This window comes from Thermobia domestica, chromosome 10 (genome assembly GCF_964235325.1).
Source record: "Thermobia domestica chromosome 10, izTheDome1.hap1.1, whole genome shotgun sequence".
NCBI lineage: Eukaryota > Metazoa > Arthropoda > Insecta > Zygentoma > Lepismatidae > Thermobia > Thermobia domestica.
Window position 1 is genome coordinate 44312403 of NC_137463.1, and position 144179 is coordinate 44456581.

The 144179-nt window shown below is 36.0% G+C and overlaps 1 protein-coding gene across 1 annotated transcript; it reads left to right on the forward strand.

Annotated features, from left to right (window-relative positions):
- Nucleotides 1–10666: 10666 nt before the first annotated feature.
- Nucleotides 10667–87891, forward strand: FAM21 (Family with sequence similarity 21). The gene is made up of 15 exons (XM_081728082.1): nucleotides 10667–10847; nucleotides 19509–19634; nucleotides 25241–25435; nucleotides 28290–28432; nucleotides 33251–33461; nucleotides 36963–37163; nucleotides 41817–41961; nucleotides 43121–43330; nucleotides 50982–51248; nucleotides 53860–54014; nucleotides 56722–56966; nucleotides 63414–64696; nucleotides 70954–71132; nucleotides 79517–80489; nucleotides 84432–87891. Exons 1-15 carry the CDS (start codon nucleotides 10845–10847, stop codon nucleotides 84575–84577), a joined length of 4482 nt encoding a protein of 1493 aa, XP_081584208.1. The 5' UTR covers nucleotides 10667–10844; the 3' UTR covers nucleotides 84578–87891.
- Nucleotides 87892–144179: the final 56288 nt, after the last annotated feature.

Below are 144179 nucleotides of genomic sequence, written 5' to 3' on the forward strand. Positions count from 1 at the left end.
ATAAGGAGCGACGTAGAGCCATCTAATTTGGTGCATAGAGAGGTCTTCATCAGATCTAATCCTGAAATCCTTTTTCGATTTTCAGATCGGGAGAAGTCGGATTTCTGGGGTGAAAATGTATGCCAGAACATATGCACGTTTCTCGTGGTTTCTAATAACGCCTTGGGTGTATGCAACTCTTATTACATTATAGTTGTACGAGCTTATATAACAGCAGATGATAAATACCGGGGAATGGAGTAAGGACTTTTATCCTCTTTTTTAATCGATGTTCTGAATTAAAACCCTACAACGACGGGCGCTAACTGATACTTAAAAAAAAAAAAAAAAGACATATCAATGTGTTTCTGAAAAGTTCCGTTTTAAGAGGAATAGGCTGTATTTTCTATCTGTTACGTAAAAGTGAAGAGGATCTTGTTTGTGATCGCATCATGGAAAAACATATGAACCGTTTGAAATTAATTTTTGAATACCTAGGTCGAACAGGGTTTTTATTACTTTCCCTAAGCGGAGAGCGACGATTCAGAATTTATGCTAAAAATTAAGTTTCTCACGATTCTATCAGGAAGATGAAGTTTGGTATATAAACTCCTCATTTAAAATAATAATAATAATAAGCGAACCTGTTTCCCCAGTGTTTTTGAACTTTACCAGGTTGAAACAAATTTTGGAACATAGTTAATACTTCCCAGGAGCGGATCCAGAGGGGGCGATTGCCCCCCCCAGAAGAGAAAACTTTCTTATTTTATATATATAAATGAAACCCATCCAAAGTTCGGAGCCCTTAAAAGTAGCAGTATCACAACCCACCGCCCCCCCCCAGAAGTCGGTCCTGGATCCGCCCCCTGATACCTCCTCAAGCTGGGATTTTGTCATGTCACTTCAATTGAAAGGTCCTAAAGAGAGAGAGGTACTAAATTTCTGCGAAAAATAGAGTGTCAATTTTTTTAAATATAAAATCTGTATCCTAAGGGGGGATTATTTTTTTCCATAAACCTATTCTCCCGTACGAAGAATTGCAACTAGTCATATATGTGTTATAATAGGCTGTCTCTTGGCCACCAAGAGAAACTATGTACGTATGAGAACATATTGCGTTGTAATTGATGCATGATACTTTCGTAACATTGCATATTGAATAATATTGCGTTAATACCCTTGATATCCATTTCTGTTTACTTTACAACCCTCCGTTTTCTTTGATACGTCCATAAAGTAGCTTTTCAAACGACACAAAGGTTCGGAGCTTGGTATTTCATTCATTCATTTTCAAGCTGTACCTCCTACGATACTAGTCGTATTGCAACACAATTTATCTGGCTATTACGTGATATGGATTATAGCATACGTTGAGTGGTGAAATTGGTCATTTTTCCTCATTACATTCTAAGATATTAGGGTTCGATAACCAGATTTGAGAATCAAAATGTGGAAATTTTTGGATCCCGGATTTTTTTCCGGGATGCTAAGATCAGTGAGTGTAACGAATGTGATACGTATTTAATGCATATTATGTGTGCTTTTCACCTGTCTATGAATGACTCCGATATCTTCATTAGTTCCGGAGATATGCACCTTCGAAACAAGTGTGCTTTCCATCGATATTTCGAAAACAAAGCGGACTGGGCCCATGGTTTATATAGACTTCTTTTTTTTTTTTTTTTTTTTTTTTTGCTTCGTCTAACACTACAACATACTACCTCTATGTACTATTGAACCGGTATTTTCATTGCATCCGAAAACACGATAAGTAATTGTTAATTGAGTTGAATTGAGGTTATCTCAATTTCGTGTCTCTTTCAGCAGCAAGGCTATATGAGATGTGGACCTACTGATTAACGAGGAATCCGAACCACATGGTATCCCGCCGGGAATCGAACCCGAGTACCTCCCACGCCAAAGGTGCGTACGCTAAAAGTAATTCTTAGTATTGTACCTCGTATATTCACAGAAATGATAGAAGTAGGTTGTTTCTATAGGAAAAGGAAATGTAGTGATGAAGCATAAGATGAAATCTTTGGGCTACATTATCTAGTAAACAAGTATAATTATATTAAGGAAGTATACAAATGTATGTCAAGTTACAAAGTTTCCTTGGGGGCGCGAGCAGGGGCGTCATTTAGGGGGGCAGGAGGGGGAATTGCCCCCCCCCAAGACTTCGAGGAATACATATACTTTAAACGGTTGTCTACTAATATACTAGTACAAAAGGTGAAAGTGTTATGTCGGTAGTGCTCTTGCCACCCTCAAGCAAAGTCTGAAATGATGCCCCTGGGCGCGAGTCAGGACACGGTGGATCCACGCGTGAATGCGCCCCTGGCGATGGTCTGTACCTTTTATTTTATTTTTATAAGATTTCGTCTTCTGCCTATATATAGAAATTGGAAATGTTTTATGTTGAAAGTAAAATCATACCAACAGAGATCGTTTGTTTCTGCAGTAATAAAAACTTCAGGATTTTTAGACCACAAAGCTCGCGTGTATGGCTACAAATGAGAAAGTGACTTTTTCCTTTCTTTATCTGTTTCTTTTTCTTTTGCTTGATTGATACAATTTACTTGTTATTTATGACATATAAGAATTCCAAAGTATCACAGCAATAGAAACATGTGCTGATCAAACCCATGGCTTTTAAAAACAGGAAACTAGATATCATGATGAAGATGTTCGTAACTGTATAAAAATAACTCTAGTGTGAAACTGTAATGTTAATAATGTTCTTCCCTAATTGAATTAATTGGCAAATTATACCTGTGTAATTGTGCTTTGATGTGTCTACGCTTTTTGATACTTCATTGTACGTACAATCCAATGGAATTCACGTTGGGCTATTTCGATCTTATCTCCCTCTAACTCTCTCTTCTCGAAAGCAAATAGCCTTCCCCGCTGGTCTAGTTGCTAGTGCGCGCGCTTTCGGCGCACGGGATTCCGGGATGGAGAACAAGCATTAGTACATTGAACGCATTTCAATAATTTCGATTCCACTTAAATTGTAGATCCACATCTCTAATAGCCTCGGTGCTGAAAAGAGACACTAAACCTCAACAACAACCAATTGTTGATGTTTGTTCAAGTTAAGTGTTTAACACCTAGGCTATATGAAACGTGGATCCAGGCCTGCGTTAACGCCTAAGCTGAGTAAACTAAGGTGTGGAGCATCCTAGTCATGGTATATTTGGCTGTTTATGTCCTTGTATTGTTATTCTTCAATAATAATAATAATAATAATAATAATAATAATAATAATAATAATAATAATAATAATAATAATAATAATAATAATAATAATAATAATATAATTTGAATTTGAATTTATTGAGGTCCGCTGTGGCTCAGTCGTAGAGCGTTCACCTCCGGTGCTTGGGGTCCCTGGTTCGATCCCAGCTCGCGCCGTGTGGACTTTGTGGTGGACAAACACCGTGTTCGTAGGTTATCTCGGGGTTCTTCCGTTTCCTTCCACTTTCTTCATTCCACCATTTCTCTCCTCTCTCATCATCACAGTCTCCTTTAGTCTAACCGGCATAACAGTGGAACGTAAAACTTAAAGATTCCATTTCATTTTGAATTTTTTTATCGTAGTGACCACAGCCTAAGCCATAATTAGTCACGAATATACAAACAAAATACAATGGAGGATTCCATCATAATTCAAAATAAAACAAAATAAATACATTAAAGTAATAGTACATCAAAATAATTTAAACAGGTACAATACTGTAATATATTATATCATTCACAAACTTTACATATAAATAATGAACGCTTTGATTTCGAAGTAAACTTCCAGCATTACCTCCATTCACATATCTATTACATAAACTGAAAACTGTGATGGAATATAAGTAAAATATAGTAAACACTAATAAAATTAAACAAGATTTCATTAAAAAATATAACAAAAGAACACGATTAAATAAAAATAAACACACTTCGAACAGAAAACAATTAAAATTTAATAGACAATATACTAGACAAGACAATGGCAAATTTTTAAAATTATTATTTAATTTTAATAACTTTTTTGAAATATTGACAATAATACAATAACAATAGTACAGTAATTGTTGACAATAATACAATATTTCAACAATTTTTGCTGGAAGAAATAATTGTAGATAGCTCTAATATTTCAACACTACATTTGGGTAATTACACATAGGCTATACTAACGAAAAACAGTTACATTAAAAAGAAAAGAAAATCTTATGATCATTGTAAATGCACAAATCAGTCCCATTATTTGATTTAAAAACACTTCGCTTAAAAACTGAAATGGCAAATTTATATATTTACTTGACAATACATTCTAAATTTGCTTTTTAAGTAAAGCAAAATTTATATTAAATAGGTCAATTCTTAGATTTTTTTTGTTTATATTCTCTTCAATATTAAATAGTAGAGTACCAATTAATTTGTCATTACACAAAATAGATCGATAGTCCCTAGGAATGTGAGAAGGAACTCTAATAAACAGACGTTCAATTAGGTTCACCCTAGCATGTATTACGTCATGAATGAGCCTGATTTACCTCAAATTTCTTCTATAAGTGCGTCCAGTAAGAGAACGTCTCTGACCGCTCGCAGTGACATTGCCACTACTCGCGTGTCAAGGTTGTTTCCGGTGCAACTGTAGTGGCAATTTAATTAATTGTATATGACAGAGTGATCGTGGTTGGTAACACTAGTATCAAAGTAGGGGCTGCAATGTCCCACCGCATGTGGTAAAAAAACGTCAGAGACCATCTTTTGTTGGCCGTGCTATAACACCAAGAGAGAGGAAATCAAGTCTAGCAAGAACTTCCACCAATAGTCATCTCGTTCAGTTTAAATTGAAATCTAACTGTAAGCTGGCCAAGAAAGAGATTTGAATTGACTCGAGAACTTGAGCAATAGCAAGATTTCGGTTCCATATTAAAGTTACATATTCCAAATGAGATCGAACATAGGCACAGTATAAAATTTTACAGGTTACAATATCTTTAAAGTCTTTATAGCACGGCCAACAAGAGATGGTCTCTGACGTTTTTTTACCACATGCGGTGGGACATTGCAGCCCCTACTTTGATACTAGTGTTACCAACCACGATCACTCTGTCATATACAATTAATTAAATTGCCACTACAGTTCCACCGGAAACAACCTTGACACGCGAGTAGTGGCAATGTCACTGCGAGCGGTCAGAGACGTTCTCTTACTGGACGCACTATAGCAACCCATTTAATAAGCCCAAGATTTCTTCTGGTTTTAGATTTCATAGTAGAAATATGTTGATAAAATAATAGCTTATTGTCCATCATAACACCTAAATTCTTACTAGTTAAACTTATATTGTTTGATGATTGATTAAAATATGAAGAGTTCAGGGGGGGAAAGGGGGTGTCCATTTTTACTAATTTTTCAGGAAACGATTTTTAAAGTTCAAAACGTTTTATTTCCTAAACTAATCGTGGAAAATGCTTCTAATTTGGTTTACAAGTTCGTTATTATATTTAAAACCAGCTTGCGAAATCTTATGCTCAACGTATATTATTATAAGGAAAAGAATACCAAAAAAAAAAAAAAAAAAAAAGACATGAGGTTGGTTTGTACTGGGGAAAGAAGGGGGACTATTGCAGGTAAAACAATGGAAAAAAAGAGGCGATTGTTTTTCTAAATCATAAATAATATTAAAAATTGTCCTCTTCCTTTGTCGTTTTAATTATCCTTTACTTCGCTAATTACTTCTTTAGGAGTTCCATATAAAAGGTTTGAGCATCTGGGCTGCATTAGACCTTCAAAGCTTGGATATCCTGCTATTTTTCTTCCGATATAGGCAACTTTCCTTTACGAGACAGGACAAAATCTTGTAAATCACACCAATCATTATCGTGTTGATCATAGCATCTTATTCAAATTGTTCTCAACCGATTAAACCTAGCACTTTATTGTACAACGAAAATTTTGGAAATGTACTTTTATTCTCGAACCAACATCAAGTACGGGAGAGTGGAGTAATGAGAACAAGTTGGGTACAAAGGTTCATTGACTTTGTTGACCTGATAGTCAACGTCATATAAACAACTATCTGATATTGCTTACGGAAAGGTTCAGTTGCTTAAGTAAGTTTGACGACGTTAGAATGTTAAAAATCAGGTTCTGGGGCAAGAGAGTTAACTCATTTAGTATATAATAATTCATTGAATATACCTGTATTGCACGCATGTCCGTGACAGAACAAGATGGTATTAAAATCTTAATTTTGTCCAAAAGTGGAAATCCCCCTTTTTCCATTGTAAGTGATGACGATACCCCCTTCTTTCAACTTTACAAGCATTTTATAAACGGCTATAGCAGGCTAACCGTAAACCTTTCCCCCTTTTTGTTATATTGAATGAAATTATTCAGCGTGCTTTACAAGATGGCATGTAAATCTAAATTTTGCCCAAAAGAGGACATCCCCCTTTTCCCCTGGACTCTTCATATAAGAAAAAGGATACATTCGTTTTCCTAGAAAACGATATAATTTCGGTTTTATTCATGTTCAAAGGTAGTGCATTCTGAGTGGACCATTGATAAACTGAATAAATATCAGCTTGTAATTTCAAGTGATCCTGACAATTTACTATTTCAGAAAAATCTTCAAATCATCAGAATAGAAAAGGACACTTCAAAGAGTTACCAATATAATTTATATATATTATATACAAAAGAGGACTCAGATTGGATCCTTGAGAAACACCCAAAAAAAATATTGTATACAGATGATTTTCAACCCATATATCTGACCATACATCTACGACCAAACAAGTATAAAGCAAACCAAAGTATCAAAGATTTAGGAATTTCAAAGGAGTCAAGTTTCTTAAGAAGAATATAATGAGATGTCGAAAGCTTTAGCAAAATCAAAATAGACTGTATCGACTTGACCATGATTATTAACAACAGGAGAAACCAATGTCAAAAACTTATTCAGGTTTAATTCAGTAGATTTGCCTTTCATAAATCCATACTGTTCAGGAACAATACAATGTTGAACAGAACTATAAAGATAGTTATAAATAAGTTGATCTAAAATTTTAGGTATTACATCAAGAATGGAGATAGGTCTATAGTCAGTTACAGTCCTTCCATCAGTTTTAGGAATTGGAGTTACACCAACAGTTTTGCCTGCATTTGGATAGAAATAAGATGCTAAACTCCAATTAAACAATGATGTATGGATTGGAGCAATTATTACAGATATACCTTTAATTATAAAAATTATAATTCGATCAAGACCTACAGAAGCTTTAACATTCAGTTTTTTTAATAACATCAAGTACCTGATTAGTAGAGCAACCCACATTATGCTTTATTTTTAGTTTAATTATGCTTCTTTTTTCAAATTATGCTTTATTTTGCTTTATTGTTAATTTCAATCATTGTTTTACATTAATCATGTATAATGTATAATATTTACTATACATTAAATATTCTAAGTATCTTAATCTATTTATTAATATTTTATACAACCAGTTTCTTTCATATTTAAAGAACTTCCTACTTAATGCACTGTAAAGAAATAAGCTTTACTCGAGTTAATTTTTTTTTATCTCTTGTGTGCGTCTTAGAGGTGCACATATACAGAAAGGGAAAGTAAAAGATGCCACCAAAAAGTACAGAAAGTCTTAAGTTCAAGAGGCAAACATAACAATATAGTCTGGAGTTCTTGTGTACTATTGATTGTTGGCGGAAAGTTTTCTTCTTCTTTTCCTTATTTTATTTTCTCCACACCAAAGGCTTACACCGAAAAGTTTACAGAAATAAAAATATGCTTTCCATTGTTGCATTGTTATGTTCTCAATGATTTTGCATTGTTAATATTGGTTTTAAAAATATTAATACAGTATATAATACTTGCAGTTAAATAGAATTTTCCAAGAATTGTGCTATATATTTTAAATTATGCTTTATTTTCTAAGATTATGCTTTATTATGCTTTTAAAATTAGTTTCTTCTGGACCCTTAAACAACCGCAACCATGTTCAAGGTACCAACCATATATGTGAATTGCTATTATGCTTTTTATGCTTTTGGGTTGCCCTACTGATTAGTATTAAAAGATATTTGATCACTACAAAATTGATTGGCCATAGAAGTATCATTACTATCACTTACATTAACTTCATGCTTTGTGTTAACAATGCTTTGTGATAAACTGCTTCAAATTGTTTGGCCATAGCCTTAGATAACAGCCGAGGATCAGAGACCAATTGAAGACTTTGGGGCAAAAACCTGTCAAGTCCAAAAAGTGAATCCAAAATCCGGCCTTGCATATATCATTGAGATTGGGTAACAGAGTCATATTATCCAGTGTATATTTAAAACTCAATCAGATCAAATCAGTTTCAAATCTTAACCCTTTATTTGGCACTGTTGCTCTCAAGCAACATGGCATTCTATTGCTTTATTCGCACGAATTATAACTCCACTGATACTTTAATTGGCTGCTTTCATACATATTCATATTCATGATTTGCGGGTCGCTTGTTTAGATATTTCTAATCTTCTTAACAGGGGGCAATCAAATTTAGTACTGTAGACGCTTTATCTCCTACGTTCCACAAAAGTTCTTTTATTTATTTATTTATATGTGGTTTCTTGCTCTGTAGGAAAATATTTCAACGAAACTGCTGCTAATTACTGAAAATATTCTTATGATATTTGACCATAATTGGAAAATGCTGCTCACTAGCAACACATAAGACATTTTTATGGCAATGTTGCTTTGAAATAAACATCCTGAGCCTTATGCAGGGTCGTTCTGACGCGTAATTAGTGCCACTCTGAAGAGTTCGACTAATATGTTTCCAAAACGATTCTGCATAAGGCGAGCTGAATTTTGTAACCGACGTTGAAAAATAGCTACCGTAAACGCGGGCTACTTGGACCCAATTTTGCAATAAATTCGTTCTTTCGGCCTGTTTTCATCCACGAAAACTCCAAAGTTATTGTCATAATCCATATTAAGTGGAACTACAGGCTTTATTGCACATATCGAGGACAGTTTTAGTTACATATATTGAAAACAAAGCACAGGCGATTATTGTAAAAAATGGGTCCAAGTAAGACTCGCGTTCGGGCTACTTGAACCCACCCCCATATTTTCCTACAGAAAACCACTGAAATCTGCTCTGAGACTAAGTAGGACGTAGGTGTTCCAAGAACAACACTTTTTATTTACTGCAAACCACAAAGAGAACATATTAATAGGTACTATCAAATATAATGACTGTAATAGCTGATTACGTTTTCTTCTACAGCTGCACGAGCCCTATCTATATTAGCAGCGAATCTAGTCGTTGACTGGAGGTGCAGTTTCTAAAATAACTTCACCCAATCTTGACTGGGAAGATTGTCTTAGAAAGCAATGACAGTTCTCCCATGCATGGCTAAATAGGACTTCACAATAAATCTGAAATCAAGTTAATTAACGAGGAATCCGAAATCACAAACTTTATCAAGATGACTAGCGAAGGCTAATTCTTCTTCTTCAGTGAACACTTTCAGATGGTCCGTATTCTGCCTTGACCTATTCTTTAATCTTCTTTCTATGGTGGAATGACTTATCTTGAAGTGAGCTTCTGTTTCTTTTCGCGACATTTTCCCCGACTGAATTGCTGGTAAACATTCTTCAAGCTGTTGTGAAAAATCAGCATATTTTCGACCTGCAGGCAATCTTTTATATTGATGTACCATTTTGTACCGGTATCCTTAAGGAAACAATGAAAAGTCCTTACTTGTGTGACACGTGACAACAGACCTTTATTTTTCATTGATAAAGATAACAAAAGATGGGGTGGGATAAAGATAACAAAAGATGTGGGACAAAATATCCGTGTTTTCCAGGTCATATGTACACACTTCATATACTGTATAATGCAATTACGCACACATCTTATTGTATATGAGAAAGTTTACCATGTCAGTTTCATTAACCTATATGTAACTACTTATGTGTTTACTTAGCATTGGTTCCACTTCCTTGCAAATAGTGTCCACACATAAAAGTTTGGCGCTCAATAAATACACTCTTTTCGTCAACGACCTTTCTCGCCAATGCTGCTCAATCGTAGCCTACCACAGAACTAGTTTCAATGTGTGTACGCCTGCATTATGATCCCATCTAACGGATCTAACTCTGAACTCACTCATTATTGCAGTGCATATGGGACTTTAAACGTTTTTTTGGTATGGGTCCAAGTAGCCCCTTAAGGGTCCAAGTAGCCCGCAATTACGGTACTTTAAAAATTACGAAATTATGATCAGGAAGTCACAGTTCAATTGTAAAAATAAACTAAATATTTTAATGGTAATGCTATCAATGCTTGCCAATTAAAGAGTTAATATATGTATGGATTACTTTAACATTTATTCTTTCTTTGTCAAAATAAGAAAACTTAGGGTAGGTCAAGATCCCAAGACTTCCTGGTTGCTATATAAGGATCATTTATAAATATCCCTTATAAGTTAGAAAATCTTGAATACAAAAGAACATACTTATTATTATTATTATTATTATTATTATTATTATTATTATTATTATTATTATTTAATTATTATTATTATTATTATAAATTCATTTTCAAAGACCAGTAGTCTTTCTTTCTTTTTTATCTTGTATTTGTTTCATGCTTATGAGCATAGTGTTCTGATTTCCTGCTCTCAATTCGGCTTTGTAATTGCAACACTGACCGCGCATGGACGAGACCATGAGGAAATAGTAGACAATTGAAAAGTGCTAATTCCATTGCCAGTGGTATGAAACACCCCCCAAATATTTGACTTATCTAAGTGATAATTTGTAGAATATTCGGAAAGCGAAATGGTGAGTAAACTGAAAGATCAAATCGATAGAAATAGTGAATTGTAAATATAAGGAGCCCAAAATCAATAAAACAACCAAAAGGGTTTCGTATTGACAAGTTCTTGACCGTAATTACGTGTTTTTGTTGATGTTTACTTAGGATTTGATATAACGAATACTCAAGAAATTTTTGGTAATTACGGTCGCATATATAACTTTGTTAAGATTCATAGATCGTATATGTGAATATTGTAAGTGGTGTTCTAGTATATGTGCTTGTGTAGTTATATTGACAGTATCCTGCAGGTCAAGTTTAGGTTCACCACTCGAAATAATTGTTGAAGAATTATTATACTTTCACTGATTTCCTTCTTATCGTTCTCCAAACTATTTGCTCTGGGTGACATGACAATTCCCCAGTTAGCATCGATGAAATTTAAGGGGTCCACTAGGAGTAATTGTATAAAACTTAGTTATTTCACGATCTGCATTCAGCATCTAGACATATACCATAAAAACTACAATAGAGGAAACACAAGACAGCTTGTGTTAGGGACCTCTTACAAAGGTAACAGATCAGTACAGGGCAAAGCTGGTGGGTATACACATGACCGAGGGTAGCGAAAACTGATGTATTTTCGTAGTGAAACGAGTTTCCATAGCGCTTGTGTAGCAGTTTCACAATAGTAACGCTACATTTGTAGTATAAAAATAAATCTTATGTATATTGAACAAAAATACCACGCCACCAGTTAATATCATCTAAAGTCCTTTTTCGTGGGGCAATGGGGGCAGAGTGGTAAAGCGCTTGGACAGTGTCTAGCATAAGGTGTCCAGCTATTTTTTTTTTCTAAAAAATGTTAAAATTTCCGTAGTTTCTGTTCACATTAGGTTTTTAGGTTAGATTAATTTATGTTAGATTGTGCCAGTGTGGGAAGGTGCTAGAACACAGGTCCTCTCCATAACGGTTAGTAGCAAGATTGGTTCCTTTTTGTACCAAAGTTTAATATTTAATTCACGTAATATAGCCGAACAAGTGTAAGGGAGTGAAGGCGAGTTAGAGCCCTGTAGGGCACGTTGTTTTGTCTTTATTACAGCTCAATGGGAAGGGGGACCTGTGTTCTAGAACCTTGCCTTTGGTGCATGGTTCCTGATCCCTGGCTAAGTAAATTTGTGGTGAACAACATTGTGTTTGTGGGTTTTCTAAGGTGCTTCCTTTTTCTCCCACGTTCTCATCCACTCATTCTTCCATCATTCATTTGCTTTAATCACCGTCTCCGTTAGCGTAACACATAATGGTGGGGCGTTAAATTGAAAGATTTAATTTACCGTCGTATTGCACTTGTAATTATTTTGGACTAATAACTCTACACTTATAAACATAAAATGCAGCTGTATTACTCATTGTTTCATTTTGCTGGCTACAGAAATTTCTTACAAACATGTATTTCAACTCAAAAGAGTATTGAATTTTACCTGTATATTTTACAAAATGTGGTGTAACCAAACTTGACTTACACCGATTTTATGGTGCGTATTAAAAATCCGAGACAACTTGGAAAATTTGTAGGTAATGTTTATGAAGGAAGAGTAATGTTTATAAGTAACTTTATTTATTTATATAGGCGCTAAACGGGTAAGTCGTATAACAACATTAATGTGTATGCTTCATCAGCATTTGTATGTAAGGTATTCAACCTCCGAATACCTGATTTGTAAATTCTGTAGGAGCAAATGTAGTGAAAGGGATGGGTAGCAGTGGGGAAGAAATAAAAGATAAGTTTTGCAGTAATGAGTAGTGTAATATCTGAAATAAATTCTAAAATACGTTGGTGCGTATCTATAGTATATGGATTCGTACCTGTAAAGTGGTTGCTAATAGCCCCGCCTCTACTCGCCTGTTGAAACACCTTGTGCTATTATACTTAGTATGAGCGAACAGGAACACTAGAAAAGAATGTTTATATATTTAACTTTCCACGATTATGCTCTTTGGGTAAAGGAGACTAATGATGAATGAAAATAAATGATTGTGAAGAAATAGGTATTATGAAGATGTTGGAGGAAACGGGAGAACCCACGGACACGATATTGTTCGCCACAAATTCACATGGTTTAGGATAATCGTTCTTATGCCACATGAGTTTGAATCCATATTGTAAATCTGGGTGTAAATACAGCTTGCGGATCTATATTATATTATATTATTTACTTCTTTCTTCAGAAAATGTATTAGCAGCTTTTAAATTTTGTTTCTCATGTTAGAAGTTGGTACTGATTCGCTTTAGGAGGGCTTAACCGTTATGGGTATGAATAGAGTGTTTTTTCGGTATATCATAAAAGCGACAGTTTGAAAAGCACACAAACAAATCTGTGCTACGTGGCTACTAAAAACGAGAAGTGTGTCTAATTCGGCTAAAGCCAGAGCAAAGCTAGTAAGCCCACTCGAGTGTGCGTCCGTAAGTTGCAGGCGCGTTAGCAACGGTGGGTATGCCGTATAACCTATAAGTAGATTACTTGTTTTGTACTTTTATGTTTACACAGAGACAGTTCTCGGAAACTTTTGTAATTGCTTATCATGAGTTAACACGTACAGCATTTATATTTCTCGGACATTTTCATGGTAGCATATCACGAGCTAAAGGACTACCTTCATGAGACTTCACTTTGTAATGGGTTTCTTAAACATCAATGCGTGCACATTGCACTTTTATTGTTGTTTATTACTTACGTCAGAGGTAAGATTCTCACATATTTTGATTACTTACACGGTGTTCTTTTAAAATAATATTACACAATTTTTCTTTAAATTTTAAAAATCTATAGGTCCATAAATTGTATTGACACGTAAATTCTGTATTGAGTTGGCTGGCCACCCAAGAAAATTAACTAACTCTAGAAGGTATTGGCTTTCTATTTAGAGCAAGAAACGTGTGATGCTAAACCATATTATATGTTTATAGCTAGATATTTGGTATTGTCAAACAGGATTGAGATGTTTTTCCATTCTAAGTAGTATTCTAGATATTACATTGAAACTTCTTTACACTCACACATTACGTATAGGCTGTGGTATTTTTGAAGATATATTATGTCAGGGTACCTGCATCGAGGCCAATTCAGGAAGACACCAAATTTCAAAAAAGGTATTTTTGGAGGGATATTTCCCTATATTATCCCAAATTTCCTTTCTTTCGTACATCATGCACACAAAGCTTGTTTTATTCGGGAGAGAATGATATTTAGCCGTGGTACTCGGGCGAATAGCACTGAAGTAGTATCAAGTTAACTGAAAGTCATTTTTATTTAAAAAAAAAAAAACAAGAATCTAAAACGTCTAATTATATATATATATATATATATATATATATATATATATATATATATATATATATAAAAGAACGGAAATTAAGGTGTTTCAAATCTTAAGGACTTTTGTAACATGCGATAATCATACTATAAGTCTTCGTCACATATACCATCAGATACGCAAGAAGAATTCAAGTGTTTCTTGATCTCTTTTAGAGCAACTATTTTTCGTTTTTGTATTATTATCCAGGTTTAGTTGTGAGAAAACAGTTGTCAATCTTGAGTAATTTCCTTTTCTAAGTGAAACGCTTGTCGTACTTTTAATTCAAATTATGATACTACAAAAATAAATAAAACTAAAGTGTGATTTCTACATTTGTAATTACCATAAAAGAAGATTTTGTTTCCTTTTTAATTCAGATTTATTAAATGTGTATAATTATCCAGTTGTATTGTTAACGAATCCTTGTTAAGTAGAACAATTTTGCTTTGTAATTGGGGACAGGTGGGGAAAGTCATTTTATTATTTGTTAGTACTAATAAACGAGTATGTTCTACGAAAAGAAAGGGAACGTAATCACATTGCTATTTGTCGAGCACCGTTGCAGAGAATTTGATCGAGTACGAACTAAATTCGTTATGCATTATTCCCAAAACTAATCTTTTCAGTGGAATTTCACTAAATATGTTTATCTGTGCAGTATACATGCCTCCTGATTCAAGTGCAAATATATATGAAATATTTTACGAATTTATGGAGAGTAATGTTCCAATAGGGAGCACAGTCCTTTGCATAGATTTTAATATGAATGAAATAACTTGTTCTAATTTTAAACTGTTATATTCAACAAGTAATTGTAAAGATCTAAGTAATTTTGTCTTTGTATAATGTAATGTTCGACAATAATCTTCAAAATGTGAATGGTCTTAAAGATTTAGTAATCTTAAATTTTAATGACGTTTCTGTAATTAAAGAATGTTCCTTTGTTACTAATGAAGATAGACACTCACCCGGCAATACTTACCTCATTTCCGGTAAATTACCATCAGAAACATAAGAAAGAAGTTATAGGGTAAGATTTTGATTTTAGGAAAGCAAATTTAAAAAAGAGATATGTCGAACTTTCTAAAATTAATTGCGATTGCCTTTCGCAATTAGATGATATAAATGTTGTTGTAACAAAGTATGAAAAGTTAACAGAGTTTTTGGTATATGTGTTGTGACAATGAAAATCATGAGAGCCCATTAAAAAAAAATAAAAAAAATAATGGAACGAAAGTTGTATATTTGCAGAGCCAATTCAGGGTGTCTATCGGTCACGAAATCAGAAAACGGTCATAAAAGTCAATATTTTTTTTTATCTGTACAAATATAAGTAAAGACTAAAAAAATTTGTTCTATAAAGCGTAAAAATTCACCGCTAGAATTGTCTATGGTCGGCTTTAGACGCTACCAAATCGCAAGCAAAGCACGCTTCTATCTCATGCATGAAAATTCGGGCTAATTCGCACCCAAATTCGCTCTTGAGAAGAAAGACAAAACAAAATCAAAATGGCAGCAGAATATCTTAAATAGTTGAAGAAGAAGAAGAAGAAAAGAAGTGTTACAGCAGACCGAAGGGAAGTTCGAAAAACTCAAAAGTTCAGAAGGAGTTCGAAAAACTCAAAAAAGGGTAAAATAATATTAGCCAACTTAAAAGAGAGATAGAATCCATCAGTACAACTGTTTACAGTGTGACATTTTTAAAGGATTGCTAAAGATTTGTCAATAGATATAGTTGATGTGCATTTAGATATATAATTTTAAGTTGAGTAGATTTCTGAATGTTTACTGTTGGTTAGTTACTAACAAAACCTATTATATACAGTAAATATACTGAAAGTGGTGTGAGAAGACACCAAGTTTTTATCGCTCCAGGGAACATCCTTTGAAAGTAAAGATAAGATATAAAGGTACTGTTATTAGTTTTTGAGTGTTAGGAAATGTATGGTTTGGTAAAGAAAAGGTCACGAAATTTCAAGTCACGGGTGCTTCTCTTTGTGCGAATTGCGGCCAGGATAGTCATGGTGTGGAACCATGTTCAGCGACCAAGCTCTTTGTGTTAACTGCAAGGGCGAGCATTCTGCCTGGTGTGGGGGCTGTTTAGTCTTTCAACGTGAAAAACGTATCCATGAGCTAGTAGTTGCTGAGATCTCTGGTGCTCATGCTAAGCGTCACTTGTAAGAAAGCATTCTTTCCTTGCTTTCTGTGCCCTTCGTTACTGATGTAGCCACTTCCTATAAATCTCTAGCAACCCAGACGTTTGACGTTACCACTCAAACTGATCTTGTTCCCGACAAACGTCCAGAAATCCTGACCCCAGTCACATCGACTAGTAAACCCCACATGTTTTTATTAGTGGTGGCCTTCGGCAAACAACAGCTCGTCTCTGTACACATTTTGTTGCCGGCTTAAAACTTAACCATCATATACGCCTGCTCAATGATACGGTTCTTTCCCCGAAAAGACCGAAATCGACACCTGTTCGTAAGCCACCTGCAGTTTCTTGGAAGTCTGACATGGCTGAAGATAAAGTAATGGATACTGAGTGGACGGTACTTGGCCTCCGTGGAAAGGTTCGCCTCAATCGTTAATTCCTGACCTTTTATTGTTTTCTTTAATATTTATTGTAATTATATTTTTTTTCTGTCTCTGTTATTACTATTTATTGTCATTACTATCTATTTTCTCTTTTTACTATTATTACTATCTATTTTTATTGTTATATATTTGTACGTTTTCCATGTCTAGTTAGCAGCATTTTTTTGTTTCTTACATTAGTTTTTTTTTTTTTTTTTTTTTTGTTTTGTTTTGAGCAGTCGTGTTGATCGTGACGCTGCTGACGTCCCCATTAAAGTCTAATCAATGAATGCAGGACGAAAATGATCAGATGAATACAAAGAATATGTTATTAAACAGTTCAATGCACTGTCTGGAGTCTCTCAAGTACCACATTCAGATTCTTTCTTGTTTCTTGTTGTTAATAACTAACATCAATTAGCCGCCTCGCTGGGTTAGATTAAGAAAAAATAGTGATATGTTTCGTTAGTCGGTCACTTTTTACTATTACTAAAGTGCTTCATGATATTGGTCATTTTCGATTATTCTTGTATATCCCCTCTCCTCCCCATGTTGCGGGCTACGGTATCAGAAGTGTCATTGTTCACCGCAGCAATCCCGAAAAGTATGAATTCGATACTGATATTGGTCATTTTGATTTTATATATATATATATATATATATATATATATATATATATATATCCCACAATTTTTGCGGGACTGAATTTAGATTTAAATGGCATCAGAAGTGTCACTGTTCATTTCAGTGACCTCATAAACTATAGATTCAACACTAATATCGGTCATTTTCATTCTTTTGTAAATGTCTTTCCCTTCCTTTAAGTTATATCGTCAAAGCAATATGACAAAAATCGTCGCATGTTCGAACTTCATCTAGGTCGAAAATTTAATCGAGATCGGTCCGGTGGTTCAAGAGTTAAGTTATATATATATATATATCCCCCTCCTACCTCCTCCCATAAGTTCTATCGTCAAAGTGAATAGATAAAAACCATCTCAGGCCCGAACCTCCTATGTTGAAAATTTGATCGAGATCAATCAGCTGGTTCAAGAGTGAAGTAACATAGACACTCACTTTCATTTTTTTTTTTTTTTTTTTTTACATCTCCGCCTCCCCTCCCCTGCGTTGCACCTTCAAAGTTAAGTGATAAAAATTATCCCAAGCCCGAATGTCATCTATGTTGAAAATTTGATCGAGATCGGTTGGGTGGTTCAAGAGTTATTAAGTTTTATTTTTTTTTTTTTCTATGTCCCCTAAGTTCTACCGTCAAAGTAGATAGCTGAAAACTCCTAATGCTATGTTTTACTAATGATTGTGGCAAGCTATAACAGGATTTACAGAAGGTTCAAATGTGATGTTGACAAAAACAAACTAGCCCTTTGTCCAAATATAAATCAGTATTCTTCATGAGGAAAGAAAACCCTGGTAACTTTGTCTACAAAGTAAATGAAACTGCTTTATCTAAACCAAATACCGTTAAAGATCTAGGCGTTATTTTTATGAGCAGATTAACCTTCACTCAGCACATTGATTTAGTAACAAGTAGTGATTCAGTAACAGTAGAAACCTATGCTTTATTTATAGACTAGATCATAATTTTTACAAAGAATCAACATTCATAAAGTTACGTTTCCCATATTTGAGGTCATAATTAGAATATTGTTGTACTATTTGGACACCAAATATCACTAAATATTCTGAAGCAGTAGAAAACATACAGTTCAAATTGTTTAAAATGCTTGAATATATATATATATATATATATATATATATATATATATATATAAACTGGTTTCTGCTCAAAGTACGTATGTCTCTTATCAAAATTTAGTAATCAATCTGAATTTTCAGCTATTAGAAAAACAGAGGACAGATGTTTGATTTTTTTGATCTTACATAAATTATTAAGTAAAGTTGATTGTTCAAAATTAATTTAAGAATTGTTTTTGCGTGTACCAACAGATAAAAGTAGAATAGCAAATACAGAGACATTCTATTGTAAGAAAGGAAAATTAAAATAGTACATAAGTTTCCTGTATGGAGGATGTGTGTTTCATATAACAAAATACTTAATTTCATTTACACTGTGTTGCCAATAGTTACCAGACACCCAGCACTGTTGGTCCGAAAGGCACCAGACGTATAACTAACAGGATGTCAAGCCTCCTTTTGCTTGAATTACAACGTTTACTCTTCGGAGTAGGTTAGCCATTAAGTTCTGGTACACTGTTTGCGGAATTGTGCTCCATTCCTCCTGTAGCACGTTGAACAGTGCACGTTTGGTTATTGGTCGGGTGCGTCAGGAACGCAATCGATGCTCTAATTCATACCTAAGATGTTCTATAGAGTTTAGTACGGAGCTTTGGGCCGGCCAGATTAGCATTTCCACCTGACTATTGTCGAATTACGACTTAATAGTGCGTGCTGTATGAACAGGAGCATTGTCGTGTTGATACAGAAAGAGGCCTGTCCCAAATTGTTCCCATAGTGTCAGCAGCATGCTACTGTCTAAAATGTCTTCGTACACACCAGAAGTCATCGACTTGTCAATTAAAACTGCTAAGCTTGATAAATTTCTTAATTGTGTCATAATGCTAGTTCAATATTGTTAGTGGGAATACAGAATTCTCCATAATTTTCTTCCTTTTTTTAGTTTTGATGTTAATTCATAAAAAAAGCTTTTATTTGTGTTTTTCGTGATTGTTTTATAGTATTTTCCATTTCAGTGATTGTTTTAATTTGTTTCGTAGGGGAGCAGTGACAGAGCTAAACCCTGGGAGAGAGCGTGGACAACAGATGAAATGCGACAGCAGAGTACAAATTGGAATTTAGCCGGAGATGCAGGATTATTGAAACACATGCAAGAATTTTCGCAGGTAAATGCCCCTTAAAAAATAATAAGTAATAGAAATTGCTTGCCTATTTACACAGTAAAGATTATTTCAGTTGCCTGTATTTAAGTACCTGAGTATCTTGATATAGTTTCAGTCCAATAAATGTACTCTATTTCTTGCGAATCTGCAATCAATGGTATTTGAGTTACAGAGTAAATTTACACTATTTTTGTCTTTGCAGATATTTATTTCACTAAAGCTAAAATGAGTTCAAGATAATTATATGTAAAGAAATGTAAGTGGAAACTCATACAGTGTCCCTCATGGCATGTGTGTATTCTGATCAAAAACATCATTGTTGCCAAATCATAATTTAGAAAAAAATCGGTGCTCTTGTTATTAGTTAGTCCCTGATAATTTTCTGTTGCAAATATCTGTTCTAGAACATCAGTGTTCCCAAACCTTAATTTAGAATTGTCGTTTCCTCTAGGAAGTTACTAATAAGAGGAGCAAGAATTTTCTTAAACTGAGGCAACATTGATGTTCAAGGAGAGTGTGAGAGGAGGGTGTTTGCACTTATCTTTGTTCTTTGACCTTTTGTTTATGCTTTTTTAAGATACAAATATAATAATAGTTTTTCTTACCTGATTTGCATATAATATTAATTTATTTGTGTAAGTCTGAAGCTAAGAACATCATTCTGAAGACTTATATCTGAATTACTAGCGGTGGGTTTTCTGTAAATTTTTGGCACAAATTTGACACTTTTCTATAGAAATGATACCTAAGTAATTCAGGCGGTTGTCTTTTGCAAGTATACTAAGTAGTTATTCTAGATATTCCAAATTAATCCTAAAATTAAATTCCAGTGAACTTATATTTAGAACAATATATTTCACTGAATTATTTAGATATTACTAGCATCAATACCCGCTCCGCTAAGTTAAATTGAAAAAAAAAGTAATATGTTCCGTTAGTTAGTCACTTTTTACTGTTACTAAAGCGCTCTTTGATATCGGTCATTTTCGATGATCTTTATATACACCCTCCCCTACCTATGTTGCGGGGCACGGCATCATAAGTGTCATTGTTCATCTCTACGACCCCGAGAACTATGGATTCGACACTGATATTGATCATTTCGATCATTTTTTATATCTTCCCCATCGCCTAAGTTACGGGGCTGAATTTGGATTTAAACGGCATCAAAATTATCACTGTTTATTTCAGTGACCGGAAAAAGAAATCTATCGATTCGGCACTAATATAGGTCATTTTCGATCATTTTTAAATGTTTCTTCCCCTTTCCCTCCCTTAAATTACACCGTCAGAGTGATATGACAAAAAACATCTCAGGTTCGAACTTCATCTAGATTGAAAATTTGATCGAGATTGGTCCGGAGATGCAAGACTTATTAAGTTTATATATAGATATATATATATACACCTCCCATTCCCCTCCCTTAAGTTCTATCGACAAATTGAATACATAAATACCATCCCAAGCTCAAAAATCATCTATATCGAAAATTTGATCGAGAGCGGTCGGGTAGTTCGAGAGTAATGAAGTCACAATGACAATCACTTTCATTTTTATTTTTTACATATACACGTATCTTCCCCCTCCCCTACGTTGCACCGTCAAAGTTAAATGATAAAAATTTTCCTAGGCTCGTAAGTCATCTATGTTGAAAATTTGGTCGAGATCTGTCGAGTGGTTCAAGAGTTATTAAGTTTTATATATATATATCCTCCCCTCCCCTAAGCTCTACCGTCAAAATGATATGATAAAAACCTCATCTATGTTAAAAATTTGATTAAGATCAGTCGAGTGGTTTAAGCATGATGAAGTCACAAAGACAGTCACTTCTATTTTATTTTATAACATACATCTCCACCTTGCCCCTTCCCTACGTTGCACCGTAAAAGTGAAATAACGAAAACATTCCAAGCCCGAACCTTATCTATGTTGAAAGTGAGACAGAGATCGGTCGGTCGCCCCTTCCCCTAAGATCTATCGTCAAAGTGAAATGATAGAAACCTTCCTAGGTTCGAACCTCATTTATGTTAAAAATTTGATTGAGATCGGTCTTGTAGTTCAAGAGTTATTAGTTTACGAACTGTCACTTTTGTTTTTATATATATTGATTTTTGTGTATCTTCCCCTTTTCCTCCTCTCCTACGTTGCTCCGTCAAAGTGAAATGATTAAAAAACATCCCAGGCACGAACGTCATCTATATTGAAAATTTGATCGAGATTCGTCTTTCGGTTCAAGACTTATTAAGTTTTATTTATTTTTTATATATCTCTCTCGTCCTTCTCCCCTAAGTTTCACCAGTGAATAGATGAAAACACTCTCAGGCCCGAATCTCATTTATGTTGAAAATTTGATTGAGATCGGTCGGGTGGTTCAAGAGATTAAGAGTCACAAACATAGTCACTTTCAATTTTGTGACAATTTAGAGAAAACCCATGAACTTCTAACGAACAACTGTATAATTTCAAACTTGATTCTTCTTTATCTTTGGTCTAAAACTAATTAGCCATATATTTTGATTCAAGGAATGATGAAATAGGTCCTGTATAATATAACTCGTAAAATTAATTGTAGGATTTTGAGTTGTTTCATCTGCGTATTGTTTCTAAATTATTATTATTATTAGGGAGCTGCAGTGGCTCAGTGGTAGAGCGTTCACCTCTGGTGCGTAAGCGCCTTGGTTCGATTCCAGCTCGCGCCAAGTGAGCTTTGTGGTGGACAAGCACCGTGTGCATGAGTTTTCTCCAGGTTCTCCCGTTTCCTCTCACTTTCTTCATTCCACCATTTCCTTCATTTCTAATCATCGCCGTCTTCTTTAGCCTAGCCGGCATAAACGTGGGATGTATACTTAAAGATTTCATTTCATTTTCAATTATTATTTAACATAAAGCATGGAACATTTTGTTAAGATTGTGTACTATTAATCTTACTAACATTGTCTACTACTAACATTTTCTCAACTACTAATCTTTTATGTGTACCCTGGAAATCCTAATCGGATGATTAGTTTCTCTTATGATTTCGGCAACCAATTGTGCTACCAGTACCAGCTAGCGACTTCATAAAGATGTTTACGTTATTATTCTTACTTCTTTGAAAGAAAAGTATATACTATTGATGACCACCTGTACACACTAGTTCATGTACAATTCGAAATATTTCATTTCTTTTCAGGTGCCTTTTCTTAAAACTCATTAAGAAGTTACCTCTGTGTCTTATTGGAAAAATTCTGTGACCTATACAGTTTGAAAGTCATTGAAATGTGCGTTTATAGTGGAGCTCTGGATAACTATGTCCCAATTCGCGCCGTGATTGCTCTCATTCGAATTTAACGTTGGATGTTTTTGCCTGTAATAAGAATCGAATACCCTTCTTTCTACTAGTAATATTTTTCTAATAGTTCTTACCTTTAAGTTGTGTTTGGCTATATCTATTTGTTTTGAGGAGCCGAAAACATGAAAATGCTGATCGTTTACGTCTCTTGTATCTTCTTTTATTCTGGTTCTTATGTTTCTTGAAGTCACCTTAATGTAAGATACGGTGCAATGACAATTGGCCTGATAGATCCCAGAGCATATAAGAAAGATTAGTTATTATTATCCTATTTATAATACGAAGGTTGGATAAAAATTGTCCACACTTTTAGTAAGATAAGAATAATTTTTACGGATGTTTCTTTAGTATGATGTCATAACTCAGGTTTTGTGTCAAAAATAATATAAATTTTATTTTCTGTTATTCAATACTTTTAGATTCAAGAAAATACTAATAATAAAATCGCGGTGAACATAAAGTACCCTCATTTCGTGTAATGTGTTACCATAATATGCATGAGGTTATTTCCAGTTAAAGTTGAAGATTCTGACACTAGGCGTCACTAATGGTACAGCTGATGCAAAATGTCGTACACCTAAACGGAAAAGACATGTTGATTTCAGAGTGATGATATTAAAAGTGGAACCGTACGTACACCAAGCAGGGTTGGCTGGTTTAAACCTTGGTAAACCAAGTAGCGATTCGAGGTGTCCCTCTAAGCAAAAGTCTTCTCCGTGATAACCTTGGTATTTCATAAGGATGTTAAGCTTAAACATACAAAATGAAACCAAATTATATATTTCTACTTGAATAAATGCCTTTTTTTGTGTGTGGTAAAGAAGCCAAGGTTGCTTAAATATATTGATAGAAATTGGCAAAATTTATCAACTGCCTACGTAGCTTCCAACAACAGCTTGGATTTGACTTTGTTTTAATTTTATTGAATGATATCTACATACCAAATTTGTAATTTAATACCTCAGTTTTAGCGTAGTGATTATGATACGTTGACCTTAAAATTTTACATACAAATACATTTAAAGTAATAACAGGATTTTCCCGATTTATATATAATTGTATAATGTTTTTACTTGTGTAACTGTTTATCATTTTGTCCTTCTGAAATGACTCTTGACAATTATATTAACAACTAGGCCTATGTAAAGATCAGTACGGCATATTTTTTATCAGGAGTCCTTCGTGAGTGAGTCGGCAATCGCATTTGTCACCAATTAGTCCCGGTTTCGTGTCGAAAAGGACAATTTTTCTTGGATGAAGCCGAGGAGCGGTTTGGATTCCGCGTTAAGCTTATATGACCTCTTCCAGCATAAGCTTGTTGTTGCATAATAACACTAAGGCGAAACAAACTCATTTCTGTCCATATCTAATATAAATACATAGAGTAAATTATTTAAACAAAACAAAACAAAAAAAAAAAAAAAAAAAAAAAATGGTTTCAACCAAAAAAACCTAGTTTTTTGGTTTTTTCAATAAAAACCATGGTTTTTGCCAACCCTGACACCAAGGGATTACACGTAACACGGCACACCAAGGAAGGGTTAAAAAATAACTACAGTGTGTGGTGTTACGCGTATCCAGTTGGTGTGCGTACACATCCACCAAGGAATTACACGTAACACCAACAGGATACGCATAACACCACACACCAAGGAAGGGTTAAAAAAAATGTCTACCACATAAATCATTATTTTCTGACCTAGAAAATGTAATATACTTCTCTATTTTGTACTAACTACAAATAAAGACAACTGAAGGACAAAACAGAAGTATATTACATTTTCTGGGTCAGAAAATAATGATTTATGTGGTGGACATTTTTTTTAACCCTTCCTTGGTGTGTGGTGTTATGCGTATCCTGTTGGTGTTACGTGTAATCCCTTGGTGGATGTGTACGCACACCAACTGGATACGCGTAACACCACACACTGTCAGTTATTTTTTAACTCTTCCTTGGTGTGTGGTGTTACGCGAATCCTCTTGGTGTGCGTAGGGTTAAAAAAGATACGGATTGCGTACACATCCAGTGAAAATTTATAAATATTCTTATTCTTTATTATAAACAGTCACGCTAACTTCGGCAACAGTTCACATCAGACTAGCTAATAGTTGTCATTAGCTGCACTTCCTCTTACCTGACGCCAAGAGATGTCACTAGGGTGCAAGCAATTTACAGATTAGTTGAAGGCTTGGGGGAATAACTAATTATTACTTGAAATTGATTAGCGTTGAATTAATTATGGAATGAACTGCATTCTGTTTATGTTTTATTTTCAGAATTTGCTGCAGCAAACCCACACTACAGAAGTTGCTCTGGATTCCGTGATGGCGGAAGTAAAAGCCGCAACAACTGAAGTGCATAACGTGACCAATATGTTTCTCATGCTCTCTAATACCCAGTTTGTAGAAAACAGAGTTTACGATGATGAGGAAAAGGAAACACCTCAAGAAGAGAACAAAACAGACACTAAGGTACTGAAACAGGTTATTTACTTTTCAAGATTAATTGTTGGCGTGAGCTCATATGGATCGGACATCGGATCCCACGTTAAGCTGTATATTTACGTCTCATTTAGCCTTGCTGCTGAACTACTGAACCAATTTTTCGTATTTATTAAAGATACTCGAATGCAGTTTTCATGTTATACTGTGTTTTTGAATAAGCTCAACTGTTTGTTTATGTAAGGGAAAACCCCACTTATGCATTGGCCTGGTTAAACTTCTTTCAACGTAACATTCAAAATAACTGACAGTAACATTATGGGACCTCCCTTCCTTCCCTTCATATTACTTTTCTGTTTCTCTTTACTCTCTACCCTCTGTTAATGAGCTGCTTGAGGTATAACATCTAGATGTTTTTTTTGTAATAGGCTTGCCTCCTAAGTAATTTCGTAAATAAATAAGTAAAACATATCTTCCAAAAGTTCAAATATAGCTTTGACAGTGTTGCCATCAAATTCCCTTAAATAATCTTGAGAATGGACATTTTTGAGGGACGCGATCCAATTTCCCTCAGTAACTTCCTTGCCAGAGACACCTGTCATATGCTGTATACCTTTGGAAAGACCATTCCATCACTGCTCAAATGCACTATATTTCACCTCTATAGAATAACTATAGAATGAGCAATAAATAAAATACTTTCATACTACATAAGGTCAAAAATGGTTAATAATCTTTAGCTCTAAAAGCGTTGAGAATACGACCATGATCACAGGTATTTTTATTTCTAAACTTAGAGTGACCTCCATAGATTTGTCTTTCTTGTTGTGTGGATTTATTTTCTGTTCCTAATATATATTGTTCATTTTCCGTGCTATGGGCATCTTCGAAGGAACGAAATTTCTTGGGTTAAAACTTGAGGATTTACTCCTTTTGTGTGCAAGTTTTTTTCTTTTCTTTATATTAGACATAACATTGTGTAGCATATAAATTTGTTGTTAAAAGTGAAATATATATATATATATAAAACCGCCACTACGAACAATATGAATAGCGTTCTTCCAATTTAATACCATTTGATTCCAAGTAACAGATTTGTTTTCTACACAATGTTGAATCCAATTTTAAGAAAATGTACTTACCTTGTAGAATTAGAAACCATTCAAGATGTGTAAAAAATCAATTTGTATCCCAAGGAATTTCATTCCTTCGAAGATGCTCACACCAAGAAAGGTAGGGTAAATATAATATGAAAAGGAAGTAAATCTGAGCAACAAGAAAAGTAAACAAATTTTTATTTCATCATGTATATGTAGTTGCGTAAAATTAAATTCTGTAACATTTTATACTATTTGTCGTGTTTAACTCGTAATGTTAACCATTGTTCAGCGCCAAAAGAAATCAGAAAGTAAGAAGTATTGAAAATTTGTGTGGCTTAAGAAATGTCATCAGAGAGATCAAACGGACGCTGGTTTATAATTTGCAAACTATAAATTCTGAAAACTTCAATATTATCACGGTGGGCAACCGGTAGCTAACTGCAGCATAGTAGTAGCAAACCAACGCACGTGAAATTTATTTTCGTATACTTGTCTCCTTTTAAACAATCCTAAGAGAAGGCTCGAAAACGATAATGAGATGAAACAATACATACAGAAGTAACTTGAAACATAGCCGGACCTTGTTCGTGAACTTGGGATCCAAAAGTTGTATGCAGAGATAGTCACACATGTAGGTTTTAGTGATCGCTGTCCCTACTTACTTGATCTAAATACTTTTTTTGCTTCATCAGGTTTCATTCAATTGACAAATACAATGTTTTGCAACATACAGGCTTGCAAGAAAGGGTTGAAACGTAGAAAGAAATGTACTTTTACTTACTGCAATACACCTTTTCTTTATAGTCATAGACTTTGAAAAGGTAAATGCCTGTTGACCTCAATGGTGATACAAAGCTTAAAATCTTTCTTGGTACTCGTAAATACCACCAAGCCATGAGGGAGAATATTGACTTTCCTTTTGGACAGACATACTAATCTTTTTAAAAATATGACTTAATTGCAAGTACTGATCTATGTGAAGAGTACCAGTACCTCGTTCGATTCCAGGCCATTTCAGTTTGCAGCAGACAACGTCATCCGTGGTGGCTCAGTGGTAGAATGTTCACCTGTGGTGCGTGGGGTCCCTGGTTCGATCATAGCTTGCGTAAAGTTGGTTTTGTGTAAACAAACACTGTGTGTGAGAGAGTTTTCTCGGGGTTTTCTCGTTTCCTCCCACTTTATTCATTTCACCGTTGCATTCATTTCTCATCATCACAATCTCCTTTAGCCTAGCCGGTATAATCATGAGACGTAAAACTGAAAGATTTATTTTTTTTACATTCGATAACCTACCCGACATAACTGTGGAACATAAAACTGAAAAATTTCATTTCATTGCACATATATGGGAAATAAACGCCCACTAACACAATGGTCTTATCAATGCCATTTGAACTAAGCACACAGCACACACCGGGCTTAGTACTTGATACGCATGCCTCTCAATTAGCTTAATTAATTATAAACTTTTTTCTAGTAATCATTTGTACAATATCTTGTACTTACATCAAATTCTACGGAAACACAAATTCGATTTGTTTTGTTCTATTTACCCTTAAAATTTTATTTCTTTTTTACAACAGTACTTCTACTAAGCTTTTTCGTATACCACACTCACCATATTGACGAATGTTGCCAATTACGAATTAATCATAGTACTGCGCATTTTCCCGTATGCGCATATTGGCCCAAATTACAATATTACAGATATATTTTCAATTAATATCCTGACATAAGCTATCATATTAGAACCATTTCAGATTCCGTTATCTCTCCTGTTTCAGACGAAAACTAAGGAAGAGCATGAGGCTGAAGTAGTAGCCAAAGTAAAAGAAGCTTTAACAGTGGGGATGTCAGTGTTAGACACAATGTTTGACCAAGTAGAAGTGATAGCAAGTGATAGCGAGGATGAAGAAAGCCCTGTAAGGTGAGATACTTTGTAAAACAATAGATTGAATTTTTCTTGTGTTATCTGGTGGAGTGCATGAGTTCAAAAATACGAGGATATTTCCAAAAGTTTTCAGCCCGGCACTGAAATATCGCGCCACTGGTGCCATCTATGGAAAAAATAGTGTATCAGTTTCAATTGTGTAGCTGCGTCAATTAGTTGGAGGCATTTATTTGAATCAGTCGCTGTGCGTTGTTCCCGCATTCTGCATGACAGTGCTCCAGTCCACACGACTGTTATTGTCAAAGCTACGGTGAAAGACTGAGGCCTTCGAAAATGTTCAGCACCCACTCTACAGTCCAGATTTACATTGCAGCCTTGGCAATAACAGTCATATAGACTGGAGCATTGCGATGCAATATGTGAGCTCAACGCACAGCGACTAATCCGAATGACTGCCCGCAACAAAGCGACGCAGTGTTTGTAAAAACAGAAAATCTTAGGAGTTAAAGGATGAAATACAGAAATGTGTATCAGTACACATGTAAAGTGTCAATATTCTGTATTAACTGAACTAGGTCAGGAGGAATCTTTAATGAAGCTGCCCCGTACTTTATATGCCTCAAGTTCCAATTAACCTGCTATCCGTTATCAGTTATACCTGGAGACAATTAATCAATATTGATATTTTGATTGAGAATGCTTTAGTATGCAGTATACATATTACTATCTGCTCAGTCGAAATTTGAGGAATTAAGTGTAAAAATCCAGAAAACTGTTCGTTTTGCTTGTTGCTCAATAGATTTGACAACCAATCGGCAAGTGAGGAAGCGAACAGACTATTCCTCCATGAATTCAACAATGAATTAGGGTACCAATTATGGCGCGTATCATGTAAGGTGCATTATCAACTTAAAAGAGAAGAAAGCAAATTAAGAAGTTAATTTTTCCTGTCTTTGTTTAGAATTGTGCGTTTGTAAAACAGCTAATATTAAGGTGGTTAATGGTTGTGTATATAATGATTGTTAAGTAGGGTTTATTTAACAGAAACTCCCAGATTGAGGACTTTATTAATTAAGACTTTTACTTAGTATGATTTTGCAAAACATTGCAAATCCCCCTCCCTCCCCAAAAAAGAAAAGAATATGCAATTTAACAGCTATTACATCGACCTAAATTAAAATCATTATTTACCAGATAAAGTGCAATTGCTTAGAGTGTTATATAGGCGTGAGAGAAACGAAACTGAAAAATACGAGTCAAAGAACATCTCAGAGATGCTAAAGCAGAACACCCAGTTTCAGGTGTTTCGAAACATCTAAAACAAACATTACAATATTCCAGGTACAGGGATTTTATTTGGAGCCAGAAATGAAATAGAAAGGCTTGCTTTTAAAAAAATGTTTATTTTCCTTAAAAATCCAAAGCTTAACATAGATAAATGTTCGTTAAACAAGGAATGGAAGTCCATAATTAACCAGTTAAGAATGGTCCAAGAGCATTGCCAGAACGAACTTAAAAAGAACGGAGAGATGGAGCAGCAAGGATATCTGTGATTGTTTCTATATAAATCTTTTTACCCGCACCTTGTTCTGTTTCTCGCAAAATATCATCTCTCTATAACGTACAGTTCCCGAGATATGACTCCTTAAATCTACCGAAATTCAAACTTTTTGGGCCAATATCTGGAGAACGGTGGCCAGTTGGACGGTAACCAGTTGACTAGTGGCCACCGGTTGCTATTTGATACCAAAATGTTCACTATCTTCTTAGGTATTGATCAACATCAGGTTCCCGCGATATGTCTCCTTAAATCTCCTGAAATCGAAACTATTTTTTGGCCAATATCATGGGAACGTTAAGTCATAGAAAGATGATATTGATGTTAATCAGTACCTAAGAGAATAGTGAACATTTTGGTACCGATATTAAGTGGACAGTGGCCATCGGTTACTATTTGATACCAAAATGTTTACCATCCTCTTAGGTATTGATTATCACCAATATCATCTCTCTATAACTTATGGCTCCCGAGATATGGTTCCTAAAGTCTCCCGAAATCTGTCATTTTTGGCCAATATTTCGGGAACCGTAAGTCATAGAGAGATCATATTGGTTGGTATGGGCCAGTACCTAAAAGGATGGTAAACATTTTGGTACCGATATTAATTGGTAGCCACTGGCCAACTGGCCATTGGCCAAACCAGTGGCTAATTGGACAGTGGCCACCGGTTACTATTTCGTACCAAAATATTTACCATCCTTTTAGGTACTGGCCCATACCAACCAATATGATCTCTCTATGACTTACGGTTCCCGGGATATGGCTATTTGAGTCTCTGGAAATCGTTTTTTTTTTCTTTCTTTTTTTTTCTAATAACTTGGGAACGGTAAGAGTGACGCGAAAAATTCCATCACTTTCTCAGATAGTTTTTGATACTCTATCGAATGGAGGGCTCAAAATTGAAAAGATCGCAAATAACAGACAGATAGACAAACACACACAGACATAGAGATTTCAGTAACGAACTTTTAAAGTTCGTTGAAAAGTACATAGAACATTGGCACATAAACAAAAACATCAACATAAGCTGTCATCGTTTCCTTCCTGAACAAAAGAAAACACAAGTTAAACCCGCCATTTCACAGTGTGATGCTCCACCATTCGACGTATGACTTGATAGCTAAGACAAGGTGTTCTTCGCACTGATGTATTCCGGTGAGTCTGTTACTGATATTTTTGTTCTTCATCCACCTGTGTTTTTGTATCCTCCTCGAACAAGGCTTTAGGGAAGAGCCGAAAGCTAGGATGTACAAAGGATTTTCTGCAATCACAGTTTCATGCAAGTAAAATGATTGTTAAAATTATTTAGCGTGTTAGCATATTGTCTGAACTTAATAAATTAGTTGTTTTAAAATACTAGTTGTTCATCATTTTCACATTTCGTTTTGGAAAGTTTTACTCTCAGCATTAGTCCAGTTTTCTTTAATCAGGCAAACGCTAACTTGGTATGATGTTTATGTATTCGGAGTCTATATGTTATATGTTCTTCTCATAACGATGGCGGTAGAGTTAGTGAAGCTAATTTTTAAGATAATTATAGTTTTAAAATCAAAGAAAATACCGGGTGTATCAAAAGTCCAAGGCCATGTGTCAACTCAGTTATAAGTACAGAAGTGAAGCGAGAGAAAAGTTAAAACACAAAGAGAGAGAAAGTAAATGACTGGGCGAGGACTGGAACCCGGGATCTCTGGCATACGTGCCGATGCGTTAACCTCGACGCAACCTAGTCCGCATCCCAGAACAGGCACACACTCTCCCACTCTTGAAGTCGATGCTTTCCACTCAGGTGTACCACACCCTAGCTGCTGTGCTTGGACAATCCAGTGTTCATATATTAAGGAATAAATTTTGACGGTTGCAATTTCATATATATTAATGAAAGAAGGAAATAACCGATTTAAACTTATTTTTACACATGAGATCCTCTGCAGGGGTATGGAGAGCACCGACTTCAGGAGTGAGAGAATGTGTGTGTGTCTGTTCTGGAAGCAGATTGGGTGGCGTAGTAGTTGACGCATCGGCATGGTATGCTGGAGATCCTGGGTTCGAGTCGCAGTCCAGCCATTCACTTTTTAATTCTGTGTGTGAGATTGAATTTGCACCTACAGGGGATCTGGTGTGTAAAAGTAAGTTTAAATCGTTTGTTGAAAATAAGTGGTTTTTAATCTAAAAGGGTGGATGGTTTTTTTTTTTTTTTTTTTTTTAATCTATTTGAGTTCCACTCTGGTAAAGCTCTCTTGGACCCTCACAATACAGTGATCTTTATTATGAACCAATTTTTAGAACATTTATTTTATTTTGTGCAGTGTACTTGGAGAAGTGTATTTAGTTTTCGTTTCTGCATTGTTTTTCATTTTACGTTATAATGGACTCGTTATTCACGTTCAAACCTCATCCGTGGGAATATATTCGCATAGACTTTGCTTATACATCATGATAATGCTCTAGCCATTGAGAGAGTATGTGCAGACGAAATGAATAAAAATTTGTATGAAATGAGGGGTTCGAGATTACCTTTTACGCTTGGGTTCTAAACCAGTGGCGGGACTTCGTAAGAGGAGCGGAAGAGCGACACGCCATTACGAATATGGCTGACAGACTGACGGACCTTTTATGAGTGTTGTGCTGAATTCTCTCTTTCTTTTTTTTTTATTTTTTTCTTTCCTTTACATATAATACGTAACTATGTAAACTAAATTGTTAAGAAATTAAATACAAATCATGTTCGATCATATGTGTTATTTGATTCGGTATTTTCCTTGTTGTTCGTTATGATGGAAATAATGTATTTTCATTCCATTGACTTTCTGGGGATTTGTTATTCTCCAGAACATATGAAGACGGCTTGACTGAAAATGTGTGTGACCTGCTTAATAAATGTCGCTATACAGCGTTGGTGGAAAAACAGGTTTGAGGTGTTCTCGTTCCCCTCACACAACAATGTACCCTTACGTTTGTTCGAACTGCCTACTAAGCTTCAAACGTTACTTTTTCAGTTAACATAAGGCACATTGCTAGTGTGGAGCCCAAACGGCTGGTGGGATTGAAAAAAGTTTCCATTTTTTTATATTGAAAACCATCTATTTCCAACAACTTTTCACTCCACCTGTTCGTATCTTTACTCATAACGAAGTTGACTTTTGGCCCTAGATTTTTGATACACCCGGTTTGACTGCTTTAAAATGGTTAATAAGAAATTGTCGCTTTTATTTGTATAAAAAAATATTAAAACAACTATACTATAGAATTTCTCCAGTAATAATTACTTTTTTGTATATTTATTTTATTGCCAGCCCCGAACCAATTTTGGAACCGAAGAATCCATATCTTCTGCGACCGTTGCCATATTTGATTGGTTCGAAGGAATTTATGGAAGATGACAAAGTAGGATTAGCGGAAACACCAAGCGAAGAAGAAAGTAAAGTCGTAGAATCAAGTGCAAGTGAAAGTGAGAATGAAGAAGACAGATTAGACGGAAAGCCTCCTGCTTTGAAGACAGGAATGGTATGAAAAAACATGTGCAATTCAGTGTTATTGGTAGATAGTTACAAGGTTTCCACCGATCTGGAAAATTCAGGGAATTTAGCTTACTCGTAAAAAGTCAGGGAATTTCACGAAAAGTTGAAAAAACGTAAAAAAGTAGGGAATTTTAAGTACGGATTTTTACTTCTCGGAACCCATTCTCTTTTTGCCTTACTCAGGTATTTTGTAGGGGATATTTTATGAAATAAATTAGTTTGTTTAGCAAAAGGCATCTACATATATGTACACTATAAACATATAGTGGCTGTCTCAAAAGTCCCCTGACATAGGGTAACTATATTATTATCAGAGTTACAATAAAATGTAAGAAGGGAAACCGTCTCCAAATATAATGTTTTCAATCTAAAGTGAAGGAATTTTTTAAATCGGGTGAGACGTTTGGGCTGTACACTCTTTATGCACCCAATGTTAAATGAAAATTGAACGTTGCCATTTACCTGGGGCTGGGGGAGGGAAGGACGTGGCAGAAGCTGGACAAATTTTGTAAGAGTATGTTGAATGGGGGCTTGCCAACGACACTTTAGCATAACAGAAAGTAACTTCATTCACTTATGTTGTGGATCCAGGTAAATGATAACGTTTTAAAAAAAATCCTGCACTCTAGATTGAAAACGTCATACTTGGGGACGGTTTCCCCTCTTACAATTTGTTGTAACTCTGATAATAACAGAGGGGCCACGGTGGCTCAGTAATAGAGCGTTCACCTCTGGTGCTTGGGGTCCCGGGTTCGATCCCAGCCCCCGCCAAGTAAACTTTATGGTGGACAAACACCGTGTGCGTGGGTTTTCTCGGGGTTTTCCCGTTCCCTCCCACTTCCGTCATTCCACCATTTCATTCATTACTCATCATCACGTCTCCTTTAGCCTAACCGGCATAACCGTGGGACGTAAAACTGAAAGATTTCATTTCCTTTTCTGATAACAACAGAGTTATCCTGTATCAGGGGACTTCTGAGACTTCCTGTACACACATAGTAGACGAGGAACCTACTGGCCGGAAAAAAAAAAGTAGCTTTTTTACGTTACATATATAAACCTAGAAATTTGAAGTCGTGACTTGAAAACCTGGAAAAGTCAGAAAATCCATGTTCGCCAAATAAGTATGAACGCTGTAGTACTACGTGAAAATGAAATGAAATCTTCGACGTCCCACGGTTATGCCGGGTAGGCTAAAGGAGACGGTGATGATCAGAAATGAGTGAAATAGTGGAATGAAGAAAGTGGGAGGAAAAGGTGGAACTCCGAGGAAACCCATGCACACGGTGTTTGTCCACCACAAAGTTCACTTGGCGCGAGCTGTGATCGAACCAGGAATCCCAGGCGCCAGAGGTGAACGCTTTGCCACTGCGCCCCCGCGGCTCCCGCTGTAACGTTTGATAAGTAACTTCATTGGTTTTGTAGAATTACTGTTGCTGTTTACATGATGTTATTGGTGGAAGGAGTTATTATGACGGGAGGCATGAATGGTTTTGTAAGATCAGTCAGTATATATAAATATTTTGTCGTTTTATTTTAAGGGACCACAGTGGCTCAGCAGCAAAACGCTCGCCTCTGGCGCATGAGGTCTCTGGCTCAATACTAGCTCGTGCGAAGTGAACTTCGTGGTGAACAAATACCATGTGTATGAGTTTTCTCCTTGTTTTCCCGTGTCCTTCCACTTTCTTCATTCCACAATTTCGTTCATTATCATCACCGTCTTCCTAGGCCCCTAGCATAATCGTGGGACGATTTTAACTAGAATTTTCATTCATTTATTTCGTTTTGGTATTGCATAAAATTGTTAGTGGTGGTTATAATTTGAAAGGGAAAATAAAACGCCAGAAAAATTGACACACAGAGTAATTCTGTCCAATATTAAAAAAAATACATATATAAAGAAAGTACTAAAATGGTGTAAAGGAAGGAAACCTTACACTGTAAACTATTAATGTTGATGCTTATTTAAACATTTTTTAATGTTGAGATTTTTTTTTTTTTTTTTTAAATAGGACCAATAAGTTAGCAACGATGTGAATGATTTAATATTTGATCCTGTTTTAAAATATATTTACATACTCAGCGCAAAACTACTTTAAAGTGTGTACACTTGGGCTGGATTAACTCATGTGGAGGCTCGGGGCTAGAAAAAAATATGTGTCCCTGTTGACTTCACCTAACACATTTCTGTGAAAGTACAGTAGAAAAGTTAAGGGAATGTGTTTCGTATTTTTGGTCATATTTTATTTTGTGATCATGATTGTATCTTCACGATTCTTTTTAGATAGCCAGTTGAGATTTTGATCAGAATGGAGTCCCCTTTCCACCTGGAGGCCTGGGGCTATAACTCCCCCTAAGCTTCCCCCTTAATCCGTCCCTGATGTACACGATTGCTCTCACACAGATTAGGTTAGTTCTCACACAGATTAGGTTAGTTCTCTCACAGATTAGGTTAGTTCAACTTATCATAAGCACGCGTTCAACAAAGGCATTTCGTGTAGCAGCAGTCTGGAGTCTGTGTTTTTCCCAGCCAGTCCCAAGCCCCTCTTTCATAGCTCCGCCTCTACATAGTCACTATATAACGGTACCTTCATAACAATCAGTGAAGATAAATGCAGTGCCTTCATTCGAAACGTTGAAAGTCAGTATGTTCACTTGGCTGATAGCCCGAGAAAACTTATTAGAGTACAGCGATTATTAGGCGCAGTAAATAAAAGAATCATGTATTCTTAACTACCTATTTATTTGTGCAATCTTTTCTTTATATATATATATATATATATATATATATATATATATACAGGGTGTAACTAAAGGCTGTTTACAACGCTTGGAAGGTGATTCCTCACACGAAAATAAGCAAAAAGTTTATGTGACATTTTCTTAAATTCGGCGTCATTTCCGAGTTACAAGCTGTCGCAAATGGCGGCAAAACTATTTGTGACACCTCATTGCGGACAAAGGAAAGGTGCAACAGCAAGCGGGTCTACACAGTTTAGAGAAAGTAATGCCTGAATAACATAATTGTGCCAGAAGCAAGGCAGTAGGGACGCGGCACAAGGAGTTCCTTTTCTGCATCCATTTCCCGCATGTCAGTCTGTCCACATAAGAAAGTCGCCTTTGAGAAATTCCTTGTGCCGCGTCCTTACTGCTTTTCTTCTCACACCATTATGTTATTCAGGCATTACTTTCTCTAAACTATGTAGGCCCGCTTGCTGTTGCACCTTTCCTTGTCCGCAATGAGGTGTCACACGTCGTTTTGCCACCATTTGCGACAGCTTGTAACTCGGAAACGACACCGAATTTAAGAAAATGTCACATAAACGTTTTGCTTGTTTTCGTGTGAGGAATCACCTCCCAAGCGTTGTAAACGACCTTTAGTTACACCCTATATATATAAACTAACGCTTTTTACTGTTTAAATTTATAGTGTTTATACAATACATTGGAATAAACAAATCTCTTATCTATTTTTTTGTTTTTATAGCTTTCTTCTGAAAGTGAAACTGAGAATTCAGAGACAGAAAGTGAAATTACATCCAGATACGGAAAACCGAAAGTGAGAAGTGAATCTAAATTGTCGAAGCATTCCAGACTAATTTCGGATACCGAAAGCGATGGAGGTGACATGTTCGGCAAGGAATCACCTCACGATGAGTTTAGTGATAATGAAATATCTATTCCAAAGGTAAGTGATTATTTTAGTGTTAATTCGTATATTCGGCGGTAAGATAATGTAACATTATAATATTAGGTCATAAAATTTCATACAGAGAAAAATTGTTCCTTAGCTCTTAAATGATTGTATTTCAAGCTTGTTACAGCTTTTTATTACTGATAATTAGCTTTATGAGTAAACTTAATTTCATTTTGTTGTGAAAGATGTTTTAAATTGCGCAGAAAGTTATTTCAAGCTGAGTTACACGAGACGTGTTTTCTTAAGTAAGTATCGTTTTGATATTCGGCCGCTGCAGCTGGCATCTCGCGCATGTGCGTTCTGTACCTTCATCTGTTGGCAAGCGACAGACGCCATTACAAAAAATATTGGACCGTGTTTACGTTTGTGTGGATAGTTAAAATGCCTCCACTGATTGAAGAATCCCGCCGACTGTAAAATACGCTCTGAGATTTATTTTATTTTATTTTATTTTATTTTATTTATTTATTTATTTATTTATTTTCTATTTTTTTTTTTTTTTGTGTACTAAGGGCATGAAAGCGGCTGAAATTCATAATCAGATTAGTGAAGTGTATGGAGAAAACTTACGAGTGATGGTATGGTACGGAAATGGGTTAGAACTTTTAAAGATAACCACATGAGGAACGAAGTGGGCGACCTTTTGTCATTACTGAAAACTTGGTGCAGATTTACGAAAAAGTGCAAGAGTAAATAAAACTGACATCTAAAACATCTAAAATACACAAAATGTGGCAACGGTTTTGAGGCACTTTTCAGGTTTTTCTCAACGCTTTTAAGGAAAAGCTTCTTACATAAAAGAAATTATGAAATTCTCTGCTTGTCCGTCCGTATTTGGAAATAATAATGATGAGATGAGTTTGTAGCTTCCCGTCTTAATGTATGAGTAATGAGAGATCTTTTATATGCATTTCTGCATAAGATCACAAATAACAACACATTCAATTGACTTATCTTGAAATAACATTCTATTAACGTTGTTCATTAAAATACTACATTTTTTAATGGGCGAGAGCGCAGAAAATTTATGAGTCAGGTTTTGCGGACCGTACGTTGTGTGTTAGCTATAATAAAATAATAATTTCATTTATAATTTAATGTGGCCTAAAGTTGTATTGTTTTGCTTTGTTTAACAAAAACTTCTACTAATTATTTCTCTTGGTGCTATATAAATGTCATACTCAAATGTATCTTCATTATTATCTCGGATGATTTTATTCAGGCTTTTATGTTATTTTTACTTCAAAGCATTCTGAATTTTTGTTGGCTTTTGTGAGTAATCTTTACATATATATTGAAAAAATTATGAATAATATGTATTTGGTTAAAAGTAAAGCAGTGTGTAAAACTTTGAAAATGTGTTTTTAAAATAAATTGTTGCTTTTAACAATCTGTGTGGGGCCTAAAGCAAAAGACATGCAATCGCACTTATAGTCAAATGTGTATTATTAAAGAAAGCTGACGGAACAATTCTCACTGATACAGATAGCATCTTAACTAGATTGATTTTTTTTTTTTTTTTTTTTGACGATTTGCTTAACACGCAGCCAAAAACTAATGTGCGTGGAGAAAGCGAAATACACACCGCAGAACCGTATATTCCAGAACCTAACAGAACAGAAGTAGAAATCGCTATAAAGAAATTAAAGAAACATAAATCTTCGGGTATAGACGAAATTCCGGCTGAGCTAATTTTAGCTGGAAGCGAAAAATTGTGGAACAAGACACACAAACTCATATCTGGAACAAGGAAGAATTTCCATAAGAGTGGAAAGAATCAATCATTGTTCCAATTCACAAGAAAGGCGACAAAACTGACTGTAATAATTATCGAGGCATTTCTCTTCTGCAACATCCTATAAATTCCTTTTAAACATTCTATTAGCAAGATTGACCCCATACACAGATAAAATTATTGCATATCATCAGTGCGGATTTAGACGAAATTGATCAACTATTGACCAAATTTTTACCATTCGACAAATACTCGAAAACAAGTGGGAATACAATACCCTGGCACATCAACTATTTATTGTTTTTAGGAAGACTTACGACACAGTTAGGAGAGAAACATTGTACAACATTCTTACAGAATTTGGAATACCGAAAAAAGATAATTAGATTAATTAAAACAAATTTAAATGAATCCCAAAGTAAAAGTCAGGATAGGAAAATTTCTGCCCACGAGCTTCCACGTCGAGAATGGTCTGAAACAAGGAGATGCATTGTCGCTGTTATTATTCAACTTTGTCCTGGAATACGTAATAAGGAAAATCAAAGATAGGAACCAGGGCCTAGAGTTGAATGGTATACACCTGATAATGGCGTATGGAAATTTAATAGGGGATGATAGGAGAACAATAGAAAGAAATCCAGAGGCCTTATTAAACGCTTGCAGGGACATGGTTTTAGAAGTAGATGCAGAGAAAACTAAATACATGGAAGATCGTCGGGATCGTAATGTGGGAAATTATGGATGTGTTAAAATACCAAATATACTTTTGATAAAGTAGATGCTTTCAAATGTCTAGAATCAATATTAACAGACGGAAATTATATTCACGAAGAAATTAAATGTCGACTAAAAGCAAGGAATTCGTGTTGTTATTTAGTTCAAAACCTCTTGTCGTCGCGAATTCTGTCGAGGAATTTGAAGTTTAAATTTATAAAACGATAATCATGCCTATTGTTCTGTATGGTTGCGAAACATGGTCGCTTACTCTGAGAGAAGAACGTAGACTGAAAGTATTTGAGAACAAAATTCTGAGACGAATATTAGGACCCAAAAGGAACGGGAATGGGAATTGGCGGAAACTTCATAACGAGGAACTACATAATTTATACGGTTACCAAACATTGGGGTCATCAAGTCTAGGATGCTCAGGTGGGCTGGTCTTGTAGCCAGGATGGAAGAAAGCAGGAACATTTTCAAAGTCTTAACTGGAAAACCAATCGAAAAACGACCATTAGGAAGACCAAGGCGCAGATGAGAAGACAATTTTAAGATGGATCTCGCAGAAATAGGAATAGAAAATAGAAATTGAATCCAGTTGGCTAAGGATAGAAGTCAATGGAGAGCATTTTTGAACGCGGCATTGAACCTCCGGGTTCCATAGGCCGTAGAGCTAGTTAGTTGTCAAATGTGTATTAATCACGAAAAATCGAAAGTCAAAGTATTTCTGCGTTTGATTAATACGAATAAATCTCTGTGCCTCTAATACGAGGTCGGTTCGTAAGTACAATTCGGGGGGAAGGGGGGGGGAATGTTCACAACACATGATTTGTCTCTCATGCTCCAAGACCTTTGTGTGTGTTTTGCACAGTAACTCTTAATACATAGTTTTCACCAGCTTATCTATGAGAATAGGCATACAGTTACTTAATTCCGGCAATGGAACTCTCTAAAACATATTTAGAAAGAACACATATGAACCATAAAAAATCGATATTCACAATTCTTACTAGTTCATAGAATTAAAATACAATATAGGTGTAATTTGAAGTGTTTTCAAAGATGTCGTTGTAAATTCATTTGCATATTATTTGTCTCTTGTTAATTTTTATACTCTGGAAAACAACTATGCAAATCAAGAAAAGTACTTACTACTACAGCCTTTTGCTACGAGGGATGAACAGAAAGTAAGGTTACGAAGTCTGCAGTGAAACGTATACATACAACCAATATAGCCAACAGATAGTACATACATTAGGTTATTTTTCGACATAGCCTCCGTATCAGTTGAGGCACTTGTCGCATCGTGGGACGAGTTTGAAGATTCCCTCCTGGTAAAAATCCTGTCCTTGCGTGTTCAGCTACGTTGTCACGAAGTGTTTCATTTTCTCGTCTGAAGCGAAGTGATGCCCAATGTGACTAACGCTTTCGAATGACATTCCCAATTCTGCCATCTGATGCCGTAACGTGATCCTCCTGTTATCCTCAATCATCATCTCCATGCGAACTGTGTTCAAATCTGTTGATGCCGTACTGGGTTGGCCACTGCGCTCCTCGTTGGCGAAGTTCTCTTTACCAGCCGCAAACTTTCGACACCTTTCTCCGACATAATGACGAGACATTACAGTCTCTCCGTAAACCTCTACCAGCTGCTGGTGAATTTTCAGCCGCGGTTACATTTTTCACCCACAGAAATTGATTAACTAATCGGACTTCTTTACGAGACCAGTTTTCCAAACGAGTCGCCATTTGTGTTTACCTACAACTAGCGCTGTACTGGCGGGTGGCGGGTGGATGAAACTGCAGTTACCAACTCTGTGTATTACAATTCCCGCACACTCTTCGTTCGTCTATATCAGATGCAACTCCAGGAATATCGGCCTTGTAACCGTAGGTTTTGATCCTCTCTCATACTTAGAAATAGTACGGATTACATGATGTAGTTTCTAAATGTTGTCGGAATTGTTCACAATACTATGGAGTTAAAATAGAAGGTAGAAAAGGCGCAAACACTAGACAAAAAGAGATTTGTGGTGAGGACATATGTCAAGGATTTGTCATTATAATACTGCATGTCTATAGCATTCAAAAATTTGATAATTTAGTTGTATTTCCATGTAGAGAAAGTCTGTAATGGCGAGTATTTTTCGTTATTCAGACCTTTCTAATATTTACTTGTTTCTTTCATTTAGCCTGCATCAAATGCATTTGCTTCTGAATTGGCTGCTAAGTTGGGTGTTCACAAAGGAAGTGTAGAACAAGATACTGAAAGCACTGGTCAAATAAACAATGTAGACAGAAGTAAAGGCAAAGGAAAAGTCTCCAGGAAGATGTCTGGTATGTAAATTATCCTATTGTTGAGCGAAATCCCACAATATTGTTACTTATTTCCACTTTGGACAAGTTGCTGTTTAATACATGTTACATTAATTTTGAAACCAAATGAAGACAAGTTTAACGCCTCATTTATTTTACCTGTAGTTTGAGAAATATGGTTTATTAACACAATTACTGACTACGGAAGAATTAAGAGAAAGAGTAAGATGCCATCCACCACGAACTCCATTGGTTGGGTTCGAGCCAGAGACTCTTGGTACGAGAGTCAAGCGCACTTCAATTTTGAACAGTTGTATTAACTACAGAACAGAAAGGGTTGCTCCGACTTTGCTTGTTCGATTACTATTTCCTTTCTTTTCCTTAATGCTTTCAATGCTTCTTTCTTTTCCTTCCTAAGGTTTCTTCTTCTTCTGCCTATGTTCTGTTTCACCATTGTCACTACTTTTCTCCTACTCCTGGAAACACTTCCTCCTCTTTTACCTTTTCCTCTTTCACTTTAAACTTGTAATGTACTTCTTGACACTTCTTCTCTTGGTCTGTTAATTGTACTTCCTTTATTTGTAGTACTCTGTTTGCATTTACTTCTTGCTCCTCTTCTATTCTAACCTTTTTCCTTTCTCTTGTAGTCTGTCTGTCTTTCTCCTCAAATTTCTGTTCCCAGTCGTCTAAGTTTCTCAGTACTTCTTTTTCTCTTTATCTTCAATGTCCACTCCCACTTCTTCGCTTTTTTTTTTTTTTTTTTTAACTGCATTCCGCTTCTTTGGTTCTTATTGTGTCTCAAATGAGATTTTTCTCTGCTTTCATAATCAAGTTCTTGTATCTCACTGATTGACACACTACTCCCATTTTAACTATCTGTAGTCCTTTTGGTGTAGTATTCTCCTTCAATTGATTTCTTGCAAATATTATCTGCTTTCTCTTAGATATCTCTTTCCTTCTCCTCTTCTTTCTTTGTTGTATTGTTTACGTTGTTATTCTTGGGTTTATTTTTTATAACGTGTCTTTTAAAAGTGATGTTACATTGCCGAAATTGTTATGCGAGTATCATTAATATAGATTTGGTGCTTTGGCCTTTATTAATCTCTTCAGTGTATTTTTGTAATTTTATATGCTTGAGAATTAAGTGTGTTTGTTTTAGAAATGTATCTTTTTATTTCAGACGGTGATTTCTTTGGAGTACCAAACGAAGAAGAAGAAGAAGAAAACATATTTGGCCAGTCAGATGGAATGTTTTCTGGTGGTCGTGGTCTATTTGATGATCTAGAAGACACTTCTGAGCCCGATGGTTTGTTTGGTAGAACCGAAAATAAGCCAAAACTTGTGAGCAAACAAGGAGAAACCAAGAAAGCAGCTAGAAATGAGGAGGAAGGTATAACTATATATATTAACTTATATAATACAATGAAATGGATTCTTGTACCCAAATAGTAGCGAATGGATTTATTACGCTTGATCCCGAATTCGATTCCCAATGGAAGAGCGGGCTACAAAAAATTGGGTGTTGATTCAGCACCATGAAGCAATTCGGATGCTACTAAAATAAAGAAGTAGCGAACTCGTGACCTGGAAAGCGAGAAATAAGGGCGATGGGAGCCGATGTGCGACCACACATCACACTGATAAAAGACCGTTCATTTGTGGTCTGCAAGCCAGAGTACCGGTTTACAGTGATTCCATTGATAATATTCCAGCTTAGGGATAATAGGACAACTTACAATATTGCTAAATTATAAAAGCAAAGCGCTCTCATAATTTCAATCCGTGTTCTAAAAATTTAAGGCTTAATTTCAGGAGTATGTACTTCAGATACAAACAAAAAGAACGAAAAAGTACAAAAATAAATAAATAAATAAAAGTAAGGCACGGAAATACTTGACTTTCTCGTTATTACATGGTAACTCTTAAATTTTCAAACCTTCCGTTTATGTCTCCTCGTAATCACTGCACGGATGCCTAGCTTGTTTCTAATATCTCGCAGCCTTCCATAATGTGACTGCAGAAAGTTTTCACATCAGCAGCCAAAGACAAACGGACAAATTCTTGTGTGAGCCCACAAGTTGAATGCGTGGATTGAGATCAAGTTAGCGTGGAGGCCATGCAATTGGTTCGGCTCTTCCTATTTAACAACTAGGAAACAGTCTGCCCAGGAAGTTGTGTTCACCAATTATTATGAAATATGTACAGGGTTTGTCCGGAAAGTAATAGGACTGAGTCGATTTAAAAATATTTATTGAGCCAATCGTTACAATTCTTTAAAAACTTTCAAAATAGGATCCTTCTGCGTCGATGCAGCGCTGCCAGCGCGATTTCCAAGCATTGAAGGCGTCACGGAAGTCATTCTCCGGAAGAGCCTTGAGAGCCGCGGTGCACGCAGCTTGGATCCCCTCTGTCGTCTCAAAATCCTTGCCTTTTATCGGGCGTTTCAGGCGAGGAAACAAAAAGAAGTCGGGGGGGGGGGGGACATCTGGGCTGTAGGGCGGCTGCGGAAGCGTTGGGATGCCGGCCTTGGTCAGGTAGCTGTTCACAAGAAAGGCGGTGTGAGCCGGGGCGTTGTCGTGGTGCAGCTTCCAGTCGGCTCCGATGTCTGGTCGGACCCGATTGACCCTTCGTTTGAGTCTCTTGAGCACTTCCACGTAAAACTTGGCGTTGACGGTTTGTCCAGGAGGAACAAATTCATGGTGGACGATGCCTTTGATGTTTAAAAAGGCAATGAGCATCGTTTTCACTTTGGATTTGCTCATTCTTCCCTTTTTTGGGCGAGGAGACGCCGGCGTGTGCCACTCGGAAGATTGCCTCTTTGTCTCGGGATCATACTCAAAGATCCATGATTCGTCACCTGTGATTACGTTATTCAAAACTTGGGGGTCACTTTCACACATGTTCAAATTTTCTTGGCACAATTCCACTCGCCGCAATTTCTGGTCGTCAGTGAGCACTTTTGGGACAATCTTCGCGCACACCTTGCGCATGTTCAAATGTTCCGTCACAATTTCATGAACCACAGTTTTTGGTAAATTTAACATCTGGGCAATTAAACGAATACTTAGTCGACGGTCTGAGTTCAAAACTTCGCGCACACGAGTCACATTGTCGGTGTTTGTCGAAGTCGAAGGTCTCCCAGCACGGTCTTCATCGGCGACCTCTTCCCAGCCCTCCGAAAAGGCCTTGTGCCACCGAAACACACCACTTCTTGCTAAAGCATCATCTGGGTAAGCCTACTTGATCATATCAAACGTCTCTGTCGCAGATTTACCGAGTTTAACACAGAATTTAATCGCGTACCTCTGCTCTAACGAACGCTGCATTTTCGGCTTGCACCACTCACAGAAACACGTCGTGCGAAAAAGCCTGTCCTGACTCTCCGTGTGCTCGGAGACAACTGACCAGCCGCTCGTTCGTTAGCTAGGAACGCCCTCTACCGGATCCAGTCGGTGCGCGCACGCTCCGAAGTACAGTCATGGCGGAATAAAATCAGTCCTATTACTTCCCGGACAAACCCTGTATGTGCGCTATTACTTTTGATTTGTAAATTAGAGTATTAATATTATTTTTATTACGTAAAAAAAACCTATTTCATCACACACTTCTACACCTAGCACTCCATTTTCGACAATGACAAACACATTCAATGTTACCAGAACACAGAACAGGAACTGGAGACCACAGTTATCACTATAAATTTTTAAAAAAGAAAGAAGTCCGTCTAAGTTCAATATCTTAGGCAAATCTTTTAAGAATTAGTGATAAAAAATTGAAATAAAAATATAATGTCAGCGAAGAAATATAAAGGGAAATAGAACGGATTTACTAAATAAACTTAGAAAAACAAATCGCTGTCCATCACCATGTTTATACTACTTATTTTAAGTAAAAAATTTCATCCAGCTCTTGTACTGATGGGAAGGATTTTAAAATGCTGACTGCATTTCCTCTCTGTATTGCTAGGCTTATTCGTTGTATTAAATAGTGTTTGCTTCTTGGGTCGCCTGACTTCTTAATTAAAGTTGTTCCTAACTCATTCAAAAATTCACTGGCTTCTTTGCTAAAAACTCCCATCGTTTCTGTAGCAAAGGCAACAAAAAGATGGTCTTCTTTCAGTCTGGAGTACTTTGTATGTTTACGTTTAACCGCTGCTTCTGCTGCATTTCCTGCTTCCTCACATGTTAGTGTTATATATGAAGGAGCGAAAGTATCAACACATGTTACATCCCATACAAGATTATTTTGGGACTTATTTTGTAGAGTACTTAACCAGTAGAATATCGTGGAAGAACTGAGGCATGTTTTGTTACAGAAAAAGTACGTTCGCTTTTAATATATTTATTTATTGCGCTTTTTTTTAAAAAAAAAAAAAAATATTGGGAGTCCTAATTTACTCTCAATAACACTGATCCCGTACGGATGTTGAAGCAGATTTCGCTATTAGTACTGTAGGGCTATAAACTTCTATATGAGATCTGATCTGAGAAACACGTTCATAATATTACATTAGGCCTACACCGAACATAGCCTTTCAAATTAGAATATTTCTACTGACCTTAATACATATATGAAAGTATACAGTAAAACCCTTTAAGTTGGCATATGTCTGTGGCATCAAGTTTGATCATATATCTGTGGCACCATGTAAAAGCAGCTAAATTATGTTATTGCTCTCTAAATAGCTACTTTAGTATAAGTTCAGAATTTTCTGTGGAAACAAAGGTGGCCAAAAGTATGTTTCTCTGCGCAAGAAATGCATATTGTGTATAAATAGCATATACAATACAGTATGTATCCTAATTTTCCACGTCACAATTAATTGGTAAATTGAATACTGAAAAAAAAAGTCGCATATTAAAAATATTTATTCGAAAAGTAACCAAAATGATGTACAAACAACGTTAGTTTTTTAAAAGATTTTTGCTGAAAAAGAGAATAACGTTTCTCCGTAACGTTCAAGTTTAGATAATTTCGGTTAGTTTTGGGTAAATATTTTAAAATTAATACTAAATATGCATCTTATTAAATCAAGTAATGTGACACATACTGTCTCAACGTTTCTTTCGCCTCTTCTTTAGTGTAATATTTTCATCTGCACTTAATTCGAAATAAAATACCTACACAAGTTCATTTCGTGTTGTAATAAAGAGAATTGTTGAAATATTCCTCTTGAAAATCCGTTATAAGGTAGGCATGCGTTTCAGCAATGTTTGATGTACTGGAAATCTGTTCAGATTTGCTAGTAATGGTAGAATTTTTAATAGTAGAAAGTTTGGTCGCAATCAAAGTGGCAGATATTAAATGTGGTGATTATTTTAAAAAGTAGATGTGAAAAGAAGTTTAGCAGTAATATTCACTCACTTCCTCCAGAAAACATTTGCCACTATCTGCTGGTCCCACTGAATGACCTGATACCTTTACTACGTTATTTCTTACCTGAAGCTCTTTCAGAGATAGATTTGCTATTTAAATATTTGTGTTGACATCTCCCACCCCCTTGTGACGCCATTGGTTAAATCATTTTTAGCTCAAAATATCAACTTCTTAAAATGAAATATAAGTCTCGGTGTTGTGTACAAATCTTAACTGTGTTGGAATTATAGGGGTGGCAAGGAATTTTATAGACATTTGTATATATGTGGAAAATGAAATTATTTTAGTGAAGCAGGATACGAGGCGCATGTCAAAATTACATTCCATTTTCCCGGAACCCCCGCAGTTCATTATTTTCGAGTTATATATTTCTGTCACTTTTCAACACAGTTTTCGTACCACATATACACACAATTGCAATCTTTGTATCTTATTGTTAAAATCACCTGAGGAGTCTTTTTGGAGGATATGTTTTAGACACTGGGAAGTGCCTTCCGAAAGCACTTCTGAACTCAAAACGTCTGCTCCGCAAATGAATAGTTCAGTTCTGGAAACAGACAGATTACTGGGGGATAGAACAGCATTTGGGAGCAGAAAGGATAAGGTAACCTTCGATGTTCTTATTCTGTAAAAAGCCTTCTTATCCGGGCGAGGAGGTGGGGCATGGTGGCGCAGTGATAGAGTACTTACCTCTAGTGCGTGGGGTCCCTGGTTCGATTTCGGGCCAAGTAAATTCATGGTGGACAACATAGTGTCTGTGGATTTTCTTGGGGGTACTCTTGTTTCCTTCTCTTAGTTTCTTTCAACCAATTATCCCATCATTCACACTTGTCTTAATCATCTGTCTTCCTTAGCCTAAACGACATTAACATGACGTTAAACTGAGAGGCCCTTTCCTCTTCGTTCAACTGTGTAGGAACGTAACGTGAACTGACCTTGGACAGCTTCAAGTGATTGTGAAAATTCTTTCGAAAATGCAATGAGAAAATCTTGAAAGGTTTCAGATATCCTCATCAGCCAACTTCTGTCCTCCTTGATCAGGGCCTGAACAGGAGCAATGTTTCCTGTATTGGTTACAAAAAGTAGCCCTCTTCTTGGGAGATCTCCACCATCCCTAAATAAATTCACGCACATACTTCCGCACAGTACAGTAAGCAAGGGTAGTGTCCTCACAAATTTCCCTCAACTGCCGATGAATGTCGACAGCAACATGTAGACAAAAACTTACGGTGAAATCCGTCATTTCAAGTCAGTATCAAAAAAGGCTTTCTTTCACAGGTAAATTCGTTAAAAATGAACGTAGATACTTGAAATCTTGCACAGTTCATCTTCAAAGTTTAGTTATTTGGTCTAGGAATTAATTCGTGCGGGTGGACAAGAGATGGCGCAACGAACGGAGCGTCCCACAGTTCCGTGTATCCACACATGTGTTGCAAACCCTTGTCATTGCGCATCGTTCGTAGTATAGGGCAGTGGATTAAAGCGTCAACAACACCAGTTTGTAGTTAAGTGAACATGGCACAATTTGTGCCTGATAAAGTGTTTTTGCGGGGTGTCCTGCTGCATTACTTTAACATGCAGAAAAGTGCGACTGAAAGTCATCGTATTTTGGTGGAAGTGTATGGTGACCATGCTCTAGCTGAGCGAACGTGTCAGAAGTGGTTTGCACGGTTTAGAAGTGGTGATTTCTGCTTGGCAGATCAAGAGCGAGCTGGACAGCCAAAAAAATTTCAAGACGAAGAATTGACAGCATTGCTCGAGCAGGATTCGTGTCAAACGCAGGAACAACTTGCAGCAGCATTAGGCGTTGATCAAACAACAGTCTCCAAACGCTTGAAAGCCATGGGAATGATTCAAAAGATGTCACATTGGGTTCCACATGAATTGAAAGACAGAGACGTTGAAAGACGAAAAACCATTTGCGAATTGTTGCTTCAACGACAGAGCAGAAAGGGGTTTCTGCATCGAATTATTACGGGTGATGAGAAGTGGATCCATTACGAGAACCCTAAACGAAAAAAGGCCTGGGTGAAAGCAGGTGAACCAGGTCCATCACAACCAAAACGAGATATTCACTGTGCAAATGTTATGCTGTGCATATGGTGGGATATGTAAGGTGTGGTGTACTATGAGCTGCTGCAACCGGGTGAAACTATGAATGGAGAACGTTATCGACGACAATTAATGCGTTTGAAGCAAGCTCTGGCCAGAACACGACCAGAATGGGAGAACAGACATGATAAACTTATTGTTCAACATGATAACGCTCGCCCACATGTCGCAAAACCGGTCAAAACCTATTTAGAAAATGTCGGATGGGAAGTTTTACCCCACCCGCCGTATTCACCAGACGTTGCTCCTTCGGACTACTACTTGTTCGATTGCATGAACAACGATTTGATTGGACAGCGGTTTACTTCTTCAGAAGATATCGAAACATGGGTCTCTGACTGGATCGCTTCCAAGGATGAGGACTTCTTTCGCCACGGAATCCGTACATTGCCTGACAGATGGGCGAAAGTGGTGGCTAGCGATGGACAATATTTTTCTTAAGGTATTTATGTATTTTGTGTTTGTGCTACAGCTTCAATGTGTGCGTACCAACCGCACGAATTAATTCCTAGACCAAATAATTTATGCGTAAGTATATTAATGTACCCTTATTAGTTTTTGAACTATTGCACAATGGAACGTAATTTTGGTATGCAACTCATATTTACATTTGTTTTCTTCATTATCCCTTCTCTCTTGTCGACCTATCCGTTCCGTCCTATATTTTTGCACTAAACTGCATCTACTTATAGCCGGTTAATACTATCACTGAACTGCATTTCAGCATGGTATTTCCTAGATGCTTCACAGCTTTTCCCTATTCTTTAAGTTCTGTTTGCTCTATGTTCTTCTTCCTATGTGATGAATAGTTTCAACAAAAAATATTAGTATTATAATTGTTTCCACTGTTTTATGGTAATTCATTTTTATCCCCCTTCGGAATTCCTTTGTAAACAGAAATACATAATATAAACTTGCGAACTACTATTATTTTTAGTAACGCTGAAGCATCATTGTACAGGGTGTCTATCGGTCACGAAAGTCATGAAAAAGTCACGAAATCAGAAAACGGTCATGAAAGTCCAGAAATTTAGCTTTTAGGTCACGATTTTTTTCATCTGTGCAAATATAAGTATAGGCTGGAAAATTATGTTTTATAAAACGTAAAAATTCATCACCAAAAATGTCTATGGTCGGCTGTAGACGCTACCAAATCGTAAGCAAAGCACGCTTCTGTCACATGCATGAAAATTCAACCCAATTCGCACCCAAATTTGCTCTTGAAAATGTTACTAAATTTTATGGTTTGGTAAAGAAAAGGTCACGAAAAAGTCACGAAATTTCATTTTGGAATTTTAATAGACACCCTGTCGTAATTTGTATTGGAGGAAACCTGACTCCCTCGCCCCACTCTTCTTAAGCTGCTTGTGATGCGTATGATTAGAAACCTCTGATGGTGTAACCATACGTGTCAAAAATAAATAATAAAGAAAGAAAAAGTTAGTTGTTAAAAATAGAAGTACAGGCAATATTATAGTATGGTTATTTTAATAGTGGTAATTAAAAGAAAAAAAAATACTTGATAATAACATGTTCGCTTTTATTAATTTAAGGAAGCCAAAGAAGGAGAATATCTCGTGGCAGCGGCTTGTTTCCAGAGACTAGTGATAATTTGTTTAGTGATGATGATATGTTTTCTGATGTGGTTGCTAAGAAACCAAAGGCAGCAGCGTCCATTTCAAAAGAAGAATCCAAAGACTCTGGTATCTCCAGAACACCTTCACATAAAGCTGATGTCAAAAGTAAGAGTATTTTTGACGATAACGATGAAGAGGAAGAAGGTGATCTATTTGCTGGACTTGGAAGTCATAAAACTAAAGGTAAGGTAATAAAAGTGTGTTTTGATAAACGTGCATCGTTAATCCCTTGCGTTTCAGGTGTAATATGAGGTTTTCATTTACTGTTAAAAGAGAGTCTAGACCATTCTGTAGGGCAGCGTTTCCCAACCTTTTTCAACTTGCGGCACACTAAAGGTGTAACTTGAATTCTCGCGGCACACCCATATATATATATATATATATATATATATATATATATATATATATATATATATATATAATTACTACTATTATTTGTAAATATAAAATACCGTGGTATTTTAATGTGATTACTGATCTTACAGAAAAGAAAGCTCGATAACTGATTTTCCCCCGTGGTAAATCATTATGCTTATTTTTCATTCTAATTTTAAAATAGAAAACAATTGCAATGAAATATAGGACTCGGGTTTAAAAAAATCCACTTTCTCTTTCGAAAACTGTATCTAACCTTTAACTAAAAGGGAAGATCACTAAATAACGAACAAATAAACAAATCTCCTATGCTTTTAAAACACAAATGTAGGTAATTTGTATGCATGTTTGCTTTGTTGAATTTATGTTAAAATTTCAAGTTACGAAATAGTCTGCAACAATAAAGAAGCAATAATGGTCATGACAATGATAAATACGTTTTTCAACATTAAAAATGTACAGAAAATTAACACAGTATGAAACTTAAAATTGTAGATTTATAGTAGAGGTTCATAGTAATGTTAAATACAAATATACACTTTCCCCTATGTTTTGCAATTTGGTTCCTATAGAATTAATAATTTGTTTCAATTTCCTCACGGCACACCGGTTGGGAAACGCTGATATAGGGCATAGTTGTTGTCCAATCGCAAGGGTAGCATTGACTAAACGAAAAAAGCGTTTTGGAACGTTTGGACTAAAAAAGGGAAATTTTGATGTTCTGAAGGGATTTTATACTGCTTCATGTTGGCAACACTGACCGAGGATCAAAGGTTTTTTTTTTTTTTTCGATCTCGAAATACGATATCGAAGTTGACAATTGTTTATTGTCAAAACAAACATATGGCTCCCTCTTAGACCTGCCATTTACTGAGACAAAACACTTTTTCTTTTCTGTCAGTAAGGTGCTGTCACCTAAGGAGAAATAGTACTTTGTAGAACTAACTCGTGCCTTGCATCCGCTAAAAAAATCATCTCAGGATTAATACGACCTTTAATAAAGGATACGTTTTCATGACATCCCCATGGATGTCACTGGTATTTTGCAACGGAGTATTTTATGACTTCCCATGGATGTCACTGATATTTTGCAACGGAGTATTTTATGACATTCCCATGGATGTCACCGGTGTTTTGCAACGGAGTATTTTATGACATTCCCATGGATGTCACTGGTATTTTGCAACGGAGTATTTTATGACATTCCCATGGATGTCACTGGTATTTTGCAACGGAGTATTTTATGACATCCCCATGGATGTCACTGGTATTTTGCAACGGAGTATTTGATGACATTCCCATGGATGTCACTGGTATTTTGCAACGGAGTATTTTATGACATTCCCATGGATGTCACTGGTATTTTGCAACGGAGTATTTTATGACATTCTCATGGATGTCACTGGTATTTTGCAACGGAGTATTTTATGACATTCCCATGGTTGTCACTGATATTTTGCAACGGAGTATTTTATGACATTCCCATAGATGTCACTGGTATTTTGCAACGGAGTATTTTATGACATTCCCATGGGTGTCACCGGTGTTTTGCAACGGATTGTTTTATGACATCCATTTGGATATCAGTGAGACTCAAGGGGTTAATGCTAATTCGTGTGTGCTTGAGGAAGACGTGCAATCTGAAAGCTCAGTTATTCTGTTTGTAATTTTGTGCCAAGCAAGGATGTATTCAATTCATTGTGAAAGAGGTTGTTTGGTTGATTTGGATTTTAATATCCGTTTTCAATATCAAGTCTATGTGAGACATGGACCTACAGCTTAAAGTGGAATCCGAACTACATGAACTATCACTAGGACTCGTACTAGTCTGTTGCTCCAAGAGCACGTACGCTAACCATATAGCCATGAGGGAATGTTCATTAAGAAGGAAGTTATAGAAAGAAGGGAAGGAAAAGAGAGAGAGAAAAATAATGCATTCACTAAAGAGGCTAATTCATAGACAAAAATAAAACTATCCAGCAGAAAATCTTATGCGTGCGAATGTTTTAACTTCTAATTGCGATAGAATATGCAAAAATATAAAATTTCGTCTAGTAGTTGCGAGTCATCTGTAAAACACTCTCCGTCAATATATTTGTAATTGTGTGTTTTATCATCGGAACTTAAGAAAATAAAAATCAGCGAGGGACATAAATGAAATGAATTAAACTAATATGATTGAATCTAATTTTTTACTAACTTTATTTTACGGTACCAAATTTTGGAATTTACTCTTTTGATAATTTCACAAGAAGTGAAAGCAGAAAATTTCCAATAAGGGAGGTGGGTGCTTACGTTCAAATCTTAAGTTTCTTCAATACGAATGACTCATGATTCATACTCACTTTGTACTGAAGAAGCCTATACTTCCTGTTTATGTAAATAATTATATTAATACATTTAAAATGTGTACTTGTAGGCATGAGCTCCAACATTCGGGAACCAGTGTCTCTTTTCAATGATACAGTGGAAGAAGATTCACTATTCAGTGAAGCGACATCTGCGCCAAAAGTTGAAGAGACAAAGACTGCTGGTGAGACAGTAATCAATAATCCTGATACTCCAAGAAAGAAGGTAAGACATTTATTTTAATACTTTGGTTACTTTCTGAAATAATATTTGGTAATTTTCCGAAGTATTAACGTAACGCAAACATTAAAAAATTCAATGACATTTACCGGTCCGAACTTCGCAATTGAGGCGATAATTCGACAACTTTTTGACCTGTTTTCGCGAGCTGAGTTGGTTAGGAAAAGGGATTAGATAAGTTAATGGATAGTTAGTTAAATAAAGTGGCTTCTTTCTGTATTCAAAATTATACTAGTAAAACGAAGTCTGATGAAGACATTCTTGTATTATCATGGACACTTGCTGAATTAAGGGTCATTGTGTGACTACCAATGACATCTGATGCATCACAACTTTTCCACTATGGGACAGGAAATAAAAGACAAAGAAGTGTGACCTTGTAGCTAGATGAGTTATCGTCCTTGATTAGGTAACAGATTTTGATACCTTCCGCCATTCAAAGTTTGGTGAATGATAACTAATGATCGTTAGGAATGTCAGGAAATCGCTCCCAAGATAGTGACACCGTCGCCGCCGGACTGTTGAACTCCCATGGTACAACCCAGAGACATGGACTCTTACTGTTTATACTAGATTCGAACTCGCCTCTCGGCATGGTTCAGTAAAATATGGGACTTATCATTCCAGACAATCTTCACCTATTGATACATAGTCCAATGATACATTTCATTTACCCATGTCATCCGTAATTGTCGATGCCTTTGTATTGTCGTAGGTACTCGTGTTGATCTACGGCTATGATATCTCAGCCAATGCAAGATACATCGCGTGGTCATTGTTGAAATTCGTCGTATTAATCCACTGTTGTGCTGGTAGATCAATTGTTCCAGTGTTACACGCCTGTGCTGAGATACCATACGTGCTAGTCGTCCCTCACCTCTTGCATCCACCGCACGTGTCTGTCATAAGTGTGATCGTCTAGCGGATGCCTGATCGTCACTCATCCATTGTTCATATACCCTTGAATTGTAGTCCTTGAACATTTCACAAGTTCCACTGTTGCAGATATACGGTATCAGTCCGTTCCGCATAGTTTGTTCTCGGTCAAAGTACTCATATCGCTTTGTTTGCTCATGGCGGACGTCTGCTGCATTTTATTGTGTTCAGTACGGGTGGACGTCTTTTCTGCTGCCTGCTCATGACATGGGAGCCAAGTGTTATGTCTCCCTAGGACTAGTTCATTCCATGCCAAGTGTTTCTAATGTAAGGATACTTCAGCATATTGTTATATCCGACACGTATTCCTTGTTTGTAAGGAAGACCACGTACTTCCGTATACAACAACTACTACAAGGAAGCAGACGACAGGCATAATCATAATCAAGACACATGACCGAAGAGAAACACTAGCGCCGCTGCTGTGCATAAGAGGGTATAAAAGACGCCGCAGGACCTCCAACAGCATCAGTTTCGGATGGTCAAATCCTCTCTCCTAACTTGCCTAGAGCTCTGAGGTTCCTTGCCCATCTCTTGCTTGGAGTTCTGTGGGACCTTAACCACTTTCCTTGCTTGCCTAGAGCACTAAAAAATCCTAACCTCAGCCACCTTACTTACCTAGAATTCTGTGGTTTCCCTATCTATAAGCTTGCCGGGAGCTCTGCTAGATTAGAACTCTCTTTGCTTACTTGGAGCTCCTTGGATTCCTAACCACACTCCTTAGCTTGCCTGGAGCTGTGGAGTATTCTTCGTTGGCTGCCTGGTCCAAGGGACATCCATTTTCCCAACAAAAATCTGCATAGAAAACATTGTATTGGTCTTCGGACCTCTATTATTGTGAATTGTGTTATATTTGTGTATAACAAAAGGTTGTGGAAGAAAGTCCAAATTCGTGTGTGCTAATTGCTCTGCCTACTGCCTTAACAAGGTAAATCTTACAATACATAGATTGACTAACTTCAGTTCTATCACTTATTCTTCATTATGTTCTACGTCGCCACATTTTATTTTAATTCCTGATGTACACAATCTTGTAAAGAAGTATTGACGGAGGGCAAACCCTGTCGATGAAAATGACGGACAAATGTAATACTTACCATTTGTATTAGTAATATGTAACCGACACGACTTATAAATAATTACAGTATGTTCATACAGGTTTTCACTTTTTTTATGGAGGTGAAATTATACTCTAATTACGGAACAACAAAGTGTTCACGTTAATGATGCTAATATACTCAGGCCGTACTTATGTGAATGACAGAATCAAACAGCACACACTTCAGTTTACTTATTTATTTAGGTTGTATTTTGTAATGTAAACTTTTTCAATATATCAATACTTGTAAACTTCTCAGACCCGAGAATTAACGAATTGTTATATTTGGGTTTCATTTAGAGATTTCGTTGCTATACACGCAAATGAAGTCACTTTGTTCAATTTTGTTCAACCATGGTCATCCCTGACCAGCAGTGATGGATAGGTCGCTCTAGCGACCACTAGGTCTCAGAAGTGGCTATTACCAAGAAACAGATGGTCGCTTGAACGACCACAAATCAAGGCCAGGTCTGCGGAGGTTAAACCGTTCCTCTTAATACGATTTGAAAGACGTGTTGGTGGTTTCGGGAGGGAAAAAAATGTTCATTTTTCCTCGAGAAGATATTGGCTGTTGATTTTTACTTATGTAAATTTTGCTTATACTAAAAATTTAAGTTATGTATGTTTATACTCAGATTAACGTCTTTATTTTTTTAGATGCCAGCAGGCGCTGTCTCAATATTTGGACAAGTTGACTTGTTTAAAGGAATTTCAGCTAAAGTTCCTCGTATCGCAGATAGTGATGATGAGTCTAGGGAAAATGATAGTACAGAGTGGGATGACGATGCTTCATCTTCTCGAAAGGTAGAAACTACTCCAACAAGAGAACGTACTCCAGTGATAGTTAAGCCTCAAACTCCAGAGAAGAAGGAGGAAATAATTAGCAAAGAGAAACCTGTAAAGTAAGTATTAACAACATTTTGAATGTTTGAAACAGATATACATAATACAAAATGTATTGTGTGTGATACCATTGTAATTAGGTGTTAAAATCCTACGAGGATTGTTACAAAAGTTCTAAGCCTACCTATGAACGCAGTAGCAGAGAGTTTATGAATGGTGTTACTTTTCAACATAATCTCCTGACAAGTCAACTCATTTTGTCCATCGATGTTCAAGTGCGTCTGCTGGTAAAAAAACGATTTGTCGAAGGTGTGTAAAATTGCATCTACGGCATGCACGACGCCATCATCAGTGTCAAAATTAGTACCTTTTAAACTTCTTTCCGAGCTTATAACGTAACTCGTTATACACAGGTCCTCAGTCATAATTATAGCCAGATTAAATTACTAAAATCACTTAAAACAGTTTATGCTGCGTTTAGCGTTCCTGGTTTTTATTGTGGCACACTCTTATTGAAATAAATACACATCTTTATGATTATGCGTACTCCCTTTATGATGGTTCCTGAATTATATCGTTTATTTACAAAATGTTGCTATGGCAACGTAAAGACAAAAACTCATCACAAATCATCATAATATTAGAATCAATTTTGATTCTCTTTCCTTTTTCATATTTTCTTCTTCAAACTGGTTAGTGAATATTTTAAAATCATACATTGGCCGGAAATATAAGAAAAGATATTTAAAATTACACTGAAAATACGAGATGTCGTTGCAAGCTTTTGAAAGAGATCAAAATCAGAAGTGCCAAATCAGACGAATAAAGGTGATGGCGTACCAATCCGTAGCCGCAATTGTGAATAGCAGCCATTGCGATGAGTGACTTGTGACTAGGGACTTTTGTCGTGATGGAGAAGCACACTTGTTGTTAGTTTCCCATGACCCTTTGCCGAATATTATCACGCAGCTGCCGTAGAAGACCTGCATAGTACTCCCCAGTTACTGTTCGCCCCCTTTGGAAGATTATCCGCCATCACTATCCCTTCTGAATCCAGAAAACTGTGCCATCACTTTTCCAGCTGAAGGCACTGACTTGTCCTCCGTCAGAGGGGAAATGAAGGGTGTTTCCACTGCTTGGAACTTTGTTTAGACTCTGATTGGTAATGATGGACCCAGATCTCAACTACTGTTATGAATAGAATGCGAAAGGCATCTGGATTTGTCCGGAAGAGATGAAAATTGTCCCTTGAAATGATGAAAAATAAAGTCTTTCAGTTTAGCATACCACGATTGTGCCTGTTAGGCTAAGGGAGACGATGAGTAAGGCAAGTGAATGATGATGATGATGATTGAAGAATTGGTGGAACGAAAATGTGGGAGGAAACGAGAGTACCCAAGAAAACCCACAGACACGATGTTGTCCACCACAAACTTACTTGAACGGGGATCGAATCAGGAACCCCACGCACCAGATAAGCGCCCTATCACAACCACGATGTCTCCTCCTTGAAATGCTGAGTCTGGTGAGCTTTTGATCAGGTGTCAGAAGTTTTGGCACCCATTTCGCGGAAACTTGGCTTATTCTCAGATGCGGGATGATAATGCGGTCAGCACTTACAGTAGAACAGTCCACTGTCTCAGAAATCTGCCTGATGGTCATTCGCCAATCATTCATGATGATTCCATGCACTTTGTCAATGTTCCCCTGAGTTAGTGCATCCAGTGGGTTAGGGCCTTCCGATCGAGTGTTCTCAATGGAGGGTCTCCTCCTCTTAAATTCGGCTGTCCATTTCTTCACTGTGGCATATGAAGGTGCACTATCATCTAAAGTAGCAACCATGTCGGCGTGGATCTCCTGCGGCTTTAACCTTTCTTGTGGAGATACTCAATAACAGCTCTCGCCTTCAATTTCTCCGTTTGTTGACACTTTGCTTACTCTTTCGTCTTTCTGTACCTGTAACAGAATAAAAGGTCGATATTAATACCAAATTTGGTACAACATCATAGGAAGGTTCAATAAATAGGGCATAAAAGTATTACATGTCTAGTTGAAATATTTCTTGTTTAGGCTTAGAATTTACGTAACGACTCTTGTAAAAGTTCTCCATATTTTGATTTTAGTTTGAGTACCTATTGCGTGGATTTTACCTTATATTGCCCCTTATGGCTTTTTACTAGTAATGCCTTTATGAGTATTTTAAACTTAGTCTTGAATTTTCATTACATTTCCTTGATGGCAAAAATATCATGCGTAATGTTCTTCCTTTCTGCATTATTATTACTATTTTAGGATCGCTGTGGCTCAGTGGTATTGTTCCTTTCTGGTGCGTTGGGTCCCTGGTTCAATCCGATTCCATCAAGTGAACTTTGTGGACAAACACTATGTGCATGGGTTTTCTTGTAGTTATCCCGTCTCCTCCCACTTTCTTTATTCCATCATTATCATAAATTTCATCATCACCGTCTCCCTTTGGCTCACTGCATACACGTGGGACGTTAAACAATATATGTTCTAAAGATAGTAGAGTGACATCTTCACATGTGATGGACTGAGCAGGTGTCCTTCTTGTAGAGCGGTCCCTTATCTTTTTATACTGGCCTATAATTGTAACTAGGCAACAACACGCTTCGTTAAAGTCTAGTACTTTACTTAACGACAAACCCTTCCGAAGAAAAAGGTGATAGAATACGCCTATCGTGATGGACCGGACTCCATCTCCCAGTTATACCTAGCAAACAGGAACTTACCGATTTATCCAGTGTCAGTACCGGAGCATTAAATCAAACTTGTTCCGTTGGTACCAGGAGATGTCACAACACTGCAGGATTTCTGTATCGCATGGTTGACCACAGTTCATTAGAGTCCAACCTAAATCCGAGACTCCCCGAAAATCTAGAAGGGGCTCAGGCCCCGGTCCTATCTACCTCAGATTATTGCAGAGGTACCAGTTCGCATACTAAAACTAATGACTTGTCTAAGACGCTCATTCAGGAATGGGACGAATCTCTCCTCTCCCGTACAACGTTCTTCCCGACAAGAGAGAGACATACTTTCTCAAGAGAAGTCCCCTCGAGGTAAATAAATGATCACGGGGCCGAAATTTAGCAATAAGTGAAATCATTTGCATTTTATGTAAGGGAAGGGGGTCTGAGGACATGGTAATTCAGCCTCATAGTGTTCAACATTCTTTACAGCGCATCCTGGGTTAGTCCCACTTTCTACTAGTTTTTACAGGATTTCCATGTTTCCTATAGCTTTCTCATTCCACGAATTTTTGTCACCATTCATTTTTTTTTTTTTTTTTTTTTTTTTTGTCTTGTAAGGCATAACCGTAGGGATTCAACATTTTTTTTCTTATTATCCTAATTCATCCATCAGTACTCTGTTTTTACTTTTCTCTACTCTCTCGATTCCCAGTTATTACTACAATATTTATAAACTAATTATTATAAAATAGATCTCCTTAAAACGCTGTGTAGTTCGTATTAAAGAGTATGTTATACAAAATTACAGAAGATGCTAATTTTACAACTTCACTCGCCACTTCTAATATTATAATCCCCACACACAATTATTCTCCAACAAAAAACATTAATACACAGAATACAAAGGTGAGGGTTACATTAAAGCTTGGAGAAGTTCATCAATATTTATTTGTGTTATGCCCTTATTTCACCAACCTTAAACGTTTTCAAATCTCGGTTCTTTGTTGAGTTAATAATTTGCACTCGACTTACACTGCTAGCTGTAATTAGTATACCAGAATCGAGTCACGATTAAACCGGCGAATGTCAACCATAAAAGGGCAGTCCTATGATTAGTGCATTACTTGTGTACACCACATCTCTTAGTAACAAGGAACTGAGAGAAGAATAGGTTTTCGCCTTTGTTGGTGGAAAACTTATGGCATACCGAGATTACAGAGTATTCTTCCACTAAATCGATGTACGTACTAGACAGAATAAAATCATAGTGATAAGAATATGAAATCAGTGGCTAGAAGTAGGAGGAATACATGGACTTCAGGATTACATTGGTATGCTTACACAACCGAGTGAGAGAACAAATTCGCGTTCGTATTGCTTTGCAGATCGTTCTGTTATAACAAGAATGCACTCGCAAGACATGACCAGTGTTCATACGGATCTTTGGAGATAATATTGAGTGTCAGTGTGTTTTTTCCCGGCACTTTTTCTTTCACTTCACTACTTAGGTGTCTGCGACTGGATTGGTTTCAGAAATGTCGCGCATTGCGGGTCTAATAACATTCTCTTCACCAAGGAATCCTGCTTCTGTCCGCATCACTATTGTGGTCACAGCGGTATCTGATTGATGGTACCACGGCGAAACATAGATCAGTGTAACCATTCTTCGTCGCCATTCCGGCACCAGGCATTATGGTATAGAAGTTTCATTGGATGTCGCTCCCGTTCACGTTTAGTACTGCATTAGTGGGACGGTGACTAGCTACCATTGTATATTCACGTGTTACATCATTTTCTGAACAGGCAACACTTTTCTAACAGAAAACACGGGACCACATGTTGCGTGCTTCCTTGGCTTGTACATTCATCTAATATCCCACCTGTGAAACATATCGCACAGCGCTTATCACCCCGTGGCTTCAGCAGTATGTCGAAACACATGGATTCTGATAGTATGGGATAACATTTAACGCCTCTTAGACTACATCTCTTCTCTTTCTAGAGTTGCAATTTTAGTGACCAGTAGATATTTAAGTAAGAGGAAATTACAAATTTAGTTTGGTTATGAGGTGTCGCTTATTTGGGCATTAACTTAAAAACAAGTCTTATGTAACTAATTTAATTGAAAAGGTGACGCGACATAGTTCATTTGATCACTGCATAGAAGCTAGTATAATAATGCAGTGTATGACATCTTCCTCTTATCAGAAATGTTGTTTTCAATAGTTAACTGTCAGTAGGTATCGTATATCTAATAGAAGTAAGTCACTAAACCCCTTTTTGTGTTGATTTTGTGGAATGAGAGTTATATGTTTGATTTTACATTTATAACATCCTGCCTAGCTGATTTGTTTATTGTGTAATTTTCATTATCATATAAACAGTTCCATGTAAGGACAAGTCAAAATGATGGAAATTTATCCTGTAAAATCCAAGAAACATATTGCACCACGGCTGGAACACGGTCACAACTCAAAAATTGTCAATTTTAAGTTATGTGTATATTCGGATTTATGAGTCTGCCCTATATCCGGCAATATAAGTCATGGCTCTAGCTTTACTAGAAGCTGCGTGAGACGCTAGTTTCATTAGTGAATAACATTAAAGTGAATATATTACTAACAATTTTAAATGCGATTTACTCAAAACTAACTTTTTTGAGCTGTGGCGGTATTGCAGCCGTGGTGCGATATACGAGGGTCATTCGGAAAGTAAAGAACGTTTTTGTATAAACACTTTAATAACTGATATACAAAGGCGAAATTTGTGTTACATACTATGTGATACTTAAGTTACTTTTCGACATAGTCGCCGTGTAAATTTAAACACTTGTCATACCGTGGTACAAGTTTTTCTATGCCTTCGGCATACACAGTTGCCGCCAAACTGTTGAACAAGTTCACCACTGACAATTTCGTACAACAAAGTTCTTGAAATTTCAGGAAAGAATTCGTGCAGCCCATCAATAATAAATCGCCTATCCTCTTGAATTTTCCGCTCAATTCTTCCTTTGAGTTCGTCAGTCACAACAGAAGGCCGGCCCGAGCATTCCTCATCGTGCACATTCGTCCGTCCGTCATTAAACATAATGCACCACTTACGAACTGATGCTTCATTCATTACATTTCCATACACCTCAGTGATTTGTCTATAAATTTCTATCGGACGCACTTTTCTTGCATTCAAAAATCTTATCACACTACGAACCTCACACTTGGCGGGATCAGTAATTGTATCGCACATTTTACAGTCGCACAGCGAAGCAATAACGGACCGTAGCGGATCGCAGCTGGTGCCAGACTGAGGCTAAAGCATGCCCAGGTCAATAACCCAGCGGCAGCGGGGGTGGGGGAACACGCGCTAGCGCAAAACGTGCTTTACTTTCCGAATGACCCTCGTATTATTGTGAGGCATGTGCTAAGTAAGGTGCACTGTCAGTTTTCTTCAAACATATCAAGTATTCTATGTGAGCAACTTGCGTAACACGGCACACATTACACGTAACACAACTTGTAGTTTGTCTCCTACCAAACCTTTTTCTCGCATGTTGCGGTCAATATGAGCAATTCATTTCATGCTCGCTTCTGACTCTTATCAGTAGAAAGTGCAAACACTGCGTGGAAACTAAGCTTCGAAAGTTAACCTTTCGAAGCGCGTTTATTAGATTTCACAGAATAAATCTCTGAAATCGAGTCCATCATTTTGATTTGCCCTGTATGTGCAGCCATTGGCCAACTTAACAGCTTGTATTTGTTTCTTTCATATATAAGTAATTTTTATTTATTGTTCTTTTTCCAGTTCTGTTCCTACAAAGACGAAAAAGATATCCTTATTTGATAGTGATGGCGAAGAGGATTCGCTATTTGAGACAGTTACTACAGATAAGAAAGTGTCAGGAGAAACTCAGCGACCAGTAAAGCCTCAACTCAAGATTGAAAAGGAAGAAGATATATTTGTTCAACCACAGGAAGAAGTATTATTCGATACTTCGAAGCAGCAGAAAAACGTAGATATTTTTAGTGATGTCCAACCCACCAGTAGCAATATTAAGACTCTCAAACCGCCTCAGAAATCTCAGGTTCTTTCTTTATTTGATGATTCAGATTCAGGTGATGAATTGTTTTCATCTGCTAGTTCAACCAGCTCAAAGTCGTCGAAATCAAAATCTCAAGGAAGTATTGATATTGTAGCCAAGAAGGAACCGGAAAAACCACGAAAGACGTTAAAAAGTCGAGATTTATTTAACGATGACGATGTTCTGTTTGGAGGTCAGCAGCAAGATGCTCCGGATATCGATATTTTTGGTACGAAAAGTAGTAGTGACAGGGATAACTCAGTGAAAATTTCGAAAGAAAACGTTAAATCGGTGGATGACAGTTCAAAGCCGAAAGATGTTGGAACTCCTGTTGATTTGTTTGCTGATCTCGACGAAAACGATATATTTTCTAATAAACCAAAATCATCATCAATAACTAGTGATATTAGATCTGAAATTAGTACTCCCAAAACGACACCTCTGTCGCGATCATTGTTTGATGATTTAGATGAAAGTGATTCTCTGTTTTCGGATGTATCAAAGAAAGAGACCTCACCTTCAATCCTTAATAATAAAAATGATAAATCATCACTTTTTGATACAACGCCTTCTGAAGATATATTTTCCAACACTGAAGGTGATCAAAGTAGTGACAGTATTTTCAAAGATAAACGTAGTACTCAAAATCAAAGTAAAGAAGTAACATTAGCACCGAAACCCGAACCACCAAAAACATTAAATATCAGGAAGACAACAGATTTGTTTGGTAGCGACGAGGAAGAAGATTTGTTTGCTATCGGTAAGAAAACTCAGTCAAAATTGCCATCTTTCAGTGAAGAACCATCATTGATCAAGGATGATACTGTAGCGCAAAAGTCTGACGACCTTGATGGAAGCCAGTTGTCGTGTGTTCAGGCTGAAAGTAGAGCGAAAAAGCCTATACCTCCTCTACCTACAGATAAGGTTTCCTCTGTAAAGACTGATGTTGTACGAACTGATTCTCACGATGAAAGCTCAACGGAAAATAGCAGGAGTACTAACCATGGTAGGTGATTTCTTTTTATCATTTGAATAAGTTTAAATGTTGTACTGAATTCGCATAATTTATAAGGACCAACAATACTGTACAGAGTGGTCCAAAAGTAGGTATACAGCCCTATATATTTTATATATGTATACCTACTTTTGGGCCACTGTATTTCTGATTGGGTTACAGTAGTAAAAGAGAATTTTGAAAAATGATGCAGAAATACTTTTTAGGAAATTTAATTTACCAAACCTCCTGTATTTTGTCCATCCCCTCTATATATTGCATTAAAGATTAGGTATATGTATGCCCCTGTCTATTTTATGTAACCGTGTAGGTTCGAATATCTGAAAAGCAAGGTTACAGAGTTCGATTCTCGGTGCAGTCATTCTCGATCTCATACAAGATACCAAAGAGTTCGTATTAGATACGGTAATATATTCCTGCACCCAAATATGCTTACTCTAAAGTACACTAGTTCGATTCCCAGAATGCGTCTCAATAGAGAAACAATATAAGGGAAAGGAACCTCACAGCCATAGGTTCGTGTACTGATAGTGGTACGTGACGAATAACAAGCATTCCATGTTTCCATCGGAAGACATTTCGCATATATGCTTATTTTTTCCGTTTTATATATATATATACACACATATATATGTGTGTCAATTTCATTTGTTCACTGTGCAAAAGTGGTAGGAGATAAAGCCGTGCAATTTGATGTAACTTTAGACGAAGGACATAAGTTTGGTTTCGCCGTAGAAGCATGTCACTTGTACTAAAGATTGAAGAGATATAGGGTCAAAGGTCAAATTTCGATTTTTTCTTTTTGGGACTGCAATGGTAAATTCTGAAAGAGCCTGAAAAAAATGTAAATCGAAGTGATAACAAAGAAAAAGCTGTATGGTATGATTCTACGTCGCAACTGACAAAATATTCGTCATTCAATTGTCAAGGTCAGAGGTCATGGTCAGATCAAGGTCACAGGTCACCTTGAATCCCATTTGAATAAACTGAAAACAACGCAATATCCGTATTAGATCATGTTAAACATCAAAATGAAGCTGCGAAACAAGCTTCATTTTGCTTCCGGGAAGATTAATGTTAAACTTTATAAACTTATGTAACCATGTTCGTGCACACAGATTAATGTATTTCATATTCACACGTTTCCGTAAGAATGTATAACTTATTACAATATTGCACAAGTCGGTATCACTATAACTTCAGGACACAACCTTTTTTCGTAATATGATTAAGATCGACGTATTAGTAGTAGGATTTTCATATCACAATTTGAGAAATACAAAAATATAAATTTCAGAATATATGTTTTATATTGCACATTTTTATTTTTTTAAATGTTACACTTGAATACTAACAACACTTGCTATATTTTCAAAATTATTATGCTCCTAGTAGCGCACACGTATCACCGCCGGGTTCATTTTCCGGTGGCAACATTCGGTCAATAAAGTGTAGAGGCTTTTTTAGGTCACTCATTCTTGAGTGATGTTTTCCTGGGCTGTCCTCATTCACACCAGGCAAATGCCTGGTACCCCGGAGGGTACCTAATATCCGGGTAGTGTGATAGCCAAGGAACGTCATCCTTCATACATGACAGCCTAACATAGCCACAAATGCTCGAAAGCCCTGAAATCCAATTTCCAGTCCTTATCCGACGTATCACCGCAAAAACACCGCAATACACGAATAGTCCGGAAACGATACACGAAAAATAGTTGAATAGATTGCTGGAGATGTGCTTTCTGTAATCTGCATCATTAATACTTTATATATATATATATATATATATATATATATATATATTTTTACATGTACAGGAGCAACACTGATTATATTGTGAAAATTTCACATTTTTGAATATTTCACCACTAATTTTTTTTCTGATGTCTTAGCGTGTCCTATTACTGGGTATCTATCGGTCACGAAAGTCACGAATGTCACGAAAAAGTCACGAAATCAGAAAACGGTCATGAAAGTCACGAAAAAGTCACGAAATTTAGCTTTAGGGTCACGATTTTTTTTAACTGTACAAATGTAAGTAGGGTACACCTCGTTTGCGCACAGTTTTCTCCCAAAGATCTACGATAATCTGTAGTTGATTGACAGCTGATCGAAAAGTATAAAATCGTGGTTTTGCGCACAGTTTTTAAATGCGACGTTGCCAAATCTCAATATAATCATGCTTAAGCAAATCATGCAGTTGCGCACAGTTTCAATACTTTAGAAAATCTTTGAGTTTTACGTCCCACGGTTATGCCGGTTAGGCTAAAGGAGACGGTGATAATGATAAATGAATGAAATGGTGGAATGAAGAAAGTGGGAGGAAACGGGAGAACCCCGAGAAAACCCACGCACACGGTGTTTGTCCACCACAAAGTTCACTTGGCGGGGCCTGGGATCGAACCCGGGACCCCAAGCACCAGAGGTGAACGCTCTACCACTGAGCCACCGCGGCCCCCTCAATACTTTAGAGAATAAGGGTAAATATGAAAGATACGAAAGAAATATTCAATTCTGCTGTTCAATGTTTATTATATTCAATTCTGCTATATGGTATATTTTTTACAACTTTAGTCCTTGAAATTTGTGTCCTACAACTTTAAGATATTTCATTCTCGAAACTTCGCTGTGTGTGGAGTTTTGAAAGTACCTGTATAATTTCATGATTTGTTCCCTCCTTTGAATTTCTTCTTTCCTTTGTGGTTTCGAATCACCTTTCCGTACCGAAGCGATCTTCATTTCAAGTAACACTGATACTACCTTATGGACATCAGGTGCACTAGAATAGAACTGGCTGTTGTAGTGACGGTGGAAAGATTCTGGTCCATTTGTTGTCCTAGGTGCTGGAGATGGTTCACAAGCCCACATCACTGGAGGGTACCTGAAAAGAAAAGGTAATCATGAATATCATATCCTATCACCGTTTAATTTTTTATTTTGAAATAATATTTTGATTTCCAGAACTGCTATAAAGTAGAAACTAATTTTCGGATCTCATTTCATATAATACTTTACTATTTCCGTACGCTATTTCTATATTCATGCCTTTAATTTCTCAAACGAGAATGCTTCTAGCCTATATACTAGACAGTTTTTAATTACTTTGGTTGGAGACCCTCTACCTCTTTAATTTTCATATCTATCATTCTTTAATAGTTAAAACTAAGTTAAGTGGTTTTCCCCGGGTGTAAGCCACAAGGTTGCTATTGACCCCAAAATTCATTATGTCTTTTACATTTATCAAACCAGAATATTACCTGCAATTATCTTCGATGTAGTTGTTCAGCACATAATCTGGAAATCTAAATCCTTTAGTGTCAGGTGCCACCGAAATCAGATCAGCAAAGGCATCTGGTACTTGCTCTGGAGATAAATACGGGAGTCCAAAAAATGTCCTTAGCCAAGAACCTAAGAAGCATAGAAATTAAATTGAGTTCAATATTGCTGACTTTTTTATGGATAGTTCACAACTTAAATTTCCTAGAGTAGTAGCCACAAATTCATATTTAGAAGACATAATCTAATGTCATGATAGTAGAGTTATTTCAAAAGTCCACAGCTTAAAGAAGTAACTATAAAACCGAAAATAAAAGTAACTAAGGCACAAATCATAATGGTACATACCTAACTGTGACTTTGAATCTAAATAGACACTACGGAGATCGCTATCACTTTGTATCTTTCGCCACCATGCTTGACCTAGGTGAAACCTGCAACAACGAAAATCACAGTCTGGGAACATCACTCTGATAGCTTCTATGGCAGAATTTTCAAAGTCTGTGTAAATATATCTGAGTGTCACTCTTGCGTCTAAACTGATAACTATCTTCCACATATCTTCGTAAGTCTGTTTCTTTTTTTGGCAATAACGCGAAGCATAGAGGAACATAATATCCATTCTTATAGCCGTGAATGGTATATAGCTAGGCAAAATGTTGTGGAGGAAATGCAAATGTCCCGTTAGCAAACAATTCCATGTCCTGGAAATCACACCAGAACCTGAAATGAAAAAAGAATAAAGGAATAATAATACCGAATAAGAATAAAGAACACATAGAAGCGAAACATTTTCTTCACTAGGCCTATATAGAAACAACTATATAAAAACAACATCAAAATCATCAAACAACAACATCAAAATCATCAAACAACAACATCAAAATCAACAACAACTAAAAAGGAACACATACCTTATGTTTTCATTGCATGTAAAAAGGACTATTTGCTCTGCTTCATTGACGTACAGAAACCTTTCTCCAGCCATAGTTATATCGTTCGTTCTTTCTTTCAATTGTTGAATAGCTTCGGTGATATCTTTTGGCTTACTGGGCATCTTCTTCCTCCGAGATCGATACATTGCTTCTCTGCATGTTTTCATAACCTTCTGATCAAGCTTGTTCAAGCTTGTCATTTTTGAAATCTCCTTTCTTATGACTTTATTTGGCCGTTCGTCAAGGCATCCTACAGCACGACGTTTACAGTTTTCCCTCAACAAATGCCAGTTAACATTTTCAATACACCCTTGATGATTATGCTCCACTCCCTTCTGTAATATCCTGCTTTCAGTACCATCAACTTCAATTGTAGCCGAGCATGTTTTCAAGGTACACCTGCAAAATTAATGGTTTGGTGTAAGTAATCAATCATTAGTAGATGGAGCAATAGTGAGCAGGTGCCTCACCAAAAGGTCTATAGATTAACTCTGCTACTTTTGTATGAAAATGTATTCAAAACCGAAAATGTTCGAAATCTTAGAGTATTAAGTTAGTTTACATCCACTGCTTCATTACCTTACTTTAGCCAGTGGAGAGGCACAGTAAGCTACGTTTAAACTCATGGATTATAAACGTCAACATAGTCTGTAGAAATTAAAATTGTTCACAAAGCAATCTGAGAAGAACAAAAGTTTCTGCTCTCACCAATTTAGTAAGTCTACTTTAACTTACCTCCATATTGATCCTTCTCTTCCTTCAGGGAAACGATGATATTTATAACCTCCCATTATTATGCATGGTGCGCCTGTCTTCGTAGTTGATATCTCGAAGTCCATACTGTCATCTCACTTTCAACAGATTACAATTATTTTCAGTATCCTCCAGTGTATATATTCATATCTGGTAGTTAACAAGTTCCAGAGACACAGCAAGTGGTTCCTGATTGGTTACCGCCAGCCAATCCCGTGACAGCTACCCAAAGAGAGCTACAAAAACGAACTTTTAATTAACGAGCTACTGCCAAGTGAAAGTCGATAATTAAAAGTCCATTTTTGTAGTTCTCTTTTGGAAGCTGTCACGGGATTGGCTGCCGCCAGCTGGAGATAACCAATCAGGAACCACTTGCTGTCTCGCTATGTATTCTGTTAAAGTGAGTTAGTGTGTTTGAAGAAGCCAAGAAAAATAACGTAGTTGGAGTTACTTAGGTAATTTAATAAATTAGTTTATTTTATTTAATCAAATAAGTCCTGTCTTGTTTTACAAAAAAAAAAAAAAAAAAAAACTGCAAAATATATTGTATATTAAGATCAAAGAATGAATTGGCAACGTTGCATACCATTTTGTGCGCAAAAGCATTAAAATGATTATTTGTTTTGCTTCTTATCTGCATGGAATGATAAGCTGGAAGAAAGTGTGCGCAAAAGCATTGCACCCATGTAAGTACAGATTGGAAAATTTTGTTCTATAAGACTTCAAAATTCACCACCAAAACTGTCTATGGTCGGCTTTAAACGCTACCAAATCGCAAGCAAAGTACGTTTCTATCGCATGGATGAAAATTCGGCCTAATTCGCACCCAAATTCGCTCTTGAAAATGTTAGAAAATTTTATGAGTGGTAAAGAAAAGGTCACGAAAAAGTCACGAAATTTCATTTTTGAACTTTAGTAGACACCCTGTAGGCTAATATCGCAACAAGCACTTGTTGCTCATTATCGTTTGTCTTCTCACCAAACGCTATAGAATACATTAGTAAGAGCGCATGAGCAGACGACATAAGAAGAAATGGGTCCACATTTCTATTGGAAATATTAGCATTAGTGTCGTTAAATTACGTCCACCTATCGGAAATATTAGCATTAATGTCGTTAAATTATATCCACTTTAAGTAAAATATGTAGTTTCTTGATTACGGACAGCGAAAAGATGATTTTAAGATTAACATATTCACAACTGAAACAGTAGCGTAGTGTCCAATTTAAATAAATACCTCTGTGCAAAAATGATAATAACTTCAAGTTGTTTGTTTGTTTCAGATAAAAGCATATCTCCTCAGCGAAGTCCTTTGAAGAGTCCAGCACAACTTGCTAAAGAGCTAAATGTTAATCCCTTAACGTTGTTACCTGGTGCTAAACCTCCGATGCTTGGAGAAAGGGAGAAGGCAGTCAGTTTTGATGAACCAGCAACCACAAATACTTTACATAGTGCTGGCAAGGTAAAGTAATTTACCGGATACGATTGGTATTGGATAAATATCTAAATTAATAAGGAAAAAGTTTATTTGGTGAAAAGTTGATAAATTGCTGCCAATTTTGGTCATGATATATTTCTTTGATTTTTAGAAAATTTATATATAGCGTATTTAGCTGTTTCATTTAGTTAAAAAAAAAAAAAAGTGACCATACCACTTCAAATATACATGGTAAATAATTGATTTTAGGCAGTGTATTTTCTCAGTGACATACTAATGACGATCAATAGCTTCATGACAGTTGGTAGTAAATATTCATTGAGTCGTGATTCCAGCGGGTGTGGGTCGATATAAGACCTCCATTGACTTTTTTCACTCCATTAGTCTTGGTCTAAAATCTTTCCACACTTTATTCTTTGTTAATACATCTTTTATACTTCATCTTGTTCCTTAGTACTGTTCTTTGGACTTAGTGGTGATTTCTTAAGACTTCCAAACTATACTATATGCATAGTATGAGAGGGCTTGATAGAAAGGCAGTGACCGTCAATTCGTCTGTTTGTTGACAGGCATCAGAAGCGAAAAGCAGTTTTGTTTGGAATAGATTTAGCGTCTAAAAAATAAGTTCCATCTTCTCCATTAATCTTCTGTTCAATTGGAAATGGTAGAAATCAACCGTTTCCGGTTTCACCGTTGATTGCCGAGGAACGAAAACAGTAGCGGATAGCGGGAAGCAGGGTTGCTTTTTATGCATTCAGTACCTCAAGAATACGTCCCGTCTTCGACTGTATTCATCTTTCAACCGGAAGTGGTAGAAATCTGTCACTTCCGTTCCAATATTACTTCCCATAAAGCAAAAATGGTAATAGGAAGCATCAAGTTTTTCATATAGAATAATTTGACCTCAGCTCTTATTATTTTGCTGTAACCTGTACTAAAGTCCGCGTCACTCGAATTGGCGCCAACCAATAAGCTTGCAGTGCGCTGTTATTAAACCTTCAGTGAGGTATCTAATCATTCGTAAATGATCATAAATATGAACAAAATTAATTACGAAAGATTAAATTCCTCACTGAGGGATTGAAATCAGCGCATGCGAGCTTATTGGATAACGCCATACGCCAATTCAGGTGACACGGACTGTAGTACAATTTCCGGTTTCAATATTCATTCCTACATAGTAATAGTTGTGAGAAATAGCGAGAAACTATTTTTGATATGGATTCAGCGTCAAAAGAACAGGTTCCATCTCTGATGTTGCACTTACAGATCTTTAGTATTGCAGGTCTATCTTACTATCTCACTGTGTAACGAAACTCGTATGTTTTGATGTTACTTTCGTGTAGTAACCTGTTAGAGTTGTTACACTTGATTACGAACTTAGCTTAGATTTTGCTGTTTTTTTTTTTTTTTTTTTTTTTTTTTTTTTTTTTTTTTTTTTTCGGATACTCTTATTGTGTGTGTTCCTGATTGGTAGTTTTCTTACATGATCTCGTGTTCTTTCTAGACTGTTTCTTGGGAATCTAATTTCCGTTACTAGGATTCTGCTGCACTGCTTTTTAGTCGTCATGTTTCAGCAGTGTATATCATTATTAGAAACACGATTTTATGGTAAATAAAAATTCGTAATTTCGTTATACAAATATGCGTAAAGCGGGATAAAATCGGTGAATAAAAATTCAATGTAAGAACATTATTTTCCTTGGCAATTACAACTAGTTACCTTTTATTTCACCTTAATTTCCACTCATCAATTATCATGACATGAGCTCATGCATGACTATATTAAACAACATTTGAGTTTCTAAAAAATAACACTCCGCATTGAATGAAAGTGTCATTTAAAGAATAAAAAAACACGCACACGGAGAACATTAATAGAAAAATAATAACTTTAGTGTTTACAGCAAATAACATACAAGTATTGTTTCAGTATTTTGTGTTTTAAAATTGTTCTTTTGTCGGTAACACAAAACAACGATTTCTTTTTGTGAATATCGCTTTCATTGTGCTTCACACAAGAATCGCGTCGTTTCCAGTGTAGTCTAATATTACAAAATTTACACATAACTAGCTTTTGACGTGCATCAAAAACGTAGTAACATGATATTTAAATTCTTGTGCTCTATCAAAACTTGTGATTTTCGGCATTGTACCGGTTGCTTTGCTGTTCAGAATTAAACGAGGCAAATCTGGGACCACACTCGTTGCAGTCTAGTAGTTTGCCTGTAGCCCAGAAAACAGACAAATTGAGGGAGGGTTGGCGCCAGACATCCGGCAGTCCCGTATTTCATTGTAGACAAATGACGAACTAGTAACGTTTATTCACGGTCAAGTATGCAGAAGGGAGAAGTAATGGTAATGAATAAATCGTAAAAGAGTCGAAAAATTGTCACTTTTGCGTAAATTTCGTGTAATATCGAGACTTGTTGCAAATTTCGCTAATTCGACACAATGTCGCGTTTAATCGCGAGCGTTTTATGGCCTAACAAATAGTGAAAAATATATATATATAGTTTAGGTACACAACATTTTCATACAAAACATACATTTCGCGTTTTCGTGTGTCACCAAAAAATCGTATCTCTAATCATCATGAATGTGTATTGTATAATATCATTTTAGCTTTCCTAGATATATTCTGATCCCATTTCAGATATTTTGGTCAAATCTCCCTCCTTGCTACAGTGTCTTAACCCTAGAAAGACCAAGGGGGAGTCAATTTTGCCCACGAGTTCTTTTTTATTTAGTTTATACGGATTAATCTGTATTCAGATTTTTTTTTGTTGTTTCTTTTGATAAAAGGTTTATCTTTGCTTTTTTTCTTCAACTGCAATATACTGCATTGTTTTTTTGTATTAAAAAAATCATGTTGCAGATGCGAGCATGGTCTTTCTAGGGTTAATAATTTCTTCTCTCATTCAACCATCTCCAATCACTTTTGGACCTCGATACTTAAAACTTTGAGGTTCTGTTTTCAGTGGTTAGCCTTGTATTTTACATGTATGTCTTGTTGATGTTTGTTTCTTGAAATAATAAGAGCCTTGGCTTATTTGGAAGCCATATTTCTCTCAACATTTGTCCGAAGCATATATAAAGGTAACTAAGAAAGTTATGTTGCTTTTTGTGGAGCTCTGTGTTCAATTGGCCCTCACACCCTGAGTTGAATGCGAATGGAGATAAGGCGAAGGTCAGTTGTTGGTGTGGGTATATTAAACATACTACCTGGTTGTGGCAGTTCAATTACACCGTGAACTTGGTAAGGACAGAATGAACATGGGACCTCACAGAGCGTTATAAAGACGTGTATGCCGTACGAGTTCAAACTAAGGTCAAATGCCGCTACAGCGGGGAGGAAAATATGCCAGGCCGTTTGTGAGGATGTCGTGACTACGCGGACAGTGCAGCGGTGGTTTAACAAGTTTAAGGACGGTGACGAAACATTCGAAGACTCACCATCTGCTGGAAGACCAATACACATACAAAATAAAGAACCTCAGGCAGCAGTTGAGGTAAACAGTGGTCAGACGTGAGGAACTGGGACTACAATTCAGTGTGAGTGGAAAAACCATTCGGCAGCACATCCATCAACTTGGGAAGCACTAAAAGTTGGATCGATGGGTCCCACATGATTTGACTCTGGGCCAGAATTCAACGCGAGCAGATACCTGTGTTTCTTTGCTGTCTCGTCTGAGGAAGGAGCCATTTCTGGACAGGGTGTTGACTGTGATGAGACGTGGGTCCTGTACGAAGCTCCCCGGCGCTGTCATTATTGGTTAGCATTCCATGAACCGGTACGAAAACAGCCGAAACTAGCACTGCACCAGAAAAGTCCTCCTGAATGTTTGGAGGACTGCTCGCGGCATCGTTCAACGGGAGCTGCTACTAGCTGCATCAATGCAACTATATACTGTCAGCAGTTGAGGATGACCCGGAACATCATTCTACAATTGCCTTGGATGGGAAACACTACTGCATCCGTGTGGCTCAGTGGTAGAGCGTTCACCTCTGGTGCTTGTTGTTCCGGGTTCGACCCCAGCCCCCGCAAAGTGAACTTCGTGGTGGGCAAACACCGTGTGCGTGCGTTTCCTCGGGATTTTCCCGTTTCCTCCCACTTTCTTCGTTCCACCATTTCATTTACTTCTCATCACCACAGTCTCCATTAGCCTTGCCGGCATAATCGTGGGACGTAAAACTCAAAGATTTAATATTTTTTTACTATTGCATCCGCCATACTACCCGGATATTGCACCGTCCGATTATCACTTGTTTCATTCCTTGGACAATCACCTTAAGAGGACGCCAGTTCAAATCCCTAATAGAAGTGCAAAATGGACTTGATACCTTCTTCGCTTCACGGCCCACAAAGTTCTACCGCGATGGAATCCATGGTCTTCCAAAACATTGGTAGAATGTCGTTGATGCTGATGGGGACTATGTTTGACCTTCCAGGTACGTCTTAGGTGACATATCGATGTCCGAATGTGGTGGGTGAAACAGCGACAGAACTTTCTTGGTTACCTTTATAGTTGTCTTGATACTTCTTAGGTCTCCTCATATCAGAATATCGGCTACGAATACAAATATATTTCTATTCTTTTGTTCTCCTTCTAACAGTACCTTTCATAATATGTTGCATAATGTAAGAGATACTATACTGCGTCATTTCGGATCACATTTCACTTTAATACATTTATTGTCTTCATTACTTATCTGCCCTCTCCACTGATAGTCTTCTTAAGAGTTGTTTGATCCACGATATTGGTTTTTCTTTCTTTTTTCTTTTCTAGTATGCTCTGCTGAAATTCATTTCATATGTGCTTCCTAGGTACTTGTCGTATGTTTCCTTGAAATCCATCCATACTATGAACAGGGCTCATAGCGAGTCACTTTTTAAACTAAAGGTTACTTTTTTTCAAGTTGGTCACTAAAAGTTACTTTTATACAAATTTGTCACTAAAAGTTACTTTTTTGGAAGGTAAAGTGACTTTTTCGTGTGATTTATGGTTTGCATTTGCAGTTTGCTAAGAAAAATATAAAAATAAATGGAAAAAGGCAGAAACTTGTTACTTATTACTCTTCTGAAAGCTTCAGTACTTGCTGCCACATGTGAAACAGTCAGTTTTATTTTCTCACTTCAGCTTTTATTCTTTCTAAAGCACAGTGAATGGTTGGTGGATGCTTAAGCTCTCAAGGTGGGTTGATGAGAACCTTTCTGTGTCTGTTCTTTCTTCTATCATAATAGTCTTTTAGTTTTCTCTCGAAATAGCTAACGCTCCGCTCAACGTTGTGTGTGCGTTTGTATGGTTCATCTTGTTCGTCTTGTGTTATGCTTCTTGTATGTTCTTCTTAAGAGTAGATGATGAATTTGAATATTTCATGGCTTTGAGAACTCTCAATGCTAAGTTAAATATTATGTCTGGAATGAAGAAATTCGGAAATAGGCCAGAACTGGTTCCACTTACTCAGAAGCTTCTTACATCTGCTATGTTTTCTTACCGTAACTACAAAACATACTTAGAAAACCTAAGAAAGGAGGAAGCTCAAAAACAAGAAGTAAAGAAGAAAAGATGAAACAACACAACAAATAAAGAGAGAATGGAGATGAGGGAGAAATTGACAAAGGAAAAAAGGAGCATAATATGATTTTGGTCACTTTTTCGTGTGCTTTTGGTCACTTTTCAACTATTTACAAGGGACCAGACCACTATGAGCCCTGTACGAATAACTTTTTACCGTCTTTCCAGCTTCTTTTCATTTACTATCTCAGTAGAAATATCTCATATAAGATCTGTTACTTATCTTGACACATGTTCGGATCAATTCTGTCTTTCTTCGAATTCAATCATGGCACATTAGCTTATTTTATTTCTAGTTCTTACAATATATTTGTCCCTCTTTTTGAGGAGTAACGCGATTTTTCCCTTTCTTTAACTTCCCGTTACCCAGGGACGGATCCAAGGGGGAGACGATTGGGGCGATCCTGGATCCGCCCCTGCCGTTACCTTCGTTTTCTTACAATTTTAATCACTCTGTAGAGCCATTGTATCCCACGGACCTTCTGCTTGTTATATTTTTGTCTCTGGTTGTAAATATTAAAAAGACCAACTATCAGAATATGAAGTAAAAACAAGCTTAACATCTTAATTTTTGGGTAATAGAAATTTGCTTGGACCTTACTTGTTTGTATTCTTGTATTCAGATTCAATTGAAGCTGTTTATAACATTATTCTAATTCGTATCAAAGGCAAACGAATCCAGATTTAACGTTGACTGTTTGTTAGTAATGTAATATGACAAACACATTTTTTTCTACTTGTGACTAAGTTTTGCTAAGAATTTTAACCTTCTGTAAGTGTATTTGGATATACTTATGTCTGGCCGAAAATAATAACAGGATTGGTTGTTGAAATTGTCCGTAGACCAGTAATCAGAATAGGTATCACAAAGCACATAAGAAGGCTGAACAAAATTGGGCTAAATGTTATATGTGTCAAAATTACGTATAATCTTATTTCAAGCGCCCTAGTTCCAAGTTTTTATTAGTTACCGGTGCTTATTTTTCGATAATCGAGGACTACCACCTTCTTCCGAGTTATCTAGCTAGAAATGAAAAAAGTTCTTTTGTATGAGTTGAGGTTAAAAATATGAATGACTCTAAATACCTCTTAAATCTGTAAATATCTGGATTAAACTTACAGAAGCTTAGTGTTATTTTTGTTTGTGCTATTGTTGTCTTTCTTTATTTTCTTTCTGTTGCTAGGTCATAGTAGTAACCAACTTTTAAATTAAAAATTCATTAAATGCACAATATATATGGCACAAATTTCACCAACTAGTTCTGAAAATGGTTGAGGAAAGTTGTAGTTTATAGTATTAATAACCGATTTCCGTGTGAAATTTTCGATTATTAGTATAATAAAGTACAACTTCGTTATGCCTCTAAAACTTTCATTGGTACAGTTGCATCAGTGTATGTCATTTACGTTAAACTATTGTTATTAAATATATATATAAAAGATATATGAAAACTGTTTATAGCCCATGTTATGTCGAAGCCATTAATCCATAGTAGCTATGTCCCTTCTGATCCGTTTTAAAATTACAAAGTCAGATATTCGTGGTGTCATTATTTACGAGGGCCGTCAACGAAGCCTGTTTTTTTTTTATTATTATTTTATTTTATTTTATTTTTTTTAATTATCGTACATAGCGAAGAAACGTTGTTGAAACAATGCCGCATGATAAAAACGGATCAGCTCTGATTGTTGGACAAAAATAGTAGTTCGCTCGAGCATGGATCTGTGCACAGGGTACGAGCAAACCATACCAGTTTGACAGTCGCCTACAAGCAAAATGGAGCCGATTCGTGAAGAACAATATACTTTTTTAAAGTTTTACGTTCGTTTAGAGAAATCCGGCGTAAAGCGTACATATCGTTGTAGCAAGCGTATGGTGATGATAATCTGCCTCAATCTACAGCGCTTCATGGTTTAAGGAATTTAAGAAGGACCGTGTTTTAAGAGCAGAGTAAGCCGGTCCACATGCTTCAGTAACAGAAGTAAACGAAACGAAACCATGATTAACATAGTTGCCGTCATTGTTCGTGAAGACCGACGAATAACAATTGACAGACTTGCAGACATGTTACACATTTTCCATGGCAGTGTGTTTTCGATTCTGCATGACCACTTGAACATGAGACTGCTTTGTGCTAAATAGGTCCCAAGATTATTGACTCTTGAACGAGTGGAGGTGTGTAGGAACTTCAGCGTCTGATAGTGTAGCATGAGGATGCGCACCTGAATTTCATCAATGCAGGTGAAGAGACTTGGCTTCACCATTGCGACCCAGAAAGCAAACAGGCCAGGTCAGTATGGAAATCACATGATCCTCCAACGAAAATGGCCGGCATTGGATCTTTGTGGTTGGTACCTTCATAAATTTTACTCAACATTTGGCTCGTAGAAATATTTAATATGTCCCCCCACCATCCATCTTCCCCAGACTTAATTCCCTATGATTTTTTTTTCTTTCTCTGAAAAAGGAGCTAAGGGGAAAGCGCTTTGTTTTTTCAGAAGCCGTCGTGAAGAAGGCTGAGGCTGTTTTGAAGATGTGTACGTGTTCCAGGACTGGCAGATACGTTGGGCAAAGTGCAGTCAACTCTGCGGAAACTACTTTGAAAAAGACCATACCAATCTGGACCCAGACTGTTGTATTCCATAATAATAATAATAATAATAATAATAATAATAATAATAATAATAATAATAATAATAATAATAATATAAAATAATAAAAACTCAGTCTGTTTTGACTAGCCCTCGTATATATATGTTAAATTTTATCGTATGAAACCTTTATAGTATTCAATGAATGAATGATTTTTCCTTCTTTTTTTCCATTAGGAAAGAGTGAAAATTCAAGTAAAGAGAAGACCCCCTACAAGGAGAGCTCGGCAGGAAGCGATAAGGAGTTCCAGTGTTGACATGGAAGAGCCACAGCAGACTCTTGAAGAACGTAAAACGGAAGTTCCTAGTAAAGACATTGTTGATAGGGGTGTAGCTGAACTTCCCATAAAACCTGTATTGCCTAATATTGTGACAGATCCTACAAGTGAACCAAATGAAAAGACGCTTTCTAGTCAAATTCCAGCATCATCCTTGGTGTTTCCCGGCAGCAATCCTTTGTCTCCCTCTACTGATGAAGAGGATATGTTTGATGTTCCTAATGTGCAAGATGCAAGTGATGAAACTGAAAATGACAGCTTGTTTTCAGGAGGCCCTGTCATTTCCCCATTTACCAAGACGACTGCTGATATATTTGCTCAGAACGATACACCTTCCCGAGGTCTGTTCACAGACTATGATCCTGGTGATAATATATTCGGGAGTTCTACGAAAAGAATTGATCATTCTTCGTCGAAGCAGGAAAACATGAAAACCCAAGTTCCCAGTTCAGTAAATAAGAAAGAAGAAAGCAGTTTGATCAAAGACGATATATTTACACCTTCACACGGTTCTAATGATTTATTTGGGGATATCGAATCCTCAAATGATTTGTTTTCAAGTCAAGTGCAATCTAGTGGTGTAGTGAATAAACAATCTAATAGTAAATTGAAAAGTTCATTTAGTGGAAGTTTGTTCGATGATAGTCCGGAATCAGATAATCTGTTTAGTTCCTCAGAAAAGAAAACGGTACAGACACCTTCGAAGACAGTAGAGAAAAAGCCTAGTGTTGTTGTTGAAAGTAAAAAAGACCTTTTTAGCGATGATGATGATGATTACTTGTTCGGGGATAAGTCGTTAGTGAAAGGGACCCAACCTGTGGTTAAAAAACCTGCTGCCACGTCTATTTTGCTAGACGACGACGACGATGATGGTAAGTTACTTTGAAACACGTAGATGTTATAATAGTTTTTGATTTAACACACAAATAATTAATAATAATGTATTTATAAATACATAACATCTCGACCTGCTTTGCTGTTTATTATAGAGCTGTATTAAGGTTGTAATTAATTATAGCATTTATTCCATATTATTTAACAAAAGATAATTTAGTAATTAAGCAACATGAACACACTGTATATAACCTACAAACAGGTATTACCGTTTACTTTTAGGACAATACAATATTTAACAAACATGACCGCCAACCGACGTTAACAGACCGCGTAGCCATATTTAAAGGAGCAGTTCCAAAAGTGCTCAATTTTCCCGTTTACGTTGCGCGTATACAATTTGGTGTGGGAAGAGGTCATGGCCTAAGACCTGCACATATAAACAATGGTGGCCATAGCTCAGCAAGAACATGGCCAAAAATAGTCAACAATACAATGGAAATGACCATAAGGCGTGCATTAGTTTGATTTTTTTTTTTTTTTTTTTAACGCCCAAAAGAAGGGGCGCGCTCCGTTGAGATTTTATGGAAGTGAGACTACACATTGAGCTCTACAAGCACTTTAAGTTTCATCGCATTCGAGCCTGCGGAACAAGGAAATAAACCGAATCAAAGTCACCAAAATCGGTGGACATACAGTCCGCACCAAAAAACCAGCAACATGAGCATGTAAGTTTATTGTAAAACTACGCCTAACAGTCCAGAGAATCAACATAACATCTAAGTAGCACGAATCACGCAGGAGAAACCTCGGCGTCCTCCCCTGCACACTTAATTTGCAGCAATAGACTTCGTCGTTTCACAAGAAACTTACATGCTCATGTTGAAGGTTTTTTGCTGCGGACTGTATCATTTCCGATGCTCAAACTGGCTTAATATGAGGCAAACACCTTACCTTCTTCGTGCACATATCCACTCAGGCACAGTAATCGGTTAAAGTACTGCACTTTCGTTTTATACGATCCTGTTCGGAAAGGGGACGATTGCATTATAGGATATTTTTGTCAATGTGTAAATGGAGCACGGACAGTTGGATGTTGTGTCCACGTCATGCTCATTATTTGGTACTTAGGAATGGGCAAAGCAATTGCACCAAGTCCGAAGACATGTGCATTCTTGGATGATTTATTTTATTCACAAGAAGACGAATCTAGGCTCTTGGACAATAACGATGAACCATTCCTGTCAGAGGATGAGAAAATCGACAATTGAACCCTTTTGCATTCTTATTTATAACACATTTCATAGTACATGATAATCACATCAACTACCTGAGAGGTACTGGGAGTGAAGGAAACCTTGTAGTTCAACTCAGGTAACACATCAATCATTTTGTACCTTTCAATACCACGTGTTACGCTAGTGCAATGATCAGTTTTTTTTTTCTTTTTTTCTGCGAACATCCCTGTTTTTATAGATATGGAGCATAATGTGGGAAATCCTAACTACCATTCAATTCCACTTATTTCATCTGTAGCAATGCCACTCAGCGGAAATACGACACACAGTTACGGCATGCTCTTCCGAGAGATTTGCCTCATATCAGCCAGTTTGAGCATCGGAGATGGTACGTCCCCTGACTTCGACCCAATTTGTTTCCCTGTTCCGCAGGCTCAAAGTGCGATGAAACTCATAGTGTTCGTAGAGCTCCATGTGTAGTCTCACTTCCATAAAATCTCAACGAAGCGCACCCCTTCTTTTGGGCGATATAAACAAAATATGTCAAAACAAATGTGCACCTTACGGGCATTTCCATTGTATTGTTGACTCATTTTTGGCCATGTTCCCGCTGAGCTATGGCCACCATTGTTTATATGTAAAGGTCTTAGGCCACTACCTCCTCCCACACCAAATTGTATGCGCGCAATGCAAACGGGAAAATTGGGCACTTTTGGAACAGCTCCTTTGAGCGACAATAACATATTTGTGTAGTTACAAACTAAGTTAATTAGCAAACTTAAAAGACAATAAATAAATAAATAAAATACATGAATAAAATGTAAACGAGTTAGAACTTTTAACTAAGCATTATTTTAGCCTATAGTGTACAGAAAGTCGAAGGCTTGGGCGTAAGAACTACTAAAAATAGCAATAATAAATTAATGGGGAAAATCTCAGGCAGTTGACTTTTCTTTATTAACGAGAGCTCTAAGAATCTCAACATGGTTTTAAGGCGAATACTTTTTGTGATCTTCCACTGAGAATCGAGCCTGGGCCTTTTTTTTTTCTTTCCCTTTCCTTTTTACTGAAAGATCTCTGTTGTTAAACACTACTGTTGTAAACATTACATTACACATTATACCACGGAGCTACGAACTTGTTTTTGCAAGTATACTGCGAGAAAGATCCTATTGATTCTTAACTTGAATTAGAGTTTTGAAAGAAGCCGATTCTCGTTATTCATTTTCAGTATTCCAGAATTCATTTCTCTAACTTTCTGAAATTCGAGGCCGCTTCCTTCTTTCCCTTTCCTCGTATAGTGTGATCGCCGAGGGACATAATCCCTCATACGTGACGGGTTAAGATGGCCATAGATGCCGAAGGATGACGAATCCTAAATGAACAGCTGGAGTAAACATAAAATTATGTAATTGAAATTATGGTCTAAGCATATTGCGATGAAAATGGTCAGTTACTGTTACCTTATATATATATATATATATATATATATATATATATATATATATATATATATATATATATATATATAGATAGATAGGTATATAGGGTCAGTGAGGGTAATTATGAGACACTGCCTATGGAGGGTAATTATGAGACACCACTCACAGATCTTCAACCGTGTACGATAAATACAAATTAAGAGCACAGGCATTTAGTAATATCCTTCACAATGCTGTGTCTACATTTTCAAGTTTGAATTTACAAAAGTTTGGATGTACGATTTTTTTTTTTTTTTAACAAACTCATTCAATAAAATTTGTTTTGAAATTTGAAATCCTATCATTAACTTTTATATTTACTCGTGCAGTAAAATCACTATTGTGGAACCAATGGGTGTTGGTGGAAGCCTGGTAGGTCAGCAGTTACAGGTTAAGTCGAACTTATCCCTTGGCCTTTTCTTTCAGAATTACAAAGATTTTTATTGTTGTATCTAATTTTGCTAATACGGAGGGTACTTATGAGACGCATGTTGGAATCTATCTCTGTATCCTACTATGTTAAGTTTCAAAATAGCTGTATTCTGTAGTTTAGGTACTCCTATAATCTTATTTCTTAGTAACTTTCAAAGTTATAGACCTACATTATTTTGTTGAAAATAGCCTAGGCTGCATATCAATATACTGTACTAAAACATAAAGAAATAGAAGTAACCTAAGTTGTTTTTTTTAGTAAACAGCCTAGAACTTGGTCTAAATTTGTTTCATAAGCCTGTTTTGTAACCTGAATCTATCTAATATAGCCTATCAGCCTACCCAGCCAAATATTTGTATATCTTTATGTAATAGACACAAAATAACAAAGACTTCTTTGCCTCACAATTGCACTCCTTCACAGCTCAATATCACATACAGAAAGCTGGGGACAGCAGGTGTCTCATTATCACTCTTCTGGAGGGAAATTGTGAGACAGCACAAATTTGATATTTACTCATCAACTTATGAAATGACAGGAAATTTCTCGACAGCAAATTGTTACTCTATTGGCACCATAAACTGCTGCCTAGGTTAACTCCTTTCAAAACTAATGTAAACTGAGTAACGTGGGAAAGTTGTGGAAAAGCTGTCTCATAATTACCCTCACTAACCCTATATAGATAGATAGATAGATATCCTGTATTTAAGTCCATGTATGAACCGGAAACCTATCGATAACGTAAGAAAACGGTACGGCGCTGTAAGATTCCGTTAAAATACATGTTTTCAGAGTGCCTTTAATACAACTATTCTTCTTCATCTGCAGATCTGTTTGGATCAGCGAAATCGGCAGAAGCGAAGAAACCTCAGCCTAAAGTTTCTCAGTCTAGGCCAACGCCAGCTGTGAGAAAGACAACAAAAAGTACATCAGAAGACTTGTTTGAGGACCCTCTCATGGTAATTAAGAAGTAGTAGTAGTAGTAGAATGTGAATCCATTCTCCTCGGCTGTGATTATAGTTTTTTATGCTACATGCTATATGATAAACCAACCAACTACTGTATAAGCGAAAGTAGTTTTTTCTTTCTCTAAAATTAGGAAAGCAACATATATATATGTTACCATCGTTTCCATGTATGGAGTTTGTCATAATATTTCTCAGGTTTTTGGAAAACTATGAGAAAGAAACAGGTTATATTTTGTTATTGGATTTATATTTAAAACAAATAATTGCTACAAAGTTTCCAAGATTTTTGTATGTCTAGATTGACACAATGTGTTGTGTATTCTTAGTCGTATTTGAACACGAAACAAATGTGTTCAATGCATAAATAATATACGGATTAAAGCACTCATTTCCATACTTTGAAAGTGAATAAGTATATAGTTTAATAAAATAACAAGTTTGGAAGTTATGACCAGCAGATTACAATTGCCGAACATTATACATGTTTTCTATAGTCCAGTATGCTTTTATGCAATTGATATAAGTTATTACTATCGGCTGTTTCAGTTATTCCAAGATACGCTTCAGATTTTGATTATAGAAATAATAATAAATAAAATAAAAGCATATATACACAGATATATATTTATATTGAGCGTATTATGAACATTTAGTAGTATATAGATTTGTACGTGAAAGCATGTAGATTTGTATATGAAAATAAAATTTGGGCCATGTTTTTCAATTGTGAATTGAAATTAGTTCAATTTGTATATTATATAAATATATATGTACATAATTGTTAGTCTTCCACATAGCAACTCAATTTGTAAATGTATTGTAGAGATACAACAATGTTATTTCCTTAAAAGGAAACTGAAAGCATTCCAGAAGAAATGATAATGCTAGGGAGAGAAATAAAAGGTTTTGGTCAGAGTTCAGTATCCAGTTTAATACATTGTTAATTGATTTTTCTGTACGTATACAATATCGAGGTTATGAAGAACGGGACCTATTACCTATGTGAACCCCGTGCCACGCCGCATCTTGAGTCAGGTGTAATTGAAAGATGGGAAGACGACCGTGTCAGATCATTTCACATAGAGCAGGTTTTTCTGATTACACACTTGCCTTCCAGATCACAGGACCATGCCTTCCTCTAACTTAAAAAAATATTTGTACAGCGTGATATAGAGTTAATTGCAATCAAGTTTAGTACCCTAGAAGAAAATTTCAAGTCAAATGGAATATTTTAAATTAATTTTGATAAAATACTTATTTATGCATTAACAATGTTCTAAGAGCAGTCAACACGACGCAATTTTTATACTGGAAATGTTCAGAACAGATGCGAAAACCACCATGTCAGATCATCTCAGATAAAGCATTGTTTTTTTTCATTACACGCTCGCCTTCCAGAGCTGGATTACAGGTTTACGTAGGTAATAGGTCTTAACTTAAAAAGTAGCTTAAACTTAACTGTAACTTAAAAAGTAGTTGTGCAACATGGTATAGAGTTAAATTACAATCAAGTTCAGCACACTAGAAGAAAATTTCAACTTACATGAAATATTTAAAATTCATTTTGATACAATATTTATTTATGCATTAACAAGGTTCCAGGAGCAGTAAACACGACGCCATTTTTATACTGGAAACGTTAAGAACAGAAGATGGAAGTTAGAACTGAAGCTTTACTGATGTTGTGTTGAATAGAGTTTTCGAGTTAACACCTAGATTAATTTCACGTTGTCCAACGTTTGGAGAATTGACTATATTGTTCTCATTTTCATCTTATTCAGGAAATTTTTGAAATGTCTTTAATCAGCCAGTGATTATACATTTAAAGATCGCATTTCAGTGTTTCGGCGGTGGTATTAAAGTAAACCAAGAAAGCTTCACCAAGATGGACAGGCGCGGGATTCGAATCCGAGAACCCACAGTTATGAGGTGAGGACACTAATTGTTCATCAGTGCCTGCTGGATTGTTTTAAATTTACAGTAGGCTTTAGAGGATTGTCTTATGTGGTTCGAGCGATGAGAAGGTAAAATTTAAGTACTAAAATTCATTGCGTAATGTTAGCTAAGAAAGTCCATGATTGCCAATCTTTAACCAAGGATCTTCCTTCCTATTAGCGATGCTGTAATCTGTTCATTGCTTAATATATAATTTCTTGTGAAGTATATAATTTTTTTATATGCATGAGCGGACATGAGACAACAGAGTGCAATGCTAAGTCGCCTAAGTACCTGGTTTTTAAATCTTGTCCATATTCATTTCAGCAACGGTTGGTCATCTTCAGCACGAATCCTTAAATAAATTACATTGCTTTGTTGACTTATGTTATCACAACATTCTGGAAATCGTTCTGGAAGTGTGAAGCTACAAATCAACTTTAAAATTCTTTAAAAGAGTCGTACTGAATTATGAAGTATATACTGACAAGATTAAAAAAAACAGGGACTTACATCAGTTCAGTCTTTTTGGTATTCAGTATGCATCTTATGAGTTCGTTAAGTAAACACAGTACAGTGCTCATGAAGAAGATTTATTAAGACATATTTGTTTATTACGTGGGATTTAATAAATGGTATGAACATAAATTTGAAATGTCGAGCTTTACGTTGAAGCGTTGACCTTTTCCACTTTCCGAATAATTAATTTCCATAAATCTAAAAAATCTAAAACTGTCATATTTCGTATAATGTACAAGAAATTACTGGACGTTAGAAAATATTTCAAGTCCCAGCAGTACTAATATTATATTTATTTGAGCTCCTCCGTGGCTAAGCGGTTGGCGTACGTGCCTTTGGCCTGGGAGGCCCGGGTTCGATTCCCGGCAGGAGCTCATGTGGTTCGGATTCCAAATTAATCAGTTGGTCCACGTCTCATATAGCCTCGCTGCTGAACGGGACGTTAAACTCAAAATCAACTCAACTCAACTAATATTATATTTATTAACACACTCTAAAATAATCTTTTGGTAGCAATAAGGCAACCATTTACAAATTTACGTATGTAGCCATTGACGAAGGTAGTAGTATATTTTATATGCAGGTTGTATATAATACATGCAATTTTGTTCTGTGATAGACTGTACTAATAAATAATATTCACTGTTTGTTTTGTAATGTTGAGAATAGTTTACAGTATATTCGTTTACAATATATTCTTCTGGATACTTGACTACTGGCCCACCTTTATATGTATATATATCCCGTTTGCTGTCTGTAATATGCAATTGTTATTAATGTATAGATTGTTGTTTTTGCATGTAGTGCATATATTCTTTTTGTTAATTGTACAAAAACAGAAGAAAGAAAAATAAGCTGGAAATTTACATGTTGTTTTATTGAGCTTGATTTCATGTAGTCTGGAACCAATGCGAATCTGATAAACAGCACATGTGTCATATTTACCACCACTTTTCACCAAACTTTTTCGCACGTGTCAGTATAATTATTAGGATCCAGTGTATATTGGTGTCGACCCTCTCCAAGAAATGATTTCACCCCGCTTTTCACAGCGTACATCTCAGATTTTAAAATTGTCCTATTGCGAAGTCAATGAGATTGAAGTCAGATGACCATGTGTCCATTCCGCAGAATCACTTCCTCCAGTTCAACATTACGAAATATCGTCCCACCTCCATGTCATCAGAAAATAGTTCATTCATTGCGGCCATTTATATATCTTCTAAGAAAACGTGTAGAAGTGTATTCAACAGATCGGATGCAACTCACGAAGAAACTACAAATGCTGGGGCATTCTTTTCAATATCAATGATAACCTAAACGAAGTGCGGCATTTCAATACATAAGAACTGAAATCATTATTTCCACCGATATCAGCCGCAACAAAGTAACATTTCTACCGAGATGTCATCAGATTCAATAGTAGAATGACGTGCATTCATCATCAACAGATCAGGGATTGAGGCTGACTGATGGTCGTTACAAACCTATTCCAAACAAAAATGACCTGAAAATATCTTTGACATAATTTCTTGGGATTGTAAGTCCGGTTGTGAACGAAATTGCGAGTGCCGAAGACTTTCTAGACGAGAACGATGACACAGAGGAGCTTGAACTATAAGCAGTGCCAGCAGTGTGCAGTTTAACAATACATGTTCATTAATTATTGTTCTTACTGCTGACAATTATTGCTTATAGTCTTATGCTCAGTTCCATCAATCGAGGAACAAGATCGGATAAGATAATCTGTTGATTATTTTTATCTTTGGATCGGTGCACCGAGGGTTAGTGAAAAAGGATTATCCACGAATAATCTGAAGTTGCATAAAACTATGACGGTCACAAAATTGACGTCATACAATATCATACGTTTGATTGACTAAAACATGCGGTAACAACTGAAAACTGATTCGCGTAGCATGTGGTAACTTTTGGTACTAAATATAGAAAGAACAATAACTTTTGGTACTAAATATAGAAAGAGAGCGACTGAAATTCACTCCTTGGTAAGGTGAATATGTCCTAATGCTGGTGAACAAATATAAACATATCCTTTTAAAAAAATCCGTATCAAATGCTGAAAAAGAGGCTGTATTTCTGATATTTCAGAATATATAGGGGTGCACAGTTTCATTTTATAGATATGTACGAAAGCGTGGGAAATCCGGGGTAGGTTTCCAGCGGGAGCTCTCATTAAGCTATAGGTCTACTTCTCACATAGCTTCGCTGCTGAAACGGGATGCTAAACTTTAAATCAAATCGAATGAAATATGAGTAATGTATTATATCTGGTGGAATTCAGATATTGAAGAAACGTTAAAAAAAAAAATAAAAAAATCACACTTGTTTTTCTACCTTTCAAGCGACATTTTAGAGCAAGGACGGGTTTGAGAGAAATAGTTCCCTTTCCTTACATAATGTTTTGCTACAAACTACGCTAAACTTCACACAAATACTCTCCTCTCTTAAATCCAACGTACGGCCCTTGCACTTAAGTGTAGGATAGGGTAGGAAAGAGTAAAGATTTAAAGTAGCATACGGTAGGTAGCGTAGAGCAGTAAAGGTTAAGTTAGGTCATGTTAGCTCAATATTTAACTATTACTAGTTTTACTAATTGGTGGTGGTACGGTAATGAAAATTTGACATTTTTAAAAGAAATTTTGCATCAGGTTATTACATACGGTAGTTAAAAAAAGTTACTGTTTTTGGTGAAAGTACGTTAGCATTCCTTTTTTGTTTATTTACGATTAGTATTGCACCAGCAAGCAACAGTTTTTATTATAGAATCGGAATTTGCAGAACGTGCCAGCAAATTTAATGTAAGGATAGGAGCAATTCTAGTTTATGAAATACAGTTAACTATTTCGATTTACTGCTTCATTTTTTCTTTCTTTTCATTCTTATTACTACAGTATTTAATGTGCAAGGACATATTCAACTCCAATAGAGCAAAATTATAAAGATGCAAAATACCAATAGGAACGATGCAAAATACCAATAGGTTTGTTAAATGAACGAATGAAGCAGTGTATGTCATAATATAATTGAGCCCAAGAAAGTAGCATGCAATAGGATAGAATCTTATAAAGATAATCACCGCAAATATGACATAAATTTAACCTACTATGTCCATCTGTACTAGGTGGCCATGGCCACTAAAAACGAAATCTTGTTTTAATGTGATTTCCTCAAAAGTAACCGGAATAACTTTTTATCTCACAAGGTACATTCGCAAAGTGTCCCCTCGGAATTCGTGTAAAATTGCTTCAAATGCAAAGTTCTCCGCGGCGCAATGTGTATTGTACTAATTTTAGCGGCCCATGCCGGTAATTTGCATATTTATGGGCCTTCATATATATCCGGAATTCAATCATACACTACTATAACGCGCGGATACAAAATTGCTTTTAGTTTCTTTAGACGTAACTGGACATGAATGTGGGCACATGGAAAACAAATTGGATCAGGTACTGCCTCTCTAACTCATGTTATCCATCCCGGCCGCCATATTGGATTCAACTTTCGGTTTTTCAATTGGGAATAGGTGCGAGTGATACATCAAATTCATGTACACTTTTCTCGGAAATGCACTGGTGTAGTGAATTTTTACTGTAGCTTGTATCGTTTGGAAGATATTGCACGTTAAATCCCTCCAGGCACTTTGAGAATAGACATTGCAGAGCAATATCAGTTACGCTTGCGTTTTCGATGTTGACAAATCAAAACAATTTATAACTGGAAATTTATGTAAGTATAAACAAACTCTTTACAACATTGGTGTCATAATCTTATTACATTTCTATGAGTATTACTTGCATGTTATACTATAACAATGAAGTATTGTATTGCGGTGAAAATGCCTAATGTAAATCCAGATACGATCAGATTTGGGTGAAGACGTCTGTCTCTCTCTGTATGTACGTTCAGAGACTATTTCGTCAACGATAAATCACGTAAAATATTATACACACAGGGCCCTGCACAACTTCCTATTTGATTCAATACTAGTGGAGTGCCTGACATTTAACATGCAATACCTTGCAAACGGTACAAACTAGGGTAAAACTCACTATACCAATGAATTTCTGAGAAAATTATACATGAATTTGATGTTAAGACTATTCATGGCTTTGGATTGATTGTTTTAACAAAAGACACTGACCAAAGCTTAAAACCCTTTTACTTTATTTTAAATTATAATTTGTTACTGTTTCGGATATCTAGCATATCTTTCTTCAGACACTATCGAAATTAATGAAAATACAGAAATATACAAAACTTTGTTATAACAACATTTATTATATGTCTGTATTTTCATTAATTTCGATAGTGTCTGAAGAAAGATATGCTAGATATCCGAAACAGTAACAAATTATAATTTAAAATAAAGTAAAAGGGTTTTAAGCTTTGGTCAGTGTCTCTTTTGTTAAAATGAATTTGATGTATTACTTGCACCTATACCCATTTGAAAAACCGAAAGGTTGATCCAATATGGTGGATTCAAGACAGTGGCCGGGGTAAGTAACATGTGTCAGAGAAGCAGAACTTGATCCAATTTGTTTTGCATATGCCCACATTCCTGTCCAGTTACATCCAAAGAAACTAAAAGCAATTTTGTATCCGCGCGTTATAGTAGTGTATAATTTAATTCCGGATATATGAAGACCCATAAATATGCAAATTACCGGTATGGGCCTCTAAAATTAGTACAATAGACATTGGGCTGCGGAGAACTTTGTGTTTGAATCAATTTTACACGAATCCCGAGAGGACACTTTGTGAATGTACCTTGTCAGTCACATCAGATACTTGGAATAGAACCCTTTTCGTATAAACAAATACTGGCAGAATACAATTGGAAAGTTATAAGTAGAGGTCTGCGCGGATACAAAATATCGCATCCGTACCGCATCCGCAGCATCTCTATCCGCATCCGCAGATAATGAGGTAGCAAATATATACAACTTACATATTCTATAATACACGTAGTTTTCTGAATCAAGCGAAACAATATATTATATTAGTTTCCTCGTGATCAAATACCAACTACGATAAATAAAATGCAATATAAACCATGCAGATCCAAATTAGAAATTAATGAACAATTTATGTACTTACCCAAGATCTTTAAATGCAGATATCGGACCAAAATAGTGCCACTAGGTAATATCCCCTGAATCTACTAATTTTAGAGCACGTCACTAAGTTTTTAAACTTCATCATTACTCATAAAAAGGGGGCATTTGTTCTAAACACAAAGGCGAAATAGAAATAATCGTTATTGAGAAATAAAAATTAATCACAGGACCGCAAACACATTCATATATCCCGAACTGACACTAGCACCAGTAATAGCACTAAATTAAAAAAAATATTAAGAAGCGAAACTAACAACACAGTACAATGCATGCTTTCACGATCAAGCTCCTTCGTGGCTAAGCGGTTAGCGTACGCACCTTTGCCGTGGGAGACCCGAGTTCAATTCCCGGCGGGAGCTCATGTGGTTCGGATTCCACGTTAATCAGTAGGTCCACGTCTCATATAGCCTCGCTGCTGAACGGAACGTTAAACTCAAAATCAACTCAAGCTTTCACGACCACGCTTTTACTGAAACTAGAAGTGAAAATAACTTCGAATACAAATAGGAAGTCTATACCGTTAATTTCGGGAAGAGGCAATAGAGGAAGCTTAGAATTTACTGCTTTTCTTCGCAGCCCCCACTCATTGTTGGACACATTTAGGGTAGGAGAAACAACGCATTGGTTGTTCTTTCTTTCTTTACCAGAGGCCCAGAACATTCATACATATACACATACACACAAGAAGAAAGAGATAGAGAGATAAACAATTGCTGTTATAAAACTTCAATCCCTCGGAATGTTCATTGAGGTCCGTGGCACCTCTCCGAAGAGAGAAATCTGTGGGATCGCAAATGTGCATTCAGTATCTGCTGTACTTCAAAGGAAACAGTGAAGATTTTTTTCTTTTTTTTTAAGAGAGAGGAAGAGAGAAAGATGAGCGTTGATTTGTTTACTATTTCGGTGACTTACGCGCTTCTCCAGTTTGTCACAAAAGGCAAAGATAATTCTGCTGACCACTTTTCAGTTTATGGAAGGGGGTGCGGTATTTTAAATTAGGGTTTTGGTTCCTGACCTCTCAGGCTATTCAAGGCGAATGGTCTGAAAATTTTCAGCTTTATCAGAGGGGCTTTAGCGGCAATTATTTTTCTTTCTTTTTTTGTACAGCAAATACCGGTACTTGAGGAGTAGCGATGGGGCCTGTCGTTTCTTTCTGTTTAGGTCAGAGATGTCATTCACCTACAAAACGGCTGCTAAAACTATTGAAAACAGCAATAAAAGGACAACTCTCTCTCGTGTCATTTTTTGTCCTTTTGCTGTCACTGAGTCACAACCTTCAAACACACTTGCATTTTGATTTTAGTATTTTTCAACTGGTTTTAAAACTTTTAATTCAAAACGAACGTTTCTAGCGCTCTTTCCACCATTATCCGAAAATTCACAGCATTTTTTAGGTAGAAAAAATGTAGGGAACATTATCCGCACAGAAAAGAGATATATATCCGCAAATACCCATTTTGATGCGGATATCCGCATCCGCGCAGACCTCTAGTTATAAGAACTATGATTAAATTTTTAATTGTGTCAGGAATAATACTATAAACTAATTATGAAATATCTTACAACTCCTATAAAATATAGCAGTTGAAGCTGATAAAGAGGTAATATTCAAGGAGATAATACTAAAAATTGTAAACAGAATAAAAAGAGTAAAGATACCCAAATAAGTACTTATACAAGATATTTGGACAAAGAGTGGGACAATTTTGAAGAATAGTATGTCTAGTGGAGGAGGGCACAGTTTAGCATCAAAATATTCCTTTACCCACTTACGTGACTAGACTAGATAATAAGACACAACTATTAAGAAGTAGCGATTGTTAAAAACATATATAAAATAAATAATAAAAATAACGAAGTATATTATTGAAGAATCAACTAGTAATTAACTAGTCTGAAACTTTTCCTCTTCTGAGAATAAACCAAACGTTGGAAAACCTACTATAGAAGCTAGGATTGAAGTATTTCACCAACGCAACTGGTAATGACTATATTTTATAGACAGTCATCCAGAAGGTAAATTCTACTTTAATTACGAGTTTCGAATTTAGATATTTCATGAAGGAAATCACTGGAATAATGGCTTGACATTAAGTTATTTAGAGTTCAGGAAGTTTAACTCTTCCCTGAAACGATGTCACCAAATATTACAGATCCGAAACATTGTAATTCTTTGCTTCTTCATTCTATAGCACATTCACAAGCCAAAGTTTGGTTATAGTATCGACTTTACTATAGGGTCTATCTGATGTTCATGCTTGTATCTTGTTTACACATGCTGCGTTACATATCTCCATTAATCCAACTGAAAGAAAGAAGCAAAAAGGTATTAAAATAAGCGTTATTGTATATTTTGAAATGTAATAAGTAATTTAAAGTATAATTATTGACTTAAGCTATAAAGTAAATGGAAATACAGTAAAAAGAAATACATGGGTATAAGATGTAATGATCACCTAGGATCAGTACGATATATCACTGGGAGAATGAAAAAAAAAAAAAACTATAAAAGTTTTAATTCCAATATTAGACAAAATAAACGTGTGTTTCTTATAAGAAAACAATAAACTGTTGGAATAGTTTCCGTGGCTGTATTAAGACATGGAACATAAGCTAAAAATAAACTTTCCAAATATAATTTAGTCATAGAAAGTAGCTCGTGACCTGAAAACAGTGGTGCCCACCCCCCCTTATGTCTATGACGCACCCCCCCGAATTGTCTATCCGTAGGTGTTCTTCCATGAAAAAAATCTTCTTTTCGATTAATTTTACCCCCCCTCATCAAACATATTTATATAGATTTTAACCCCCCCCAAATATTTCAATGACGCAGTTTGCGTCATAGCCCCCCCTTGTGGGCACCCCTGCCTGAAAATCAAAAACAGCAGACAGTATTTAAACCTCAGGTTTTGAGGTCACAGGGCTCGTTTTGGATGGGCAAGATGCTGCAGGTTCTCCGACGAGCTCTTGGCTAACAGGCACCGCAAATTGATTCTTCATTCAATGCCTCGAGAAGAAAGAGATGCTGTGTCCGAGCCAGTCTACATAGCCACGCAAAGAGGTTTGCTGTGGGCCATAACTTTTGCCTTTCTCAGAGGTCCTGAGTTCAATCCAGTCTACATAGCCACGCAAAGAGGTTTGCTGTGGGCCGTAACTTAATCGCTATCAGAGAAGTCAATGTTTGGAAGAGGAACACGTGATGTATCCAGCGATTACAGTGTATTTAATTAGTGTGTGCTAAGATCGTTATCGTGTGACATGAAAATGAGATGAGAAGCTGAATTCGCAGAAGAGTCCGTAACATGTAAGTAGCCAGTAAACGGAATTTAGTGCATGATATATTAAATTTACCCTTAAGATAGTTCTAAAGTGAATTAGCCGAAGGCTTATCGCATGCCTGGTGTATCATTTCAAATTACTTTACTAATATGATGACATTCTTTATATATCAGACAGGAATTTGTATTATTTAATTAAACCCTGTTGAATTAACTTTTATGACACAAAGAGGAGAATATAAATTCGCTGGTATTAACATTCATTGAAGAATTAAATGTTTGACCCTGATCTAGCGTAACCACTAAATATGCAAAAATATATAATAGTGACCACCAGATTCCCTTTTGTTGCGTGTATAGCTTGCGTAAATAAATAGTCATCATCATCATATACTTTGTTTCTTATTCCTTATTGCAACTCTTAAATAAGGTTAATGAAAGGTTGTAAGAACTAGCAATGTTGTATTAAGGAAAGTTCACGAAGTAATTTGTAAAATAATTATTTCCTTATTAATGATAGAGTCGTATTGGCTTAGCGCGTAGCCTTCTTTGAAAGAAGAAGCATATACTGTGTAATACATTGCAGGTGACATACCTTACAGGGGAATCGATCTCTAGTTCTCAGTCTATCCACTGTACTACCACGTTAACATCACCCGCCGATGCTAATAATAATAGTAATATATTGTTACATGAAACTACGCAAATGAGCTTATTCTTTCCGGTAATATTTTCGTTGTTTTGGGAGATTCTGTTTAGTTGGTACACGTTGATGGATTCTACCAGAAGAAAATGAATATATGACGTTGTTGTTAGTAAAGGAAACATGAGTTTCAGCATTCAGCTCCATAATGATAATAACAATGTATATACGTATGACATTAAATTGTATTGTCAAGATGGCATTAACAACCTAATCTACTGAAGATAAATATCTACATTTAATGATACCTTTCATACTCACCGTATTTTAATAATCAAAAAGAACGTGCCCATCTTTGCATGCTTTTGAATTTTTTCTTTCATGATTAATTGGTATTTGGAAGGAATCTTTTGAAAGCAATTCATCGTATATTCATACTGAATTTTTACTTTATTTCTAAATTCAAGCCATTAAAGCAAACACACAAATGATAGATCCGTAGGTTTTGATAACATTCCAATGGCAATACTGAAGAAAAGTTCCGCTCATATAGAGGAATCTTTGACATATCTTATAAATCTTTTCTTTTAATCAGGGCAGTCCCCTCAAAAATTAAAGTTAGCACGAATTAAGCCAATTCATAAAAAAGATGGTAGATATAAGGTAGAAAACTATAGACCCATTGTCTTACTTTCGCCCTTTTCAAAAATCATCGAATCAACTATGCAAAAACGTATAGTAAGCTTCTTGGAAATATATAATATAATAGATATTGCTCAAAATGGTTTCCAACGCAAAAAATCAACTGAAACGGCAATATTTAATTATCTAGATTATATTCGGGATGCATTAGACGACAGGAAAAAATGTACTGGCATTTTTCTAGAATTAACTAAGGCATTCGACCTTGTTTCGCATCAAATACTCCTCGAAAACTCAACAATACCGGTGTAAGAGGAGTTGTAAATAAATGGTTCCAAAGCTATTTAGAAGATAGAAATCATACCATAGTAATTGATTACACAGTTCAGCGGGGTACAAGTTCCAGATATACCTCTGACATCAAACCAATAAAATGCGGGGTGCCACAAGGCTCGATTTTAGGCCTTACTCTCTTTATAATTTTGATCAATGATCTTCCAGCTTACATAAAAACAGCCAAACCAACCATGTTTGCTGACGATACAAGTCTAGCCATTACTGAATACACTGACAGTAAAATGAATGTTAGTATTGGACAAACAATAGAAGAATTAAACTCATGGCTTAAAAATAATAAATTAAAATTAAATACCGATAAAACTACAGTAATAAACTTTCATCACTCTTGAAATACAAATGTAAACAATCCAATTATATCTATTAAAAATAAATTTATAGATAACGTTAAAGCAACGAAACTTCTAGGACTCTGTGTAAGTCATACACTAACGTGAGATAGGCACGTATCTGTACTCCAAGAGAAACTTTGTAAAGTGCACAATGCCTTAAAAAGTGTGAAAACATCATTCAACATATCAGCATTAAAAGTAATTTATCATAGTCAGTTTGAGAGTCTACTTACGTATGGAATAGTACACTGGGGAAACGCAGCAGAAAGTAAGACAATTTTTAAGATTCAAAAAAGGACACTGAGAACAGTGAAAGGTACAAAATCAAGAGTATTATTCAAAAGAATATTCCGTGAGCTTAAAATTCTCCCACTGCCTTGCTTTTATATATTACGAACGGCAATCTTTATAAGAAAATACCTGAAACCGTCTCTTAAATGCAACAGTGACATTCATACATTCAATACCAGAAACAAAAGCGATCTTGCAATTCCTATTCATAATACAGCACTTTACCAAACAAATCCAAAATATACAGGAATAGAAATTTATAACAGCTTACCCATCAACATAAGAAACTCATGTTACGAAACTCATGTTAAATCTGATTACCTTTTTAAACAAATACTAACAAAGTACCTACAAGAGCGCTGCTTTTATGCTGTCTCGGAATTTTATGAACATGCTCAAGCTAGAAACTTGTAGTTGTATGAATCAATAGTAAGGTATTTATTTTATTTTATTATTACATGAGTAGTCATACTTATTTATATATTATTACAATCAAATATCTTCAATTCGTATTTCCTAAATACTAAATGAAAATAGCATAATATAAAGAAAGAACTACAGATTCTCGCACTATGAATAAAGCCAGGTAGATGATTAGATAAGGTGTGGTATTTCTATGCATATATATGTATCATGTTGTAAGACTAATGTGATCTATAAGGAACTATAGTAGTAGTTTATTATATAGACAATGATAGAATTTGACATGTTCTATACCGCATGTATATACAATACTTTTGTCTCTTGAACGCAAAATAAATAAATAAATAATACGTTTCCATTTGAAACTTCAACTATTTCGTCAAAGTACATCAGTATCACTACTACTATCGCGTAATTACTACTACTACTATTACTGTTACTTGAGCGCAACAACCACTACTGTGGTGGTACTACACAATTCCTGCGTCTGCTTACATCATTGGCTATACTTACCTGATGGAGTGAAAAACCTCTTCTTGATCTGCTCGGGATCTTGCGTTGGACATCAAATCTGGAAAGAAATAAAAGGAAGTAATATATTATTAAATTATTTACATTTGTAATACATTTCAAAATGATACTTAACAGTAATGAACGAATACGTCTCATTTTCTGGTTTCTTTCAAAGGACATATCAAAACACTACCAAAGTCTTATTTACGATCAGCTTTATGTTACGATATTCAGTTAGTCGCGGTCAAAAATCTCACCGTCCAATGTGATCATACGTTAGTCTGACAAAACTATTCTAATGCTATTAGAAACTTATAACAGTTTTGTTTTTTGCAACCGTATCGCAGATGGGGACACACTGGGCTTTTCGTTCAATTCTCGTCGATAAGTCGCCTCACATGCGCGTCTTAGGGAAGCTGAAGTGATTAAGATTCCGTTGCGTTCTGTAAACATATCTCCTTTTTTGAGTACTCCACGATACATACCGATCGTCATGTAAAATAGCTGCCTTCTTATGCAAAGTCGTTTTGACGTATGATTAGCGTTATACTAAAGGCCTGACTACTGCAGGAAACATATACCGGTATACAGTCGAACTCTTTAGTATGGCACTAATCACGCGTCAGGACGACTCTGCATAATGCCTCTGAAGTTTAAATCGAAATTACGTCTGTCAACTAGGAAGGAGAGGAGCGGTACAAGATTGACTGACGTGAATATATATAAAGAGCTGGTAACACCTGATCCCTCTGATTTGTTAGCAGGAGAACTCGGAGACGTCAGCAAGTTTGTCTCTCGCTTTAGATTTAGAGATACAACAGTGGTTTTATACTCGTTGAAAGATCTTGAAAAAGGAAATAAATATTTCTTAAGAGTGTTTTCCATGTATGAATTTGTTTCAATTATGCACAGTTAAACTTTAAAACACAAATTGAGACTACACATCCCTTTGATATTAAAGCGCCAAATTCAAAGACAATGATAGGGCATAATACGAGTAAGTGCTCGTTATAAATAACTATTTCTGGTATATTCTTACTCTCTGTAAGACGAGGCAAGTACGAAGACTCCATTTTGTAATGTCGAGAAGATATGATGTTTTAAAATTTTAGGGATAATTTCTGTCCGTGGCAATTTTGATGCCTATAAATCTCGGTTTACCGAAGCGAGTTATAAAAAAGTAAAAAATAAAAAAACTATAAAATTCTGAACTACAGGTTTGAACCTTTTTTTCCTCAATTGCTTTCGTCTAAAAATATAAATGAGTTCGCTTTCCATAGATAGATGATAAAAGATGAATTATAATCCGTAATCTATTGCTAGAATTTTTGGTAGGTATACGGTTGAATATTTTCAAAAATATAACGTATATCCACCTTTTCACTATGCATTGTATCCCTAATTTAATGTAAATATACGATGAGCTATAAAAATAATAAGTGAGTAGGCCCTATATACTGTTTATCCTCAAATTCATCCCTGATTATAATTTCGGAGAAGTTTGAAAAATGAAACTGCAACGCAAATAGATAATATTTTGAATATATGTATAAATATAATAAATATGAAAATGATAAATAAAATAAAGAGATGCAGATCCTTTTCAATGTAATGGAAACACACAGAATTCTCTACACGTCATATATGTGGGTTGGCAACGGTCAGGTGGCGATCGCAGAATCGAGCTGTTGGAGACCGTGCTGTTAGAGCAAACTCCGTACTGCGTTAGTAGTAGTAGTAGTAATAGCACGGAGGTCTGCAGTGCACAAAGCAAACTGTGATAGAATATAATGATTTCCAAAAAGGGCAAATTCATGGTTATATGGTGCAACGTGGCGAAAGTACCAGGTGTGTTGGGTGCGTTGCAGAGGTCAGTGTCCAAGGTGGTCATAGCCTACAAAACTCTCAGCAAAATCCAGTGGCAAGGAGGAACAGTGGTTAAAAGAAAACCCTCAGTTACAGATCCTGCAGAGCATTAAAGTGGATTGTCACTCAGAACGTCATGTGACTGCCATGCAATGCATGAACCCAAGCAGCACTTTCCACAACCTTTGTCGATAATCACAGTTATATGAAATTGACTTACGGGGTCGAAGGGACCATAACGCTGTAGCACAATACCACAAATACGTAAAATGACTATAAAGTGTGATTTGATCGGATGAGTCTTACAGTTAGTTCACCTTATTCAAACCACGAGTCGTGTTTATGTGTGGATGACACCCAAAGAAGCGTGTGGTCTACAGTGTTTGAGCCGAATTATGAAGCATCACGGTAGCGGTGTGATTGTGATTTTGGTTTGAGTTCAGCGTTCCTTTCAGCAGCGAAGCTATATGAAACGTGAATCTACATAACGTAGGATCCGAACATGAGCTCCTATCTGGAATCGAACCCGCGTCTCCAGCGCTAAAGGCGCGTATGCTAACCAGATAACTACGAGGAAGCTCTTGCGGCTCTGTAGTGGTGTGGGCTGTAAATCCTGGTTTACTGTGTATTCTGTACTAACTGGTAATCATTACATGTAATTATGTCAACCTTTTAGGGGCTATGTGCGTTAGGATGGGCGAGAAACCTTTTATTATTATTTACTTATTTATTTACTTTCGATTATGGTTAATCCGGAAAAGATGTCATTAATGACACTAAGCGTACATAAAACTTTATATTTTTGGTCAACTCCTTAATTTGTCAAAAATTCCTTGAAGCTTCCCTAAAACGTTGGTTTTTGAAACTTTTTAAATATATACCTGAATAGCTTTTTAGCTATAGGCTATATGAAGGGTAAGGGAAAAAAAGGAGGAATGTCACAAAACTGGATTTTCGAGAAAACGGCGTTTTTATATTGTAAACCGCGTAATAAAGAATAGGGTAGTCAAATCTTTTGCCCCGTTTTGCATGGACATTTCGGCATTTAGACATACATGGCCTATACCAGGGCTGTCCAAATGGCGGCCCGCGGGCCGCATGCGGCCCGCCAAACCATTTCCTGCGGCCCACAAAGCTTTCATGATTTACGATTGTTATAACTGATAATATTTTAATTTATATTCATTCATTCTTTTAATGTTTCCACTCTTCTTTCGGAATAAGGCATCCATTTAGCGCTTCTATGCAACAAAAAGGCGCAGGCATCCAAGACAACACTGGAGTCGGTAATGTAATCGTTGCTGAAAGGAACGATTACTTCAATGAACAAATATATATTTGATCTAAGTTTTTAAATCAGACCCTTTCTTCCTCGAACTTTGCCTAGAAGCCATAGCGCGCAAGAAATACACCACTTCTTGTGATAAACACAATTTAGCATACTTTCCAAGTTGCAATCGTCTTACATTAGATTTTGAAAAGGAAGCATTTTCTGAGTTCTGTAGAAACATCGAGAGTATCATGAATGGATTTAATGCGAGATTCTCAGATTTTGACAAACTAAAAGACGGCATTGCATTATTTACTAATCCATTGACAATAAACATCGAAGAAAAAGCTCCAAACTTACAGCTCGAACTTCAGGCTGACCCATTGTTTCAGACAAGAACAAAGAAAGGAGTAGATTTTTCAGACTACTTTCTAACAAACGTTTCCCTAGCTTTTGTGTGTTATCTCGGAAAATAGTGTCAATGTTTGGTAGTACTTATCTGTGTGAAAGTGCATTTTCCACCATGAAAATTGCAAAGAATCGCTCCAGAAGCTGCCTTGGAGATTCTTCTCTTTTACATCTTCTGCGGGCTACATCTTTTACAAGAGGAATGGATGTAGATACCCCAGCTGTTGTAAACGCTGCTAGTCACCCTCATTAGTCACATTGCATAGGTATGTAATATTGCAAATATATTTTTTTATATTTTTCTTTTGTATTGTATTATTATTATTATTATTATTATTATTATTATTATTATTATTATTATTATTATTAGCTGCGGCTCTCCACCTTACTGGTAAAGACAGTTATGGCCCTCTGGCTCATTATAATTGGACACCACTGGCCTATACTGTCAAATAGTACTAAGAGTGACCAACAGATAGGACAAAGCACCCAATAAGGCACACACATGGACATTCCTTCTTTTTTCCCCTTACCCTTCATATATGGCTGTGTGTACTTGTATATTCATTTTCTGTGGTCAAAATGCCTAAATAAGCTCTAATTAATTAATATTTAGGCGCGATGTGTCTTAAATTAACTGATATTCATCACTTCATCGCGTATAAATAATCAAAAACATGTAAGTTTTGTTTCGATCTCCCACTGGTTTCTTCCTTCTGTCTTTTTATGTTCCTTCCAATTACTCACTTCTTTGGTTTTATTCAGTGTGTAAATGTGTCATTTCTGGGTGACGGTGCGGAGTACAAGTCTGAAAGTGAGAAATTGTGTGGAACAGCGTGGTGGAGCGCTGTTAACAGTCTGCTTAAAACCAGTTAGGCAGAATGTTTTCTTCTGTGCTTAGTTTGAGTGCGATATTTGTGCATAGTGTGCATGTGAAATTTTTTCTCGTGCAATACAGTGCTTTTGTTTAATGTTAGATAATAAATGTACCATTACTTTAGTGGAAGGGGCCAGTGCCGTATAAAGACTCGCGGTAGTGTAAAAAGTAGCCATTTTAGGGCACGGGTGTGAGTTAAGTCTCTTCATCCCGGCGAAATTAAAATACCGCTAATTTTACAGTAATTATGTGATATCTTCAAATAGATAAAAGATAATCGAAATGTGGAACAAGAGCGCCCTAGACAATATTATTTTACATGAGATACCGTTATCACGACTCACTTATCTGCTTTCGATTTCGAGCCATTTTGAAAATCGGCATTTATTTTCACGTTTCTAAACAGCTGAAAACGGAAAGCCGCTAGGTGACTTGTGATAACGGTACCTCAAAATAATATTGTCTAGGGCGCTCTTGTTCCATATTTCAATTATCTTTTATCTATTTGAAGATATCACATAATTACTGTAAAATTAGCGGTATTTTAATTTCGCCGGGATGAAGACTCTTAAAAGACTTTCAATTGCCAACTTATTAGTCTAAGAAGAAAGCGATGGTAAAATTCAATGTATTGTGTAACATGTGGTACAAAGTTTTTTTCTTGGCTTGTTATTATGAAATGGAATGTCCTCTTTCAAAATTTTTTGAAGTGATGCCGCGTTGATATCCTTGGGCAATTTTCAGTATGACGTCACTGTTACACCTATCTATTCTACGTATAAATGGTGATGGATAAGTTAAAATCCCTATAATTCAACAACCAGACATGCACAATATGAAGACAATTTTTCCCAAACTACATGTGGTAGGACCTTAAGCTTTGGAATATTTTGGTTACCATTGCTAGTAGTGACTATTCAGTGACGTCACAGCTTTGAAAAAAAGTATATATTTATTTTAAAGAAAATGTACTTTAATAATTTCCTACGAACAAGATATTTACCGTCAAATGGGGTGAATAGAAACATGGGGGTGAATAGAAACAAAACTCCCAGACTAGTTTTGGATTTATCTGGACGATAAATTAATCAAGAAAACTGAAATTTCTTAACATAGTCTTATACGGCTAAAGTGTCCAGGGCAGAGACAAAATGTTTTACTGAGTTGGGAACACTGAGGTAGACGGCAGTAGCATTAATGTGTTACTGCAATCTTACACGGTATTTTAGCGCTCCTTAAACTTTCTTGGTAAGTATGACATTTTCATATTTGTTGCATTTGAACATATGCCTATTTTGTAGTTTGTTGTTTCATTTACTGACGTTCATAGTAAAAGTTTTCCTTTTGTAAATTATTTTTAAACAAAATTTAACTTTACTGGGTTATTGTTATGATTTTTAATTAGTGGGGTGAATAGAAACACTTCTTGGGAAATTCCTGAAATTCCTCAAGGAGTGGAAAATTCTTGAGGAGCAGAAAAAAGGACCTGATAGGAATGTTTCAACCATCTCTAAGAACAAATTTCCAAGTCTTCTGAAAAAAAAAAAGCGTGAAACTGAAGGAGGAAAATATCAGGGCTGGATTTGAAAAGTGTGGAATTTTTCCCCTTTGTCGAGACCAAATACTGAGGATGTTGCCAAAAAAAAAAAAAGACAATGAACGAGAAGAAACAGAACAGCAAAAGTCATCTCACACTGTAAACCGTTCCCTTATGGATCTTCTCAGGAGCATGAGAGAAGATGAAAAAATTAAATAAGGGAAGAAGAGAGTACGAATAGATGTTTCTGGTAAGAGTTTTGGTTTGTTTTCTGAAAATGATACACTTTCATCAAATCACAACGAAACTCAACCTACCTTTGTATTGTCGGAAGAGGAGAAAGACAACACTCCAGAAGACAACATTCCAGACGATCACGAACTAGATGATGGTTTTCTAAGCTGGTAATTTTGCTGTGGTAAAATGAGAAGCTAAAACTCGATGAGACTATTCAGCACCCAAGTGCAAAAATGGGAACATGATGCATATGTGGGAGTGTTTTATAAGAGAGCACATAAACAATGAAATTTTCAGAACGAAACTGTTGGGTTTTATTAGGAGTTCGTCAGCACGCTTTAAGTATATGATAACTTTCGGGCCCCTTCGTGGCTAAGCGGTTAGCGTACGCGCCTTTGGCGTGGGAGACCCGGGTTCGATTCCCGGCGGGAGCTCATGTAGTTCTAATTCTACGTTAATCAGTAGGTCCACGTCTCATATAGCCTCGCTGCTGAACGGGACGTAAACCTCAAAATCAACTCAACTCATGATAAGTTTCCCTGATGATTTCAGTGGTTTAAATCTTATTCAAATATCATCAAAACTATATGGTCGTTTATACCTATATTCTGTATTGTATTGTTTTATAAGTTTGTAACTTATGTAATACTGGTCTTATTGAACTAATATCTTGCAGGTATCAAATAAATCGTTCGTTTCAACAAATACGCTGTTTCTTTTTTACCTTTCCAATAGTATAAAAGAAACAACAATGAAAATAAAGTAATTGTTTCTATTCACCCCATGGGTAAGGGTGAATAGAAACATTAAGAAAAATCAAGGTGAAGGAAAGTGGAGTTGATAAATTAATATGACGTTTACTGAAATTCATTAGCATATTAAGACCTTTCTTTTGGAATAATCTGATACGCGAAATCTTTAACATTACCAGACTTATATTCTCATATAGCCAAAAATGTGTTTCTATTCACCCCATTTGACGGTAATCAAATTGCATCAAACTGAAGGAAAAATAAATATTTAAGATTTACGTCCTACGATTATTCCGGCTAGCCTAAAGGAGACGGCGATGATGAGAAATGAATGAAATGGTGGAGTAAAGAAAGTGGGAGAACCCCGAGAAAAACCTCGAACACGGTGTTTGTCCACCACAAAGCTCATTGGCGCAAGTTGGAATCAAACCAAGGATCCCATGCACCAGAGGTGAACGCTCTACCACTGAGTCACTGAGACCTCTCAAACTGGAGGAAATTGCGAAGATATTTCATCCATATGCATATCGGGTATATCAAAAGTACGGGCCATAGGGCATCTCCGTCATGAGTTAAGAGATTAAGAGAATGGAAAGAGAGAAAAGTTGTTTGAAAAAACGTAGTTTCCAACCTAAAATGGTGTCGTCTTTTCATTTCCCCATCCGTTTAGATTCTACACTTAAGGCAACATATGTTAAATGAATAAGCAACGTTTCCAACTCAGCAGACTGGTAGAATGGTACGCAAAGGTGAAAAAAAAAAAAAAAAAAGATAGTGCACATTGTTGTGTGAGGGAAACGGAACCTAGAACACCTCGAATCCATTCCTAACATTCTGTCTTGGTGTGATGAGGGTCCAAGGTACCATTGCTTTTTTTTTTTTTTTTAATTTAACATAGGGGCCATACCAGAGTCGAGCCCAAACGGCTGATGCGATCGAAATAAAATATCATCCGAGATTGAAAACCACCTTGTATGTATGTTCACGCATAACTTAGATACACGTGCACCGATTTTAATGATTTTTTAAATGAATATGCCTTACCATTTAAATATAATCAGAATGTAATGTGAGTCTTCGGAACGGGATCATGAAATATCTCAATTGGTAGTCTGCGAACTATGAAGGAAGCCAAGAAAGTTCGGTCGCTTTTTCTGGAGCTCTTTGTTCAATTGGCCCTCACACTGAGTTAAATGCGAATGGAGATAAGGCTAAGGTCAGTTGTTGGTGTTTGTATATCCAACATACTACCTGGTTATGGCAGCTCAGTTACAACGTGAACTTACGTAAGAAGAGTGTGAACATGGGACCTCCGCAGAACGTCATAAGGGCGTGTACCCTGTACGAGTTCAAACTGGGGTCAAACGTGGCTGCAGCGAGGCGGAAAATATGCCAGGCCTTTGGTGAGAGTGTCGTGACTACGCGGACAGTGCAGCGGTGGTTTAACAAGTTTAAGGACGGTGACAAAACACTCGAAGCCGCACCACGTGCCGGAAGACCAACACATGTACAAAATGAAGATCTTCAGGCAGCAATTGAGGCGAACAGTGGCCAGAGTGTGAGGAACTGGGACTACATTTTAGTGTGAGTGGAGAAACCATTCGGCAGCACCTCCATCAACTTGGGATGCACTACAAGTTGGGCCCACATGATTTGACTCTGGGCGAGAAGGCAACACGAGCAGACATCTGTGTTTTTTTGCTGTTTCGTCTGAGGAAGGAGGCATTTCTAGACAGGGTGTTGACATGTGATGAGAAGTGGGTCCTGTACGAAGCTCCACAGCACCGTCATCATTGGTTAGCATCCCATGAACCGGTTCCAAAACAGCCCAAACCAGCACTGCATGAGAAGGTTCTCCTTGTGTTTGGTGGATTGCTCGCGGCATCAAGCATCGGGAACTGCTACCAGCTGATCAGAGTATCAATGCAACTGTATTATGTCAGTAGTTGAGCCGTGTTCAAGAAAAACTCAAAACTCTGGAGCCAGCGCAAAGATGTCCTCCTGTTAGAGGACAATGCTAAGCCTCACGTGGCTAAGGATAACTCGGGAACATTCTACGCCTTGGATGGGAAACACTATTGCATCCACCATACTCCCCGGATATTGCACCGTCCGATTATCACCTGTTCCATTCCTTGGACAATCACCTTAGAGTACGCCAGTTCAAATCCCTATACCCTGGCCGGTGAACGATGATTTCTTACAGCGTTGCAAAGGCCACGGCGAGCGAGCAGAAGACAGCAGATCAACCAACCTTAAGCTCAGAACCTGTCGCGTCTCCATGGTAACCACCGCACATTGCCAAACTTTCACTCACCCCCTCTCACCCTCAACGAGGAGGCAAACGATTCTCCCCTTGCGCGAGAAGCACATGGCAATACCGCACTCCTCAGTCGTCCTCGCCAGCTGAGCTGTCAGAAATCATCGTTCGCCGGCCAGGGTATAGTAGAGATGCAAAATGGACTTGATACCTTCTTCGCTTTACGGCCCATCAAGTTTTATTGCGATGAAATCCGTGGACTTCCAGAATCTTGGCAGAAGGTTGTCGATGCGATCTTTCAGGTACGTCTTAGGTGACATATCGATGTCCGAATGTGGTGTGTGAAACAGTGACAGAACTTTCTTGGTTTCCTTTATAACAGCAATGTCTTAGTTTGGCTGAGGAACGAAGGAGCATCGAATAAATCAGTAATATCCAAAGTTATGAAGCTTCTGAGCTATCGTACCGTTTTAAAATTTTACTGGAGCTACCAATCTCCATTTTTAAAAAAATCTTACATTTGTTTATTGCCTATAAACGTATGTTTCTAGTAAACATGAAATAAAGCTATCAAAGTTAGCAAATGTCTAATATACACACGAAAAACGTGATGTGCACAACCCCACGCGTATACAACCAATGGTGAAATAGGGCTGACAATGGAAGTTGCGCGGGAGAAACAAGCAGTTGTTGTCGTCAGCGCCCCCTGTTCTTAGCGTCAGGTTAGTGGAGGAATCAAGGTTAGCCAACCGGAGCGTTAACGGGATCTCCCGAAAATGTCCTCGCGAGCTACTAACGGTTTGTCGATACTGGAATAAATGATTGCACAGAGGTATCATGACACTAAAAACGGGCCTACTCACACCAGTCAGGATATCACTGTTTCAGAAAAAAAAACTGTGGTTTATACAGCAAACCTAATTACAGATATGAACTCATGAGGTCGAAATTTATAAGGGGCATATAAATTCTGCGGGAGGAAATTTTAAAAAAGGAAGAGAAATAAATTTGTTACAAAAAGTATATAAGATATAATTGTACGATGTCTTCCTAGTGGACTATGCTATTTTTAAGTATTCAGGTATTATAGTCTACTGACTCCAAGGGCGCCGATCCTGGGGGGGGAGGACCCCCAAATCTCATGTGGGCCCCCCTATTGTATTTCTGAATATACAATACTTGGCATAATTTGAATGCAATTTGTCTTAAAATCCTCATATATATATATATATACAGTGGCGTATTTAGGGGGGGGGGCTTCCGGGCTTAAGCCCCCCCCCCGAAATCTTTCTTACTATAGTAAAGTATATGAAATATCTTGCAGAATTTTCACATTTTCAGACAAAGCCCCCCCGAAAGTTAGCAAATCCCCCCCCGAAACAAAATCGTAAATACGCCACTGTATATATATATATACACCTTCTGCATCTGAATGTCCCCCTTAATTTTACAGAGAAATCGGCTCCCTTGCTGTTCTCGTAAAGCGTTTTAAAAGACCTTTTTTTTCTTATTTTTAAAATCCTATAGTAGAAAGGTTTCTAAAATTAAAAAAGAAAAAGAGCAACATATATTTTGAAGAGATTTAGGGAAGAGCTGTTTACATTTCTAATCGTTTAGTGCATTAAATCATTTCGAAATTTTGCAATTGGAAACTTAAAATATTTCTGTTCATCTTTAGAAAAGAATACTCCCTTTTCAGTGACTGCTTCAAATTAAGTGGATGTAGACGTCTTGTCCTTTTTCATACAGAGAGAGAGAGAGAGAGGAGAGAGAAATAATTCCGTTGACTCAATTCTTTTGTGCTTTTTAGCTTTAAGCGTCCACTATTACTTCCTTTCCTTTCGTTTGGTTCTATCTAACATGATGCAGTCTCTTTCTCTCTCGTAGTTCTAACAACTGATTAGCGGAGGGTTTTCTGCCTCTTGGCGGCCATTCAAAGACCTCATGGGCCATCTCATCTCAAAAAGCCAAATCCACGCATTTCTGACGCTTGGCTAAAGAAGAAAAAGAAAATGTGGAAAATGTTTCTAATATCGTCGGTTCTTCTGCACTCATTTAAATATTCATTTCAGCAGCTCTTTCGTGGCATAAAATGTAATACGTATTACCACAATTTCTGTGCTTTTGCGGCCAATGCACTTTTCTTAAAGTTTGTGACATTCTGTTCTGAAGTACGTATATCCTGTTCCAGGAACACATGGTCACTAATGCTCTTGATGACTCATGGTAAAAAGATTTGGAAATGTGTGCATGTAAAAAGAGGGGAAACAGTTACCAGGGAATGGAAACTGTTAGAAAATATTAAAAGAGCAGACAGATAAAGTAAGGTTGAAGGGAATAAATAAACTGCAAGCCGAGGTGAACTGAATTCAGTAGCTTCCGGCGTGCAAAGCTGCGAAATACAAACTCTGTTGCCGAGCTGAGCCTGGTACATAACTGAGCCTGCCCACCAAATAAAGCTATCATTATCTTTCAGACAATCAGCTACTTGTAAACCAAAGTTTGTTAGTACCCGGCCAGTAGTCACCGAGAAATAAAGTACCGGTACAATATACAAGTCAATCCTAGCTGACAGTGAGCCTGTCCCTGACCGAGCTCAGTCAGCTTAATTGGATAGCTGCACAAAAGATGCAAGGTGCGGTAAAGGTAATGGCATGGTGTGGAATATGAGGCGAAAAATTTATTGGACCTGTTTTCGTTGATAGGACCTTGGATGCTGTACAATATGGAGATACACTTGAAAACACTGTTATGCCACTTTTGTTGAACGAAGAAGGAAGATTTCCTCAATATTGGTAACAAAATGGGGCACCGCCGCGTTATGGTCATAATGTAATTGATGGCTCAATGAACAGTTTTCTGGTTGCTGGATAGGTCGCAATGGACCAATTGAGTAGCCAGCAAGGTCTCCCGACCTAACTCAGATGGATTTTTTTTCTGTGGGGGCACTAAAGCTATTGTCTACTAGTGTAAAATTAATGACATTGGACACCTGAAAATCGTTACGGTCTGGGAACAAATATCATCGACTATGCTTCACAGAGTGCACAGGCACGGTTAAGGATGTGCATACAACAGAACGGTGGACATGTTGAACATGTCATGTAATTGTATTTATCTCATGTGTGTTAGCCCTCTCTTCTCCTGGTCATTAAAGAATACGTAATGTAAGATGTTACAAAGATTGTTTTTCACTTTACCTTTATCCTTCAATTCGAAACATCGCGCAGCACATTTTACAGCTTTTCACACATAATCTATCCTAAATCTGTTCACAACTTCAAAACCGTTGCAGATTTTTGGAAAATTAACTTTACCGTTGGATTTCTCTTCGAACGAGGATGTTGTTTATATGTCACACGACCATATTGACATTTAAAATAAGCAAGTTGATTTCAAGATGGCGGACGACAACCTTAACCACGCCACAATGTTTCCCCCTCCCACCAACATCGATGCCAATTGACCGAATCGACTGCATTTACAGTTTCTCAAATATTTAGCCTGGTCCAGACTTTGTATTTCACTTTAAAATATATCATCTTTCAATTTCTTCGGACATTTGGACATTTTCCAATATGGTGAACGAAGAAGTTGTGGGATTTTAATAAGTCATTTAAATAATCTTTATCAACATCTATGTCAAAATTCTACTTTTTATATTTACTAATAGTACAGTAAATGAAGCTCAAATTTAAATGAAGGAAGGAACAAATTGGTAAGAAGCTGAAAATCCGTATATATATTGGGAATGATGTTCTAAACAACATACTAAAAGTCCCCTGAAATCCCACCTGAGCTTCGCCCGCCATATTGGAAAATGGCCCCTGGAAGTGTCAAATGAACAATATCCAGACAAAAATAGCAATATCTTCATTATGGTTGAACATAAAGAGATAAATTTAATGTTTTATAGAACAGATAACTCAATATTTTTTTAAAATAAAGAAACGTTTTTCATAAAACGCATAGGCCTATCTCAATTTTATCTATAGAAACGCGGGAGTTATTTACATTATAAGTTTAAGTGCCCGTGGATAATACTTCAGTCTTCCATATTAATAAAAGCATTAATTAAATTTACAGCTAAATTACAATTGAGGGGGTGAGCGCAACAGTGGTCTAACCCACAATTTCAAAAATGGAGAAAAAATAAAGTTAAATACATGTTTTTTTTTTTGTACAATGTATGTATTTACAATGTATGACACATTCAACCACTTGTACTTGCTTTTGGTATACTGTACGAAAAACCAGATGTGTTTAACTTAATATTTCTCCATTTTTAAAAATGTGGGTTAAACCACTGTTGCGTCCACCCTCTCAATTTTACTTGGAAGAATGTAGAATTTGACAGTCGGACCATTTGACAGTAACTCCCGTAAATATTTAATTAATTCTGATATTTTAGGAAGAAGCATGTGCATAACTAGGAATAGAATATACTGTAAATTTTCAAAGGCTGTCTCGGTTTTCTAGTCTAGATATAAAGGCCTCCTAAAAGTGATATTAATTATTTTCAATTAGGAATAGAGAAATGAAATCATTATTAGAAAGTCATGTATTTGAATATTGTCGTTAATGCGTAATTAGTTCACGTTTCCAACTTAGTTATACAATTCACTGTGCAGGTACCGAAATATTATGAAATATGAATACTTAGGTAGAGCGCATACTACTTTCTAAGCAATTACTTCAGCCTATTACCGTTTTTTTGTTCTGTGGGAACCAACGGTGAAAACGGAAACAGTTGATTTCTACCACTTCAAGTTTGAATAAAGGGTTAATGGAGACTATGGAACCTATTCTTCGGACTCAAAGTCTCTTGCAAAAACAATGCTTCTCCTGTTTCTACTCTATGGGAATCAATATTGAAACCAGAATAATTCTAGTTTTCGTAGAGTATTACGGGTTGTAATAGTGTTCGCTTGTGACGCTGAATCGATTGAAAAAAAAAAAAAAAACTTCTCGGTATCTGTTACGGTTTTCGTTTCACGGCGATAAACGTTCAAACCTGAAATAATTAATTTAGACCACTTCCGATTTTGACAGAGAGTTAACGGAGAAGCTGATACCTATTCTTCGTACCCTAAATCGATTGAAAGAAAAAAAAAAGCTTCTTGATATCTTTTAGTATTGAAACAATAAATAAAAGTAAATTTGAACTGTTTGCGGTTTTGGTAGAATTTTGGGGGATAGTCATGATATATTGCCTTGAGATGTTGACTAGTTAGAAAAAAAAAACTTGTCTGTTATCGTTTTATTCTATAACGGTAAACACTGAAACCGGAATTGGCTAATTTGAACCATTACTGTTTTGAATAGAATGTTAATAGAAGAGATGGAATCGATTGCAAAAGGTATATTCTAGATATATCTTACTGTTTTTTCTCTGATACTTGTCGACAGAAAGGCGGACAGGCATTGCCGTTGTATAAGACTCTCGACACTTACGGATAGCATAATTTGAAAGTATAATAATAATAATAATAATAATAATAATAATAATAATAATAATAATAATAATAATAATAATAATAATAATAATAATAATAATAATAATAATAATAATAATTGTTTGGTAAGCATGTGTGTCAGTTCGAGTATTTTGAACCCCCCCTAAAGAAAATCCTGCGTACGTCCCTGGATGTAGCCATCCGGCTGAAAGTTAAATTTCATTAAACACATTTGAGAGCGCTTTTAAACAGTAAGTTTTTCGTATTCGGCTAGCTCACAGAAACTCCGTACACCAAGCTCTTTCTGGTAATTCCTTCAATTAATCTCACTGTAATTTTCTCTAAACTGGTCGTTTTCTTCCTTTCCCGTCTAGTTGGCGCGCCAATTAGCCTACAGCAAGAGTTGTTCTTCTCTCTTGAATCCATGAATTCACACTGACTGAGTTGACTTGTATACCTGAAGAGATTTCTATGCTGCTATTAACATGTTACTAGCAATTTCAAATGGATTTTGTGAACTGTTTTATAACAAAATGTTACTAGCAACGTTGCTATTAACAATTTGCGTATTTTAAAATCTCTCATTACAAGTTATAAAATTTTTGTTAATAACATTGTTATTAACATTTTGTTAATCACATTCAACGTGTGAAAATGGTGGTGACATTTTTACTATTTTGTCGGTGTAAATACGCCTTTTATATGTACATTCAAAAGTTACTTAGCTATAAATATTTATAACATCTCCAAATTATTTCGTGTATTGTTTTACTATTCTATTAATAGAATTATTTTGTGTATGATTACAGAAAACAATCTAAATATGTGTTTAAGGGAAATTTATTCATTTTATTTTCGTTATTAAATAGGTTTTTAAAGGACACCGTACAGGAAGAGAGAACATCCAGTCCACCTTTGTTCAAGGCGACACGCTTTAATCAATTGTGGAAAATATATAGGTCAAATAACATAAATAGATAATATGATAATAGCACTTGACTGTACTTAGAGAGCATTTTTCCAGATTTTCACGTGGAAGTGAAATATGTAATGTCTGTTCAAAAACGGACAGATGGTTAAGGTGAATCGGCAACTTCTAGTTAGATGAAATTGTGATCTTTCCGCAAAAGTGATGGTACACTAGAAAATACACTGATGGAAATACATTCTGGAACTGTTAGTAGGAATTCACGGATTTAGTCCAAAGTTGGTTTACAAGATAAAGTTAGGTATCAGTGGTAGTGATACCAACAAGGTACCGCGTCGGACATCCTAATAGAGTGTTTAAAATCGTACAATTCCATTTTAATAAAACGTGACAGTGGGGTACGCACAAGTTTGTCACGGATGAATTTCAAGCTCTCAGTTTCATATGATTTCAGACGTTTGTATATCTTAATAGGAAAATTTTTACATAATATTTTGCTCTAGTGAGCGGTTAAAACTCCCTCCTCTTGTGTACCTCCCTAGCACGTGTAATCATCCACGGATACACGAACAGCTATGTGGGCAGGCGTTGTTCAGCTGATCCCACCATGTGCCATACGTGCTCATTAATAGTTAATTCTGGAGACCTAGTAGACCAGGGTAGAAAGCGTATACCTAATAGATTACGCTTGGTTACTTGGCAGTATAGAAGCACATGTTACCCTTCTGGAAGATAGGATCTCAAAAAGTGTTTAGATGACCATAATTGATGTATAAGGGTGTTCTTAACTGCATTTCCATCAAAAGTTTCTGCACCATAGTACAAGGTATTGCCAATACCTCACAATGGAGAACTTGTGCTTGGAATAACGTGGTCTTTCAAATGGAATATAATAGACTATCCGCTAAAAAATCTGATCACTTGGTCAGAATAAAGGACGTTCTAAAACATTAATTTCATGTGAAAGTAACCCTGTTCCACTAACAATTGGTGTAATAAGAGGTTTAAAGGGATAGTGGCAAGAGTTTTTTTTTTTTTTTTTAATTCTAACAGTAAGCAGCTAGAGTCCAATTGATGATTTTGTCGGTTGTTTTCGTTTTATTTTTAAAGTAAATAGAATAAAGAAACTTTATTTTAGGTTGTAATCGAGAGAAAAAATAGCTGACGCTTTAGCACCAATCATTTTTAAGAACCGGAACCATTTTCGAATTCTGAGATATGTTATTCATCCAACTTATTCTTAAGTTTGTTCACGATATTTCTAATATGAACTTCTATACTGCAAGACAATCAAATTCTTTATATTTTTAGGATTCCTTCAAGGAAAATATCATCAAGTTATATTGCCACAAAAACGCAAGAAAGAAAAAGAAAAATGCGGTATTACTATTATAACTCGAAGAACAGCCATTTTCAGTGGTTTCTGGTAAAAAAAAAAGACGAAAAAAAGTACGTTTTTCCCTTTCTTCTGTTAGCGAGGAGCTATGATACCTCTATCAAAACTTTAAGTCCGCTTTATTGACAGTTGAAATTGAAGGAATGCCGATAAGATGGCGCTTCGATGTGAAAGGTCGACGCTTTTGAAAGACTAAGCAGCACACACACACACACACACACAAAGATGGATATATATACACACACACACAGTAAACTAACATAAGAGACTTTGTGGAACAGCAGACATTTCCTCCGATTTTTCCACCCTTTGTAGTTTACAAGAACATTTCGGCCTTCATTCGAATGTGTAGCAGCCGAAAACAAACAAGGCCATAAATTACCTTTCCCAAACCCTTTCGTTACAAACGGAGAGAAAAAAGAAAGGTGTTCGCGATGAGAGATTTGTTTGGATACAAATACAGAGGAAAGCGGATTGGATACAAGATTTAGATCTCAAGATAAAATGCATTATATATACTGTATTCCTCTGCCAAGGCTTCTCCGTCTTGGCACTATTGACCTTTGTATAAAGAGCAATATTAATTGACGTATACAAGCGAATGCATCTGTAATGAAGCTTAATTACGTAGCTCTTGTATAATTATAGTTTGTCCTGACAATTCCATTCCTTAAAGAGCAGAGAAATCGAGGACGACATGTTTTTAAGGAGTTCGGTTTTATCAACCAAAAACTCCTGTCTATTCATATGTTTGTCCGTCCTCGAGACAGAAATGTCTGTTCATGTTCCGTCCGTCCAGAAGACAAAAATGTCTGTTCATGTTTCCGTCCGTCCCGGAAACAAAAATGTTCGTGTTCTGTCCGTCCGGGAGATAAAGAATGTCTATTCATGTGTCCCTCCGTCCAGGAGACAAATAATTTCTGTTTGTGTGTCCGTCCGACCAGGAGCCAAAATATGTCTGTTCGTGTGTCTGTTGGTCTAGGAGATAAAAAATATGTTTGTTCGTGTTCCATTTGTCTGGGAGACACGAAAGTCTGTTCGTGTTCCGTCCATACCGTAGACAAAGAATGCCTGTTTGTGTTCCGTCCGTCCGGGAGACACAAAAGTCTGTTCGTGTTTCGTCCATCCGCTAGACAAAGAATGTCTGTTTGTGTTCCGTCCGTCCTGGAGACAAAAATGTCTGTTCGTATTCCATCTGTCCGGAAGAGAAAAATGTCTTCATGTGTCCGTCTGTCCGGGAGACAAAAATGTCTGTTCGTGTGTCCGTTTGTCCAGGAGATAAAAAAATGTCTGTTCGTGTTGCATTCCTCCGAGAGACACAAAAGTCTGTTCGTGTTCCGTCCATACCGTAGACAAAGAATGCCTGTTTGTGTTCCGTCCGTCCGGGAGACACAAAAGTCTGTTCGTGTTTCGTCCATCCGCTAGACAAATAATGTCTGTTTGTATTCCGTCCGTCCGGGATACAAAAATGTCAGCTTGTGTTCCGTCTGTCCGGGAGACAAAAATGTCTTTATGTGTCCTCCCGTCCGGCAGACAAAAATGTGTGTTCGTGTGTTCGTCTGACTGTCAGACAACAAACCTCAAGGACTCTTTGCTGGATCAACGTGCATTTTCTCCAGAATGTAGACCAAAGACCAAAGTAGAGATGCAAAAAAGCCGACTTTTTTGAATCGATGGTTTTTTGCACATAAAAAGCCGGCTTTTAAAAAAAAAACACGAGAATTTTGGAAATTTTGGCTTTTTTCATTTTCATGATTTTTCTATTTAAATAGCTTTCTTATAGTATACTCTAAAGTTAAATAAGATTGCATGACCTAAATGCTATATTTCGCTCTGGAATTCACCATCATGATGAATGGAACACATGTTTTATGAATTAAAGTAAACATAAAGTACGTAGTTTTTGAGGGCAACTTTATTTTAACTTCTGAGTTATCGACAATTTTTCTTTTCTACATCATTTCTTTTTAGTCATCCGTATTTCATTTCCTAGAGATTAGTAGGCCTACTCTAGCTTCTAGCACATAAGTTAAATTTTTGTTTTTCAATATATCCATCAGAGCGTACGTTTGTCAGTATATCTGTCAAAGCGTACTTCCACATTCTTGTTATACTGTAGCTGTGCAATGATTTAGCAATAATCTTCTGGATACAAACTTACCATTTTATACAAATAATCAGTAGCGGATTCAGAAAAGTATTTTGGGAGGTGTTTCTCTGCTTAATGTTTGTTTTTTCTAAAATTTCCTAATTTTTATTTGGGAGTTTATGAGTACAAGCATAACTAATATTTCGTTTTGTTTATATATTCAGCAATAACCTTCCGGATACAACCTTGACGACCATTTTATACTGATAATAATCAGTGGCGGATTTAGAAAAGTATTTTGGGAGAGATTTTTCTTATTAATGTTTAGTTTTTCTAAAAATACCTAATTTTTATTTTAGGAGAGCTTGAAGTTTATGAGTAAAGGCATAATAAATATTTCGGTGGTTTCAGAAATTCCGTAATTTCGAGGTACAGGCTTCAATCTGTAAGATATCCCCACCCTAACCCCCTTCCCAAATCCGCCACAGCTGGTAATTAGTAATAACAACGATTTAAAAACGATAAGAAAGGAAGTCGGCCAGAACTCTCAGTACACGCATTATCTCTACATTCACAGATACAATTAAGAAAAACTTTAGTCAAAATGGTCGAATGCGGGGTTGATTCCCGGACTTCCCGGTAGAAGCGCAAAAGCTAACCACTCACTCATGGTTGTTGTGCAGTTGTGCTTAACTTAAATGTATTCTCTCTCTATGGCCTATGGGATCCGAAAGTTCAATGCCGCATTCACAAAAACTCTCCACTGACTTCAATCCTTAGCCAACTGGATCCAGTTTTTACTTTGTATTCCTATTTCTGCGAGATCCATTTTAATATTGCCCTCACATCTGCACCTAAGTCTTCTTAATGGACGTTTTCCAATTGAATTTCTAGTTAAAATTTTGAAAGCGTTCCTACCTTCTTCAATTCTGGCTGCATGACCTGCCCACCTGAGCCTCCTAGACTTGATGACCGTAACGATGTTTGGTAAACCGTATAAATTATGCAGTTGTTCGTTATGAAGTTTCCCTCATTCCCGTTCCTGTTGGGTCCGAATATTCGTCTCAGGATTTTATTTTCAAATACTTTCAGTCCGCGTTCTTCCCTCAAGCGACCATGTTTCAAAACCATAAAACACAACAGGCATGATAATCGTTTTATATATTTTAAGCTTTAAATTCCTCGACAAAATTCGTGACGACAAAATACTTTGAACTGAATAATAACACGAATTTCCTGATTCCAGTCGACATTTAATTTCTTTGTGGATATGATTTTGGTCTGGTGATATTGATCCCATATATTTGAAAGTATTCACTTTGTCGAATGTATTATTTGATATTTTAACGCATCTATAATTTGCCATATTACGATCTCGGTGAACTTCCATGTATTTAGTTTTCTCTGCATTTACTTCTAAACCAATATCGGTGCAAGCGTTTAATAAAGACTCTGCATTTCTTTTTATTGTTCTCCTATCAACCCCTATTAAATTTACATCATCAGTACACGCCGTAACCTGGTGAATACAATTCAACTCTAGGGCTGGTTGCTATCTTTAATTTTCCTTATAGCGTACTCCGGAACAAAGCTGAACAATAATGGCGATAACGCATCTCCTTGTTTCAGGCCATTCCCGACGTGAAAGCTCATGGACAAGAATTTTTCTGCTCGGACTTTACTTTGGGATTCATTTAAACATATTTTAATTAATCTAACTAGCTTTTTCGGCATTCCGAATTCTGTAAGAATGTTGTGCAATGTTTCCCTCCTATCCGACTCGTAAGCCTTTTTAAAACCAATAAACAGCTGATGTACTGCGTAATATATTCCCATTTCTTTTTGAGTATTTATCGAATAGTAAATATCTGGTCGATAGTTGATCGATTTCCCTAAATCAACACTGATAATCCCCAATAATTTCATCTGCATATGGAATCAATCTTGTTAAAGAATGTTAAGAGAAATGCCTCGATAATTATTACATTCAGTGTTGTCACCTTTCTTGTAAATTGGAACAGTGATTGATTTTTTCCATTCTTCTTAAATGTATTCCATAGTTTTTCTCCTTTTTTTAAAAAAAATTCGTAATGATATGTTGAATTCCTGTCGTTAAAAATTCAGAAACCTTCAGGACTGGGTAAACCGTTATGGTGGTTATAAGTTTAGGAAACCGCACGATCAGATGAACAGTCTATTACGCATATGATTCATTAACAGAAAATTTATTACTTTCCCGATTCTGAACACGCTTAAGAAACAGTCAGCGCATTATAGATTTCGGAATTTTACCGATTTTGCAGATTCTAAGCACCTGATAGGTGGTAACATTATTACGTATGTGATCAATGAATTAAAAATTTGTTCGAAATATTCATACAATGTATATGAAAGTTAAAACATAAAAGTTTCAAGAATGTACAGAACCGCCCGAAACCAAGCTCTTGATGTGCAGCTTTTAAGATTATCATATAAATGTATTTCTCTCATGTTTTATTTTTTGTTTCAGAAAGAAGGTGTGTGATATTTTGAAGTAAAAATACTACATACAATTTTGCTAGTTATTTGTGTCTCTTTTTTTTTTTAAAAAAAGTACTTATTTTTGTGTATAAGAAGTCAAAAAAATATTATATATATATATATATATATAGGTTAATCCTTTGGAATTCATAATATAAATACGTTAAGAATTTTAAAAAAATATTTTGGAAATTCATGGTTTATTTTAGAGGTTCTATATTATTACCTACATCAACCACTAATCAAATGAGTTCTTGTGCTGTAGAGAAGCGAAACAAAGTATGCTTTATCAATTTAAAGCAAAATTTTGAAAAAAAAAAAGCCCAAAATTTCCCAAACAAAAAAGCGAAGCAGAAAAAACCGAGTTTTTTTCCCAAAAAAAGCCGTTTTTTTTCGAGCCCTTGCATCTCTAGACCAAAGACGATAATAGATAAAAAAAATATTTTCTGCAATTGATTAAGCTGTTCAAGAATACATTTTATCATTACCCTTAACTCTCTACTAAAACCGGAACTGATAGAAATACCCTACAACTTTCAGCTTTAATATTGATCTACATAGAACACAAACGATAAGAGATCACGAGAAGCGGTTTTCTTGAAACCTTATTACTATTCTACAAGTAGGTTCAATCTATTATCTTAACTCTCTATTCAAACCACAAATGGAAGAAAGCAACAATTTCCGCTTTTAACGTTGATCGTTATAGAGTTAAAACGGTAATAGATAGCGAAAACTGTTTTCTGCAATAAATTAAAGCGAACCAAGAATATCTGCTATCTCCAGTCTAATCTTTTGACTACAACTGGAAGTGGTAGAAATCTACTGCTACTTCCCGTTTCAATAATAATTTTTAAAATATCATGTCATACAAACCAAACTCCTTCACGTGGTGTACACGTGGCATTTCCACTTGTTCAAACCATTTTTACAAAAGTAGTGATGTAGATCTACCTTGTTTATTGTAGATTTACTCTATGAGTTTTTCTGAATGGTTTCAGCCGCTTGTTCTGTGTAAGTTTCCACAGGTTTAAAGTTACTATATGAAAATATTTTATTTTTTGAAAACATTTTGCTAAAAGTGAAAAATAAAACAATTGATCTATTGACAAACTCATTATTTGTAGAAAAAGATCTTGGAAAGGATAGGCATCACTGATTCGATAAAAATTAAGGGAGACGGGAACGACTTGAATACTAGTAGACCCTAACTAAATTTAACTACACGCTCGGGAGAGTAATATTTCCAGAAGTAACTTTTTTCGCGCCCTACCCTAGCCGACTGTTTTACGCACTACCCTAGCTGTTTTAAGTTGATCACAAAATTTATATCATAGGGGTCAACGTGGAACAAAACGAGCCCTGCGGAGCTTCTAACCCGTTCCTCCTCCTCCTCCTCCTCCTACTACTAGTAATAATAATCTTCCAAAAATAAGTAATTCACTTTTTAAGTATTATTTTCATCTTATTTTAATGGAAAAAGTGTTATAAAAATTGAAAAAAGTTCCTCGGGCAGGATTTGAACCTACGCAAAAGGAGATGTTCGTTACGAGCCCGTTGCGTTAATACACTCGGCCATGAAGGCTCACAGCAATAAGCGTTTGATTTTTACTATAAGTACGCTACGTGCCAAGAAACGGATAACGCCAACCAATTACAACCCTGTATTTAGTTCCTACTTCCGGTAGCATTACTTCCCTGAGTGAGTTCTTAAATTTATGTCAGAATTATGAGTAAATAAGAATTTGCTTGAATTATGAGCCCACAGGATCCTCATACTCACTTTACCAATACAATGGATAAAATAAACATGACATACCGGTATTTCCGTCAGCATTTGTTGTTCATTTATTTCCACTGGTTTCAAAGTCGTGAGATGCATATGGAACTTATGTTTTTGCATTGTCTTACAAATATATTATAATGAAAGAGAGAAAATGAAACTTTTGTTTAAGTTTCTGAAAGAGGAAAATTTAAAGACCAAATAGATCAAAGATACGTAAGAGAAACAAACTTATTTGCGTGAAAATAAAGAGAAACATGAACCAGCGTATGCTTTCTGTACGTAGCAGGCGTATTGTTCGGAACCTAAAATGTGAGTTTTTAGGTTCTTGCACTTACGTGTGCATAAAGTGATATAATCACTTAACTCATCCATTCACCATAATTTTCTTCCATTACTGTCACAAATTTAAGTTTAAAACAACATGGTTCTTAGGTAACTTCTTTGTCTTGAGATAGGAATACTATACTTTCATAGTATTCTTACAATTCTTTTAATACCATGTATTAATTTGATATTTCTCTTCCTTCCTTGTTTTCTTTCTGCCATACCTTCTATATGTTATTCGTAATATAATTTCTTCTGCAACAATGTTTTAATTTCTTTTTAGTTACTTCCATTTATATTCTTGTAACCCATTATTCTAATGCAGCTCGTTGGTTCATTGTTTCAAATTTTACGTTCATCTTGAAATACAAAATTCGGGAAGTCGAATATTTTGTGTTGTCTTCTTGTAATGCAACGATTTTTGCTTCTTACAGTGAAATACTCTTCATCTGAGTTCTTTCTATAACTCTTCATTCAGTGACTGACACAGTATGCTTCTCATAATAATTTTCACAATCTTCTTAAAGATGTTTTACCATTTCCTTCGTCGTTTCTATTTAAAATTCACATTTCCTAACTGCGTTATAAATACTACCTAGGTATTCCAATAAGTACCTAATTTACTGTCTTGCTCAGATGTTTATTTTAGTCTCTATTATCTACCCACCATTACTTTAATCTTTTTCATTTTTATTTCTATCTCATATAATTTTCAAAGCCTTTTCTTATGTTCTTTGGCTTCATGTTTTTGATTAAGATTCTCCGGAAACGACTATTTCATCATTGGTACTTCTATCTCCTTCTTTACTCCGCTTCTCTTCTAGATAATACTCGTAAATGATGTTACTTGGATATATCTATATCTATATCTATATCTATATCTATCTATCTATCTATCTATCTATCTATCTATCTATCTATCTATCTATCTATATATATATATATATATATATATATATATATATATATATATATATATATATATATATAGATATATAGATATATATATATATATATATATATATATATATATAAATCTAATACCTTTACTTATTTCGTCACTCTGATTCTTTTCCAGTATTTCAACTTTAAATGCTTCGTTCATATGTAAGTTTTAATCTGGACCTTTTACCTTTTATCCTAAACTTCTTTAGTACCTTTATCCAAATTAGAATGGAAAATCAATTAAAAATCTTCAAAATTAACAACACTAGGTATACATACACTTCCTTTCTTCTCTTTGTCTAACTCGTCTTCACCTATTTTACTCAATGGAAGCTAATTGCTATGTCTTCTCTCAAATTAAACTTTCCGACTTCCTCTTCATCGTCCTCTCTTTTGAATTCGAACCTCAATTATTGCTGTGTGCGACGTGAAAAGAACACACTGATGGAAACCCATTTTACTTCACTCCGTATGTATATATATATCTCCAGATTTGACCGAAATACCGACACTCATATCCAAAATGATTGTCGCATATCTATAACTGTCTTTTTGTAAGAATATAATTTGATAATGATTTTGCACGGTACTTTTAATATCGACTATGTGTATAATTGGGAAATGTATATTTGTGGTAAATTTTATGGGAAAAGAATTATAAATACGAAAATTAGAATGAATAAAACAAAATGTTGCTAAGTGGACAAGAAAGATTTGTTTTCGTTTTATTGTTCTTAGTTTTCTGTTCCTTTGACGTGAAATTTGCCACATACATGTCTTTGCCGATTATACACATACTAACATATAAGAAATACCGGGCGAATTCGTTATCAAATTATATTCCTACAACAACATATTTATAGACATGCGACAATAATTTTGGACATAAGTGTACGTTGGCCACCGGATTCTGTTCATTCGATACGGACATTTCAATCACATTAACCTAGTACTTAACAACAGATATAGTTTTATTTGTTCTGCCTCTTTACTTCTTCCATATGAATTAGCATTGATTCATTTAGTCTTTCCTGTCCTTTTCATCAGAGACGCCCGTGTACAGAAGTCTTTTGACGAAAGAACTGAAGATTTTACGAGTGCTCTGTAGACAATAACTATGTCTCACTGAGTGTTATTTATTCATTTCCTGAAGATACATTTAACAAGGGCCCATTTTACGCATTGCCCTACGTGAAGCATGGCCTGAAGCGGCAAATTTTCTCGGATATCAGCAAAACACTATATATGTATTTGACATTTTGTGAATATACAAGTAACAAGTGTCTGTTAGATTAAAAAAAGTTAATGAACATTTTAATAGTAATTTACATTCATCATTTCTCGTCATCTATTGTTGATACTCTACTCTTTTATCCTAATTTCAGAACTTTTTCATTAACTTCCAGAATTACCTACCTACAGTTCTTCAATGCTTATTAGCCCAGCCGCCTGCACAAGAAATTTTCCTTGTGACAAATATTGTTATTATTCTTGAGCTTGATAATTTGAATATTCTAGTTCAGTCTTTCCCAATTGGTGATCCGAGAACCCATAGTGGTCCGTGGAAAAAAATTAGGGAGTTTATTGGATTATACAGGGTGGTCCAAAAGCAGGTTTGAAAAAACACGTTTAAAAAACAAAAAGAACGTTTTTATGTTTAAAACATGTTTCATTTGTTTAAAACGTTTAAAACGTCAAATTACTTTGTTTTAAACAAAAAAAAACGTTTAAAATGTTTATTTTGTTTAAAAAATAATCTAAATAGGCATATATATCATATTACATTTTTACAGGTATTGCTTGCCATCTATATTCAACCACTAGATCAAATTTCGGGAACTTCCCTAATCTCGGTCCGCCCAAATGTTCAATTCCGGAGAAAGAAACCGGGATTTTCCCTATCTCCGTTCACGGAATATGTAATTAGTTTCTTTGTGTTACGTTCTACTAGTCGTCTGCATTCTTAATCTTTCAACGCTCATTCATTGCTGTGTCAGGGCTTTGAACCTCAATGGCTTAGTTCCTAATTAAGGACACAAAATGGCTTTGGTACTAATTTATTTCTGAAAGATGCAGCTTTCTCCCGGTGTGTATTTTATATATGTGAGGGTACCATGTGGCGGTGGAGGAGGGTAAATATAGTGCTTTTTGTTGTTTTTTTTCAACAGCTTTTTGGGGGCCATTTCTCCTCTTGGGGGATAGATTCATAAAAATTGGTACGTGAAGAAATGAAGTAGGCCACTACATGGTAATATCGTGTATTTGCACTTCTTGCTTATATGAAGGAGCAGGGAGGGGGCAAAGTAAGCCAATTTTTGGAGTTTCAGTTTTTTTTTACGTAAATTACATTTATTTTTACAACAAACATCAATAGCTCAGCCCCTAATTAAGCTATAAAGATTATTTGGAACCAAAGTATTCCTGAGGAATGAAGCTTTCCGCCAGTATGCATTTTATATATGTAGAGATACCTATGTACGGCCGCGAGAGATGAAGTTCGTTTTTTAAAAAAAATTTAATCAAATTTCTTTCATCAGATTTCGGAGGCCATTCCTCCCCTCTTCGTGGTACATCCATAAAGATTGGTATGTGAAGCAATGAAGTAGTCCCCTACATGATAGTTACCTGTATGTGTGCTTGTTGTTTATAGAGGAAGAGGAGGTCAAATTTGGCAAATTTACATTTATTTTCAGGACGGTTCCATATAAGACAAGATATTTCACTGAAGTTGTCTAGAAGCATAATTCTTGTTCGTATACATGATGTGTGCAGCAAAAATGGTTTGCATATGGACGTGGTACTGTGGTGGGGGAGGGGAGAGAATGTCTAATTCAAAGAATGTTTTTCTGCGCATAATGTTTTTTTTTAATATTTCCTACATAGAACGAATTCATTACGCAATGACAGCAATGGCTACCATTTCTTATATTATTGTCACAAGTATGTGGCCTACACATTAGCATCATTTTGTGAACGTAGGGTGACTGGAAGGGTTGCCAGGGCACCTCAAAATCAATATTTTCATATTTTAAATGATTTTTTATGTCTGTTCTTTTTCTACGAATACGGGGGAATTTCACGAATGTTACCTCGTTGGAATCTGTAGTTTGTAAGCTTTCCAATGGTGTATAAATCATGACTCTGTGATAATTAGGGGGGTCACCAGAGCCCCAAACGCGAGAGTCTACCATTTTGTTAAAATCCCTGGCGGGCGTCTAAAGGTTAATTGTGTTGTTATGCCATAGACACTAATTATTGTTAGCTATCCGTGTTGCAGATAGAGATGTATCTTGAAAACTGTTTAGTTAAAATATGTAACTTGCTCCTTGTAGGCTACTCTCTATTCTTTTCTATGAGTTGTATTGTATTTGTCAGAGTATTTCTTCTAGCTTATGATGTGAGAACTGTTCATTATTATGGAAATGATAGTAACCAAAAAATACTCAAGTTTTGAATTTGTGAATTTGAATCTTAGAATAGTGTACAGTGTGCTTAACCTCCGTTATTCTTGAAAATTAAGAAATGTTCAAATACTTCACTTGAATTTCTGTTGGTTAAGTTATACGCACATTGATGTACAGAATTTCGTTCAGTAATTGCTGTTATAATAAGAATATAACTGCTTGTGATTTACTCCATGCATAAATCCTGCGGAGGATGGGTTGTTTGTTAGAAAATTAAATTAGCTTCTTCAATCTGATATTTTAGTTGTTTTAAACATGTTCAACCACCATCGAGAAAAAACACGTTTAAAACAATTTGTTTAAAACGTTTAAAACAAACTGAATAAAACAACAGTCGTCGTTTTAAACGTCGTTTTTAAACACTTATGTTAAACATTTTGTTTTAAACATATCAACCCTGCCCAAAAGTAGGTATACATACCTGCATTGATCAAGTATAACATTCTAGTTTTGGGTTTATTTGCTTCGGCTCTTCCGAGCTTAAGATGTAACTAAAAACAAATTAAGAACAAATAATAAAGAAACTAAGTCTACCTGATGGATAACAATAAGAAACTATATAAAATACAATGAGCTGATCAGCACGGTACTGTATACCTACTTTTGGGCCACCCTGTATACATAATTTATAAAAGATGTAAATAATGCTATGGATCCCCTGTGTACCACATGATGTGTGGTTATAAGCTTAACGTAAATAAAGGTTTTTGTATTGTTGTTAATATTGATACCTACCTCTCAGCAACTACAACAACTACTACTATTACTATACAGATACTAAAATTTAATGGTGTAGGGTGTCTGTTTCTTGGCTTAAAAATAAAAACTAGGTTCGTAACTTTGATGAAAATAGGAAGTACTGTTCTAGTTCATTAGTTGTTAGTTTAGAGGTGGCCAGTCACTTATGACTAATCAGACCTTTTTTTGTGTGTAGAAATGCGGCCTAAGATACGAAAAATATTAAGTGGGGTTACAACAGTCTAAACTTCAGTTAGAAAAAGAACAGAAGTTGCTTAATGTAAAATTGTTCACGAAAAGATTTGCAGGTTGCTAAAAATGATACTGTGGGTCTCAAATTTTTCTCCACAGGTATTTGTTGACATTGAGGGGGTGGCAAAAGTGTGAGACACAGTAGAGTAATTGTCTGCGATATCTTTTATCATACAGAGAACCATGTTTTCCCATTTCAATACTATAGTACATGTAACGCTTGTGATTTTAGACTTTATTCAGAAACCGACTTTAAAGAGTGGCTATATGACTAAAGTAAGAGTCCTCAGCCTCGGGACTCTCACACGGTTCTGAATTCCATGTTAACATAATGTACACTCATGTCCAAAATGATAGTCGCATATTTATAACTGTCTTCTTGTAAGAATGTGATTTGATAATGATTTTGCAGGGTACTTTTTATACTGTTACTATGTGTATAATCGCGAAATGTATATTTGTGGTAAATTTCATAGGAAAAGAAGTATAAATACGAAAATTAGAATGAGTAAAACAAAATGTTGCTAAATGGACAAGAAAGTTTTATTTTCGATTTATTGTTCTTATTTACTGCTCTTTTGACATGAAATTTGCCACATACATGTCCTTCTCGATTATAGACATACTAACATTATAAGAAATAGCGAGCGAATTCGTTATCAAATTATATTCCTACAAAACTATATTTATAGACATGTGACAATAATTTTTGACATGAGTGTACATCGAACGTAGCTTCAGTGACGCTAAGAAAAGTTAAACTGAAACACATAAACAAACAATAGAATTTAAAAGTCTGTAGCGACTATAGATTATGGTACATATATTGGTACCCTCCTTAGCTCATGGAAGCCTCCTGACAAGTAAGGGACCATATGGTTGTCGCGCAAATCAGATGGAGACATACGCCATCTGATTGAGCATGAAAAGATATGGAGAACACAGAAATTTAAGGTGCTAAGGGCTATAGGGAGCGGAGCGAGGAAAGAGGAAACATTGAATGTCGGCAAAATTGAAGAAAGTCAGGAATGACGGGAAAAGGTAATTTCATGCAAACAGGGAAAGAAAGTCAACCAAAGGAAAGAAACTAAACATAACAAGGGCATCAAGGACGAAGAAATATCATAATCAGGGTTGCCATCCGGTCCGCAGTGTTGCCAGCGCTGCATAACATTGATATGGAAGGTATAGCACAGTATAGCAATTCATGCACAAGGAAAAATATTAGTAACACAAAAGACAATTGAAAAGACTCTGTACACGTGCGTAAAAAGGTTTAACGATAGTCATGAGTGAATAATGTACATGAGGGAGGACAAATATTGAAATGAAAGTGAAGGGGGTACACATGGTAACACAGAAACGAAAGTGTTTGGGAGCATCGTTCCATGATGATGATGATGATCGGTGTTCTTCCCAAAGGCAGGTTTTGACCTGAAGTTCCCTGGGCTGGATGAACTCATGGTAGTTTGCTATTGACTTCCATGGATGACAATATATGTTTGTGTGTTGACCACAAATTCATTCGTGATCTTCACGTCAACTGCAATAAAACTACAAATGGTGCGTAGTGTTCTCTATTTTCCTCCATTTGTTTTCACGCGGGTGTAGTATTCACTCACGACTACGTTAAACCTTTTTACGCACGTGTACAGAGTCTTTTCAATTGTCTTTTATGTTACTAATATTTTTCCTTGTACATGAAGTGCTATACTGTGCTATATCTTCCATATCAATGTTATGCTGCGCTGGCAACACTGCGGTCCAGATGGCAACCCTGATTATGATATTTCTTCGTCCTTGATGCCCTTGTTATGTTTAGTTTATTTCCTTTGGTTGACTTTCTTTCCCTGTTTGCATGAAATTACCTTTTCCCGTCATTCCTGACTTTCTCCAATTTTGCCGACATTCAAAGTTTCCTTTTTCCTCGCTCCGCTCCCTATGGCCCTTAGCACCTTAAATTTCTGTGTTCTCCATATCTTTTCATGCTCAATCAGATGGCGTATGTCTGCATCTCATTTGCGCGACAACCATATGGTCCCTTACTTGTGAGGCTTAGGTTTTAATTAGGAATCCCCTTAGCTCATGGCAATCTTCAGGGATTTAGGTAAGGTAATACTCCTTCGTTCAGGGCGACCTCTGGAGCAGGTGTTGTGGGTTATGTTATCAGTGGTCAACTGATAATTTGCTCGTCTCCTAGTCTTCTTTTATAGGTGACATGTGACTTCTGGGTGGTTCGTTTCTCCTCGGGTTCCGTCGTGCTGGCTTCGTGTCTTCCTGTTTACTTTATGTGTTGTCTTCTTGAATTGATGTTGGTTTGTTAGATTGAGGGGTGTAACAAGCGTCAAGGGTAGATGAAATGTGGACCTTAAGTTTAAAATATGATCCCAACCAGATGAATTTCCACCGGGAATCGAACCCAAATTTCCCACACTGATAGCGTGTACGCTAAGCATATAGCCACGAATGAACTCGATTAAAAGCTAATGAATTATCATTAGAAAATATTGGAAAACTTATTGACTATTCTGAGAAAATAATAATAATAATTTTATTTTGTAATAAAAGTTGTTGTTTTTAGTTGATTTTCAGTTTAGCGTACCTTTCAGCAGCTAGGATATATGAGACGTAGAGCTACAGTTTAATGTAGAATCCGAACCACACGAGCTCCCGCCGCGAATCGAACCCGGGTCTCCACGCCCATGGCGCTACTACTACTACTACTACTACTACTACTACCACTACTACTACTACTACTATTACTACTACTACTATCACTATTATTATTATTAATAATAATAATAATAATAATAATAATAATAATAATAATAATAATAATAATAATAATAATAATAATAATAATAATAATAATAATAATAATTCTAGACTGCACGGGAGAAACAATGTAAGTCAGAAACTAGCCTAAATGAGATGAATCAAATTGGAGATCTATATGTCATGCTCCACCTCCGGTTAACATGATATAAGTTAATTCTGAACGTGAGTTGAATAATTGCGTCTTGGTACTGTTAATATAAGTTTTTCATACTTATGTTTGGTAAAATAAAAAATCGCTCCTAAAAATCAGTTTTTTCTGACTTCTGTTTATCCCGCAGAGTCTAGAATTTATATGCCATTTGTAAGCCAAACATTGAACTAAAGAACAAAAATTAGGTTAAAGCATGCTTAAATAAAATGTTTAAAATTCATTACCACAAGAACCGTAAAAAGTGCACAATGAAACCTGTTCGGTTGTCACCTCAATAAGCCCAAACTTCATGAATCCTTTTTTCAAGGTTGTGTATTTAGTTTTAGTTTAACGTTCTACGATTATGCACCAAGGCAGTGACAACATAATGAACAGAACTGTGGAATGAATAAAGTGAGAGAGGCCCCAGAAATCCTATGGACACGGCATTTGTCCACCATAAAATTGATTTGGCGCGAGATGAGACCGAACCAAGGATCCCATGTACCAGAAGTGACCGCTCTCAAAAGCTACCCCGATCTCTTCTTCAAGATTCATTAAAACTACTTAAAACATAGAAGACTGAAGTGACATTTCTAAATTACTTTTACATATAAAATGAGTTTTACTTTCGTACAAATTCCATATTTCATTGTAGAAGTGTCAAAAGAGAATTTACACTCATCTCTTATACGATATCGTTGAGCAATGCCATAAATTTTGGTTAAATATTCTATATCTTATTTTCTATTAGATTTATGGAAGCTAACTTTTTCCACAATTCATCAAAAATGGAGAAACTACTTCACAATATCAGAAAAAAAAACTGATAAGAAAAGTTGTTGACTGCTTCAGCGCAATGACGTGAGTTTTCTTCTGCTGGATAAGAACGGATCACGCGTGTTGGTTCATACCTTGACCCACCGTATAATTAGTTGCATGGGCTAGTATCTGCGCTCGAAGAAAAACACTCAGATATGTATCTTGTGTAGGTTGATTTCAACTAGAACTGCTCAGCTAGTGACTAGCTACACTATCTCAGGTTCGATTCTCAGTGGGAGACCACTAAAATTTGAATGTGTACGAGAGTTCGGATTCCACCTTAAACTGTAGGTTCACGTCTCGTATAGCCTGGTGCTGAAAGGGACGTTAAACTCCAATTCAAATAGCTGACAAATCAACTAGAGCTGTTAAAAGTAATTGTAATATTCGTTATTTCATAGTATTCGCGCAATAGAGATGCTTGTTAAGTAAACAAATATTCATTTATTAGAATAAAGAGTTTAAGTAAGATTCGAATAAATATTTTGATCCAAACCCCAAAATTCGAATATGTTGTCTGAATTTGAGACAATTGTCGCGTTATTGACAATACTATTCAAAACAAGCATAATCTTCTCTTGGATTTGACAACATTGTGATTACTGCTAGGAGACAGAAACGTAGGGTAATTTGGGGTAATATGGGCAGTAAAAGAAAAATGTTAAAATCTCTCATAAATATTAAAATGTAACTTGACAACAAATATTACAGCAATGTAGACTGATACCTTGTGTTTACTCTCATAGAGTTTTCTTTCAAAAATATTTGAATGGTTATCGAGAAAATTAAAAATATTAAACTTACTGCAATTACCTATATTTAACAAGCGTAATATGGGCAGGCATTATGGATAAAATGAGCAAGTGCCTCTCATCGGTACTTAAATTATCCATGGGAAACTAAGAGCAAAATATAATAATGGATGAAATTTTACTAAATACTGAGCAGATTTAAGCCGTACAATAATACTACAAAATACATGAAAAGCGTTAAAAAGAAAATACACAATTTGCATTGTAATATTCTTAGCTACTTGAAAACTACTATGTTAGACACCGAAACCAAATGTGATAAATTTAAATGTATATGATATAATAAAAAATAAAATATAGTTTTTTGCTCATATGTTTCAGTTTATTTCCAGCGTAAGCGTCATTTGCTATTGCATTAGGGTTATAAATGCCAAGCGCGTAACCCGTTGCCTGCCTTTGTCATATTTGATGATTTTCACCATGCTTGTGATGAAATGTGGTAAAACCTAAGTTTAGTTGAAGGTTGGCCATTGTGATCACGGATTTAAATACTTGGCACAAATTTGTGAAGTGTATTCTTTCAGTGGTCTTAAGAGAGATTTGTCAGTTTGTTGTAACCAACTATTTGAAATCAGACAGGGGCGTACTTTGAAGTAAAATATAATTTTTGCGCTTACAATATTTTTCAAAACATTCTCTTTCAAGATGAAAAAGGTATGTATAATATGAAAATGCTTCATTGTTTATCTGATAATTTTTAGTGCGTGTTTATTATAACTGCCCATTTTGTACAAAATGAGTATGCCTATATTAAGGACAGTGTTTAGTAATTTGCAACCTTGCAGTTAGAATAAAATCGGGCAACTCCATCCTTTGCGTTGTGATGATAATGCAATGTCTGTAGATTACCATAGATGAGCTCACTTTTGTATTCAAAAGATTATAGTGCATGAATTTCTTTTCCATAAGTAGAAGCTTTGCTTTGTTATAATTAAATACAAACTAATTATTTGCTGAGCAAAACTATATATTTTCATTAGAATTCAACACGTGTTACAGTTTCGCCAACTAACTCTTTAGCTTCATCAGACACTATGTGATACAGAATAACTGTACAATCGTATATACATACAACAGCTAAGATATCTTTCTTCTGATTGGCTCCTGGCTTCTGATAAGATTGCACAGTTATCCTGTACCTCATAGTGTCTGATGAAGCCAAAAAGTTAGTTGCTGAAACTGTAACACGTGTTGAATTTTAATGAAAATATATAGTTTTGCTCAGCAAATAATTAGTTTATATATAATGAATTTCTTATATCCATAATACTGACATTTACAAACAATAAAATGTGCAAATCAAATAACGACAATTATTCACATTTGTTTTTCAAAATAACACAAAATAACAACACAACCGTCGTGCATAATTTTATCCAGCTTTTAACTGGTGTACACAATGTTATCAACTAACAAATTTTGTTTTAGATTAATTCTGGTTTGAGTTATACTCTGGAGACCTTAGTTCTGCCCATATTATCGAACTGCTCATATTTCCCAATACTACCCTACAAAGCAAATAAGAAGTGAAGTGATCCAGAGTCCACAAACTTTCTCACGAAGAAAAAATCCCACATTACAATTTGTGATACTTGCATCAATGTAAGACCTGTTTGAACTAAAATTCTACAATTTAAAAAAATGAAACCTTACGGTTTTACGTCCCACTATTTAGTCCTGTAAATTAAAGGAGGAGGGTGAATAATGATAATTAATTATTATGAACTAATTGGTGGAATGATAATGTGGGAGGAAATGGAAGAAGCTCGAGAAACCCATAAACAAGTTGTTTTTCGATACAAACACATGGTCTGGGATCGAAGCAGGGTCGCTTTTCAGCAGAGGTTAGCTCTCTACCACCAAGCCGCTGTATCCCCTTTAAATATGCAAATTACTAAATCTTTTTTTATATTATTGAAAGAATCACGACCTTGTAGTAAAACTACAGTAATATTATGCAAATAGGTTTAAAAAAGAACCTCTTTTTTTCTTACAAAGGCAAAACGTGGAAGTTTATTCCACAGGCTATTTCACTTGCCATTTTACTTCTGGGTATTTTTCATTTCATGCATTCTCATTCTCTTTGGCCATTTCCTTAAACTACCCATTTGCTTGCTGAATCCCGTACGCACAGCTCGTTCATTTCTGCCACGTGGATATGACAGGTCAAGCTAGGTAACAAATGACATCAAATCCTTTGTGTTTGGAGGACGTATATACACTATGCAACGTGCCTTCGACGTATGGGCGTTTATTACAGAGGAAACTAAAATAAAGGCAGGAAAGTATATACGACTACGAAATAAAATGGTTAAATATGTTAGAAACATATGCAGAGTGCAACAGAGTTCCTACTTTAAACTTTTTCAAGGTGATTTTTACACCTGAAATATAAAACAAAATGTCTATTACAAACGAGAAAAAAATCAGCCCGCTTCTTTTCTGATTCATAATCCTTACAATATGTAGGATACTTTAAGATATGAAGGGTCAGGGGGAAGAACGCTTTCAGTCCATTTAATGAAATTTTTCAGGAGAGGAAAAAAAACAAGTTATTAATTAAATAACCATTGTAATTACATTGTTACAAAAATAGTTTTAAGTTTATATCATGGCAAATATTGTATATATGTAAAGAAAAACTTATTTTTACAGCAAATTAGAAAATTAGTGTTGGAGAAAGTTGGTGTTGGAGATATCGATTTTTTTTTTTTGGACTGAAAGCGTTCTTCCCCCCTGGCCCTTCATATACTTTAAGACAACATTATCGAATCTGTACAGGTTAAGTTTAAATAAACTTTTAGAAATAATTGTTGAAAACTGGTATCTGATTAAATGTTCAATGTTAAATCCAATTACTTCATCCCGAGAACTATAATTTGTTTTAGTTGGTATTTCATATGTTCTCTGTACTCATCCCAATTTACGTTGTTTGTTATATGTTGTAGCATTGAGTTTTGTATAATAACGCTATATTGACCACATTTTAGAATTTACTAGCATCAATTAGCCACTTCGCTGGGTTAAATTAAGAAAAAATGGTAATATGTTTCGTTAGTCAGTCACTTTTTACTATTACTAAAGCACTCCTTGATACTGGCCATTTTTTATGATTTTTATATATCCCCTCTTCTCCCCATGTTGCGGGCCATGGCATCGGAAGTGTCATTGTTCATCTCAGCGACCCCGAAAAGTATGAATTCGACACTGATATTGATCATTTTGATTATACATCTATCTATCTATCTATCTATCTATCTATCTATCTATCTATCTATCTATCTATCTATCTATCTATCTATCTATCTATCTATCTATCTATCTATCTATCTATCTATCTATCTATCTATCTATCCCCTCCCACAATTTTTGCGGGGCTGAATTTGGATTTAAATGGCATCAGAAGTGTCACTGTTCATCTCAGCGACCTCAAAAAACTATAGATTCGACACTAATATCAGTCATTTTTGAACATGTGTAAATGTCTTTCTTCTCCTTAAAGTTACATCGTCAAAGTGATATGACAAAAATCATCTCATGTTCGAACTTCATATAGGTTGAAAATTTGATCGCGATCGGTCCGGTGATTCAAGAGCTATTAAGTTTTATTTATTTTTATATATCTCCCCCTTCTACCTCATTCCCTAAGTTCTATCGTCAGAGTGAATAGATAATAAATACCATCCCAGACCCGAACCTCATCTATGTTGAAAATTTGATCGAGATTAGTTTCTTTCCTTATATATATATATATATATATATATATATATATATATGTCTCCCCCTCCCTCTCCCCTACGTTGCACCGTCAAAGTGATATGATAAAAAAAATCCCAGATCCGAACTTAATCCATATTGAAAATTTGATTAAGATCGGTCCTGTGGTTAAAGCGTGATTAAGTCACAAAGACAGTCACTTTTATTTTTATTCTCTTTACATATCTATCTCCCTCCTCCCCCTCGCCCTCCCCTAGGTTGCACCATAAAAGTGAAATAACGAAAACTTCCCAGGCCCGAACCTTATTTATGTTGAAGGTTTGATCAAGATCGGTCAAGTGGTTAAAGAGTTATTAAGTTTTATTTATTTTTATAGATTTCTCCTCTCCCCTTCCCCTCTTTAAGTTCTACAGTTAAAGTGGTATAATAAAAACCACCTCGTGTCTGAACCTCATCTATGTTGAAAATTCGGTTAACATCTGTCGGGTGGTTTAAACATGATGAAGTCTCAAACACATTCACTTTTATTTTTCACATTTTTGACACATATCTCCTCCCTCCCCCTCCTCTTCGTTGCACTGCAAAAGTGACGTGAAGAAAACATCCCAGGCGCGAACCTTATCTATGTTGAAAGTTTGATCGAGATCGGTCGAGTGGTTCAAGAGTTATTAAGTTTTATTCATTTTCATATATTTCCCCTCCTCTCCTCCCCCTCCCCTAAGATCTACTACCAAAATGAAATGATAAAAACTTCTAAAATTTTGATCTTCATATATGTTGAAAATTTAATTGAGATCGATCGGATGGTTCAAAAGTAATTAATTCACGAACATAGCCCTAGTCACTTTAATTTTTATATTTATTAATTTTTGTATATCTCCACCTCCACCTCTCCCCTACATTGCTCCGTCAAAGTGAAGTGATAAAAATCATCCCAGTATCGAACCTCATCTACATTGAAAACTTGATCAAGATTGGTCGGGCGGTTCAAGAGTTATTAAGTTTTATTTATTTTTTTCTGTCCTCCTCCTCCCCCACCCTAAGTTCTACTGTCAAAGTAAATAGCTAAAAATACTCCCAGGTCAGAACCGCATCTACCTTTGAAAATTTGATTGAGATCGGTCGGTCGGTTCAAGAGTAAGAGTCACAAACATAGTCTCTTTCAATTTTATAATTAATATATATACATAACTGTACTTAACAATATACAGCGTGTTCATAAAAAAACCTATCATACTTCAAAGTGGTATTATGTCACTTTGGATAATCATATTTAAATGAAATTGGTCACATTTGAAAGAAAAACTCAAATAGTTTTGTGCATGTCAACAATAGATAACAATGGGCAACAATGTCATTAATGGAAGGGTTCAAACACAGAAAAAGTAAATTCACTCATATTTAGTTTGTGATTAGTCAATATGGGTTCATTGTTGGATATTTAGCAGGCAGTTGCTGCTTCCACAATTGCTTATTTCTACAATTGGAAGAAGAAAAGAAGAAGGCAATGACAACGAAACAAGGGCAAACCAAACAATAAACAAGTAAAAGTGAAATATTTTAAATAAAGTATCGAAAAATATCCTGGTAAAAATAGTGAAAGTTAAAAACAAATATTATAAACGCGGAAGACTTTCACAAGGGAAAATAAACAATCCTATTTTCTCAAATCCGAAATAGAAAATGAAAGTATGGAAAATAAATATATATACAGTACGGTACTCTAGAAATCGTACAAAAATCATCACATTACAATCACAACTCAACCTCAATGCATTCGCACATCATTATTTATAGTGGTGTTCTACAATCTTAGCGTTAGTGGTGTGCAGACTCAGCTGTCAATTGACTGTGCCTGATCATGTTCGCAACCATGAACTCTGTCCGTTATTATAATGAAATACGCATATGGCAGTATTAACATAAGAACGAGAATATGTAACCCCGTGTAAATCGAAATATTATTTATAATCTTCTCCATACTCTCATTTACTTTAAATGTTATTCATTTCTCTCTTAACATTTTGGTGACGGTCATATATTATGTACGTATATGCAATAAAATCACGTTTTGTGTTATTCTTCTAAGAATCTGTTTGTCTCCTTTCAAACACTATATTATCTGCCCTATGGCAATCAATCATGTTTTTTTTACTTTTTTGCAGCCTTTGCTATTATCCCTCCTCCCGACAGTAACTGCTTTCGATTCCCGGTTGATATACGTCTATATTTCATTTCCGGTCCTATTCTTCATTTTCATTGTACTTGGCCTAATTATTTTTCATTACTGACTTCGCCGACGTTTACTGCTTTGTACACTCCCTCTTCATCGCCGATCCTCGCTCTTTGTTGTCTCATACACCCCTATTCCACCCCTGCTTACACTAACCCCGCTTTCCTTCAAGATCAACTTTCATCACCTGGTATCACGCAATAAATGCACTATTTTCCGTCTGTCACCAATTACGTTTTTTTTTCGTGAGATTTGTCAACAGCAATTCTGACGGTGCATACCTGGTATCAAATATGTCCTATCATTTCTTTTTACTTCTCTCTCCATTAATGCGATATGAAAATAACGAAAAGCTTTGCCTACAATCTGACAGAGTTACTCATACACAAGCATACTTTCATTTCATAATCTACGTCTTTTGAGTTCCTCTTCATCAAACTTCCTGGACTCTTTCTTCAACTGGCCATGGACAGCTATTTTCGGACAAGGGCTACTGTCAACCAAAGCAGAAACCAAGGAGACATGCAGCAATCCTGCTTCCAGTTGTTCCAGTTCCTGTAGAAACCAAAGAACAGATGCAGCATCCTGTTTCCAGCCGTCCCTGTTCCTGCAGAAACCAAAAAGGGATTTAGCAATCCTGCTTCCAGTTGTTCCAGTTCCTGTAGAAACCAAAGAACAGATGCAGCATCCTGTTTCCATTTGTCCCTGTTCCTGCAGAAACCAAAAAGGGATTAGCAATCCTGCTTCCAGTTGTTCCAGTTCCTGCAGCAACCAAAGAACAGATGCAGCATCCTGTTTTCAGCCGTCCCTGTTCCTGCAGAAACCAAAAAGGGATTTAGCAATCCTGCTTCCAGTTGTTCCAGTTCCAGTAGAAACCAAAGAACAGATGCCGCATCCTGTTTCCAGCCGGCCCTGTTCCTGCAGAAACCAAGGAGCGATGCAGCAATCCTACTTCCAGTCGTTCTACACCCCCAGCAAGATGTAGCAATCTTGTTTCCAGCAGTTCCATTTCCTGCGGAATCCAAGAAAGAGAAGAACCTGTAATGCTACCTCCAGTTCCTTTGGTGCAAACTCCTGAATGGTATGGAGTCGGCACTTCTTCAAATCATTCCAGTTTGCCGAGTCTCTGGACTTCCATTTGGATTCCCTTTGTGTATCAGTGCAATTTTCCCGAAGTGACCACACCTATCAGTGCTTATTTTAGTGTGTTAGTGTTTTTGTGATATAAAAAATTAACTACGTCACTGGTTCAAAGGAACAGATGACGAAGAGACTTTTTTGAGCCGAGCATTAAGATATTTTTTTCATTTTGTGATATTAAAAACTGAAGTATTTTCTTAATCTCTCGGGGAATCCAAACAATAAATAAGTAAAAGTGAAATATTTTAAATAAAGTGTCGAAAAACATCCTGGTAAAAATAGTGAAAGTTAAAAACAAATATTATAAACGCGGAAGACTTTCACAAGGGAAAATAAACAATCCTATTTTCTCAAACCCGAAATAGAAAATGAAAGTATGGAAAATAAATATATACATACTCTAGAAATCTTACAAAAATCATCACATTACAATCACAACTCAACCTCAACGTATTCGCACAACATCATTTATAGTGGTGTTCTACAATCTTAGCGTTAGTGGTGTGCAGACTCAGCTGTCAATTGACTGTGCCTGATCATGGACTTCAGTCAAGTGTAAGTACGTAACCATGAATAATGCGTTATTATAATGAAATATGCACATAGCAGTCTTAACATAAGAACCCGTGTAAATCAAATATGTAACCCCGTGTAAATCGAAATATTATTTATAACCTTCTCCATACTCTCATTTATTTTAAATGTTATTCATTTCTCTCTTAACATTTTGGTGACAGTCATACATTATGTACGTATATGCAATAAAATCACTTTTTGTGTTATTCTTCTAAGAATCTGTTCGTCTCCTTTCAAGCACTATACTACCTGCCCTATGGCAATCAATCATGCTTTTTTTTAGTCTTAATATGAGGATTTTAAGACAAATTGCATTCAAATTGTGCCAAATATTGTATATTCGTAAATACAATAGGGGGCCCACATGAGTTTTGTATTATTCTTATACTAGGATTTTTGTATTGTTCTTATGCGCAAAGTTTATGCGACTTTATTACAGGGGACGAAAATAGGGAAAGACGGATGGATTGATAAAGGTTTAACGAACTCTTTCAACAGCGATGCAAAATGAGACGTGGACCTAGAGTTTAACGTGGGATCCGAACCACATGAGCTCCTACCCGCATCTCCCGCGCCAAAGACACTTACGCTAACCATATTGTCAGGAGGGTGTTCGAAAAAAAAAATGCGGAAAGAATGAGAGTGTTTCTAAATATATAATCAAATTTGTTAGTTTTAGTAAATTTTTCCAATTTCCTTTCTAATAATGTGACAAACTTTTTGCATAAATACAGTACCAATTATCATAGTATACGTACCTATGATAAATGTATAGAATTTTTGAACATACACAGGCCCGCAACCAGACATAGAAGATTGGGGGGGGGCATGAATAAGATAGGGGGCAAGTCATTAAAAATTCTTACAAATATCTAAATTGTGATTTTTGTATTAATAATAGCATTTTGTATTGAGGTCTGGAGAGGCCACGAAAAGTTTAGGCGGGACAGGCCCCCCTGGCCCCCCTCTAGTTGCGGGCCTGAATATATATAAGTTCAAGCTTTGAAATCACCAAATAAATGCCTGATTTCGTCGTTTGTTTAGAAGTACTTTCCTTTTCCCCTTATTTTCATACATTTTCCCATTTCCCTTCGAATAAGGTTGTAGAAATTTTGTGCATAAAAACTATACGAAGCTCATAGTATACTTATATTTGAAACATAGAATTTATGAATATATTGAAACTTCCATCATGGAAATATTAAAATACATAAATGTCATTATTCTCGAGTTTCCCCGCTTTTCCCCTTCTGTAACTTCAAAATAAGAACCAATTTCGCTTTTTCATTGTCATTTTCGTGTTCAGCACTCACACAAATTATCCATAAATGGTTGTGCATGTCCCCTTTAGAAAGACATCCTTAAATTTGTAGGACAGTGATATCTTTCTATCGCTTTGTAAAAAAGAAAATTGCTTACGACAACATGACAGCAAGGCTATTAGAGGTATCTTCCCCTTGTGTATGTCCCCAATTCATTGAGAGGTCAGTCCCATTGCGATATCCTAAATGTTCGATTCCCAGCTCGAATACAAACCCTAATATTGTTTTTCGGATTTAAATTTAAACATGCCTCGGTGTTAAAGGGACGTTAAATGCCGTTAAATCCAAATCACTGTAGTCCAATCAAAAATTATTTTTTAAAGTTCTCCTAGAATAGAACTAACCAACTTTTTTTTTCGATTTTCTAAGCTTATATAAAGTATGTTAATAATTATTTGTTAGATATCACATTACTTGCTTGTGGTATTATGAAATATTATTTAGTCAATTATTCATAGTTAAACTTGGTTTTAGGTGTAAGATGATTTCCTCTAAATGCCATTAATTAATTTTGATGAAAGCATATGTAAATAGTTCACATAGCTAGAAATTACATGTTTAAAAAAGAAACTCTTACCATTTTTTTCTAAGTGGTAGATTTCCCTTTAATCCACAAATGATTTTTAAAAAAATGAAAGCAAATCATAGAGGCAAAACTTTAAAAATACCTGTAAATGTTCTTTCTTGTTTCAATACAAATTTTCATGTATTAAAAAATCTTTATTTCCTAAGTTCACACCTGTTCCTGTCAGTTTGGAGGCCGTTTGGCTGCATTTCAGCCTATTTGGCATCGCGTTTGGTTCTTAATCATCACATGCGAAGACGTGAAGAATACTTGTAGACTCTTATCAAAATTCTCTCCACCAATATATATATATATATATATATATATATATATATATATATATATATATATATATATATATATATATATATATATATCAGAGTCCTTTCGAAACTATTGGATCGTTACAGATTTTTACCAAGTATTTTACAGTTTCTTTAAGAAGTAATTAACGTATACTTAACACACTAGTAAGTTCCCCCATATTTTAGCGAAAAAATTCGTTCTTCCTTAATTCGTAGCATTTTTTAAAATTATAGCTAAATACTTCAAATTATACTAGGCGAATCCGGAAAGTATGTACCGTTTTGAAAAAAAAATACTAAAACGGGTTTGTTCAAGCCAAACTTACCCCTTAAGTTATATTTCGACATGGTTTCCACCAATATGCAAACATTTGTCAGAGCATGTGACCAATTTGGCCAAATCTTTCTCAACGGAATATCCCGCCATTTTCCGGCAAGTACGCACCGTTTCGTTTGAACGCCACTGCAGCGCTAGTGTCGGTGCTCCGTGCATGCGTGCTAGTTTCACTGGTTCATTGTCTCTCCACTGACACTAGTACAGTAGTTGAGTTGTCGCGAGTGTACTATATCCTGTGATCGTTCACAATGTTCAAAACAATTGCTGAACCTTCCGACTAAGAGATTCGTTCTGTTATCCGGTTTTTTGAATGCAAGGTTTCGGTTAAGTCGGCCGAAATTCATTTGTCAAATTGTCGAGACTTACGTTGAAACTGCAATGTGTAATAGAATAGTGCGAATGTGGGTGAGGCAGTTCAAAGTTTTGGACTTAAATGAAATACCTAATAGTTAACTCATTAGGTAGGCTATTTTAACTCTAAAAAGTCAACTGCTATTTCTCTCTCTAATTTTTTGATTATTTTAGCACGTAGTACAACATACATTGTATATAGATATAATTTATATTACAGTTTCAATTGTCCTCTGGATTTTTGAGTATCTATATTCGCCCTTTAAAGTATGCTATAAATAATGCTTATAAAGAAGCTGTATCTCAAAATAATATTGTAGCCTTCGCAAACATAAGGACATACAATGATTTTCTTTGTACCTTCAACGAGCAAGAAGTTGTGTATAAAATATAATATGCATACGTTGAGTATAAATACGAAAATTTAAAATTGTAGAACAGTGTACAGTCTTGTTTATAAAATATTGATGATAGAATTACCGATATTACCTTATTGAATGGAAATAAAAAATCTATCTATCTATCTATCTATCTATCTATCTATCTATCTATCTATCTATCTATCTATCTATCTATCTATCTATCTATCTATCTATCTATCTATCTATCTATTACCTTACCGCTTGCATGGAGCACTGAGCACGACTTTGGCGTCATGTATGACTAACTCATCTGCAGTGGCACGCACTTTTTTTTTTTTTTTTTGAGGGTTTGCTTCCACAATGTTCCTGATAAGCTCATTAATCATGATATTGGTTGGTGCCCATGGATCTCATTTTGCAGCGCCCTGTACTGGAACGAAATTTGACGAACGGCGAATACTAAGTTCGTTTGCATTTTCTTTTACAATGTATCAAATCAGTGGCATATTTAGGGGGGCTTCCGGGCTTAACGTCCCCCCGAAATCTTACTTACTATAGTAAAGTATATGAAATATCTTGCAGAATTTTCACATTTTCAGGCAAAGCCCCCTCCGAAAGTTAGAAAAGCCCCCCCCCCCACTGTATCAAATTTATCTTCATACACGCTGGCTTCGTGGTAGAGCACTAACTTCTGGTGTATGGAGAGCCTGGTTGGATCCAGGCTCACACCAAGTGGGATTCATGATAGACAATCTTGTGCGAGCGGATTTTCTTGCGGTTTTTCCTTTTTCTTTCATTTTTTTCTTCCGCCATTTCATCTATTACCATCATAACCGTCTCCCTGTGCCGTGGTGCGTAATCATGAGACGTTAAATTAAGAAAAATCTCCATAAAATTCAAAATATACTTTGTAAGCGTATCT

Excerpts from the sequence above, each read along its gene's own strand:
- FAM21 (XM_081728082.1), top strand. Across the intron at positions 33,462-36,962 it reads CTGCTTTGAAGACAGGAATG|CTTTCTTCTGAAAGTGAAAC; the intron begins GTATGAAAAAAC and ends TTGTTTTTATAG. Across the intron at positions 56,967-63,413 it reads AGCAAAGAGAAACCTGTAAA|TTCTGTTCCTACAAAGACGA; the intron begins GTAAGTATTAAC and ends TTCTTTTTCCAG.